The following is a 144,179-nucleotide window of genomic DNA, read 5'->3' as shown; positions in this document are numbered from 1 at the left end:
GGCAGGTCTGGGGAAGGGTGCTCTGAGGAGATTGTCTCAGCTGGGAGATAATGGTAAATAGTTTGCACTGGTTTCTGAGCATGAAGCATGGGAATCTAGTAAATGAGAGAGGGCCAAGGTCACCACGTGGAGGCTTCTGAGAAGACCTGTACAGGGAAATTCGTGATCACGAGTCCTTACACGGCAAAATCAGAGCTATGTCCCAACAGATTATATTTGGTTCAAACTGACGTTTTATCCTGAAGGTAGAAGCCAGTCCCATCACGTGCTTTTCGTGGAGGTTTGTCACACACGCTGGAGGTGAGGGTTTCCATTCAAACTTCCATTAGTGGAAGAGTGCCTGGTTGGCTCAGTAGGTTGAGTCATACTCTCGATTTTGGCTCAGGTCATGATCTCACGGTTGGTGAGTTCACCTCCCACCTTCGGCTCTGCACTGACAGCATGGAGCCTGCTTGGGAGTCTGTCTCAGCCTCCGCCCTTCCCTCACGCATGCTGTCTCTCTGTCTCTCAAAATAAATACGTAAACTTAAAAAAAAAAAAAAAAGAAGTTATGTAGTGGAAATGTCATTGTCTTTGCTGTTAGCATAAGGGACGTTATTTCGAGAAATTACATCCTTGGCATATTGCAGACTCTCAGTTCAAGCTGGACCTGTGTCAGGTTGGAGCGGTAGGATAACGCCTGGAGATAAAAAGGAAAGAGAATGAGAGAAACTAAGGCCTACCAGCTGGATACATATGGTATCTCCATGAATGGCCAAATGCCTCTCTCAAGTGTCATTCGATCCGTTGGGGGTTTTCATCAGCAAGTACTAGGATGGGCAGCTAACAGTGGCTTAAAGAATGGTTCTCAAAATGTGGTTCGCCAGCATCACCACTATCACAGGAACTTGTCAGAAACGCCCATTCTTGGGCCTGTTCTAGACCTACTGAATCAGAAACTCGGGGAGTAGGGCCAGCAATCTGTGTTTTCATATGCCCTTCAGGTGATTCTGATGCATACTCAAGTTTGAGAAAGAATAGCTTACACCATAAGGACATTTACTATTTCTTAATGAGACGTCTGGAAGCAGACTCCATATGGCCAGGACTGTGGAGCGGCATTTCTGGGATTCTCTTGCCCTTTCCCTCGTGGTCCTAAAATGGCTGCCCTGGCTGTAAGCACCTCACATCATACTCACCTTGCAGTGTCCCAAACCGAAAGGACAAGGTGAGGGCAGAAAGGGGGTCTTTGCTCCTTAACACTTTCTCCTTCAGCAGGGAGGAAAACGTATCTCAGGAACGTCCTCAGCAGACTTCCCTTCTGAATTCATTGCCCAAACCTGGGTCTCATGCGTGTCCCCAGGCAAATCCTGGGCAAAGTGGGGTAGAGTCTGACAAAGACTTAAGCTAACACAGCTCGTCTCCCTGAGTTCACTGTGCTCCTCCAGTGCCTGAATAAAATTATTCTCTATTTGCAAGAACACACCGGGGCTGGGGGTGGGTTAGGGGATGGCTACTTGCTGGTAACCAACAGCGTCTGTCACAATTGTCCCCATTTTACAGATGTGAAAAGTGAAGCTCAGGGAACAGCACATACCTAGGAAACAGCGGCTCTGAGATTCAAACGCACTTTCTTCGGACTCTCCAAATCTTTCCATCGCCTCATTCCACCTATGAATTTATCAATGACCCAGAACTGGGGAGGCATAAAAGATTGATTCTGTGACGTTCCGCAGTGGCAAACATTCAGATATGGATTATAATTTGGAACACAACACATCAGTAGAAGAGAGACCACTAGCTGGACACCTGTGCTCCTATGCTTTACTTGGTAAGAGATCTTTTAAGTTTTTGTAAACTCATGTTCCATATTTAATATGGGGAAACGTCACGTTAAAATTTCAACTTCTAGGTGCCTCTGAAGAAACATGACAGGCTCTTGCCACAGACCCAACATCCCCTCATGGCGAGTATGGGTAGGAGCTGAGTGGTCTAAGTTTTTTCATTCCCCACCATTCCTTACCACCTTACCCCTGACCCGGTTCACCTATTTGTATCACCGGACTTGTCCCAGTTGGCGTTTTGCACGTTCCCCCCACCCAGGCCTGCCCCCCCAACACCCGCCGGGGACCAAAGCCTGCAATGCTGAGGGCATTTATCCTCACCCCCACCTCCCAAATCTGCAGCCAAGGGTCCTCGGGGCCGGGCAGGGATGGGACGGTGGGAGCTTATGGAGGGAAATCTGAGCTTTCCCGTGGGACCGCCTGCACTGGGACGCTGTCGGACTTCTCTACAGTCCTTGCTCTGTAGGCTGAGACACTACCCCAGGACGGAGGCATGGGGCACCCCCACCCCCAGGGGTATGCCACGGGAGTGGACCCCCAGGCTGCAAGCAGTTTGGGCAAGGGGGTCTGAAATCAAGGTGGTAGGGACTAAAGCCAAGCTGCTTTACCTCCTAGAAGCTGGTTTCCACTGAAACTCCCTGAGGTTCCTGTGCAATGTCCTACTCCTCAGGGTCCCTATATGTCCTCTGGGACTTGTTTTCGTTGTAAACACTACCTGGGGACTAATTGTCCTCTCACTTAAGCCACTACCAGAGGAAGTTGTGTATACACCTTGGGCCTATTTCTTTATTTTGCTTTTCAATCCTGAAATACTGTTTGTTTGCTTTTTCCGAAGTACATCTATGGAACTGGGGGGACAGTGTTGCCCCAGGAGCACGCTGTTACAAAAGGAGAAGTCACACCAATAATAAAAATGCTGATGATAATAGTGTAGCTAAGAAATGAGGTAATGCATGGGAAAAGCCCTAGCTCAGCTCTGTGCCAGCTCAGAGGACACAAATACTCAGGGAATTCTCCGTCCGTCCGGTGGGAGAGCCAGACACATAAACAGGCCATTACAATGGAATCTGATCAGGGCGGCTCCAGCAGTAAACAGGGGGTGTTCTCAGCTACGGGAGGATCAGCACCTTGAGATGGGAAAGCTTCTGGAGGAAGTGACAATTGAACCTTGGCACAATTGGCTGAGCAGAGAAGAGGAGAAGGGTGAGCAGGCCAAAGGAGGCATGGGAGCAAAGGCCGGAAATAGGTAAGAACACGGTGCGGGTGCATGGTAGCACCTGTATATTCCCGGAACTCACAGGGAAATGTTATGGAGGGCGGGGAGGGGGGAGGCTGGAGGAGTAAGGAGCAAGTCATGAGGCCCATAGATTTCTCCTGGATGAACGGGGATGCCGTGAAGGGTCTTAGGTAGAGATGTGACCAACCGTGCTTATTGGAATGATCACCCAGGCTTCAGACGTTCTGAGAATAAAAAACAGAGGGCAGTGGATTTGAACCTAGCCACTGCCCAGGACTATTTCCTGCTAAGGAAAGAGGGAGCTGATACGTGACCTCTGTCTCCAGGGCTCTCCATCTCTGTGTGCCAGAGGTGTGAAAGCAGAAATTGCAGATGTCCTAAGGCCCAGCCTCCGGAGTCACACAGCTCACTTCTGCTGAATTCTATTGATCGAAGCAAGCCACAGGCCCGTCCAGATTCTAAATAGACTCCACTGTTTATGGGAGAAGAGGCAAAAGTTAGCAGTCATCTTCGTGTGCACCATGCCTTACTTGCATATCCTTTTAAATCGTCCGCAACAGAATAGGATACGTAATAGGTGCTTAATAAATATTTATTCGGGATTGATTGATTGACCAATTGGTTAAATCATTTATTTATTCGTTTATGTGGGAATCACTGACCATAAAACAGATCAATAGTCTTCTTGGAAGGAAGGAAGGAAGGAAGGAAAGAAGCGGGGGGGGGGGGGGGGGGGAGGAGAAGGGGGAGGGGAAGAGAGGGAGAGAGGGAGGGGGAAGTGCTGATTCTTGCGGTTTGTCAAATGCCTCTCCAAAGCCTCTCTTTGTCCAGACCCTTCCCCACTTGCCCCAACCTTCTCTTGTCCCTCCACCCTGGCATTCTTGCTCTTGCATATTGCGCAGACTGGCACAGATCAGTAAATATTACTCTGAAAGATAAAACAAGGGGATATTTTTTAAGTCTGCCACATCCCCCAGTCACTGCACACATACGTACACCTTGAACGCACATGCGGATGCTGTTAGGTCTATGAGAATGATGATTCACCCCACCATGTACTTCTCTAAGTCCCCGCCACTGACATCCTTGTGAGTCCAAATGGGAGCATGAACTGATGTGAGCTGATGTGCAGAAACATTGCCTACAGTCAAGAAAGGAAGGAAGGAAGGAAGGAAGGAAGAAAGAAAGAAAGAGCGAGAGAAAGAAAAGAAAGAAAGAAAGAAAGAAAGAAAGAAGGAAAGAAAGATAGAAAAGAAAGAAAGAGCGAGAGAAAGAAAAGAAAGAAAGAAAGAAAGAAAGAAAGAAAAGAAAAGAAAGAAAGAAAGGAGGGAGGGAGGGAGGAAGGAAGGAAGGAAGGAAAGAAGGAAGAAAGGAAAGAAGGAAGGAAGGAAAGGTTGCCCTTCAGTGTTTATTGTAACTCTTGATTTTTTCTTTTCTGAAATCACTTTTGCTAAGTCAGTCTCCATGTGGGATCCCCTTCGGTGGGACTTCCATGATAGCTCTGCTATTGTTAAATTGCATCCCTCAAAAAGCCACATTGACGTCCTGACCCTTGGTACCTTGGAAAGAGACCTTATTTGGAAATAGGGCTGTTGACAGCGTCATTCGTTGTGGTCAAGCTGGAGTAGGGAGGGCCTTAATGTGCTAGGACGCGGTGCCCTACAGGAAGAGGAGACACACAGACACGCAGGGTGAACGCCAGGTGAGGAGGACAGAGGCAGAGCTAGAGCGAGGCAGTGACAAGCCAAGGAAGGGCAGAGATTCCCGCCAGCACCCTAAGCTAGGAAGAGGCAAGGAAGGATCCTACCCAGAGTCTCAGAGGGAACACAGCCTTGCTGACACTGTGGCTTCAGACTCCTGGCCTCCAGAGCTGGGAGAGAATAAATATCTGTTGTTTTAAGCCCCCCGGGTGTATATTATGTAATGGCAGCCCTAGGAAACTTAATTGACATGGCTCCCCACAACCATCTTTGCATCTCCAGTAGGACAAGAGTCTCAAAGGAACCGGGTGATTGATTTCAATTGGGCCAATTGGAATAGAATTTTGGACGTGAAACGCACAGCCTCTCACTGGATTCTAAAAAAGGTCCACTTCCTTCCAAATTTCCTATAAAAACTGCAGAGACATTCAAAGATTCAAGGAGGCGCTCTTTTTCTTTTCCTCGAAAAACAAACAAACAAACAAGTTCTCAGGATAACAGGGGCAGGAGGACAGCGTGACAGCGACAGTGGACAGAGAATGTGGAGTCTCAGAGCCGCCATCTTGTTGTCAGCTGTATGCTCTTGCACAGGTGGATCGGCGAGGGTCCTGGAGGAAAGGCCACTCACTGCTCATGGCTCTGATGAAGCGATCTGTGGGGAGGGACCATGTAGAGAGGTGCCGAGAAAGTTAGGGGACAAACCAGGGATGGTGAGGCAACAAAGGGAGGCTGGGACCCACTCTTGGGCCAAGGGAGCAAAGGAAGAAACCGTGTTAGTGAAATCCATTGGGAACTACTCTCCACGGAGGTCCACAGCTCCTGGTAAACACGCATTCGAGCAAGTAGGGGTGAGAATGAAAAATGCCACCCTTCTCTTCATTCTGTTTTTTTTCTCCAACCTTCTCTTCAGCCTGAACTTTGTCGTTGTTGTTGTTGTTATTGTTGTTGTTATTGTTTTGTTGTTTTCTCTGCCAAATGGAGATAAGACTACTGACCTGACAGACTTGGGAGAAGTTAACCTGAATTATGAGGGACCCAGTGCAGTGCTTGGCACAGAGGCATGTCCTCAATATCAATAAACATCTCGTGAACACGCAATGATGGATGGAGTGGATACTTTTATAAGGCACACACCATAACTTTCCTTCAGCAAAAAAAATTTAAAAAGCCTCAAGTGATAGACTTGGATAAATTGTGCCTCCACTCCATGTCATAAAAGGTGCAGAGGGAATTGCACAGCATATTAGAGATAATTAACTCCAAGTTTGAATCAGGGCTTCCAGAATTCAGGAAGGATTCCTCTAGTCAATCTTGCCCTAAAAAGGCACCGAGGCACATGCACAGGAAGGAAAATAGAAGCCAATTAATTCAAAACGTTTGGTACCTTGTAGCCTCAAGAGGTTTGGATGGGAGCACTTAGTGACTGTGACTGAAATAGCGAGCGCGTTGGGCCGCATGGTGGGTGGGACCAAGCTACCGTCCAGAGTAGGTCCGCTTCTAGGGACTGGTGACTCAAAGGCAAAATGCAAGATGGGGTTTCCTGAGCCCCAGTGGGTTTGGAAGGAGTTTGGAACCAAAGGCCCTTTCTATCCCTGGGGAACTATGTTCGAGTCTTTCCCCAGTTGCAAGAGAGAAAGGAGGGCATCATTGGGCACCTCCTAAAATACCGAGCGGTGGGCTAGAAGGCTCCTGCACGTTGCCCTTGCGGATCCTCACGGGACCCAGGAGATGATGCAAGAAGAACAAACAGGCTCAGGGAGGGCAGAAAAGTTCTTATCAGTTAAGCCACCTTGCGTTGGGGTGTTATGTTACTTTTAGCTGAAGGCGTCCGAACTTGGGCACGTAGCCTTGTCTGACCCTCTCCTCCCAGCTGGTTCCATCTCATCCTCAGGTCCAGCTCTGAGGTCACTCTCAGTCACCTCTCTGCTGGACATGCCTCCTACTGGTCCCTCCAATCCATCCTGTTCTGTTTCCTGAAGAACCCTGGTGACTCCTTAAGCTTCCCTTTTGTAGGGATAGCACTCCCCTCCCTGTCTAGAATGTAGGCCCCAAAAGGTAAGGGATGCGTCTGCCTTGTTCATCTCGGGTCGCCAGGACCTAGCTCAGTGCCTGGCATACAGTAGGCACTCGATAAATCATCTCTGGGTGAGTGAGGAGTGGAGAGCTGGCATTCTAACCCGAAGCACCTCCCACCTTTGAACTCATTTGAACTCTTTTCTTTTTTTTTTTTTTTAATTTTTTTTTCAACGTTTTTTATTTATTTTTGGGACAGAGAGAGACAGAGCATGAACGGGGGAGGGGCAGAGAGAGAGGGAGACACAGAATCGGAAACAAGCTCCAGGCTCTGAGCCATCAGCCCAGAGCCTGACGCGGGGCTCGAACTCATGGACCGCGAGATCGTGACCTGGCTGAAGTCGGACGCTTAACCGACTGCGCCACCCAGGCGCCCCTCTTTTCTTTTTTTAATGTTTATTTATTATTTTTGAGACAGAGAGAGACAGAGCATGAATGGGGGAGGGTCAGAGAGAGGGAGATACAGAAGCAGAAGCAGGCTCCAGGCTCTGAGCTGTCAGCACAGAGCCCGACGCGGGGCTTGAACTCGCGGACTGCGAGGTCACGACCTGAGCCGAAGTCGGACGCTTAACCGACTGAGCCACCCAGGCGCCCCTCCTCATTTGAACTCTTAAAACACAGCTGACATACAATCAGGTTCCTGGTCTGCAGTTCATTTCTCCACCCACAACTGATGACCATGGTCTCTGAGTGGGAGATCTCAGGCACAGAATTAGAATGGCCTTCTCATCCCTCTGGTCCACCTCCCTGCCTTCTCTGCCATAGCCCCCACCTAATTTGCTGCTGGGAGGAAAAGTCATGTTGGCGATAACATCGTCGATCCCAAGAGCTCTTCGGAATGGAAACTGCAGCTCCGAAGGGGAACGTGATCTGGTCACCGGCAGTGAGTGGAAGACATGGCAAGAGAACCTAGGTTTCCCCTCTCTCTCTATGTCCCAAGACCTTTCCAATAACTGGTCACTTCTCTTAGGTGGAGACAGAGAGAGTCAGGATCAGATCCCAGAATTGCCATTATCTCCAGGGTAAGCTAGAGCATGTCATTTAAATTCTGTGGGCAGCAAATTTACCCACCTGCGGATTGGGGGCTCCACCAGCCTCTTCTGGGGGGTAGGTACGTGTGTGTTTCTTAGAAGATCATTCCAGAGCTGCTATAAGGCCATAAGGGTTATAGCAATGCTAAAACCAACTTGTCCTCCAAGTCCAGGGTCAAGGGACCACCTAAATCAGGCATTTAAAAACATGACCTCTTACAAACACGCAGCCCTATCCTTAGCAAGATGCTTAACCTGAAGCATCGTCGTCTGCTGGCCTCGTCTGACGGGTCATCTATCCCAGCCGCTGGACATCTGGTGCCTGCGGCTGACCCATCAGCTGCCTCGCCTGCCCCCAGAGCAGAATGATCTGTCCTCCGCCTCCATCCAGGCCACCATGAAATATTCAAGCCGCCCCGAGAGCAGATCACTTATTTTGACTGGATTCTGCTAGGATCGTGGGTTGGGTTACAGATGAGAAGTCTGACCAACTAAGAGAAATCAGAGGTCTGGAGCAGGCTGCTTGCAAAATGAAGAATGAACACTGAAAAGTAAATCACAACTCAGGAGCCCAGTCTGCAAACAAATGCAAACTTGGCGAGCTCAAACTTGCTTCGGGCTCCTAAAGAAGTAGCGGAAACCTGCGAAAAGATTCCAGACAGTGGAGGATTGCAGTCTTTAGAGTTGTGGAGATCAAGGTTCCAATCCAGCGTGGCCGCTTTCTGGCTCTATTCCTTTGGTAAGTTACTGAATGGCACTGAGACTGTTTTTCTCTACAAAAGTGGGGTGGAATAAGTCCTACCCTCCTCAAATACGGTCGGGTATTTGGAGGGACCTGGTAGGCAGTGACATTATGCAAGTTTCCTCCTCTTTTCCAATCAGGGGCTTCTTTTTAATCTAGGTCAGCTTTAGGAGTGAGAGATAGCCAGGCTACATCTGATGGAGGCAGGATGTCATTCACAGATAAGAAAAAGAAAAAAAAAAAAAGGCAACATCCTGGCAAGCAGGTGGAAACATGCATGCTAAGCATTGATGGCCCTTTCTGCCTTTAACCCCACGCAGCCATGAGTTCCGGGTCACGGTTTTGAAATAAATTGTTGCAATGTGAGCAAAAACAAGAAAAGGGGGAGGAGGGGGCTTTGGACTAGAGATCTCGAGAGTCACAATAATAAAAAGAATTCTTCCTACGGGGGTCCCAGCAGTAAAGGTGTTCTGTAGCTGGGAGTTCATAGCTGTAAAATCGAAATGTCAGTAGATTTAGTGCTATCAGATTAAGTGCCACCCCCCAATGGCCACCAGCTCTGACTTTAGTACTAAACATCTTACAGATGTTTTTTTTTTTTATCTCCTTTATCCTCTTTTCCAGCCAGTGTTATGATAAAGTCTCAAAGCAAATGTTACAACTTCAAAGCCTTTCACCTAATGGCCCCTTTGGTTCCCCAGGGGACTCTGGGGAGCCAATTGTATACCATGAATTATCCACTGGGTTATATCCAGTTTGCATAACGGACACTCACACTGCAGGAGAAAAACCTGTGGTCGAGGCTCCAAGGTGTCTCTGAGCTCCCTAGCAGCCCTTTCCAAAAGGGAAACTCGATGAAGTCCAGAAGGATCTCTCCCTCCTTAAAGGGAGGCAACACATACTTTGGGGGTGGTTTCTTTGGCTTGGCGCCTTTGAAGTGGGTTACCATCTAAAAGGCTTTGGGCTGGATAGTTGCTGTTTGCTTTTCTGGCTGTGGCTTCCGTGGTGCGAACACAGGATGTATCTGCCCTGCTACGTGCAGAAAGCCCACAGGATCTGGCAGGCCCTAGGTTCCCCCTCTTTGCCCCCACGATGTGCCAGACTTTGTCTTCATGCATGGATTCCAAACTCCGGCTCCATACATTCCATTCATACACTCCACTGACAAGTCTCCTGTGAAGTAGACAGTACAATCCCCATTTGACCGCGAAGGGAAAGGAGGCCCAGAGAGATAAGGTAAGCGGCCCAAGGTCGCACGGTCGGCAAGTGGTAGGGCCCCAGCTAGACCCCAGGTCTCCTGACTCCAGCTGCAGCTTCAGAGGTATAATGAGGGGTTTAAGCACACACACACGGAGCAGGTCACAGAGCTGGTACTCAGACCTAGGACTCGAGATTCCAAGTCCAGTGCTCGCTCCACAACACTCCACACCCTCCCAGCCTCCCGCCATCCATTATTTTTTTAATTTTTTTTTTCAACGCTTTTATTTATTTTTGGGACAGAGAGAGACAGAGCATGAACGGGGGAGGGGCAGAGAGAGAGGGAGACACAGAATCGGAAACAGGCTCCAGGCTCTGAGCCATCAGCCCAGAGCCCGACGCGGGGCTCGAACTCCCGGACCGCGAGATCGTGACCTGGCTGAAGTCGGACGCTTACCGCCATCCATTTAATAAATATTTACTGCCTACCTGCTGGGCACCAGAGCCGTTGAAGTCCTAAGGATACAGCTGTGAGTAAGACAGACAGCATCTGTGTCCACGCGGGCTCTCCTTCTAGTGGGGGAGACGGACTATAAATAAGGAAGCAGATAGGTTGACCAAATCATTCTGGTCGAGGTGAGTCTCACAGTGGAAATATTCAGGGGCCGTGGAGGGAAGGCGGGTGGGGGTGTGGGGTCACCGATTTCGATCAGGAGGGTCAGGAGAGGCTTCTCTGAGGAGGTAGTTATCTGAGAACTGCGTGATAAGTAGGAGGCAGACACAGAAGACAGAGCAAGAGGGGTGAGGGCCTGGAGGTGTGAGGTCTTTGTGACAGGGACTGATACGCGGGAGGGGTGGGGGGAAGGTCATGGATGAAGAGCTTCCGGTGAGGTTGGACAGAGGTTAGCCACAGGCCTTGAGTGCATGTGGAGGGCTGATATTGTCCTGAGAGCATCACAGAAGCGTGAAAGCGTTTTAGGCACGGAGGTGACGGGACCCTAATTTGCATCGTAGAAAGATTACTCTCAGTTGCTGTGTGTGCATGTGTGTGTGTGTGTGTGTGTGTGTACACACCCTGGAGCTGGGGGTGGGGTTGCACGTGGGGGGTGAGGGAAGCCAGGAAGATGCTTCTGTGGGGGCCCCAGCAGGCCTGGACCAGGGTGGTGGAGACGAAAATGGAGGGAGGAAGCGAGCGGATTTGGGTTATATTTAAAAACAAAGTCATCAGGGCCTGTGGGTGACTTGAAAGTGCGCAGTGGTGGGGGTCAGTGTTCAGAATGACTTACAGGCTCTGGGGTCCCTTGAGGATACCAGGTGAAGAACAGGGCCATCTATTTGGGGGCTGCTGGAACAGGACCGCGGGGGCAAGACCTGGGGGCAGTGTGAAGGCCCTGCAGTGAGGCCCGGGTCTCAAGTCTCACCCTGCGGCAGGAGCCCATCCAGCAAGCAAGCAGAACCCTCTGCCCACAGAGCAGGCAGATCACAATCCCCACTGTGCCCAGAGGCTTCCGGGGGCCCCAGCCAGCCAGGCCCTGCTGCAGCCAGGGCACTGCACTCTCTAGATTGGGTTCCTGGAAAAACTGTTCAATTATTGATAAGGAACCCTCCTGACATCATTGAAAGACGACGAGGCTCTCTCCTCGCCTAAGTCATGCCTCTCTGCCCTGCAGATCTGGGTCCCCCAGCTCAGCAGTGGGGATGCAGGGCGGAGGGCGGGTGAAGGAGAGGATGCAACAACTGAAATGCAGTCCTAACAAAAACACTCAGAACCTAAAAATGATGATGCTAATACTGTAATAACGGACATTTTCTGAATACTTGCTATGTGCTAGGCAGGATTCCAAGGGACCATACTCTTCTTAAGAACTCTAGGAGGCAAGTCCTATGGTTATGCACACTTTACAGGTGAGAAAACTGAGGCCAAAGGAGGTTAAGTAAGTTGCCCCAGGTCAGCCAGCTTCGCGATGGCAAAGCCAGGTTTAGACACCAATAGTCTGGCTCCAGACCCCATGGAAACCCCTACTGCTCTGAACTGCCTCATGTGCTATCCCAGGTACGGTGTGGGAGCTGCTAGCAGAGGAGGCTACTTTCCTTTTCCTCATTTGAAATGAATCAGTTACGGGCTTCTGGGTGGCCCAGTCGGTTAAGTGTCCGACTTCAGCTCAGGTCATGATCTCACGGTTCATGGGTTCAAGCCCTGCATCGGGCTCTCTGCGGTCAGCACAGAGCCCACTTTGGGGCCCCGGTCTCCTTCTCTCTCTGCCCTTCCCCCACTCATGCTCCCTCCCTCTCTCAAAAAACAAACAAATGTTCAAAAAAAATTTGGTTTTAAATAAATAAAATGAGTTAATTAGATACAATAATGTGGGAAACATTTAACTAAATCCCTGGTAGGGGCTTATATTTCCTATTTTACTTAGATGTACTAACCCCCTGTGAAATGAGGACTCTTGTGAGGCATATGTTACAGAGGAGAAAACTGGGGTTGATAGACACAAGAGGGTCTACCTAAGGCTGGGCAGCTAGGGAAGGACAGACCTAGAAACTGAACCTCGGTCATTTAACTCCAACGGTGGTGACTTCTCTAGCTGCTCTGTGCATATACATATATGTAAACTGTATAATACAAATTGCTCAAGTTCATTGGAAAGAATATTACCGTTTCAACATAGAGCACACGTGCCTTGTAGTGCATCCTGATGTTGTGACTGAGCCTTCTCATACCCCCAGGAAGCCTGGTGAAAGATCCATCTGAAGCTAAAATTCCAGCTGCTCCCATGTTTCTTTCTCTGATCGTGAGTGTATGCCTTTCTTTTCACGACCTTAGAAGAAAGGAAGTTAGACCCTAGATCCTTCTCTTCCATGTTCCACCAATTTACTGCTTTGCAATAGTCTATTGTTTCTCTTTTATTTTGCTGTCTTTGAACTGTTTTCAATATTCCTCCTTCTCCTCCTCCCTCCCTTCCCTCCTTTGTCATTCAACCAACATCCACTGAGCACTCGCTCAGCAGCTGTGATGTTGCAGAAAGATCACCAGTAGTGGGGCATAACAGGCCAGGGCTCAAATGTCCTTGACTGACTAGCTCTGTGATGTCGGGCAAGTTCTTTCACCTCTCTGGCCTCAGCATCCCCGTCTGTAAAATGGGCTAATCCTCCAATGTGCTCCGCACGGGTGGCCACAAAATAGAAGCACGGTCACAGCTATGAAAGTGTCTGATAGGGAACTTGGCATACAATGGGTACTCGTACGTATCGATGGACACTGAGACTTTGGGTGTGACGGGAGGCTCCGAATGGACCACAGACCCCACCCTGGAAGAGCCCTCTGCCTAGAGGGGGAGACAGGGCAGAAACAAGGCAGGCTGTGACAGGGCCGTAGGAAGGGGAAGACAAAGCGTCCCGAGGATTAGCAGAAAGGAGAAAGTCTTGTCATGAAAGTGCCTTAGGTTCTATAGAACAGCCTGGAAACACATTCCTCTCTTTCTTTCTCTGAGGGGTCAGAATGATGTTTTTCTAGGCCAGATCTGAATCTGCCCTGAATCCTCAGTAAAATAGGGCAGAAGGTAATGAGAAGGAATCGAGGTGATCCTACCTGTGATTGAGGCCAGCGGGCTTAGAAGCTGGAGAAAGCTCCCTCGGGCTGCTCCCGTCTTTTGGCAAGAGCCAAAAGTCCAAGTCTGCCCGGAGTCCTGGTTCTGCCACTTCCTAACTGTGTGACTTTCGACAAGGGCCCCACCACCCTAAAGCTTCGGGCCCACCACCTGGAAAATATGACTAAAACCAGTTCCCACCTTTAGGGCCGTTATGAACATGGAGAGACCTATATGCAAATTCAGGGCACATGGGATATGCATAAGGACCAGCTTTTAACTTTTGTTCTCTTCCTGGTAAATGGGGGCATATTGGGGACTCTTCTGAGACAGGTGAATTTTATTGGCCGATTCGAATTTTGGCGGCTCCGGAACAACCAAAGGGTAAGCTCCTGACAGTTTTCGGTTTTCGATGTTCAACAGAGGAAACTCAGAAATATGTGTGTTTTGAATCAATGGGAGCAAGCTATGTACTAGAGAGCCGGGCTCCTGCATTCAAAAGCCAAGTGTAGGGGCAGCCCCCATCCGACCTGATCTCACGCTCACACTGCAGGACAGGTGTAAGGTAGACTTGTTGGGGAGGATATCCAGGAGCACTTTTGTTGGCTACAGCCATCAAACTAGGGCAAACATTGTGTGCGGGCCAGCACCATCGGTATCTTTCAGAGCTTCGCAAAGCACACACATACACAGGGGCTCCACTGGGCTCATTCATGCAGTGAGCTCATGCATATGCATGAAGTAACTGTCCGGTGACCAATCAAGGGACACCATCTGAGCAGGAAAGGAAAGAGCATTAGGCCAGGGAAGCAGAACTCTGTTCAAATCCAGTCTCTGTCTCTTTCATATCTTTGAGCCTCAGTTTCCTCATTTGTAAAAATGGAGATAAGAAACTCGGGCTGTGGGGAATATTAAATTAGAGAAGCGATATGAAAATGACCTGACACAGCCCTCGAAGAGTAGTAGGGCCTTAATAAATGCTGGTTAAATTGGAATCTGCCGAGGACTACAGGACATAAAGATTTAACGAATATTTATTGCGATCCTACAGAATGTCAGCCTCGTGTCAAGTTCTGGGCGTGTGGGGATGAATAAAACATGCCATTGTGGGGTTTATATCTTAGACAATGGGACGGACACACAAATATCAGAAACGAAATCATAGAAGTAAAACTGATGCCCATGTTAAAGGACATGACTGCGTTTGCAGTCAGAGACACTCCTGGGCTTGCAAAGTCCCCTTTGGCTATTTCTGGCTTTGAAGAGTGTAGCCATAAAGAAAAATGAGATTCACTACCCCATTCGATTCGAGTTGGTGAAGAGACCCCATCCAAGGTGTAAGGGACAGAGGGTGACGTCAGGCTCCTGGCTTGGCCAGCACAAGCCTGCCAAGCACGTGCACCCACCATCCCACTCCACAAACCCAGAAACGGGCCACCACCATGGAGGTCCCAAACTTCTCTTTGCCTGCAAATGTCCCAGGGAGTCAATGGCCTCTGTGGTTATAGTTGAGACGCAGTGTTCCAGAAATCTTCCCTTTGCCCATCCAGTCCCACGCTCCAACCTCTTCCACTCTGCTCTGTGCCCTGGGGAGGCTTATCTGGGTGGATTGAATCTTTGGACCACCCTCCTTGCCCTCTGGTTCCTGGTTGGGCTCAAACAATGGGGAGTCTGAGCGGGCGATGGGAAGGAGGGAGGAGAGCAAGGCTGCAGGATTTAGTCCCCTACCTCCGCCTTGCTGGGTCACTGTGGGTTGGCTGGGTCCCTCTACCAAAAGCCACAGCTCCTGCAGGGTGGGCCTTTCGGCACAGTTCAGGTCACCGCTCTGTCCCCTCTCCCTTCAGGCCTAGGGGAGGTGACAGCACTCAGCTATTACTGGCCCCAGGGAACTGCACTACCCCTGTGGTTTCCCCACATCTTTGTAAATAGCTCCTTTATTAAACTCTTCTCGAATCACTAATTTAAGTGTGCCATCTGTTTCCTGCCAGTCCCTGACTGACACCTCCAGGTTCTCGGCCTGGATACTGCCTTACTCTGTGCATATATTTTTCTGGACCGGTGGAAAATAAGGCTGGAAATTTGGCCATGACAAGGTTGTCCTTCCAAATCTTTGCACATCCTGTTTGCTGTTCAGTTTGGGCCACTCACAAGAGTCTTTCCTGCCAGTTCTAAGAAAAAGTGGTTTTCGGCCCTCGTGTGAGATCAGGAATCTCAGACGTCTAAGGGGACAGAACTCACACAAACCACGGGGGTGTATTCACCTACCGTATGTGGTGCTTCTCACGACTAATTTGCAATGACACACGCCAAGTCCTCAGGAGAGCCCCTGACGCACAGTAGGTGCTGTTCAACCTTACTTGGTTGTATCATCGGCTTGCTTTTACTCCCTAATGGTTCACACAGACATTGTCCCAAACATCCATTCTGCTCTGTAGCCTTGTTGTTATAGATCTGCAGCAGGGAGAAATGCAATTCACGTTGTTTCGAACTCCTACTGGGTGCCAGGCACTTCAGGCCGTGTGGCTGAGCGTGGGACTGACATGGTGAACAGACATGATTTCTCTACCCATTTCCTGCCTCATCCTTATCCTAGCTCCTACCCTGGAGCCAGTTACGTCAGGCCCCTGTTGATGGCTCGGCCTCCCTGTGCGTAAAATCCGTAGAATAATGGTACCTACCTCTTGGAGGTGCTATGATTAAATCAGTAAGATGTGTGAACATGCTTAATAGCACACGTGCTTATTCGAATTTTGTACATTATCTCATTTCGTCTTCAGGGCAACCCTAGAATAGGCAACCTTGCAGGTCTGTGTGACCCCAGAGCCTGGCTCCAGCCCACCGTCTCTGTGGAGATTACGTGGGGGGAACAGAGTTGGAGGAGGGATGTAACGAACGCATTGACAGTTGCCGTCAGGGTGTTGGGTTGTTACTACGTGCATACAAAAAGGAAAGAAAGACTGACATGGCTGACATGACTGACATACAAAAAGGAAAGAAAGAAAATGGCTGTACCCATGGTAGGGAGGTGGGAGGCCCAGAACCCGGCCAATTGGAAAGCAGCAGCTGGCAGGACCGAAGCTGATCACAGTGACCATCAAACAGGAAGCAGGGGAGGACTCCAACTGTCCAGGTCGCCGTAATTCCCTCCTGCAGGACAGTGAAGGATGAGGACACTTTGACAAGGTCCCCACAGCCAGGCCCAGCTGTACAAAGCAGTGTCAGTGGCTCAGAAGGGACCGTAGGGGGGACAAGAGCCCCAGTATATAGTTTCTTCTCTGGGTGGGCTCCCATTTCCCGCTCTGCCTCCGCTCGATGCCTGCACCAGGGCAGGGCAAAACCGCCCCATTTCCCCCCTGAAAGGCATTCACTCGGGGAGGAGAGACGAACAAAAAGCAACGGGGAAATATCTGGCTTCGTCCGACACAAAAGGGTGGGATAAAGGACAATGTGTGTCAAACCTGGCATGAAAGAGACCAGGGACGAGGCTGATGAGGTGGGGACCCTCCCGAGAGAGGCTGCCAGTGGGACCTAACAGAGGGGAGCAGCCACTATGAAGGGCTGAAACTTTGCTAGAACTAGCTCAACTGTGGGTTGAAATCTTCTGGCTGGGATGGCTTCAGGGATTGACAGCTTTGGATTCCACACCTAGCTCAGTCTCCTGGCTGGCCTTCCAGCCACGAGCCTCTACTCTGTGATCCCGCCCCCGGGCATGTTTGACTGGACCAGGGGAAGAGGTCAGCTGACCCTAAAGAGACCAATCAGAATCTCACTGGAGGGGACGCCCGCCCCCCACCCCCGGGGGTTGTTTTGATTTGATTTTTCTCCCCTGTTTTGTTCACTGCTACATCTCAAATGTCTAAGGTAATGGCTGGCACATAGTAGGTACTCAGTGTATATTCACTGTATATAAACTGTCTCCGCACTTCTCATCAGGATTCAGCCTCTGCAGAGCTGGCACTGAGGAGCCTGCCCCTAACTTGGGATCGGAGGCAGCCACATTCTGCAAAATGGACTGTGGAATGTGCAGAGGGAAAAAGAGGAGGAGTAAGAAAGAGAAAGGAGAGGGAAGGAGGCAGAGAGAGTCCCGACAGGCGATGGGAATACATCCCTGTGTCTTCCCGGTCATGTTCCCTGTTGGCCTTAAGCTAGCCTGAGTGAGTCTCGATATTTAAAACCAAGTCATTCTAACCAAAACAGCATGTCTCCTTAGAGTCCCTCCCCAAAGGGATTGCTGAGAATTCCTGTGCGCTCTTGAAGTATTTTTAGCTGAGTGCACTTGGAGGCATGAAGGACAACTTTAGCCCTTCACCAAATACCTTGTCTGATCTGCCTACTGAGACACGGAGGTGGGAGGGGGTAGGGCAACTCTAGAGCCTGACGACCTGACTCCCAATCCCGGCTCCTTCCCACCCATCCTGCAACCTATGGCAGGTTATCCGACTTTTCTGAACCTCAGTTCCCTCCTTTGCAAAATGAACATGGGAAGAGCTCCTACATCCGTGGGTTATTTGAGAATATAAAGTGCTTTGCACAGCGCTTAGCACATGGTTCGTGCTGGATAAGTGATAATAATGTATCCAATACATCGAACAAGCAAGATTCCTATAAAACAACTTCTTATTTTTGGCCTATCATTTCCCTTTATACCTACTCATTGTGTGCAATCTATTCCTTGCACCAGAATGAGAATATGGTCAGGCCCATGAGTTTCCTAATCACTGTTAGGTCATAGAAGGTCTAGTGATCATCCTAATTCAGGGACACTGCCTCCATTCATTACCTCTGTCTCCTCTCCTCTTCCTGATAGGGCCTACCGCCAGCATTTCTGCTCCTCCGTGAGCTTGCGAGCCTGTTTTCTGGATCCTCCAAGAAGGTAAGGGGGATAGAAAAGTTCTCAGTTGTGTGTATTGTCGAAGGCTGGCTTTGCACTCTCTGAGTGTGACAGATGTTTTAGGTTGACATTTAGATTTTCTGGAGACGTCCCTGCTGTGACCACCTATGATTACAACCTCTCACCTGCCACCTAGGGTCATATCCCTACTTCCCCTCCTCTGCTGCCATCAGCCACGGTCACTTCCAAGAGCATGCGCCAGACCCAGGCCCCCCACCCCCCACGGCAGGGCACATGACACAAGCTCTCTGAGAGTCCCCGATGGCCTAAGGGCTAAGGCCGAAGCACAAACTCCTTTTCCGAAGAAGTTTTCACAAACTCTTCCCCACATTTCAACAGCCCAACCCAGTTCTCTCCTCCAAAGCGGTGAAGAGCTTGGAGAAGTGTGCAACTGGTTTTTGGGTTTTTCTTTTGTACAGGCTTCGCTTGGCTGGCCCCGCCCGTGAAATGTAGCCGCTGTCGCACCTTGGTGCCTCTGCTAAAACCCCCATTTTGATCTCCTGTTAACAAACCGACACATGCATTTAACCTTTCCGTTCACAAAACGTGATCAGGTGCGTTGTGTCAATTCGTCACAGCAACTCTATCAAGGTGGCAATTCTGTTCTCCCCATGTTACTGATGAGGAAACTTGAGGCACAGAGAGGTCGAAAAGCCTGCCTGAGATCGCCCAGCGGAAGATTTGCAGGCAGATTTGCACTGTCAGCCCGATTCCTTTTCACGGCAGCATGGAGCTTCCCGAAGAGAAAGGCACATAAGGGCTCTGTACCCTTCCTCTGTGCTGCCTGGCACTTGGGCTGCGAGCCTTCCATGGCCCAGGGCACTCCCGATTCGAGGGATGTCCTAGAGGACTGCCCTGAAAGGCAGCGGCTTCCTTAGCACAGGACTCAAATACAGACCGAGACTTCCTTGATGCGGATTGAGGCAGCCAGCCCTGTGACTGGCAGCTGGGTTCAGAGAACCGGCCAAAAAAAGCCTTGCTTCCTTTGCACATAAAGCGCCCATTCTCAGCCACACACACTGGCACAGACACTCACAGACCAGAGCCTCAAAGGGCCGGACAATAAAACAGACACAGGCCAGGGCAAGAGATTTTTTTTTTTTCCAAATGCAAAACGCAGATAATACTCAACACTTATATACCATTTGCATAGGAGCTGAAATTTTTCTAGGAAAGGCAGAGATTTCTTGTGCCAGAGTTTTGGGGGCAGATGGCTGGGGGAGGTGTCTATAAAGACAGCTTTATAGCCTGCGGCCACTTCCTCATGGTGATCAGCACATGGGCCCAAAATACACCAGCTCCCTTTCCCCCCATGTTTCTCGTCTTCTACCCATCTTCCTCTCTCCTTGTCCCCTCCCTCTCTCCATTATTGATACCTTCTAGTGGCCAGCCCTGGGCTAGCTACAGAGATGAATGATAGTCAAACCTGTCCTCTCTTGACTCACAGTCAGGTAGGGAAGCAGAAAAGGAAAAACCAACAAAGAACACCCGGGATAACAAAGACGGAGATACCTGCAGAGTGCTGTGGGACCACAGAGTGGGGAGGAGGGATCGAGAGGAGTTTCAAGATATCTTACAACTGGCGCAGACAGACAAGTCTGAATGGTTGCCCAACGCATCAGAACATATCCCAGCCTTTACACAGAACTGAGGGAATATCAACTCGTGGCGGGCTAAGAGAGAGCTTCATAGAGGAGAGTATGCTTGAGTTGAGTTGTGAGGGCATGTTCATTAGACAGACAGACTTCAAGAGGGCGAACTGCGGGCCGAAGGAAAGGTCAAGGCAGAGACGCAGGAAAGAGAGTCCAAAACAAAGTTCCTAAATGCAAGCCTGTAGTTCGCAGGAGGTTCGATCAAAGAAACAGCGGTCTGGTCCAACAACGGAAACTAAACCATCTTATTTATGACATACATCTGTTGGGCAAGATAAGGAATTTTCAAGCGTGGTTTTTTACAATATACAATGCAGTACAAGCCATAGAATTTAATGCCCCAGGAAGGTACAGTTGTGCTGTGCACAGCCTCCCAGGTTAGAAATGGTCAGCTGGTCTTCAGGTTAAAGGCCCTTAGCTTGGTGGTCATCCTTTTGCTCCTCTGTCCTTGGAGTGTCTGGAACCCCCTGATTCTCAGTGGCCCAAATACCTAGATTTTGTCCAAAACCCAGTACTGGTTTTCCCAGATGTAGGAACATGATGAAAATCTAATTGACCGCACCCTGGTCTTGGGGATGCTAGCCCCTGATTCTCAGCTGCCCCAGTCTTTGTGTAATTAACCTTTGGACCCCAGAAATGAAGGCTCCATAACAGAATTCGAAGGTCCTCTCCAGGACAAGAAGGAGCTTCTGGGCTGAGACCTTTTCTCTCGGCACTCTGAACGTCAAAACCCAATCGAGTATAACCGCCATTGCTTGGATCCATATCTCTAAAGTGACCCAGCCTGAAAGGCACCAAATAACGTCCAAATTTTACCCCCACGCAGTGAGAAAGGAAGAAAAATAAAATCAGGCTACTTCATCATGTGTCTCTCATGAACGCGTCTTATGAATATTTTGCTTTAAAAGACTAATGTGCTGAGGACTTGGGAAAACGTATTTGTGTGCATTCATTAAGTCTCCGACTCAGAAACACATTCTGGGACTAATTATTTTTTAACTAACTAATCAGCATGTTTCATTCATAAATTGGGATTTATCAGTACAGCACATGAAAGGAGAGAACATATTATTATTTTAATTTGGTTAATATGCAAAAACGCGCTGTGTTTGTAATGACCTGCTTTCACTGAAGAGAGGCAGGCTAGAAATAGCAGCAGCTTTCTCTAATGAGGGTGCTGGCTCCCGGCCCCAGCTGCTCGCCACTAGATACTCTGTTTGCTCCCTGACCTACCAGTGCGTGTCTCCTGCAAGGAGGCAGGAGCGATTTCCTCACGAGGGGAAACCCTGAACGCCAGTGTGCTGGTTCTGCTGATAGAACCAGTTACACCCGCTTTGTTAGTGGGGGAGAAAAAGGAAATCGTGGAGCACAAGGGTGGAGGGTGGTGGGAAGGAGCATTCACTTTTGTTGGCTATAAAACACACACGCGCGCGCGCACACACACACACACACACACACCCTGAACCTGTCAAGAATAGGGCCCAAATCCATTAATAAGAGATTCCACTCTAATCTAGTGATTCGTGTCTTCTCTCACCCTATTGTGCCTGCCATCCGAGGTGCTGTTTGTCTGTCATGCAAATAAATCCTATTCTGAAGTCCCCTGATAAAGGGATTTATTTATCAGCCCGACCTGAGTATCCCATTTGTTCCTGCAAATGAGCAGCTCCTCCTGGCTCCCACGCACCCTGATTTAGAGCCCCGGAACTAGGGCTGCAGGTTCGCCCAGTTTATCAGGAGCCTGGATTATCTCCCCACCCCCTCCAACTGTCAGGTCCTGCTTTGAGCCACAATTGTCTTGCCCCCGTGGCCTGCAGAATTGCTCTGGCCTCACACAGAAGCGCAGTGTCGGGAGGGGTGGGGGCAGAAGTCACCACTGGCCTTTCAGTGACGTACTGAAGCAGGGTCCAGCTGCATTCTTTCTGTCCAGCCCTGGTGCCAGTCGGCCTCGGTCTCCGGCTGGGGACATCCTGATGTGGCACATTCTAGAACCAGGAGCTGCTTTTGTGTTTTAGAGAAGGACATTTCCTCTTCCGTTTTTTTTGTTTGTTTGTTTTTTGGTTTTTGTTTTAATTTTTACTCTATTTTTAGAGCTACTTTTAAATTATGAAAGAAATACAACACGTTCAGTATAGAAAATTTAGGAAAAGGGGAAAACTATCTATTAAAAACTCTATAATCCCACCACCAAGAGTGCACAGTCCTATTTGGGGTGTTTCCTTCTGCCCCTGTGTGCCCGTGGCAGAACAGGCCCTCTCAGTGAGTGAGCAGTCGGGGCTTCCTCTATTTGTGAAGCAATACTGTATAGCAGGGTGGGGGAAAATTATGCTGTATTTTAAATGTTTACATGCAACAAACAGAGTCACATGATTATTAAATGGCAACAGTATATCTGTGAGTAAGTGGAACTATTCAGAGTATCCCTGTGATTATTTATAAAACGGCATTTAAAGATCATGTCGAGAACTCAGCCTGGATGGCTGAGTTGGTTGTGCGTATGACTTCAGCTCAGGTCATGATGTCACAGTTTGTGGGTTCGAACCCTGGGTCGGGCTCTGTGCTGACAGCTTGGAGCCTGGAGCCTGGTTTGGATTCTGTGTCTCCCTCTATCTCTCTGCCCCTCTCCCACTTGTACTCTCTCTCTCTCTCTCTCTCTCTCTCTCTCTCAAGAATAAATAAATAAACATTAAGAGAAAGAGAGAGATTGTGTCAAAAGGCTAAATTTGAGACCTTAAGTGAACATGAGACCCAGTCAAATTGCTCTCCTGGGTCCTGTACCCCACCCTCATGGGCTTTGTCTATGTGCCTTTGTGCTTGTATTATATTAGGGATCATACTATCTTCACATTTTTATATTCTGATTTCATAGTACTTTGTTAACATTTTTACAAGTCCATAAAAATTCTTCTGCAACCAAGTTTTGATGGCTACCCAACATTCCATATGAAAACTTACCACTTAAGTTTTACCCATTTAATTGAACACTTCAGATGATTCAGATGATTCCTTTTTCCCCCCACTATGATAAATAATACTGCACTGAACATCTTTTTTTTTTTCATGTTTATTCTTGAAAGAGAGAGAGCGTGCGCAGGGGAGGGGCAGAGAGAGAGGGAGGCAGAGGATCTGAAGCGGGCTCTATGCTGACAGCAGAGAACCCGACATGGGGCTCGAACTCATGAACCTTGAGATCACAACCTAAGCCGAAGTCAGATGCTTAATCGCTTAATCGACTGAACCACACCAGGAACCCCTGCACTGAATATCTTTATATGAAAATCTTTGCAGCTCTCTGTGGTTACTTCCTTTGGATGGATTTCTAAAAGGAAAATGACTCACTCACAGGCCAGGAACATTTTAGTGTCTTGTTTCACGTTGCTCAATTTATTCCCAGATAGGTGGTACTGATTTATCACGAAAGTTAGAACATTTTCATTGCTGTAATTAGTCTTTAATTGCAGAACTCATTCACAGAATACAGGCTCTTTGTACTCTCCTCCAATCTCTGCCTCCCTCACAGGTAGCCACGGTTTGCGATTCAACAACCGTCCTCTGGTAAAGCATTTAATTTGTTATCTGAGTGTTTATATGAAATGTGTCTCTATTGAACTAATAAAAACTTGTGTATCTCTGTAACTATAGGAAACATGATATTTTTGTGCCCGCACAATGTAAAAGTCACTTTTTTACACAAATGATATATTGTATGTATGTTGCTTGACTTCCCCCCCCCACCCCCCTTCGGCTGTCTTGGAGCTTTTACTGTGTGTATATAAATCTACTAACCCTAACTTTCCATACAGTTCCATGGGATAGATATAGCCTAGTTTTGACAACCATTCATCTCTGCACATTTTGGTTGATCCCATTTTTTTTTTTTTATTTTTACGAAGAGTGCTGTGATGTATACCCTTTTACACAAGCAAGTTATTTGAACAGGTTTTTTCTTTACAGCAGAAACCAAGAAATAGAATTTCTGGGTCATGGGCTATGTACATTTTTGACAGGCACTGCCAGAGTGTAGAGGGTGTTTTAAATTACTTTTATTAGGGATATTCTGGAATGCCTCGGACTTAGGCTTCATTATCAGGATGTAGATCTGAAATGTTCTATTAGGTGGGATGTCACCCAAAGGTCTGTTCATATAGTCAGTCATTCATTCATCTGTCCATCTCTATCTTCTGAGGATCCAGCATGGCCCTTCAACACATAGCACACAGTTGTCAATGAATGTGGGTTAGGTGCTCTCCTCTTCACCAGCCACACCCTTGAGGGGCCTCACCCCGACACCCGATTCCTTTCCACACCTGCCAACCCCTAGCTCAGCTTTCCAGACAGCGCTCAAATTTCGCCTCTTCTTGGAAGCCCTCCCCGGAGCCCAGGCTGAGTAAGGCAGCTTCTCTTCCGTGTCCCCATGGCACCCTTATTTTACTGGCTTGTCATGCTTACTGCAATTTGGAATCTAGTCATCTCTCCCCTCTTGGCCTGGATAGTCTTGGAATCTCAAGGGTGCGTCACCTGATGCATGTGTGCGGACTGCTGACTGAACCACGTGCATGTACACAGTGCGGTCTGTCACCTTCGAAATGGAACAGGCCAAGCGTAGGCAGCATTTTTCAGACAGAGCACCACGGAAAAAGGCTGTAAACAATTAGATGGCTAATAGTTGACCCTCGATGGTGATCATGATGTTGATAAAAATGATGAATGATCGGTAAGTAGAATATATCATGAACTCTCCCCCACACACAAATTTAGAACCTGGTCATTCACCTCTCTGGAAAGTGTTCATAACACTCCTCACTTCGATATTTCTCCGTGAAATCGAGAAGTTTCTTAGGCAATTTATCTTTTGAAATGCATCACAGGGATGACAAACAGCAGCAGAAACATGGCTCAAATAGTTGGAGTGTGGCAGCTTACTGTCATCAATCTCTGGGCAGGGTCTCAACTATGAAAAGAAATGGATGAAAAAAAGACTGGAAATAAAGATATCAGAATGTGAATAATGGTGGCGTCCACGGAGTTAGGGCAATGCATGAGGTTCTTTGTGCTTGTTTAAACCTTTTGGATTATTTTGCCATGCATATAAATTCATTTTAAATCAGAAAAATAGAAACCACCAAAAAAAAAAAAAAAAAAGTCTAGAGGGGGCGCCTGGGTGGCTCAGTCAGTTAAGCGGCCGACTTCAGCTCAGGTCATGATCTCACAGTCCGTGAGTTCGAGCACCGCGTCGGGCTCTGTGCTGACAGCTCGGAGCCTGGAGCCTGCTTCGGATTCTGTGTCTCCCTCTCTCTCTCTGACCCTCCCTCGTTCATGCTCTGTCTCTCTCTGTCTCAAAAATAAATAAACATTAAAAAAAATAAAAAAAAAAGTCTAGAGGTTAATCATATTTCTAAGGAGAAAACTTTAAATAATTGCGATGTGTGTACATAGATGACAGAAGAAAGTAGTTCCAAAAGGGCTAACCTGAAATATTTGCTCTCAGATTACCTAGTCACTCATTCAACATTAATTGGATACATGGCGAGGGGCGGCGTGGCTGGATGCCCCCCTCATGAAGCTCACAGTTTAGTGGGAGCCACAAACTCAAGTACTAATGGGGGTCAGGCAACAAAGAGAAAGAAGTGAAATCCACCTGCTGGCCCACTATTAATATTTACTAACATTTGCAGGCCCAGGGAAAGAGTATAAATGGAAGTCCATCCACCATATGTCGAAATACTTACAAGTTATAAATAGAATTAATAAACTGAAGTATCGGGTAGTCTCCTACATTGACAAATACACCTTTTACAATGACCTGTAAGGCCAAGTTCAAAGTTAGAATTCTCGGACTCCTCAGACTTCCTTACCTAAAGATGATGTTACGGAGAGAACTGGTCCCTAGCCCAAGATAACACACACACGTGCACACACACACACACACACACACACATGCACACACTGCAACAGACCATCCACTCTTCTACTCTTCCCATGCCTGACTTGAGCTCACACAGAAAAGGACTTTGTGCAAATGGATGGGCACCTTGGCCTGCACATTCAAGTTTCATTCCTTTCCCTCCTCACCAAAACACCCTAGCTTTCTCTTGCCATTCCTTAGGCCCAGGGTATGTGTGCCATTCACCTTTGGAAGAACTAACTGACAAAGAGGTCTCTACAGGCTCTGGAAGCCGGCACAGGTCATACGGGCAGGGAGTTCCAGGGTCCCTCGGCTCCAGTAGTATGGTTTATAAGAGGTAGTGCAGGCATCCCTTGGCTCAATGAACTTCTGGCTGCATGAAGAAGGGCACCTTTGGAGAGGGGACAGAGTGGTGCCTCTAAGGCATGGGGCCAAAGGCAGGGTCCCACTTGCCTGACTCCTTAGTCAGCATTATCAGCTGGATGGATTGGGACCATGGCGAACTAGATAGCAAACGCCCCATCTTACAAGAGTAGCAACTACTTAACTCCAGCCCCAAATTGCCATATGTAGGAATGCAGATGGCCACATCTTCCATTAAAAAAAAAAATACAAGTCTTGGTTTTCTTATGAAATTGCATAATTTCTACATGATAGCAAGTAATAACTTAAAAAAAAGGTAAATTACTCTGCAAGCCCAATCTAAAGTATCCGTGAACCACCTGTCTGTGACCTCAATGGAAGGAAAGAAAATCAAAATTCCATTTATATGTTGCTTGACCATTATTTGGTTTTGAAAATGATATTCACCAATTCATTCATGTCACTCAAGCCCAGAAGTAAATGATGATATGTCTCCATTGCTGTATGTACGTTTGAATTTCATGCATCTTCTGTTTTCCAGCAGAAATCCAATTTACTTGGTACCTTCCAGTACTGACATATGTCCCCGTAACCCATCAGCAAAGGCCTGATGTATGGATTTTTTTTTCGTGATGCTGAGTTTCATCATGTTCTTCTCTGGTCTGCCAAAATGATTTGAGCACATACCTCTCACTGCACTTCCTATACACCTGCTGTCATGAGCTCTTTATAACCATCAATTTGAGAATCATCTGCGTGTCCCCAGAGCCTACCACGAAGTCACATCATAAACTATTTTATTTGTATATGTGTTTTATTTGTTCTGAACTGAGTTTGTTGGCGGTTGGTGCTCTGTAATCACCCACATCTCCCCAATCACAAGTGAGTAATAATCATAGCTGACATTTTGTGGACATTTGCTCTAGGTGGGGAGCTCGGACAGGAGCTTTACATGCATTGCCTCATATTATACTCGCAACTAACTGCTTAACAATTTTTATCCCTGTTTTCCAGATGCAGACACTGAGGCTCAGAAAGACAAGCAGACCTGCTCATGAGTCATCCAGCAAATGGCAAATGGCACTCTGGCAAATGGGATTGAGACCAATCCCATTTAAAAGGTGTGCGTTCCTAACCAGTAAGTCAGTGCTTCCCTAAAAGTGCCACCGACAGTCCTTTGAGATGCTTTCAGCATAAACCCTGAATTACTAGACTTGTGTTTGAGTCCATACATGTTTATCTCAGAGTGTGTTAGGAAAAAGTAAATGACAGCATCTGTTTATGACATGACGTTGCTTTTTCTATTTATATTGGTCCACAACATTTTCCTTTTCAACTTATTTAGCTAAGTTCTAAAAAATTGAGTCCATTTACAAATAACATTGGGTGAATAATAGAAAAGGTAATATAATAATACAGCAAAAATTATGTGCTTGAGCATATAAAAAGATTAGAATTCGAAAAACTCTGCCTCGTAAACCACCATCTAGGGATTAAAAAGAAACACAAGCACAATGAAATGAATGTTTAAACTCGCACCATGCACTTGCAAGTTCGTAGAACGTTGCTTAGAAAATGCATCCCAGACCCTGCCTAATGAGGGCTCCAAGCAGCCTCTAAATTCCTAAATTTGAATCATGTTTATTTCTTTTCCCTTTTTCTATTTTTAGAACTTAAATGGCCGAATGGATTCAAAAAAAACGCCTCTAAATGAAAAATGAGCGAGGGGCCTGGAGCTCTCCTCTGCCTCATTTTAACTCTGAGCAAATGGTGAATTACAGCACCCTGGACATTGTGGTTTCTAACTGCCAAGCTGCCAGGCTCTTAAATAACAGCCACACAGAAGTGTGGCCATAATGCTACCTATTTCTCTTGCTAAATTATTTATGCATTTATTATATTTTACATGGGCTGTTGAACCTGAAGGTGCTTTTGTGGGGACCGGGTCATTTCTAGAAACCCATTACTGAGAATCAACTCAGCTACCTTAGAAACGGGTACATCCAACTGTATATTGATCATTAATATTATATAATTACTGCCTCTGTAGTTGTTTTGGGGGTGGTGATGACTTTACACGTATTCATATGTGTGTGTGTGTGTGCACTATCCAATGGCTTCAAGGCAATTCACCTCATTAAGAAGCTGTTTAACATTGAGGGTATATCAATACAGGCTAGCTTAATGCAATCGTGGAACTGTACCTAAACTTACTTGGCCCAACGAAGCTATTACCCTGTATAATGTGCTTTACACAAGATTGAAGTGGTTTACTAAGTTTATAAAACCACTCTCCAGGATTTACAGTGACTGATTCGCCAGAAAGATCTTCAGCATCGTAGAAGTGTTATGCCAATATAAACTTGGTGTATACTAATAGGAGATGGCCGTATTTTTCATAAAGCAACACAAAAGAGCAACGATAAAATCTAGAGTACTCTTTATAAAATCTTCCAAAGTGTGTTCGTTGTTAAATCCAACCTAACATGTATGACTTTGGATTTACTCGTGGCTTGTGTGTCAGAAAAAAAAAATGAAAAAATTCAACCTTAATTCATCACACACTCATTAAAGGCCTACTATGTGCTGGCATAATGTCAGGCCCTGAGGATACAAAAGAGAAAAGAGTGCCTGACCCAGAGGAGCAGCTCTAGTGACTGGGATCTAAAAAGTCATTTACATAATAGTCAATTACATGGCCAAGCGTCTCTGCCAACTTAGGAGAAGACACCACCTTTGCTGGGCGGTCAGAGGAGGCCAACGAGGGTGCTTGAGTAGGAGTTCCCCTGGCAAGCAAAGCAAGTGTTGTTGGCAAACAGACACACATGGAAAGGCCTTAAGGACGTTGTGTGATGACCTTGGGAGACATTTTTTGACTTCTCCAAAGACCCTCCCTTTACCTTTGCTAGCAGAATTCCGATTTTGTTTTCCGTTTCATGTTGGGAGTTCTTTGGTCTCAGGAAAGGTGGGCCCAGGTTTGCTCTAGATCATGGCATATGACCTAGGTCTGACCAAAAAGATGTAAAAGGAAGTATGCCAAAGGCCCCTGGGAAAGACCTACTCTCCTTGATCAGAAGAAACCTCATGACCAGAAACTCAACTCTTTGAAGCCCTTAGTTTCTTGCCTCTGAAAGTCACAGTACGATGACTAGGTCTGTGGCAGACATCTTAAGACCCTGAAGGAAAGGCCAAGAACATCTAGAGATTCCAACCCAGAGCTCTGACATCACTGACCAGTCACCTCCCACCAGCAACCGCCCACCTCTAGACTCCTTGATGTGTGAGAAAAATAACCTCTTATTGGTTAGGTCATTCTTACTCATGCATTCTGTGGCTTGTAGCAAATGGTATTTGTGACTGATGGCAGGTTCATGGAACCTCAAGTTTTTCAAGATGGTTGGAACAAGGTTCTGGGGGAGCTGCACAAAATGACGCTGAACCATCATCTGGTTGGTGAGGTACATGGGATGCCATGTTAAGGAGTCTGGCAGTGCTTTTCAGACAGTGGGTCCTTTTCTAGTGGGGTCCACGAGATGGCTGCACGTGGTACCCAGACAATGCAGTGTGTACTCCTAAGTCGCACAGTGAGAAACTGAGTTCCCTTTCCATTCTCTTTCAGTCCCTCTAATTATGTAAAGGAGACCTTTCAAGATTGGGCTAGTAAGCCTTTAGCACCTTTCTAACCTTATTAATCTTCCTTTTTAACACGGAGGAAGAAGCCCTCGAAATTAGGGCCTTTGATTTGTAATCTGGGATCTAGGAGAAATTCACACCATTATTTTGTTTTCAATATTTATATGTCACAACATACTTTTAGGTTCTAGTGAATGATAATTGTTGTTCCTTTTGAGTGGTAAATCACATTACCTTGAACAAGTTTTTAAGTTTTTTTTAGAAGGTAGGACAACTTAAGGAAACCTATTAAATGCAGGAGCTACCCCCATATGGCAAAAATTGTGAGGCTGGAATGAAAATCCTTGAGGTTTGAAAAATACACAAAGCCACTGAAAGTGTTTAAACAATGGAGCCATTAGACTCCCCATTTAGAAAGACTCAGTGAGCAAAGCCAGGTATTAAGCCTGAAGATAGCATCTGCAAAAAAATCCAGGTGAGACCTGAGCAGACTTGAACCAAAGTAGGAGATGGAGGGAAGGAGGAAATGCTGAAGAGAGGAAATGAAGAAAACCTGGGGTCCAACTCTAAGAGGATGGAGGAGGAGAGAGGAGGAGTTTAGGATGACTCCTATGTTTGGCTTAGCCAACCGAGAGAATGAATCATGGCACCATTTAGCAAACCAGAGAAAATGGGAGGTGGACTAAGGCTGGTCACAGTGAATTGAAGGCCCAGTGGGGACGTTCAATGGATCACTAGTCCTCACAGCATGTTCCATCAAACCAGCAGCACTGGCATCACTTGAAAACTTGTTAGACGTGCAGATTCTTGGCCCTACCCCGTACCTATTCAATCAGAAATTCTAGTTTTAACCAGTCCTCCAGGTAATTCTGAAGCACGCTAAATTTGAGGACCACTGGGAAGAGGAAGAGTTCTGGGTCAAACTATCTGAGCAAAATAACTGATTTTAGATACGGCCCTTCCCTGGACCTGTTTCCTCAACTGCAGAATGAGGGCACTGACTCGAGTACACAATTCAGGTACGACACTGAACTTCTCTAGGCCAAAGTGCCTCATCCATCAGTATTCACCTCCCCTATTCTTCACTGGTGATAGAGTGTCACTTTTTAACGAGTCACCTGAGCGTGAAATAAAGACCATACTTCCCAACCTCTTTTGCCCAAATTGCATATGGCCAAGTTCCTGCCAGGGGAAGGAAAACGGAAGTGATGTGTAGGTCTTTCAAAAAGTTTCCTCAAACAGAAGGGCCATATCTTCTTCATCTTTTCCCTCCTTCCTTCAGTCTAAAATACAGATGTGATGGCTGGAGCTTGATCAACTATCTTGGATCATAGGCAGAAGTTACATTTTAGGGAGGGAAGGAATGGGATAGAAAGAACCCAGCTTCTGATGACTTCCTGAAACCACCCCACCAGCCCTCAATTGATTCTCTCAAACCCCTTTTATGTGAGAAAGGAAGTTGTTTTTGCTTGGGCCATTGTGATTTTGTTTTTTTCTGTGCTCTTACATAATTTTGAGAGAATCTCTTGTACTTTAAAATTTATGAGAAAGCAGTATGAGAAAATTTAATCAGAATATCCTGGGGGGGACGGGGCCTAGAAATCTGCATTTGACAGGCTGCTAAGAGGCCCAGTGCACACTAAAGTGTGAGGCTGGATGCTTATGAATCAACTCATAACTGTTCTTTAGGAATATATATACTCCAGGAATAGGGGACCAGGAAACTTGGATATAAAAGAAGTTAGTTACTTAGTAAAGAATTTAGCAATTTTTTTTTTTTTTTTATAATGCCTTTCTTTGAACCTTTATTGGTTAAGAGTTCCAAAGTGAAACCCTTTCGGTAGTAAAAATTCCGGCTGAAAGGAAATCATCAGATTGAACCAGTGCCTATGAATTTATGGCTATGCTGGGGCTAGAATTTGGGTCTGACCTCTGGGCCCTACGTCTTCCCTGCAAGCTCCAAAAAGCTATTCTTTTTCTAGTCTCACAGGTGAAAATCCTCCGGCCTATCCACAGGGTATGAGATGGCAGCTGTTCAGCAGTAAGGCCAGGGTTTGGTGCAGGGAAGTGAAGTGTGTCCAATCAAAACAGCAAGGGGTGATCTAGGTCGGCAGCCCATCCACATAGGTGGCCGAGGCCACAACAGTCATCCCATGTGATGCATGTCACAGTTTGGAAGGTCAACCCCCTGTTCCTGCTCACCTACATCTTTGCCAGGAGAAGGCAATTTCAAGTGAAGCATGTCTGTGTCCAGGACCTTTCCAAGCCATTTAGGCAGTAACAGTGCATTGGAGGAACTGACTTCACCACCCCCACCAAAATGGCTTGTTAATATGGACTCTATGTTAATGATAATAACCTTGAATGAGAAAGCAGGGAGAAAACAGTGTTTAAGACGCAGAGGGTTCGTGCAGATTGTAAAACAACAAACAAAAAGGGAAAATATAACCCAGCAATTAACGATAAAACAAAACGAAACAAAACAGTGGTTTTTTTTTAAGGAAACATGTACACTTTTCAATATCAAAACGGGGTGGAGATCGGAGGCGGGGTTTAATAAAACCTACTTTCGGGACTTGGTTTTTTTTCTGTCTAGCTTGCCTTCTGGGAGTAAGCTTCCAGATGCTTGTGGACGAGAAGATATTCCAAAAGTAATTCCACTCTTCTCTCTTCCTGTACCTTCACAGGACCTGCCTCTGAATATACTACTCTTATATTTTCTTAGTTCCAGTAAAATATATATTCTACCACTACATTAGAAGGCTTATTAACAGAGCTAGGCAAAGTAGCTGGGTATTAATCTCTTAGGGGACGGGACCATGAACCTGCCCAGACTTGCCTTCTCACTACAGCTCACTACTCAACAATATCAAGGACACCGTGTCCTTCAATTCCATCACAGAAAGCTCCTGGGCCACCAACTCTAAACTCTCAATGGATCAACTGCTTTGAATGTTTCTGCACGCAATAAGAATGTGCTCATATAATTTACAGTAGTACCTAGGTACTTTTTTGTATGGGTGTCATCTTTTCACAAGGTGCCTCTGCGTTTTACTCAGATGAACTGAAGCAGGGCCGCCACGTTGTATAACTCCAGGGGGTGGCATTCCCATAATAGTCCGTGGCGCCTTATGGAATTGCACAGTGCACAACATGAGTGGCCTTGGGTGGTGGCGCTGGTTACTAAAGTCACCAGACAGGCCCCTGGGGAGTGGGGTGTGTGCTGTTGGGAAGGCTGACGGATGCTTCAAGGGCAGTGGTGGAGGACATCAGAGTTGGGAGTGGGGCAGAGTTCACTCTGGGTGATTACGGGGTGAGATTTATATCACCTGCCAAGCTTTAAAAGAGGCCGGTGAAGGAGATATTAGGGTCATGCTTCCTGGGAGGCTTGGGTTTGGGGTGTGGTTGACCTCAAACCCCAGAGGGGGCTGGGCAACAGCCAGCAAGGTACAGGCATTCACTACGCTACAAGTTCTCTGAAGGTGTGTCAGCTCCTTGCTGGACAGGGAGGGAGGTTTATTTGTTTCGCTTTGTTTGTTTTTATCCGGTAGCACCTTAATGTTTGTGCAGAGCTTGCTTTCTCTGCAAACGGAAAGGTTCCCAGGGAGCATGCTTCATGGAGGGGCTCTCTTCTGCCAGCACAGCGTTCAAGCCAGCACTCATCTACAACTGTAGATCCCTTTGGAGATCCTAAATGGAGCTGCTGAATTGTTGTCATGGTTACCTAGGCCAGTTTCCGAGGCCAGAATGTTTTTAAGGAGGGCAGCCCTGGGGTGGGTATCCTGGGTTTCTGAGTAGACAAATGATCCAAGAGAATTGTTTCCCTCTTCCTTCTCCCAAGCTTCTCCTCCCTAACCAGGAGCCTGGTGTCTATAGTGACAATTAGCTCCAGTCCAGCCTAAACCTACTGCCCATACTTGATTTAGTCCTAAAAGAACAGGCTGACCTAGCAGCACCCTGACTGTGGCTCAGGTCTGCCTCCTCCCCTGTATAAAGCAACACGGGTTCCTGGATCCTGTCATGCTCACAGCTGCTTCTAGGCAAAAGACACTTGTGAAGTACAAGTTCTCTGCACTTAATATGTTAATAAGGAACTGATATTTTAAAAAAACCTCAGCCCAGCACTTCACATGTAGCTCGTGTAATTTACTAACCTAGTGAGAGAGGAAAACATCATTCATATTTGGTCTATAAGGAAGTGGGGGCTCATAGAGGTAAAGCCCAGGGTTGTACAACCAGGAAGTAGAAGTAGAGGTGGGATTCAAATTACACTGTTGGGCTCCAAAGACAGTCCTTTTTCCCCCAAGTCATGGCTGCCATTTTAGCCACGGAGAATTGGTAGCTCCAAAAGACTCAACCATCTACTGGGTACTGAACATTCATTCATTCACTTAACAAACGTGTTCTGAGTCTGCTCTGTGCCGGACCCTACGCTGGCCACTAGGGGCACAAAGATAACCAGATAAAACCTTTGCCCTTAAGAAATGAACCCACTGACAACTAGCAGTAATTTAAAGAGAGGAGTCTACAAGATGTTAGAGAGAGGGGCAGTCAGGGCAACCATTCTGGAGGAAATGACACCTTGGACACTCTGGTGGAACCGAACCGGCAAGACTCAAGGTATGTCCCGTCGTGGGGAACAAACAGCAGACTAAGACCCAATCCCTATGCCCAAAGAACTCCAAATAGAATTGCAGAGGTAAGACTCATGGTCATGATAGAAGGAAAGAGAATAAAAATCACTGCTTCAGGCTCTAAACAGGCGTTCTACATGGAAGTGTTGGAGGATGGAGGAACTGCGGCAGAAGAAGAAGGTAGGACCATTCAGGGAAGGCTAACAGATATGAAATGGAAGCCACCTGTGTTCATGAGCTTCTTCCTAAAAGTTTTTGACCGCTTTTTTTTCCCTACTCTGGCTCTACTGTGATTCCTTCTCTTCATTTTTCATTTCTCATTTCCTACTAAAGGGAAACACTTATTCATCATCTTTAGAGTGAGGCATTACCCTAGTCCCCGATGGCGGTCGTAAGTGGGAATGTACAAAGATGAACAAGACCAATGCTGGAGCAGCTAATGAATCACCCAAATGATAAGAGTTTGAGAGGCATGAACTCCAAACAGCAAAAGGAATGAATTAATTCAGACTTGGTAAGGGGGCTGTCATTCCAGATAGCGTCCACTGTAGTTGGTTTGTTGATTCATTTCTTCAGCATTCATTCACCCATGTCTCCTATCCACAAGGTCCTCTCCTCAATGAGCCCAGGTCTGGCAGACATAAGCAGCCATTACAATAATGGGATAAACGAGCATGAGACACACAGGACTAATGGGCCATGGATGCTCGTTAAGAGAATTCAGGAGGCAGAGCTGGTAGCGTTTGAACTGATTCCTAAGATGAAAACAAGAGTTTACCAAGTGGAGAATAAAGAAAAGGGCATGTTAAAAGGCACCGGGAGGCTGTTTGGAGCAGCTTGGTGTGGGGCATTTGTTCGGAGATGAGGTGTTAAGATACAACCGCCCACAGAGCGGAAAGGCCTTGAATACCAGACAAGGAGTTTGGCCTTTTTCATAGAAAGATCTGAACAGATGAGGGAGACCGCAAGATTTTCGTGTTCGAAATGTCTCTCTGGTACGGTGTGGAGAGCGGACTAGAATAGGACGAAGAGGTCTCAACCACGTACGTTTACAGCAGCTGTATCTTTGTGCCTGATAGACTGCACCAAGTCTCCCAGCTAAGCCACGCTGGGGAGTGGGGGTGGTGGAATGGAAGGTGAAGGGAGAGTCCCGCGTGAGGTCAACAGGCAGGACAAGGACGTACGCAGTTCCAGGCTCGGCACAGAGGCTGGGGAGACCCGCCTCCCCTTCCAGATCCCTCTGGGGCGGAGCTCGGGCCAAAGCACGTGATGCCCGGGGACCCACCTTTACTGTGGGCAGGCCTCCCGTTCATCCTTGGTTTTACCGGTCGCCACTCGGATCCGCAAGACCCTGGCTCTTTTTCTTAGTGCTCGAGGGATCCGTTCTCTTCCGTGCGTCCCTACATGCAACTCCTGCAAAGAGAGGGGAGGGGAGATAAACAGCGAAGGAGTCCTGTGCCCACACTAAAGATGGCAACCTGCTGCGCTCACTCTGGGTCGGGGAGCGGGTTCCAGTCGCCAGGCCTCACTGGGCGAGGCGCAGACGGAAGGGGCGTCTCTCGAGGTAAGCTTTCGACCTTCCTGGGAGGGGACCGGAGCCGGGGGGCGTGGCCTCGTCTAAATTCTAACAGCTGATTGGTATTTCGACAGGTGGGCGGGGTGCCCTCGGTACCCCACCCCTCCCTCTTCGAACCGGAAGTGTCTCTCGGTCTTTCCAGCTGGTTGTCATTTCACTCGGCTCGGTCCTGAGGAGAAGGACTCAGCCGCGGCTGCGGGACCCGGACACCGGGAGGCGGTGGCGGCGGCGGCGGCGGCGGCGGCGGCATCGGCGACAGCAGAGGAGGAAGAGGAGGAAGAAGGAGAGCAAAAGAAGAGCCAGGCGGAGTCCGCAACAACGACAGCGGGGACTGCGGGACCGGGGCAAAGTGACGGCGGCGGCGGCGACGACGGCCCAGCAACCGTGAGGAGAAACAAAAGCCTTCTAAATTATAGATTTTTTTTTTAATCTGAGGGAAAGAAGAGAGAGCACAAAGGGGGGAGGCCCTTTTCTTTTAGAATAACTACACTAGTGGGTTTTCCCTTTTTTTCCTCTCCCTGCCCCCCCACCCCCCAGCCCCCCCACCCCCCCCTGCGGAGAATCGAACTGAGAGAACTGAACAAACCGCCCCTGGGTCCCATGAGGGAAAAAAACCCCGGAGCCGCAGAGAGGGGAAGAGGCCGAAACTGCAGGACCTTCCAGGTCGCCCCGTTGGTCCCCGCACCCCCGGGCCGCCAGCTCCCTGTCGTCGAGTCTCGCTAATCCTTGCTGATCGCGATCCCCCCAAGAGGGAGAAACGGGTGTTTCCAACCCCTTTCATGGGGGAGAGGAGGCCGGGGGGGAGCCCAGGAACAGCGACCGCAGCAAGATCTGCACCCAGAGCCTCAGGAACAGCCCCCGAGGCCAAAACTGCGCCCCGTGAAAGAGCAGAAACAGGACCGGGAACAGCAGAGACCTCCCTGCGATCATCTTTCCATTAGTCAATGCTGATTTCCTCTCCCGCAACCAGGAATTCACCTCCCGCCCCAGATAACCTAATATAATCTATATATATAAATATATAATATATAATGTTCTTAAATTATTCCTGATTTTTTTTAACCAAGCTGCCAAGAAAAGAACGTATTCTCCTCTTAGCCCTATTCTAATTTTTATGTGAGTGAATCTAAACTGCTGAGGAAGACCATATGTGATTGTTAAATTATATATATATATATTTTTACTCCGCGCAAGGCTTATTCTTCTACATCCATAGATGCTTGAGAAGCTGTGTTTTTGTCATTCATGTACATTTTCCTTTGGAAAAAGAAAGCGCCTATTTTACTAACCAAAGACTTGAGTTTTGCCCTCTTCGTTTTTATTCCCTCCTAGAAACAAGCCCAGTCGGATTCATGTCCATGTGTTAAGAGACTTTTTTTTTTTTTTAGTTTTTTTTTTCTTTCAGAGACCAGAATTCCAAATCAGAACTATTTCGAGTGATAAGCTGCGATCTTTGAGCTAGCTATATAAATAAGACACTGCAAACAGACAACTTAAATTTCGGGTGGAGGACGCAAAGACGCGGGACATCGGGTTGCCCTTTTTTATCATAAGATTCTGATCCTAAAAGTGATAAATGGGGGATTACGGGTTTGGAGTGCTAGTGCAAAGCAATACTGGGAATAAATCTGCTTTTCCAGTCAGATTCCATCCACATCTGCAGCCTCCACACCATCACCAAAATGCCACCCCCAGCCCTGCTGCTTTTATAAATAATAACACAGCTGCCAATGGCAGCAGTGCGGGGTCAGCTTGGCTCTTTCCCGCTCCAGCTACCCATAACATTCAGGATGAGATACTGGGGTCAGAAAAAGCAAAAAGTCAGCCACAGGAACAGCAAGACCCTTTAGAAAAGCAGCAGCTCTCCCCCAGTCCAGGTCAGGAAGCCGGAATACTGCCTGAAACCGAGAAGACCAAGTCGGAAGAAAATCAAGGGGACAATTCTTCGGAAAACGGCAACGGGAAGGAGAAAATAAGAATCGAATCGCCAGTGTTGACAGGGTTTGATTATCAAGAAGCCACGGGGCTGGGGACTTCGACCCAACCCTTGACGTCTAGTGCATCGTCTCTTACTGGTTTCAGTAACTGGTCGGCAGCGATAGCACCTTCTTCCTCTACAATCATCAATGAAGATGCAAGTTTCTTTCACCAGGGAGGGGTCCCGGCTGCTTCGGCCAATAACGGTGCTCTGTTGTTTCAGAATTTCCCCCATCACGTCAGCCCTGGCTTTGGAGGCAGCTTCTCCCCTCAGATCGGGCCTCTGTCACAGCACCACCCTCATCACCCTCATTTCCAGCATCATCACAGCCAGCATCAGCAGCAGAGGAGGTCTCCCGCCAGTCCCCATCCCCCGCCTTTCACACATAGAAATGCTGCTTTTAACCAGCTGCCTCATTTGGCGAATAATCTTAACAAGCCCCCCTCTCCGTGGAGCAGCTACCAGAGCCCCTCTCCTACACCATCTTCTTCGTGGAGCCCGGGAGGTGGTGGATATGGTGGCTGGGGAGGTTCCCAAGGCCGAGATCACCGCAGAGGGCTGAATGGAGGAATAACGCCCCTGAACTCCATCTCGCCTTTGAAGAAAAATTTTGCAAGCAATCATATTCAGCTGCAGAAGTACGCTCGCCCCAGCTCTGCCTTTGCTCCTAAATCCTGGATGGAAGATAGCTTGAACAGGGCTGACAACATTTTTCCTTTTCCGGTAAGATTATGTTCCATTTATAGATTAAGATGAATAAGGAAATTGCATGGTGTAGTATCTGTTTAACTAAAGAGAGTTTGAATTGTTCATGCGCATATCAGAACTCTTCTGAGAAAATGAGTTAATTACCAGACGTTATTTTGGCAGGACAGGAGTATAATTTGGAACAAAATATTCAGCGGTTTCTTTGGGAAATTTCTAATTGTAATCTCCCCCATAGATAATAGTATGAATTGGCGTACTTATGAATACCACATAGCTAATGATGTCAGATTTATTAACTGTAATACCTTTCTAGCCTGACAGGATCAGCAGGGTTGGTTTTTTCCCTACTTTTTTAGGTGGGAATAAATAATGTATAGATACAAGTATATTTCACTGTGGAAACTGATGATCATTTTCTGCCCACATGAAGTAACTAGATGACAGAATTCATGTTTTTCCTCCACTGTAGTGTAGGGTAGTGTTTCAGTGAAAACCAACTATTGAATTATAGTTTTCTCCCTGGTTACATTTTAAACCTGGAACCTCTCTGAACCTTGCAGTGTGAACAGTCTGAATTCATCAATTCAGCAATTCCTCTTAAACCTCTTTGCAAATTCCGGCCTGCCCTGTTCAGTAAGGACTGGTACAGAAATGATCTAAATGTTTTCTTCATCCCCATTTATTTTCAAATACCATGAAACTGTTGATCTCAGAGTGACTCTTTCATGATGCCTTTCATCCATTTGTTTATTTTCCAGTGTTAACACTAGGGGTGTAGATAAACCGTTCCTAAAAATAGATCCAGGCAAAGATCACTTGTCTTTCTGGCCACCAGTGTATCTTTACTCTGTAAGAGTCACATTGTTTGATGTTTTTGAATTAATGAGCAGCCGGTCTGGTTGACAGATACGACATAAAGGGAATTTCGTAGTTAATTGAGCATCAGATGCCCCACTGAGTTTGTACACTTCGGGGGTATGATTGTTTATATGTGTTTAGGAAATTTATATGGGATGATAAGCTAACACTGGGTCAGGCCTCACAATGACCCCACAAGGTAAGTTCTATTGTTATCCCCATTTTGCAGAGGAAAAAATTGAGTATCAGAAAGATATAACTTGTGCAAAAGCACACAGCTGATTCGAGTGCCAATTCTAGGTTAAAAAAACAAGGATTAAAATACATGTCTGTATACCTGCGTATGTACATATGTGTGTATGTACATTGTGTGTGTGTATATACACATGCATGCACCACAGATAGAGGGTTATTGTAGAGACGTTTTCTGCAAGGGCTAAAGCAGATTACAAAATAGTTGCAATGTCCCCAAATATGATGTCAGCACAAGCAGAATTATCTGTTTTGATTAATCATTTGCTTAGTGGGAGGGGAAGTTTGCTAAGAGAATCCTATGTCATTCCAAGGAATTAAATGTCCCTTCCCTGAAGGATTCAGGTGTAACAGTTAGGATGTATCTTAAAATATTCCATTAAGTTTATTTTAGAGTTTTAAACTTTTTTTTTTTTTTTTTTTTTTTTTTTGCCTAAGTATCAAAAAGCTGTTGGCTTTTGCTTTTATAAAGGATTCTTTATTCAAAACTGAAGAGCAGTTATCTTGTGTTAGTGGTTAGGTAAAAAGTCTGTTTTTAAAAAAGTTGCTTTTAGTACTCTTTGGAACATAAATTTAAAGAAAATGTAGTGCAAAGGTGACTTTTATGAATTATTCGTATGTTGCTAATTTTTAGATCTGAGATGGCATTCTGTACATTTCAACTGATTAAGATTGGTTCAGAACTGAATACACTTTATTTTACTACTATACAGTGACAGAATGAACTTATGTGACCTCATGCTTTATTTTCTGTTCTCAGTTTACTGATTTTTGATAAAGATTTGCTTTGGGAAAAATAAAAAATTCAGAAAATGAATAAACTATATATATGCACATTATTAGTATTTTGGGGGGGCTAATGGAATGTGTTTAACGTGAAATCTTTCGGTTAAGTTGGAGGTGTATATGAAATAATAATAGAATAGACTAAGATTGATCCTAAAACTAACTAACTAGGAAACTAACTCTTCCCTTAGGATTGTTGTCTATTATGCTGAGGATGGGAAAAAGGATGAGTCAATATACTTGGCTCAAATATGGTAGGATTAGAAAGTAGATTGTTGATTACTGCTCACCGTCCCCACCATTTTTAGGAAAGGGAGTGGGGTTCAGGGAGCCAAGAGCAAGTGTGGTGGTGATTTGAAAGTCACAATAGAAACAAGGGATTTTAAAAAATCTTAATTGGGTTTTGAAAAAAAATCACACGAAGTTAGTAAACTGACTGCTGTAGTGCTTACTTAAATGAATGTAGTTCTGTGTGTGTGTGTGTGTGTGTGTGTGTGTGTGTGTGTGTGTGTATTTTAACAATTACTCTTTTGAATTGGTTTTTGGCAAAAAAGAAAAAATGCCATTTTGAGTTGGTATGGATTACTTGGTTAAATTTAATATGAAAAACTCAAAGAAACACTTATTTGACTGGGAGCCTAGAGACCTAGGTTATGGTCTTGGCCCTATCAATATCATAGCATTTGGGGACCTCGGTTTCTCCATAAAATGTGGGGGATGATGGAGGTGATGCCTAAGTTCCTTATGATCCTGAAGTGAGCTACTGTGAAATTGCAATTGCTGCGACCACAACCACACTCTTTCCTAACCGCTGCCATTTTTTAATTTATTACCCTAAAAGCTATTAATTTTAGGAAAGAAATTTTATAGATATTAGTAATTCAGTTTCAATGGCTATTGTCAAGAATTCCTAACGTGTTGTGTAGAGATCTGGAAACGCACCACAGAAGTTACAGGATCCAGCTTACATGGCCACATTATAATGTTAGTATTCAATCAAAGGCCAGCATGGTATTGTTACATTGAAAGGAAAGAATTCACCTGATACGTAACTAACACCAGGCAATGTTTGTTTTAACTTGAAATAAATCAGAATGTTTTTCACATTTGTTTAGTGCAGGTTTGAGTACGTACAGTGAATTGAAATTGAGGATAACGTCTTCAGTTAGTTTTTTTTGTCCAGCCTTAACATTCTCTTTTATCCATGTGTGCGGAGCAAGAACAGAGATTTCAAATATGTGAATAATCCTCTAAATAACTGATATTTAGTTATACAAGGCATTGTATTTTGTGAATATTTTTTGTATTACAAAAAATAAGGTCTTTTTCTAGTTTTTGTTTTGTTTTTGCTTAGTTTAAAGCTTTAATTAATACGAACTCAAATGACATGCCTCAAATCCTGTTTTCAGATACCACTAATGTATATAATTATATATACCTAATATAATTATATATATTGTATAATTAATATAATAATAGCTAACATGCTTATGGTATTCAGTTTTACATATATTAACTCATTTAATTCATTCAACAATCCTATGGGGTAGAAATTATTATTACTTTTCAGACACAAGATTTGGCTTTTAACCAGTATACTACAGTGCCTCTTGACATAAACATAATACAGGTTTTGGGGGAGAATGCCTCCTAGAAGCAAGTAAGATGAGAGGAAAAATTTTATAGTTTGAATGGTTGGTACATGCTAATCAAAAGATGTAAGTTTTGAAAGTGGAAAATAATATAAAATAATAGAATATACTTCTCAACTTTAAAATGTTAAGCTTACATAATATTCAAGTCAATTTTTTTTTGTTTATTTTTAGTATGTACTATATGTCAGGCACTGGCATAGGACTTCTCAATCCTATGAGGTTTGGTTTTATTGTCCCGATTTTAAAATGAAGAAACAAGGTCCATATTCATGTGATTAAAGGCATGATTTGACTCTTACATTAAGGAGGAAAAAAAAAAAAATTCCTTGTCCTGCCAAACACATCCTGGAATTTCAATGTCCAAACCAAATAATATATTGGGGCACTTGCCAATAATTATATTTGAATACAGCACTTCTTTGGAGAGGTGCCTATTTTCTGTCCTTACAGGGAAGTAAAGGAGAATTGTATAGTATATATTCTGATACTCTCTTATCTGCAGCTCAGTTATACTCACACCTCCATTAGCTAAATACCAGCAAATAGACAATAAATAAATAAATAAATAAATTAATTAATTAATAAAAAGGCGGGGGGGTGGGCAAAATCTTTCCTAAAGACCATCCTAATACTTGATAGGGAGACATTTTGGGATTTAGAGCCCATTTGCTTTTACTTAAGACACAGTCACCATGGATTTGTCTTAACCAGGCAAATAACTCATGTCACTTTAATAACTCTGCTTGTGTTGTAAGTTTATTGATCCTTAAAATGATATATGGCATCTTATATTTGAAAACAGAAAGTTACTACATTGCTTCACTTCTGAAAGTCATGGTGAATTATTGCAGTTGTCTAAGTGCAACCTCATTACAGTTTTGGTTTTTTAATAGCGTCCTGGGAGGGAATCTTTGTATAGGAAACATTTTCTATTACTTTGTATTTCTTCATATTAGAAGAAGGAAAATTCATTTTTTAAACTATAAAGTATGGGTTGGATTGTTTTGGCTCCAGCAGAATTGAGATATTGGAACAACTTTGGAAAAAGCCTACCAGATACAATTTTGTGTCTTTTTGTAGAAAACCTTTCAACTAGGTTTAATTGCTTTTCTGATGGAATCAAAACTTGGGCAGGGTAGAGTGGTTTTTTTTACTATTATTTTTTGTTGTTGTCTTCACAGAAGCCATGGAGTGTGATCAACACATTGTTCTATGTCTTTCAGGAAAAACCTGTTTATAGCAAGCCTAATGAACTTGGTTGTTGCTAGCTGCAACTAGAAAGATGCTCTTAGTTCGTGGGTTTACACTTTTGAGAATAATTCTTGTTGGTGTTCATGAGAAAGAATGGAAAAGTAGTCTTAAAGTTAACGTATGCCTAGTTTAAATTTAACAGCCCGTGTTTATTTTTTTAAGAACTTTATCTTGCTGTAAGGAAAATAAGCTTGAAGATCCATTATCACATATTTTCAACACTACATTGTACTTCAGTTTTTGGTCCCAGCACAGATAAGATAATGTATAGAATTAAGGCAGGGAGCCCATAACATGAGCATTCATTTTAATATTTCCTGACAGACTCATTTTATATTTAATTGTTCAGAGAAAATTGCTCTTGCAGAAATTAAAGTATGTTTTCACCGTGATAAATTGATAGCGATGTGTAATTTTTTAACTTCAAAATTAGTATAGGTTCTCATCACATTTTATATTATTGAAACAGAAGGGGTTCCACTTTCAGGGTTTCAGAAAATTCTTAGTAGCTAGAAAGATAAAGGTACAGTCCTCTTTTTAATCAGTTTTTGAAGGTGAAACTTGAAAAATTATCAAGAAAGCCGATTTTATGACGCCAAACAAACACGAAGTAGAGTGAAGCACAGGCTCTGGTTCTTAGCAAAACAATGAAATTACTTACAATTATGGTATCTACTAAAGATTTTTAACAGTCCTTTGTACCGCCTCTCTCATGCTATATATTTTATTTACGTTTTACTCCTTTTGCATGAGCTAGATGCAATCCAGGACAGATAAAACATTTAGCAGAATTATCAATTTTCTTGAGAAGTTTTATAATTGTGTATACGCTTAAAATTTCATTAGGATTGGCAGACTGTATCTTTCAGTACTTTGAAAAATTTTACCTGTAGTTATTTTGAGCAATTTAGAACATTTCATTGCCTTTGTATACATTAAAGGAGACTGTTTCAAAGGAGAATTTGTGATTTTTTTGGTAAGAGATAGGAAAAGGTACCAGGGATTTGAATTGGGTATATTTTAGCATTTATTCTGGAATTTAGTTTTGTTTTGTATATTTTAATTTATTTAGCACATATTTAATGAGCACTTCCTATGTTATCGACCAGGGGCAAGACTAGATGTCTCATAAAAGTTGTTTTGGTTTGATTTATAATTTATTTCTGATCTGTGCTAGTCCCTGAATGATACTAAACATACTTTTTTTTTTTTTTATCTCATTATAAATAAAATTGGCAATTGATAGTTTCAGGTCATTTTAATCCATGAGCTGTTTTAATTTTTTTTAATGTTTATTTGAGAGAGAGAGAGAGAGAGAGAGAGAGAAGTGAGAGAGAGAGAAAGAGAGAGAGAGAGAGGGAGGGGCAGAGAGAGACAGAGACACTGAATCTGAAGCAAGCTCCAGGCTCTGAGCTGTCATCACAAAGCCCAACGCAGGGCTCTAACTCAAGAACCAGGAGATCATGACCTGAGCTGAAGTTGGAAGCTTAACCGACTGAGCCACCCAGGCACCCCTCCATGAGCTGTTTTGAACTTTAAGGCAAATTAAGAGATCCACCTTTAGCTATAACAAAAGCAATGTGTTAATGGTATTTTCAAATATTTCATTAATGGTCACATTTATAAATATATGCTTGGGTGCAACATGTGCTTATTTAAGTTCTGTGGCAAAATGGCAAACTTTAACCTATGGTTAACAGAATTCAGGCCTTATGACACGTAAAGGAGAAAACTCCATCAGCCACTTACAGGTCCTCTCTCATGTTTGCAAACTGAATTAATAAAAGTTCAAAGTCTTAAGCCATGCCAGTACTTTTCATATTTTAGAGTATTTAGATTGGGCAATTTCTGTTTGCTGAACATTTACCAGAAATATCCCAATCATTTTTTTTATAGATCTAAACTACATTATAGTTAATCCCTCAGTATTATACATTTTAAAGCCATATTTATATTTAAATATTATGTAACATACTTTTAATAGTAGTTCTTCCAGGTGTTTTTGAGGAACTCATCTGAGTGCTCATCAGTAAAATAGCTGTTGTTATTTTACATCTGTAAAAACCTTTAAAATAAAAGTCAACATAAGAATGTTGCTATTCAGAAAAAGCTCCTAATTATAGTATGGAAGTCAGAGCTGGGTTCCACATATGCCTCTGCCACTTACTGTACGACCTAGGGCAAGCTACTCAACCTTCCTGATCCTTCATTTTCTCATTTGCTTTGACAGGTGATCACATAGAAATATTGATTCAATGGGGCGCCTGGGTGGCTCAGTCGGTTGGGCGGCCGACTTCGGCTCAGGTCATGATCTCGCGGTCCGTGAGTTCGAGCCCCGCGTCGGGCTCTGTGCTGACAGCTCAGAGCCCGGAGCCCGTTTCAGATTCTGTGTCTCCCTCTCTCTGACCCTCCCCCATTCGTGCTCTGTCTCTCTCTGTCTCAAAAATAAATAAACATTAAAATAAATTAAAAAAAAAAAAGAAATATTGATTCAAAATCTTGCAATTAGCATGTCTTCTTAAAATATGAAAACCATTGTATAACTTGTGTCTGGTAATTTGACCTTAATTTTAAAGAAGACTTTCATAACCCAAACTATAATTTTTTTTTTTTAACGTTTATTTATTTTTGAGACAGACAGAGACAGAGACAGAGCATGAACGGGGGAGGGTCAGAGAGAGGGAGACACAGAATCTGAAACAGGCTCCGGGCTCTGAGCTGTCAGCACAGAGCCGACGCGGGGCTCGAACTCACGGACCGCGAGATCATGACTTGAGCCGAAGTCGGCCGCTTAACCGACTGAGCCACCCAGGCGCCCCAAACTATAATTTTTAAAAAGAAAGTCACCGTACTTAAATGATAGTGGAATTCAAAGCTAGATGATGTTCTCACTTTCTTGAACACTGCTAAAAAAATTATTGACTTTTTTTGGTCTCTATTTTGGCAAAATGTTTTCCCTCATGACTTTTAAATTTTTTATTAGGAAAAAAAATTAAGCATATTCAATAGTAGACAAAATAGTATAACAGAGCCCCATGTACATGTCATCGGGCTTTAACAATGATCAACTCGACAGTCTCCTGTATCTTCTTATGTTATTTTCATGTTATTTTATTTTATTTTTAATTAATGTTATGTATTTATTTATTTATTTTTGAGAGAGAGAGAGAGAAAGAGAGAGACAGAGTGTGAGTGGGGGAAGGGCAGAGAGAGAGGGAGACACAGAATCTGAAGCAGGCTCTGGGCTCTGAACTGTCAGCACAGAGCCCGACGCGGGGCTCGAACTCACAAACTGTGAGATCATGACCTGAGCCGAAGTTGATGCTTAACCGACTGAGCCATCCAGGCGCCCCACTTTTCATGTTATTTTAAAGCAGTTTCCAGATAGTGTATCATTTTAACTGTAAATGCTTTAGTATGTGTCTCTAAAAGATTAGGATTTTGTTCCCCCACCCCTCCCCACCACAACAGCAGCAACAACAACAACAACAACAACAACAACAACAACAACATTTCATGGGTATTTTTAAGCCAAGATAGTGAGAGGGGCGCCTGGGTGGCTCAGTTGGTTGAGCATCTGACTTCAGCTCAGGTCATGATCTCGCGGTCTGTGGGTTCAAGCCCCGCGTCAGGCTCTGTGCTGACAGCTCGGAGCCTGGAGCCTGCTTTGGAGTCTGTGTCTCCATCTCTTTCTGCCTCTCCCCTGCTCATTCTCTGCCTCTCTCTCTGTCAAAAATAAATAAACTTAAAAAAAAAAAAGAAAAGAAAAGATAGTGAGAAACTGAAGCAAGGCCCACATTCTGTTGCACCTGCTCAGCTTGTTTCACCACTCAAGCTGGTGCTAATCTCTAAGGAAATCACTGCTGGCTTCATTTCCTCCCTCTGGGCAGAGAAGGGTGTTGGTAGTCACTTGGCTATCAGGAAAAAAAAAGGAGAGATCCAACAAAAATGCCAAAACGTATCAATTGATGACCGAAAATTTGGGAGAGGATGGTCTAGTTTTCTTCTATCCACCTTATTCTTTCCCCAGGTTCAGGCTTCTGTGGACTTGTGAGAAGGATCTCTGAAAGGAGAGAGAACAGGACACGACTGGGAGCTTTTGGGGTGTATTTTTGTTTGTTTTTGTTTTTTAAGAAGAATTGAGCGATTTGGGGCTTTTGTTGGACTGCATCAGATTTTTTCACCTCTTGCAAATGTCTGATACTTTCAATGGTCCATGCACTGGGAGTACATGACCACGGCAAGCAGACTTCTTGAAGTGTACAGTCTGGGCCAGAAGTACCTTATGCTCAGGAAACTCTGGGGAGCTAAGGATATGGGGGTGGGAATTGTGAGGGCCCAGAAAGGCTGACACTGGGCACAGGCTGCTTTTTGACATTGCTCTCAAGGTTCCCAAAAAAGATGTCGTGGGTTATAGGACACGGGCCTCAGTTTAGGAATAAAGATTGTGCATTTGGGTGACCATTTTCCTTGCTGACTTAGAACCTGATCCGGCCCAGCAGACATGGAACAGAGGAACTCTGATAGGCAGTAAGCTTCCAAAGGCAGAGGAAGGGCCAGAAGGGGCTAAATGACTTCATTCCTTAGTGTTGAGTTTTAGTAGTATTTACCTATTTTCCTTAAGCTAGTGACTTCTTGCCCTGAGTAGTTTATTAAGTAGGAGAAATATTTTTTTCCATTTCAGTTTCCTATGAAAATGCGCTACAGGAAATAGCACAGCAGCTGAATTATTCAGATATAACAGTTCCTAATTTAGTATATTACTTTCAGGCTCTTTTGCTATTTCACTAGAGAGAGAAGGGGCAGAAAGACTGTTTATTGAATAGATCTACTAACGACCGGGCATTTTGCACAATCTGTTCAGATACCTTATCTTTTTCCTCACCGCGATTTATTATCTTCATTTTGCTGATGAAACCAAGGTTCACAGATGCTGTGGCATCAAGATCACTTGTCTAGTAAGTGGTCATTTAAACTCAGGTCTGAGAATTTTTCCAAAGAAGACTTCCAGATGGCCAGCAGACACATGAAACGATACTCAGTGTCACTCCTTATCAGGGAAATACAAATCAAAACCACACTGAAATACCACCTCACGCCGGTCAGAGTGGCTAAAATGAACAAAATCAGGAGACTGTAGATGCTGGTGAGGATGTGGAGAAACGGGAACCCTCTTGCACTGTTGATGGGAATGCAGACCGGAGCAGCCGTTCTGGAAAACAGTGTGGAGGTTCCTCAAAAATTTAAAAGATAGCATTGCTGGGCATTTACCCAAGGGATACAGGAGTGCTGATGCATAGGGGCACTTGTACCCCAATGTTTATAGCAGCACTCTCAACGATAGCCAAACTATGGAAACAGCCTAAATGTCCATCAACTGACGAATGGATAAAGAAGATGTGGTTTATATATACAATGGAATACTACCTGGCAATGAGAAAGAATGAAATCTGGCCATTTGCAGCAACGCGGATGGAGCTGGAGGGTATTACGCTAAGTGAAATAAGTCAGGCAGAGAAAGACAGATACCATATGTTTTCACTCTTATGTGGATCCTGAGAAACTTAACAGAAGACCATGGGGGAGGGAAAGGGGAAAAAGAAGTTACAGAGAGGGAGGGAGGCAAACCGTAAGAGACCCTTGGATACTGAGATCAAACTGAGGGTTGATGGGGGGCGGGGGGAGAGGGGAAAGTGGGTGATGGGCTTTGGGGAGGGCACTTGTTGGGATGAACACTGGGTGTTGTATGGAAACCAATTTGTCCATAAATTATATTAAAAAAATAATAAACTCAGGTCTTAGAATAGAATAGACTTTAATTATTTCTCTCTGCCAGGCAAGGTGAGAATGAACAAATAGTCAACAAAAAGAAGGGGTCTGTTGACCCAGGAATGACTAATCAAGTCTGGAAAGGCAGCCAGCTTGTTTTGTAAATTCAGTTAAGTGGTGACAAGAAGTGTTTACCATTTCAAGGATCTCTAATGCTCAAAATGAGTGTGGTTTATTTAGTGAAGGTGGAATAAAATTTTCTTCTCAAAGGCTTTCTGGAGGGATCTGATTCATCAGTTCACATGGGAGCAAATGGAGCTATTGATCCAATCAGAGTAAAACACCAACGGCATTCATTCATTTAGTTATAGTTTTTTATAGGGAGCATTTGGTAGCCTATGGTCTCTTAAGATTCTGCCTTAGTTATTAAGCTGTCATAATGAGAAAGTACTGATGGAAGAGGAAACACGTGAAGAAATATGAGATGATCCTGAGTGTGGTTTCTTCTCCTGCAGATAATTACCTCTTTGACTTTAACCTCTGACACTTGTTCTCTGCATTCAGGCCCTGTATATAGCAAAGGACTTCATACTTGCTGGGCGTTTACACATTGAAATTTCTAGGTCACGGTGAGGCTTACTTAAACGGACCACTTTTCTAAGCTTCTCTGACGTCAGACTCTACCACTTACCGTGTGACTGGGAGAGCGATTATTTAACTTCTTATAGCATCATTTACCTAAAATGGGGATGATAATTGTATGCACTTTATGTGATGGTTGTGAGGAACCAATGTATGTATATCATACATAACTCACATAAGATGCACAGCACTGAACCAGGAGGAACGTGTTGGCCACTTTAATAATGGTGGTGACAATAATGAAGGGCTTCTACTCTGCACATGTGCAGCGTATCTGTGGCTGTGTAGATGAGTGGTGCTCACAGTCCACTGGGGGGATGGCTGTGATGGAACTTTGTCAGCATCATGTGGAATGGTGGCATGTTAGGGGGGATGGGCAAAAGGGACTCGTTTCTGCACAGGGATTTGAGGGTCATCTGGAAGCGGACTCATGAAAGTTGACTTAGGTAGTCTTTTTTGATGCCTGTGGGCTTACATATTTAACCAAGAAGAACATTCACATCTTGGCAAATCTTGGATTAAAACTCCCGTAGTACCTTTGATTAATTATGGACTGTACTGGCATCTCAGACTTCCTATTTATCTTGGCAGCCGACATCCTGGCATAGACTTTCCTTTCAAACCAAAATATTTTCTTTTCCCTTCTTCACTAGGGAAAGTTTAAGCCAGAAAGAGAAACTTCCATTAGCTGATAGAGATACATAGTTGTCTGGGAAGTGGTGATCACAATGCTGTCTGTCTTTGCAGGGAGAGAGTGAGCGAAGGGAGTAGTAGCTGACTTTTGGCTTTGGTTCTTAATAATGTGGCTGTATTCAGTTAAGTACTTTTTGTGTGTTAGATCCAGTCTAGTTATGCAAAAACATGCTAACCCAAGTATAAACAGGCAAGAACCAGTAGTAGAGTGGTCATGGTGGTTGAATTGTTGAAATTGAACTTGATTGTAATCTTTTTCCAAGTTAGGCGTCTCGGGGCTTGGAGAGGGCTTTGTTTTGGGTTCTGAGAGCAATCCCTTCGCTTTATGCAGAAACCTTAAAATGGGTGACGTAGACTATTTAAGCTGGACTGTATCGTGGCCAGTCAGCCAGGATGTAACTCACAAACACAACCCCAAGTATCTAAGGAAGTTAACCTATTGAATGTAATTGCTTAACTCAGTGCCACTCAAAGTGTGGTCCCTGGCTTCACTTAGAAATTTACTAGAAACGTGAATTCGTGGATCCTACCCAGGCCTACTGAATGAGATACTTTTGTGGGTAGACCTAATCTATGTTTTGACAAGATCTCCAGATGATTCTGATAGACTCTCGAGCTTGAGAATCACCGTCTCTCATACGCTCTCAAGTTTTAGAATATCCATCTGGATGTTGAAAAAAAAAAAGCCATGAATGATGATTTTGGTTTGTGGTATAACTGCAGTCTAGTTGTTCTTCCTGTGTCAATAGACCGACAGGTTCATGTGTTTCTTTTGGCTACTCCTGGAATGTTCTGAAAAGCCATGTCATCAGATATTTGCTGATGTAAGGCTTCCTATTTTGCCATGGCAGTCAGGATCACTCAGGTGTAAGTTAAAAGGACGTGTCCTGCTGTTTGAAGTACTAATTTGTTTTATCAGAACATTATTTTTTATCAACTTGGATTTTCATATTAGCTTGTATGGTTTTTTCCCATTAGAAATGGTTGTGTGAGGTACAGATGACAGAAACTGAAACCAACCAGTTACTGACCTGCAACTCTATATGTTACATATAACAATTAGGATTACAAAATAAAATGAGGTCTAAGTGTCGTAGTCAGGTTTGCTTTGCTGAGCCTTGAAAATAATTGGTACTCTTCTATCTTCATTCAGGATTAAGCTCACATGTTCTAGAGTCAGAAGGCCTGGGTTCAAATTCTGCCCCTCCACTTACCTCGCGTTGATACAGTTATTTAATCACTCTAAGTTTCCATTTCTTCGTCTGTGAAAAGGGGTAATTACGGAACATACCTAACTGTATAGGATTTTTGTGAGGAATAAAGAAGATCATATATATAAAGCATTACAGTGTGATAAGTGTTAGCTACTAATGTTAGTGGTATTCTACTGTTACTACCACTTCTGTGGTTGGCAGTAGAAAGCCTAGAGTGGCATTTGTGGTAGGTTTTTAATTTGTGCACCATATCTATTTGCCACCTCGACAGAAAGAAGGAAGATGAGGCTTCTTTTCGTATCTTCTTGGTACCTCTGACATAATCCTATATTATCCTTATACATACTCTTACACATTTTATTCTTTCTTTCTTTATTGAGAAATATTCCAGTGCCTACAATTGGTTGGGCACTTGCCAGCACATTCCTGCTCCCTGGACCTTTACAGCAGAGTATCTCATTTATACCAATGTATGTCTTTTGTTTTATTTTTATTAACATTTTTTTTCTTAACGTTTATTTTTTTGAGAGGGGAGGGGAAGAGAGTGAGGGAGACACAGAATGTGAAGCAGGCTCCTGGCTCTGAGCTGTCAGCACAGAGCCCGATGTGGGGCTCGAACTCACGAACCGTGAGATCATGAACTGAGCCGAAGTCGAACGCGTAACTGAGCCACCCTGGCACCCCTGTGTAAATGTATGTCTTAATTAGTGTGGTCCTTTGACTGCTTACCCAAGGAATTACTGCCTGCTCTGGAGGGCGATTTAGGCTTGAATCCTGACTAAGCTGCTGAACTATGCAGTAACCTGTCTGTGCAGTAAACAGAATTTTCCTTAGTCTTAGTTTTTATCATGAAAACAGGAATAATGCCATCTAACTTAGAAGGAGGTTTGAGGATTAATTAAGACAGTATTAATAAAGTACTTAAGGGGCGCCTGGGTGGCTCGGTCGGTTAAGCGTCTGACTTTGGCTCAGGTCATGATCTCACGGTCCGTGAGTTCGAGCCCCGCATCGGGCTCTGTGCTGACAGCTCAGAGCCTGGAGCCTGTTTCAGATTCTGTGTCTCCTTCTCTCTCTGCCCCTCCCCTGTTCATGCTCTGTCTCTGTCTGTCTCAAAAATAAATAAACGTTAAAAAAAATTTTTTTTTAAATAAAGTACTTAAAATAATGTCAGGAACTTAGTAGGTGTTCAGTAAAAGATAGTTCTGTTTTTCTGCCTTTTCTCCCTTTAGGCTGCCAAGAGAAACAGGTGATGATGGTATGTTGAAGCAAATATGGTTTCTGGTGTTTTTTGTTTTATAGAGTCTTTGCCCTTTCACCTGAAATCAGCACATCCCCTTCAACAAATTGTTTTCAGTAAATTTTTTTTATTTAAAAAGCTTATTTTCCATTATGTATAGCATAAGAAAATGTAATGACTGTCCTGCTAAGACTTTTAAGGCTTCGTTTCTTATTAACCTGTGATTGACTCTCACCTTTTCGTGGGCACAAAATGATGAGCTTTCATTAGTCATTCTCAATTACATTTTTGCTTCCTGCCAATAGTCATCAATATAATTAAACTAAATCTTGGGAGACCACAAACTAAGGACATCAGAAAGCTGGACTACAAATATATTTTGGAGCTAGGAAGAGGTCATTATAGATCTAATCAAATGTTTTCCTTTTTCAGATCAGCAAAGAGGTCTGAAAGATGAACGTGCCCAAACTCACATGACCCACCAGTGGAGGAGTTGGGGCTTCCTAGTGTCTAATGTTCATTCCACTGATTTATGCTGATGTTCATATTTTGGTTATCAGCTCAAGTTCAATCTAGGAGAGCTGTCACTTAGCAAGTTTTTTATTTTATAGTTTACTTTCTGGGAAATGGATCCTAGAAAATAGATAAGCGATTATGATATTTGGCCCAATTAGCAATCAAAAAAAGGCAAAGTCAAAGAATGAAATAGGGAAGTCAAAGCCCTCTTATTTTGACACTTTGGTTATTGTGTAGGAAAACCAACATCGTTTGTGTTCTTGTTCCTTGGGTTTATTTATTTGTGTCTACTTCTCCACCTATTTCCTAGTGGCTCACTTAAATTTTAGTTTTGTTTTTTTTTTTAATATTTTAACTATTTATTTTTGAGAGAGAGTACAAGTGAGGGAGGGGCAGAGCGAGGGGGATACACAGAATCTGAAGCAGGCTCCAGGCTCTGAGCCATCAGCACAGAGCCTGATGCGGGATTCGAACCCACGAACCATGGGATCATGACCTGAGCTGAAGTTGGACACTTAACTGACTGAGCCACCCAGGCGCCCCTAAATGTTAGATTTTGTTTTTATTTTAATTAGAGGTTAAAAATCGATGGGAAAGACCAGTGAGAGGGAGTAAATCAAGAAGGATAAACTTTAGACCCTCTCTGAGAACAGAATGTTTACTGGACAAAATGTGTGGCTTTTGAACTCTTTGAATTGCCAAGGCATCATAAGAAATAAAATGTTATACGGATGTAGTCATTTATAATAATTGTAATAAGGCTGGACTGTGGGAAGGAATACATATTAGGCGGTTGGCAAGAATGTGGTACTTGTGCCATTGGGTCTGTACCTTGCACTTAAATCATCAGCAGTCTGTCCAGACACCATTCCCTCTTGAATCCACACAGAGCCTGAAAATCTTTCTCAACACATCACATCTGAGAATCAATACCAATTGATCAGAGTTTGTATATTGGCATTTATTTGTTAATCTTGTATTAAATCGTGAGAAATGAAAGTTAGTATGAGTGTGAAAAGGATAGAGGGTTTGTTTGTTTTTAATCCCATAAAGCATTACTGAAAATTTAAAAATTTCATTTAGGATTTTAATTTTAATATGTTCCACCAGTTACAAGTCAATGGTTATATTAGCAAAAATCTTTATGTTTCAGGCACTATGCTGGGGGAGGAGGTAATGAAGTGGCTTTGGTAAATTTCAGTACCACAGTTAGAAACTTACAGGTTAAAAGGAAGCTTATTTTTTGTTTTTTTAAATAATTTTTAAAATATTTTTTTAAATGTTTATTTATTTTTGAGAGAGAGAGGGGGCCAAGCAGGGGAGTGGCAGAGAGAGGGAGACAGAGGATCTGAAGCAGGCTGTGCACTGACAGCAGAGAGCCCAATGTGGGGCTCAAACTCCTAAGCTGTGAGATCATGACCGGAGCCAAAGTCAGATGTTTAAAGGACTAAGCCACCCAGGTGCCCCAAAAGGAAGTTTCTTTCTTTCTTTTTTTAAGTGTTTGTTTATTTTTGAGAGAGAGACAGAGCTTGAGCAGGGGAGGGCAGAGAGAGAGGGAGACACCGAAATCAAAGCAGGCTCCAGGCTCCAAACTTGGAGCACAGAGCCCGATGTGGGGCTCTAACTCATGAACCATGAGTTCATGACCTGGGCTGAAGTCGGATGCAGGAAGCTTCTTTATTTAATGGAAACAACTGTCATAAACCAAAACAAACTGCTTCTCTTCAGTGATCTTGTTACTCAGTGATTGGCAAAGTGCAAGTTCTGGAAATTCACAAGGTTGCTTACTGCTTTAGTTGCATTAAAAAAGAAAAAAAAAAAAAAAAACAGGCTGAGTATCCTCTACCCCACCACCCAGGACAGCTATTTTGGCAAAAGAAAACCTACAACTCTAAGGCAGGAAAGGGAAAATGTAAGAACAAACCTTAAGGAAATAGGAGGAAAGAAATATTTTAAATATTTAAAAATTACTTGAAGGCATTTATTTATTCATTGCTTCAGCAAACGCTTGTGCTTTCTACCTTTCAGATCCTGGGTGAGGCACAGTGATACAGAAATGTAGGGCAAAGCTTCTCAACCTGTTTCATATCATGACATATATAGAAAACGTAATATTGAAACAGAAATCATCTGTTAGGGAGTTCCTGCTACATCAGTCCTGTGAGCTTAGGCAATGAATATCTTGGCACACCGCCACCCTTTGGAGTTGTACCCATTGGGAACATTTGATGTAAGACATACTTCCTGACCTTGAGAAACTGACGACATAGGCAAGTTATCAGACACCGAGAATTCTTGCCTCCAACACTGGTTTTGTATCGGAGGTAGTAGAGACAGTGGATGGCCTAGTTATCGGTGTGGTTCGCAGATTTTGGAACAGGGGACAAATCCAGCAACTGTAGAATAAGACAGTGGAATTTTGTTTTAACTTCTTTCTCAAGTTATGCCTCAAATCCACCTAGCTTCCAAAAGAATAGGCAGTTTTGATTTAATTCAAGAGTTTTGCTTTGATTCAGTGCTTGAGATGAGGAAGGATAAAAAAACAGAGCAGTTGTCTCCCTTTTTGTGAACACTACTCTTTAGAAATTCTAATTCTGGCCACGTGTCCTCCTGCTTCTCTGTAGACCATATTGAGAAGGTGAAGATGATGAGGAAAGAATCAGGAAGAAAAGTGAGAAAGATATTCTGGAGGGAGTTGTACCAGGTCAGAGCAGAACAGCATGTTAAGGCTTCTGCTTCCCATCCCCAGCTTCATCCTCTCTACCCCCAACAAAAACCCTGTAATACTCTGTTTTAAATATTGGATTATATCCAAATATAACTGTTCTTGAGCTCCTCAAGTTGCAGAGGTAAAGAAATTGGTGTCAGGGCTGTATCTTTCTCTCTAAATAAACATTAAAAAAAAAAAAAGAAATTGGTATCCTATAACAATTCATTCAGAGAACATTCTGAATATCTACATGGTGGAGTGTGGTCAGAAGTGATCCCTATTTCAGGGAAATAGGACAGGTGGTGTTACAGAAGGACGGAGGAGAAATGCCAAGTTGATCAAAAAATGCTCTCCAGTGGAGAACGTGCTCTATCAGTCTTAGGGTTCTAGAAGTTTGCTAGGAAAGAGGAAAAGTGAGATTCCACAAATTGAAAGAAAGGGGTGGGGAATAAAATCAGGGGAACCTTTTTTAAAAAGCCAAAGCTTTGCGTTAAAAAGTAACGTAAGAGAAAATAAAGCTGAAGGGAAGGTTATAGACTCCCGCTTGTCAAATTCCTTTGGAAGCCCCTTTTCTTTAAGACGTTTGGCAGTTGTCTCTGTATGTGCACCTGTTTATTCTTCGGGTGGTTCCGAAACCTGTATTACTGCTTCCTTTCCGAGTTTAATTTTAAAATATTTTCATCTCCTACTCGTCACTTGTCAGGCTAAACTTAATCTTAGTTATCTCTAGTACTTTTCCTCCAGAAGAATGCCAGAGCGGTTGGTTCGTTGTGTATTTTCAGATTTCTCACCCACTCTTGAAATGCATTTGGTTAAGCCAGGGTTTAGACCAACAGTGTTGACCCCCTGTCTTCCCTTTAAAATTATGGCAGCAATATCAAGACTGCTTTGCCACTTAGTGGCCAAAAGACTATTGGATAACGATTTCCAAACTTTGGGTTACAAGCATATGGCTATTCGGTAGCAATCTCTACTGAATGCAGGTCGGAGCCTAAAGTGCTGAAACAAGTTTGTCAAGTTTTGCCACGTTACTGCAATCTTAAGTGGCAGACAGGTTATGAATTTTATTTTTGCATTTGTTTCATGTTGTTGACTATATGGAAACAGGTTTTAGTTGCCTTTGCTTTCTTAGTAAAAGTAAAGCTTTTATTGAAATTACTAGAAATCAAATCACTCTCTGCTGAACCCTGGGTACTTTTGTGCTTTTGATATTTTGGAAGTGTTAAAAATAAAATGTAGTAATAATGTACCTTACACATAGAGGGAGTAAAATTGCCCCTTTTTGATCTGTGTCCCATTGGATGCAGCTTATTGTCTCCTTTTATAATTAAAAACTATTTTAAAAGTGGTTTGTGGCTGTTTGTATTTGCAGGATCGCCCCAGGACATTTGACATGCACTCGCTGGAGAGTTCCCTCATTGACATTATGAGAGCTGAAAATGATTCCATTAAAGGTAATTTAAAAAATCTAACTATTTGGTTTTAGTGAATAGTTAAACATTTGTATTATCTATGTAATCTCGTGAACAATACGGCAAATATTATGGGTGCATATTTTGTATGTAGTCAGTTCCATCAACTTTATACATGGACCTCTCTTGTGAAAAAATCAAACGTATTTGGTGGGCGTCCACTGTGGGCCCTTCCCAGTACCAATTAAGAGAGCTACAAGAGTTCTAATTTAATGGGAGACACGAACCATACACTTCATTTTTTTTTTTTTTTTTTTACATCTGAGGCAAAAAGTGCTCAGTGTCTCAAACCTCTATGTGTCTCTGCTCTTGATAGTGACTGGACACTAGTCAGAGTCCAAATGCTGATAGAGGTTTTGGTCTAGTTTCACATTTTTAAAAACGGCCAGTAGTTTCCAAGTTAAAATGAAGTTTTATTATTGAAATAGTTTTTATGGATTATGTTAGGAAAAAATAGTGTTCTTTCTGCATTCTGGGCTCAATTCTATTGCTGACTGGCTCTGTTATTTTGGATCGTACACTTTCTTTTGCCTAGGCCTTAATTTCTCATCTTTATAGTAAGAGGCTTAGCCTCACTGTTAAAGTAAGGCACATATAATGGGTAAGCTTTAAAAATAAAATATAGATGCCTGGACTCCATTCCACGTATGGGATGGGACTTGGCATGTCAACTTTTCAGTGTCTCACGTGATGCTCACCGGCAACCAGGACTGAGAATTACCAGACTGGGTATTCTCTAACGGCCCTTCCAGCTCTGATTTTGTGAAAACTACCCCACAAAATAAGATATTTTTCTGCACATAAATGTCAGTTTACTGGAAAGCAGGGTTGGGTTTTTTTGTTTGTTTGCTTGTTTTTTTTAAAGAAATTTGGAACGTTGGATACATTTGGTCATCCCACTTACCTGTTCGTTCACTCATTCATCCATTCATTTGTTCAGTGTTTATGATCCTACTTTGTGCCAGACGCAGCTTTGCACTAGGGTCAAAGGTGGCAAGACAGCCTGTTGCTTTAAGTGGTGACCAGCCCGGCCTGGTTTTCCTTTGAGTTTGGTTGATTATATTACTGCTGCAGTCAAACTTTTAAGTATTTTTTCAGCAGACGAACAATGGTACATTTTTTTCAGGAGAGCTTTTTGAGGTCTGGGGAGATGAAAAATAATATGTGAAAAAAGTATGCATCCAGCTGTTGAGATAATTTTACCATAATTAAGAATATTTTTGAAGATCTTTACTGAATTCCCCATATAATTCTGACGGGTGGCTCTAACCCAGATACACAGTCTGTTTCTGAGGAAAGATGATCTCTTGTTCAGAATTTATTTTTGCCATTTCTTAGCACTCTGACTTGGGGTCAGCCTCTTTGACGTATCTGTTTTCTCATCAGAAGAGTGAGGAGAGTCTAAGGCCCTTTCTAGCACCAGAAAAACTACACACTCTTAAATTAAAAGTATAAGCTAAAGGAGAAATGTGAATATGGTCTGTAGATTGTACCAACGGCAGTTTCCTGGTTTGTACTCTACTTATGTAAGGTGTCACCACTTGAGGATGCCGGATAAAGGGTACATGGGATCTCTCTGTACTGTGTTTTGCAACCTGCTGTGAATCTGCAATTATCCAAAAATTAAAAGCTAAGTACAGAAAAAGTAGCTGAAGGTAAAGGACATTTGTTTATTCTTAATGTATTCGATTCCTTCAGCAACTTTCTTTTTTTGGGGCGGGGGAGAGCCTCTTATGTACTTGATCCAAAGGATAATAAATAATCAGAACTCATTTTTCATGATAAGTGCCTGTTTCTTTTTATTTCATGATATTTTATTTTATTTATTCATGATAAGTGCATTTCAGAGAAAACACAGTTTCCAAACGGTAGCAGATGTAAGCAGTTTATTACGTGATGCTTCTAAGAAGCAAGCCCTAACTAGTACTTAGGTTAGAAATAAGAGTTTGCACACTCTTAGAATAGAGTTATTCTAATAGGATTAACAGTAGCATTTCTTTGATTTATCAGATACAGCCAGAATATCTCTCAGGTTTATTTCTATTTCTTCTAGTGTGCTGAATCATCGTATAAAGTTCTGCTTTTATTCTATATTCCCCTTTCAATTTCTTCCTACCAACTTTTACCCAAATCAAGTTTCTTTAAGCTGATTCTGTAGGGATAACGAAAAATTAAGTCCGATGACAGAAAACATCAAATCTGATCGGCCTGGTCTGGAAACATAAAGGTTTTGTAAAAATAGTGATTTATAAAAGGAAGTGCGGCAAAGCGGAAAGGCCATCGGTTTTGGGGTCGGATCTGGATTTCAATTGCCATTCTGTTGCTATGGTTTATGGTGGTTGGGAGGATTGAATGCTATGATATATCCATGAGATCCAGCACACTGCCCAGCCTTGAAAGTTACTCAATAAATGGTATAGATTATTACTAAATATCTGTTAAGTCTATTTTCAAGCCTATCAAATGAGAAACTTAAGCTTAAGTGCCAAAGTGACTTAAGTATATTAAGTGAACTTTGTCCCTTTTTTCCTTTAAAGAGTAGTAAAGAATTCATACATGAGTTCTTTGTCCCAAAATGTCAGAGTATAGTTATGCTTGATTTTTTGTATTTAAAAAAAAATTTCTTTTAACGTTTATTCATTTCTTGAGAGAGACAGAGCGTCAGTGGGGGAGGGGCAGAGAGAGAGAGGGAGACCTAGAATCCGAAGCAAGCTCCAGGCTCTGAAGTGACAACACAGAGCCCTACATGGGGCTCGAACTCATGACCTGAGCCAAAGTCAGATACGTAACCGACTGAGCCCCCCAGGTGCCCCAGCTTGATTTTTTTTAAACCAAGATGATGAACTTTATATTACTGTAGTCTGTTACCACCAAAATGTAGTTTGGCTCGAGGAAATACTTTACTTCTTGTCAAGCTCCCTTGGTTTAGATAGCTACTAGGAAAGCTGTGCTTGATTTTAACAGTGATTCTATTGTGAGATTTTTTTTTAAAGGTGATAACAGAAGTTGAATATCTTAAAAAAAAAAACCACAACAACATATTATCCTTTTAAAGTAAATATATAAAACCTGCCAATCCATTTTGAAAATAAAGAACCCCTCCGGTTGCTCTGCTACTTTATGGAGAAAACAGAATATGGGCGTTGATTCTGTGAGACTAGTAGAAAATAATATGCCTCTCAGAAAAAAAAGTATGAGAATTCAATTAAAAGAATTTGAGAATTAAAAAGAGCCCACCGTATGGAAGCAAATTTTATATTTGGGTTTATTTTATCTTAAAAATAATTTCATAAAATATATTATGAATGACTTCACTTATTTTTAATCCTTCGTTTGCAGTTCCTTATAGAAATGTGATTGTTGAATGTGTTTAAAGTTGATATAAGACCTAGAAGTTGGATGGATTGATATGGCTATATTATTCATCTAAATTAAAAAAAAAACCACTTAGGAAACGAAATTTTGCTTTTCCTTTTGGGAAAAAAAATCTCCTTTAATGTAGTGTGGTTTAAAACTTAATTTTGCAGTCAACAGACAAAATGCTTGATAGGCCTAGGAACCTTCAAATATAGCTTTTGAGTATCTTTATGAACGTGTTGTTGATTCCAACTGGCTTGTTGAAAACCTTTCATCTTTTTAAAATTTTTTTAACATTTTTAACAAATGTGCAAAAAGAGTACGTGGCCTTCATTTCATAATTTATATTAGTTTTGTTTACAGTTGAAGTAGTTTCTCCAAGAATATTAAGGCTACTGTCATTTTCTTCATGGACAGAGGATTAGCTCTTTGGGAGGAAAAGGGTCTTGCCTCTACCTTATCTCCATGTCCTTTCTCTGATCAGCTGGCATGTCTGTATGTTATTTTTATCCACGAAATTATATATTGCATTCTCCATAACCAATGCCGGTAATAGTCCATAGAAGCCTTTCCCCAGAGACCGATTTCATTTTCTTTACTGCACACCCAGTCTCGTAAGCTAAGAGCGTGAGCCATTGACAGATTTTGAATTTTGATCTGCCAGTGGCAGGTTGCTCATTGCCACAGAATTATTAGGCTTATCAAGTATTTTCTTCACCTGGACAGAAGAATCGTTTACTGTTGTAGGTGGTCAGCTGATCATTTGGGGGGATATTCTATCTTACTGTTATTTGTGTTTTTTCTTGGCTGTGAAATTGGTACTTACTGTTTAGAAATGGAGTAGCGTGAAATATATTAAAACCACATGCGAGCACATCTGTTTTCAGCCTTCTGAAGCATGGGCTGGACACAGTGAAATAAAAGATTCACAAAATGGTATTATATTCAGTGTATGGTAGGAAAGACCTCTGACGATTAAGGAGCCTTTTTTTTTTTTTTTTTCCTTTTCTGTCTGGGAAGGGAATGAAAGAGTATAGATGTAAACCAAAAAGTAGCTGTTAGGGAGAGGAAGCAGAGGGAGGCCGCACTGGAATAAAGAGAGAGAAATAGTACTTGAAAATTATCAGATGTCAGATGGAGTAAAACAATCCACAGTTTCATAATAGTGGCTGAGTATTTTAAATCCTGTATATGGAAGCAACTTAGTATAGAGTTTGCTTCATTTCACTAGAAAGCCAAATGAGACAGCAAAATTATTGCGAGAATAAAGGCAAATCTGTAAATTATCAAAACATTATAGTTGTTCTTCAGGTATCAACTAAATTATGAGTCAGAATATCATCCTATTTTTTCCTCAGAATATTGTGAAATTGGAATCTTCTTGTCTTTATATTGTTACAGAATGTATCTTGCTTTCATTTTTGGAAGAGGGACTAAAAGTATCCACCCAGTGAGTTTCAGGCATCTTAAATACTTGACTTGAATGTAAGCAATAAGGATTGCATTCAGAAGTGCAAGTTGTTTCAAGTGCCATTTTTTTTACATATCCCGTGGTGCCCAAGAAATCTATTGCATATGTAGAGTAAGTAGTGGGAGTATGTTACACACTTAGACATTACTGCCACACTTGCTTCATGCATTCATTTAATAAGAATTTATTTTGAGAGCTGGATCTACTCCAAAAACGCGATGTATTCAATTCCCGGCTGCCAAAGGTATTGTGACCTTGTGTTTTAAAATATTTTTGATATACGTTTTTCTTTCTTTATTACACATTAAATCTGGGGGCCCTTCCCCCCCACTATTTTTCATTGCTGTGGATTTGTTTGAAACAAATGCTTAAATGAGTAGGCAAGTGATGATTCCATCTGTGCCTCATTTCTTTGTTGCTAAGCAAAAGAATTTATAATGATCTCTCTAGAAGAAAATCATGAAACTCTGTTGAAAGTTGAGTACACAAAGCCTGTTTCATTTATTTTGCATAAGTTTTTTATGTCGCTGTAAGAGAATGACCTTTGGGATAATTTAAATTCCTTACAGTAGGGGGGAGGATAAAGTTAGTGCTACTTAAAAATAGATACCATAAAAAAAAGAGCCAGGAAGCCTTACATTTTTCTTTGATACCCAATTCTTTTAATAATCCTATATTCCAAATTGCAGCCATCTAATTCCGTAGTTTAAAGAACAGATGTTGCAAACTGATACAGATGTTTTAGAACATATACTGCAGAGTGACTTTATGTATACTTGAGATAGCTCCAAGAACTTTTTATGAGAGTTGTTGAAAATAGGACTACATTTAATATCATTGTTATAAAATTGAATTTTGGAGTGAGTAAAATTATAAAAAAAGAAAGGAGCTCTGACTAAAAGAAGTTCCGCTGCTGTAATGTTAAAATGATTTATTTCAAATGGTAGTGAGGGGATATCATTTCTTGTAGTATTTAACCTTTATCCCAGTTGAATCAGTTTGCCTGTGGCAATTCTGCACCCCACGCCTCCATTGCTTTTGTAAAGGACAAGATGAACGTTTTCCTTTAAGGGAGATTTAACAGAGCGTGATACAAAGTACCGTAAAGAAGAAACGGATAGTGCAAACCAGCTAATTTTGCTCGTGATTCTTAATCAAATTTCACCTTCCAAGTAAATGACTGTTACTTGGCGTCAGATGTCTTCTGGTGAATTGGGGGCATCTTTAAATATTACCCGTCTTGAAGATTCAGAGTCCACCAGGCAGCTGCTCTGAAAGTCGGGCGGGATCCTTCCTGAACTCGGCTGGTTCCTTCTTGCTCTGTTTGGGTGATACCAAGTTAACTCAGAGCAGCATGGCAGGGGAGTGGCTAAGGCCTCCAGAGAGAAGAACGTGGTCTTGCTTCTAGAAGCTTCGTGAGTAATAGAGTTAAGTACATAGCAAAAAATACAATTTAAACTCGACTGCAGTGAACTGTGTGTGTGGCTGTTTAGAAATGAAACGAAGCGGTTTCCTCTCCTTTCGCTCTCTCCCTTTTACGACCGCTGAAATGGAACATCCTCAACACTCCTTCTCTTTTGCTTGGCTTAGCGGTGCCGCAGGATGGGACCTGGGCTTCTGTGTTGAGGTAACTTCTTTTGTGAGCCAGGAGAGGACAAAGTAGCGGGGCATGATTTCCTTTGTATCACCGACGCAGGGTATATTCTTAATTGTGAACCACTGTCCGCTCTCTGGTTTACCACCGGTCAGGATCTGTTGGATTCCTCAAGCACTGTGTAGGCAGAGCTTACAAAGGTGTGGATTTTGACCAGCATGGCTTCACTTTTTCAGATTGGGGATTGCTTTTGTTTTTGGTTTTGTTTATTTATTTTGTTTTGGGGGGGGAGTGGTGGGGATGGCTGGGAGAACAAAATGTGATGTGTATGAACAGAGCATTGGACCTTTAGCCTCTGAACTGAAACCCGCTCTGTCCATAGTAATCACTCCTTGCTCTGTGTCCAGACCCTCCTCTGCCCAGTTTATTAACATAACATGTCGTGGTAAGTAGATTCTTTGCCCTGCACCCTCCACACATTTGTGATAGAATATTGACTTTTGTTTTTATTTGTTCTGAAAATCGTGTAAGCAGTTGTCACAAAGGGGGAGTTTGTCTTATGTCATCCATGATGTGGGTCCAGAATTACTTAAGCCGTCCTCTTAATCCTGAGTATGGAGCACAAGGAATCTTATTTTGAGTCCATGAAAATTCAGTGATCCTCTTAAAACATTGTTAAACTCCTGATTTTACCTGCGTGAGAGGTGAGGGTAAAGGGGCACGGGGGGTGGGGGGGGGGTGAGAGTGAACTGTTTATAGAAGGTTAAAGATCCGAAACATTTCTTTAAAAGAAGCTTTTAACTTCGTCACCTTTCCCCCCGCCCTTTACAATTGTGTTAAGGCTCCCATATTTTATGGCTGTTGTGGCTTAATTTTGTTGGATGTACGTTCAGAGCAGGGACTGGTGATGGAATCAACTACACGTTGACAGTTAACACTTAGAAATAACAAGAAAATAGTAACTTGGGAAAAAAAGGCAGCAGTTAGGTAGCAAATTAACAAGTGCTTTTCTGCACTGTTTTACCCTTTCAGTGTTGTGTACAACTTAGTAAGTATAGGTATTGCCTTATGGACAGGCAATAATATTATTTTTTCGTTCAGAAATGTAATCAGAACGATATTTAAGCAGTAAAGTCTTCAGACTTTGTCAACAGTTTGCCAGCGTTACGTATTAGGGAGCTTCCTACACTAGAAAAATAGTAGAAGGAAGTCCAGAATATTTATAGAGATCCATTTTGTTCATGCCCTGCATCCAAATAAATAATAGTATATGTGCACCTTTTGGTAGTGTCACTTAGTACTTTTGGTCTCCCTTCTATATTCTAAAATTCTCTGGAGAGGGGACTTGCTCTCTTATTTCGTGACAGGTAGTAAACCAGCCCTGAATACTAATAGCTACATAACGAAGAGTCTTTTGATAATGGGGTAATACAATAGGGAGCAGTCTGCCAAGATCTTAAGACTTTTCCTTGACCCTGTGATCTATAATCCTTGAATATGTTATTTGCCAACTTGGAGCTGTCATAAAAATATCCAAGATTCTCTTTGCGTTCAGTTCAGTGACAGGAAGGACAGATCAGTTGCACAGTTGTGCCACAAAATTATTTCTTCCTTGATAGGCATGGAATTTCCACATGACTAGTGTATGCAGGTGATTCATTTAGCACCTATATATATATATACCCGGTACGCTGAATTTCTCTACCCCACAGCTCCTTATTTTTTCCCCCTCACGTTGCCACTATCCTCATTACTAAAGTTACAAGATGGAAAAGAGAGAAAACTCTCACAAGAGAGAGTCTGTTGTTCAGCGCTAAAAGTTTGCAAAAGGAGTACTTTTTAACTAATTTTGAACTAGTTACTACTCTTTGAATCAGGTATTGAGATGGCCAGGCTGCCTCTGGGCTTCATTATTTTGTCTAATTGACTGATTCTGAATTCAGTCCCACGCCAGTGCGCTCTGGTCTAAAAGCAAGGCTTTGTTTTATTCTGGGTATTACCTGGTAACCAGTCAATTAAGAACGTTAGTGGAACTCTGAAGGGAAAGCAGTTCCATAATCTCTTTGGAATCCAGTTGGGCTGATGCCAGTTGCTATACATCGGGAAAGAGAAGGAGGAATCAACCAATTAGAGGACCCTTTTTTCATTCTCAAGAAACCCACAATAAGTGCAAATCTCAATTCTGAAGAGCAGTCGTGATTAATTGAAGTATAAAGAACTTAAAACAAAAAAAATCTAACTTCTACTGGCCCTAATATTCCAAATAATAAATGCCTAGTATGGTTCATTAAATACGGGTATTTAAATTAGCCACTCCATCTCTTTATTGTAAACGATCAGTGGTTGTTACCTTCTAACCGACTTTCCCAAATTGTGAGGAGTGAAAAGAGAAGCGTTTAGGATCGTGCTCCAACCTGGCTCTGCCATTAGCAGTAATAAGGCCTTCGGTCCATCACTTCTCTCTAGATTTTGGTTTCCTCCCCTGGGAATGGAAGGATTGAACACCATGACCTTTAAACTACTGTTAGCAATTCCACAAAGTCTCTCTGACATGGTGTTCCTAAGTGACAAAATTGCAGAGTTTTGTAGTTTAATGACGAAAAGTAGCGAATGGGTTTCGTGTGGGTTTGGGCGTGGCAGTATTTTATACTGATTAGTTGTAGAAAGGGTATACCAGGAATCAAATAAATGTAGTCAGCTGAATGAAGGCTTTGTTTTTAGACTGCATCTTTTCTTTTTGAGATAGGCCTAAAAATATTATGTTTAGGAAGCCTTTGTTTAAACTTGGCGTCATGGAATGTTTTTGTTCTCAATTTGTGGACCATGGGCCTCTTGAACCATGAGAATTATTTGATGGGGCCCCAATGAACCCATTAGGACTAAGCATTCCAGTTAGGTGATAGATATATCATTTACATATGCAGGATTGTCTTTCAGAAGCATGTGGATGCTGATGTAATGTAATTAAAATACATTTCAAGGTGTTGCTAAATTCATAGTAGCCTTCTATTATTAAGGTGGTTTGTTGTTGTTTTACCGGTAGTATTCATGGGAGCGGGGGTTGGGGGTCTCATTTGTTAGTGTGGTGGGGAGGCTCTCCGAAACTTTTTTTTTTAAATATTTTTTTAATGTTTATTTTTGAGAGAGACAGAGACAGTGTGTGAGCAGGGGAGGGGCAGAGGGAGAGGGAGACACAGAATCCGAAGCAGGTCCAGGCTCCGAGCTGTCAGCGCAGAGCCCGACGCGGGGCTCGAACTCACAAACCGCGAGATCATGACCTGAGCTGAAGTCGGCCGCTTAACCGACTGAGCCACCCAGGTGCCCCTAATTGTTCTTCTTTAAACTGCCATTGGAATGTACCCCGTTACCAAAAAGAGTGTAGCGTAAGGAGGAATTTAATAGAGGAGATGGTGAGGATGGAGACATAGAGGAATGAGGAGCTGAACTTGCCTTACCCTAGATTATTAGCTCCACCAAAATAGCACTTTGGGACTTTGTCTCTGACGTCTACAACCATCTTTTTGCCCTACGAGGCAGGGCTAGGAGCGTGGGCTGTTTAGACTACGTCTGGCGCAATGCTAGGGTCCGGGGGAGCCCTGCGACAAGGGGCACACGCACTCTGGGGTTGGGTAGCATGGCAGCCCCCGATAGCAGGGGGAGACAGCCTTCTTTAAGGCCCACGGTTTGAGCTCCTGCTTATATTCCAGTTCCACAAATATTTGAGCACACTCTATGCACCAGGTAGTAGTAGATCAGAGGACACATTTGATGCCAGTCTACGGTTTTCTTTTTTGAGATAGACCTGGACATTCTGTGTAGGAAGCAGTGTTAACAACCACTTCCAAGTGGAAGAGCTCATCCTTCTGATACTGTTTCTCTGACTTTCACTCTGTGCCCCTTCTGGGATTTATGTAACTTAAATCCTTACCATAACCTTTTATGTGAGTTTTGTGATCTCCATTTTACAGTTGAAGAAGTTGAAGTTCAGAGAGACACAACAGCTTCTGGAAAAGTCACTCATCACTCAACTAACTGGTACCTAGAAAGGAACACAGAGCTCCTGGTTCCTGGTTTAGTAGCTTGGGTGTTTATTATGTGGCATTTAAGAGGAAAACATAAAAAGAGCTTGAGCGTTTTTTTTTTCTTCTTCTTCTTTTTTTTTTTTTTTAGTATGCTTTAGACAGAGAATAGGCGTTAACGTTTCTTAATTTTTACTTAGGACACTGGGTCAGAATTGAAGATCTGCATTTTATCATAATGTACTGTAAAAGATTCAGATCTCAAATCTGCTGGTTTCTTACGGAAGGTTACATTATTGAGGGTAGAGGTCAAAATAGGATCACTGAGGGAACGTTTCCAAGGTGGCTTATTTTCCCTGATTCTGATTCACCAGGTCTGTCATGAGACTGAAGCATGCGTATTCTCCAAGTGATTCAAATACACCGCTGTCTTGCCCCACGGTCATCTTCACTCACTTTGTGAACCACTTTGGATATAAAATCTAAAGCTGTGGGAGGCCATTCATACAACAAATACATATCAAGAATCAGCCATGTGCCAGGCACTATTTTAGGCCGTTGGGATATATCAGGGAATAAAAGCAAAGACTCCTGGCCTCATGCATCTTATCCTTCAAATAATTAGCAGATATCTTGGAATAATAGCTTGCTTATTATTTAGTTTTGAAGGCTAGTAAGGCAGAGGAAGCCTCAGTGCCTTAAATATCGATAGGAGAAAATAAAAACTGGGCCTTCTGAGAAACCACAAAAGGTGAAATTACATCAGGTGTGAAATTCAAGTGCATTCTTCATTAAGGTTCAATAAAGTCATCAGACTTTATATTAAATAAGTGATTAGATGGGGCGCCTGGGTGGCTCAGTCGGTTAAGCGTCCGACTTCGGCTCAGGCCACGATCTCGTGGTCCGTGAGTTCGAGCCCCGTGTCGGGCTCTGGGCTGATGGCTCAGAGCCTGGAGCTTGCTTCTGACTCTGTGTCTCTCTCTCTCTCTATCCCTCCCCCGTTCATGCTGTGTCTCTCTCTGTCTCAAAAATAAATAAACGTTAAAAAAATTTTTAAAAAAAAATAAGTGATTAGAGTTGAGGATAGGTATGTATGCAGAAAGCCAGTTAATGACTCTGCCAATTGCTTTTTGGGGGTTGGACTTCAGTAATCAGTTTCAGGAGCAGTTTATCACTCTTCTCTAAAGTTCTCAATCATTTGCAAGCAACTTGGCTTCTGGCATCTAGAGATTTCATAAGTTTGTCTTGATCTTTTATGTTCATGTCACTACAGAGAGCCGTGTCTCAAAATCATTTGTACCTTGGGGTCAGATCGCTAATTCTTTGTTTATCCGCTGGTTCTTTTAAAATGTGTCTCTTGTAACACATGCCTTTTTTAATCAAACTTTTGCCAAGGTAGGAGAATTTCAATTTACTGCCTTGGCTTTTTTCTGGATTACTTAAAACTTTACTACCCGTTGGTCTGTTTTTCCACTTTTCTTTCCATTATATTATCTTTCTGTTTTTGTTTTTCAAACTGGCTTTTGTTCATTCAAATTTGGACAAAAACTATGCCTACTTTTTTTAAGCTTTAAAAATTGCTATTAATCACTGGTTATCATAACATCCTCTTAAGGCAAGTTATCTTGTTGCTCTGTCCTCTAAATGTAGCATCCAGAGTCAGAAGGCCTCTGGCAGGGATAAAAATAGCCTTCCTGCTTGCCGGCTCGTTGTTGGTTTACTGGCAGTAGGAAATCTTTTGAATTCCTTAATTGGGTCAGCTGTTTGCTAGTTTCTCTCTAGACATCCCCTTCTGCCTGAAATTCTTAGATGCTTTTTGTTAGGTCTTGCAACTTTGTACCTGCCCTGAGTTCCAGTCGAAGCCATCCTTCTTTTTTATGGGAAACCTTCTATAGTCTATGGAAACTTCCCCCTTGACTTTCCCTGTCTTACGGATAAATGTTATTGTTTGGCCACTATTACAATCTCTTACCGCGATTGAAAAATAAATTTGAGGCATTGGTACAAAAGGAAGACGTCCTTGGTTTTTTTTATAAGGAACATTTTTCAGTTGAATTTTCAATTTTCATTTCCTAAAACACTTCTGCTACTTTGCCAATCTGGCTATTATAAAGGTAAGGAGTTTGATGTTTTTCCCCCTTCGCTCCCCCAAAGAATCACATCCGTTTGTAACCAAGAACACCAGCAAGCTCTCATCTCTCTGAAGCTGAAAAATCCCCCAGATGGCCACTCCCTTCTCCAAGTTTTCAGTTTGGATCTTATTTGGCTAAAACAAATCCTTCCTCTTTCTTTCATAAGTGGAAGATTGTTGGTTATCTCTGGCTTGTGGTCTCAGAGGGGAAAAGATTTAATGTTAATAGAGCACCTCTTCTGTACCGGGGACTTTTCTGAGCATTCTGCAAAAATTGTGTCATGAATTTCTCAACAACAGCCTTGCAAAGTAAATGGAAATACTTGTTTTACCGAGGCTCATAAAAGCTATGTAATTCGACCTAGCTCACAAGACGGGAATTGGTCTGCCTCTCTACCCTTTCTACTGCATGTTCCGGGGCAGAGAGACCACCAATTGCTGGCTTTGCTTCATTTGCTTCAGCTATTTATGGAGCATCTTTGCTCGAAGCTCTGGGAGGCAAGACCTCCAAATGTGTCCTGAAAGATTTTGTTGCCTTAGAGAAAGAGGGAGTTTAGAGATAGGTAATTCAAATATCGTGTAAAGGGTGTTTGTATGGAGTGCATGAGGTTGTCTGAACCAGAGAGCCAGTGGTTTGGGCAGGCAGGGAGGACTTCCCATAGGTGAGAAGCTACCTGGGCAGAAGGGTGGTGGCTTGAGTGGTGAGACATTGGGAGTAGAGAGAGGAGGGCATTCCAGACAGAGGGTGGAACCCGGAAGTAAAAGTTAATGGGCCAGTAGTTCTGGACTAGCTAATGTGGGAAGGGAAATGGCAGTGTGGAAAGATGAACCTGGGGAGATAGGCAAGAGAAGTCAAGAATTTTTAATAAGCCCTGGCTTTTAAAGTGAAAGCCAGCTCTTTCTCAGAGAAGGGTTTTGTTTAGCGTGAAGTGTGTCTGTGTGTGATTTAAATGTCTCTTTGGATGGGTGAGGGGCAAGATTCTCCAACTGATGTCAGTCCCAGCCAGTTCCTCCTTTGTGATTTCGCACGGAAACATCTTTACTGGAGGCTGGTGGTATCACAGATAGGTTAGGGGGTAGAATAAGGTCAGTGGAATGCATTAGTAAAAATAATTACACGATTAAGTGATAGAACATATTGAACACATTTTACAGTAGTTCCTATTGATATGTGTTCTGCATCTAAGTATAAATTTGGTATTCAGAAACTGAATTTTTTGTACATCTCTTTGAGCCTCGCTGTGTGTTGTCTAGGTCCCCACAGCGCCATCTTGCTGCAAGTCTCAGGCAGTGTTGGTAAAAACCGCAGATGCAGAAAGGCAGGTAGAGCAACAACACCTCCTTTAAAAACTCATTGGTGGCAGTATAGCTTTGACTTGCTTAAATGTGAGCTAAAGAAAATTAGCAGGGACACTGCAGTGAAACAGCAAGTGTATATGTATGTTTATGTATGTAGGTACTGTGTATAAATCTTTACTCTGCCTTAGGAATGGGCCTAAGCCTATATACTTATCCTTTTCCTGTTAGAAAATTTTAATGGTGTCCACTGAAAACCCTTCTCTTTTCCTCGGAGTATCCAGGTTTTTGTAGGGTGAGTCAATCAAAAAAACTTAGACTTTTACATCACTCGTTACTTTATATAGGACTGCATGGCTGTATTTTGGGCAACCTTGCAGTTATCCCGTATTATCATTCCTTAGCCTACACACATCACCGACAATGCTGGCATGACTGAAAAAGAAGGTTGTGGCATGAAATCGAATAGCACTATAGAACATTTGACATTTTCCGGTGTTTGTATATGTATATTTCTGTGTTTGAAATAGTAGCATTTATTATATCATTTCCTGCCGAATCATCAGTAGCAGTAATATCTGGGTAATGTTTTAGAAAATAACTTTTTCTCTAATTTTGAAAGTAATGCATACATATATATACTCTAATGTATCAGAGTATCTCATTCTAGTCCTTCCTCCTTTCATCTCATTGACGAGGTTACTTTAGTTTTCGTCTTAGTATAATAGTACATAGTGTTCTTTTGGGTACTTCTGCCCCCCCCCCCCCCCCATCAGCAGTTCTTATTCTGGTTGGTAAATATTGGTTCTGCAACTTGCAAATGCCTGGCATAAAATTGGCTAGCTGGGGTACAGATCTTTTCCGAGCTGTAGAATTTGGTAGTGTAGTTCCCCAGAGTCTCACACTGTATCAGTTGCCTGTATTTGGCTAGGTTGAGTCATAGCACCAAATATAGTCTCTGCCTTCTGCATGATGTATGCCGGGCTCCTGGCTCCAAATGCCCCAGCTGGTCTCCAGGGACTACTATTTTTCTGTCATAATCTCCCTTAAGATTAGGATGGCTAGCCAGGCAGTATTTCTATGTATTCATAACATAATCAATACTAAGAGCCTTCCAAGATTGAATTTTATCCAGTAGGTTCACTTTGCCTGAAATCCCAGTGTCCTCCTTCTCCCTTGAGAAATTCAATTCTAAATGTGCCAAAACCTGGGTTATATTTATAGATAGATGAGTTATCAAAAAACCAACCAAACAAAACCCACAAACACTGGATTATATTCGTATTCAGATAGCTCATTTATTTTTGTTCTACTTCACTTTATTCATTTGTAAAATGCTGGTATTTTAATTTCAGTGGAATGAACTCATTGAATGCTTACCTGGTACTCAAACAGGAAACTCAAGGTACCTAGGTAAAAGTCTAATTCTTAAAGGGGGCTATTATGATAAAGAGATAAAAAAAAGAAATTTAGATGATTACCTAACAAGGTTGGCTATTGCAACATAGTTAGAAATAAAACTTAGTGAGTTAATCTAGAAAGGGGGTTGCCTTTTGGGGAAGGTTGCACTGGAAAAGGGTGAATCTGAAGAGAGAAAAAAAAGAAAAGATTTGAAAAATCCCCTCCCCTGGGAACAAAGGAAGAGAGTACTGTCAGACAAAAGAAGGGATTGTCAGTGATCTAGCTGTGGAATAGAAACCGCAGAAATGTCTGTAAAAATTGGCATCCGTGGAACAGAGGGAATATTAGCACAGAAATGAAGGGTGTACAAGGAGAATGAAAAGGCTTATGGAAGACTTGAATGTCCCATGGCACTTAAAATGAGAGTTTATGGAAGATTTCCAGAAAGGAAGTGATACGTGTCATCCATAATGGATGTCATCAATGGATGACTCTAGATATTTTAATTGTAGAAAGAATTTACAGAAGGGTAGGGCAGTCAGGTTAAGGAAGCATTATGAAGTTTTAAAAAAAGTTTTTTGAAAAAAAATATCATTGCGTATATTTTCTGAATTGAAGTAGAAAACATTACTGATTGGTTAACAAAACGTCACAGGTGTATTTGTTACCTGGAGGCCAAAATTGATTCCAGCTTGACAGGACTCATATCACAAGACCAAGTTAGAAAATTAAAAACAAGTATCACTTTCAGAGTTAAACTATGAACTTGGCTGTTGATTCTTCAGTGCCCTATTGTCTTAGCTGAAGGGTAGAGTTACTGCATTCAGAAGTCGGAAGAGCAGGAAAGGTGTCAAAGGTCACCTACCTTGGCGGTAAAGGGTAGGATCTCCTCAGAAGCTGTGCGTTGAGGCAAACTCTGGGAACTGAGTTAAGGACATTTTTGTGCCTGTCAAGTTGAAATATTCTTCTTATCTCTCTCTCCTTAAAAGAGATACCCAAAAGGTGAGTTTCTGATAAGGTGGAACTTGGTTTGTGTAAACTGGGCCAGCCAGTTTGGTCATTTGTCTTTTTTGGTTTCTCATTGTTGATTATCCCTTCTCGGCATCAGATAAGAGGCATTTAGTTTATATGGAACAGTTCTGGTTTCACCTGGAATGTTAGCATTAAAAAAAAAAAAAATAGAATATCTTCTTAGAAGTAAAACATTTCCTTTTAACTTCGATTAATATAGTTAAATACTTTTGTTTCTGTGTTGACTTACATCAACTTAAAAAATGAAATGGTAAATGAAAATGGTATGTATCATAGTTCTCTTATTTACTAGAGGGTTTTTGCAGCAATAAAATTTATACATGTGTTCCATTACAGAAAATCAGCTGCTACTTTGAGTTAACTGATTCAGAAACACTACTCACCCACTCCTAACTTTTTTAACAGTTAAGGTCATGTTCTTTTTCCAGCATCACCACTCTCTGCTTTAAAAAAAAAAAGAAAAAAAAAATGCTTGTGACAGATCATACAATCCAGGCTTATAGTTAAAAGCAGTTTAGATGGAATTCGCCCGACTTGGATACTTGGCTGTGTATATTAGTGTTAAATAATTGAGCCAACTTTCATGAAGAAGTTGAATATCAGAATTAACTTTTACCTCCTCCTTTCCTATTTCCATCCCTAGCTTCAGTCTAACTAGGAGCAAACTGAAATTTAAGTGAAATAATTAACAACTTAATAATAATCCTTGTATTTGGCCTTAAAGTATAGGAAAATTACGAAGTTCAGATTTTGCTTCATATTAGACTCCCAAGTTTTGGACATGGGTTAACTAAAGCTATTAGCAATAGAGCACACTTTTCTTTTTTCATGGCATGAGGTCGTTTCTTTGGAGACTATTTTTCAAAGAAGCAGAATTTGAGAAATCGAAAGATAGTTGAGGCCTAAAGTTCCTTTCTGAGGAGTTGTGAATATATGGCTGGTGGAACGATAGGACCACATATTAGCTCTGGTTCCCATAGTGTTTCCTGGAGCTAGATAGGGCCTCCTGGCATGTTGGAAGGCTTGCCTCAGCCTTAAGGCGTGCGAGAACCTCTGCTTACCCACTTTTCCATACCTTCGGAGAGTCTGCTGTGATTCTGTGGGATTAGAGTTTAGTGTGCTATTTCCTAATGAAATGTCTGTAGTTAGGAGTCAGTTTTAAATTCTCACACTATTCCCCGATTTACAAAGTGCTGACCATGGTAGATAATTAACAGTCACGTTCTCCTATTCGTTCTTTAGACTTGTAGAGGGTTTTCCACCATTCTTAGGAAGGCGGGTGCAGATGAACGTGTAGAATATGGAGACTTAAAACTGTTGCCCCGATAATGTTTATAATTTACAGCGTAGAACTAGGGGTATGGTGTGTACCCAGAAGTAGTGCATGGTACTATGTGGTGTAGATATTTAGAAACTCCTCCAAAACAGAAATGTAATTCCTTATAAATGGAGAGATCCACCCCACTGCTGTTTCCCTCCCTTTATTTGTGGCTACCAATTTAGAAGATGCTGTGGCTTCCAAAAATTTTAGTGCCAACACAACTTCTCTTTTGATGGACATCTTGGGTGTCCACTGTCGGTTCAAAACTAGATTTTGAATCACCTCAAAATCAGAAGTAAACCAACCCGGCATTTATTGAGCACCTATTGTGCTCTGGGCATTGTGCTCTGGGCTTTGATATTTTCTGTCACATGTAAGTACAGTGATATGTTTTGCTTACCTTCTGTGCATTTCCTCCCAAATGAGAATTTAAACCTATTAGTGTGTCCGTACATGTAGTTATAAGCCTGGGCTTTTGTTATGAATTATATAGAGAAATCTTCCTGCTACTTACGTACTTTTAAAAAAGCACAAAAAAACTGCACACCTGAAAACTTTCACACTTATGGAGCAAAAAAACTATCATGATGAGTTTGTGTTAGAACATAATGTTATAAAGGAAATTACTTTGTGTGGGAATTTGGAAATTAGAGAGCAAATACTTAAATATGAGGGATATTTTATTTTCCCACTTTCAAACTTGCCCTTTTTGGATGTTTGTGAACATGCTGATTGACATGTCCTCTGACTCATTGTGTTCATTAGCACAGCAAAGTTTTATCCCATAATAAAGCTTTTTAAAAATACCTTACCTATTAAAGCTATTAATTCAGCTTTGTTACAAATACGTTTAAACCATCTATGAAAAAAATAAATTTAGTAACGGCCTTCTTTTACCTTCAGGTCGTCTAAACTATTCATATCCAGGATCCGATAGCTCTCTGCTTATTAATGGTAAGTGATAATTGATTTACCCTAGTGAAGTTCACAGAACTGAACCAAGTTAGTCCTAGATGAGAAAATATAGTAGGTATGCTTTGACCGGTGGAAAAAATGACATTAGTTTGTTCTGTAATCATAATTGCAAGTTGCTATTAATCTATTAGCTGTATAATGAATAATTATGTTTCCTCCTGATTGTGGCAGGAACTTTTTAAACTTTGAGAACCAACTGATTCTCTGTCTTGAAATTGGTGACAGGATAAATGAGAATCACATACTGATACATAAAGAACGGTTTAATCTACCCTTAGATTCTGTAGAGTGACCTTTGAAATGTCAACATAAAAACCATTTCCATGTAGTTAGAAAAATGTTCCAGGGGAAAAGGAGGGTAATCAGAGATCTGAAACCAGAAAAAGCAGCCTGAGACCACAGGGCTTGACATTGTGAAGGACAAGGTCATTCACTGTTGGCTGTCTAATGAGAACAAGAAGGATGAAGTTTTATTGGCCTTTACAGTGCCTTTGGTAAATTCTCCTTTCTGGTTCTAAATATTACCCCATTGTACTATCAAGTTCTCTTTTATGCGCATTTGCTGAAACAGACTAAGTTTCACCAGGAAGGGGCATCTACTCGTAGAAGGAATTAAAGAATCAAAAAGTGTCTGTTTTGTTCTACTATCGTTTAATTGGGTAGAATTCAAAAGACATATTTACTTCTTTTCTACTCATCCACTATTGAATATGGATCTTAAATTTGTGTGTTCACAATGCCTTCTATCTGCCAAAGTTTAAGTCCCACCATCTCGAAGAAGTATTCCCTGACTAAATAGCCATATTCTCATCATTCCAAAAACGAAATCAAACCAAACAAGCAAGCAGAAAACCAACACACCACCTTGTACTCCTTGTCCATGGTATATCATGAATGGAGGATTACAAATTATTTTTGTGACTGGATCTGCTTTTATGTTTGAAATCAGTATTCTGAAGGACATAGGATTGTTGAGTCTGGAAAAGTGAAAAGAAATTTGATTGGTGAGAATTGCGATGGATGCGTCAGATCCTCTGGAGACTGTACAGTTTATAAAAGCCTCACTTATTATCAGACTCTTCATGCTACAGCTACCAGAAATAATGTCAAAATATAATACTTCAGCGTAAATGTGTGTAGACCGAAAACCAAACCCAGTGGTGATAATGACATCGAGATAAGGGGGAATAATATAAGGGGTTACCATTACAGCAGGATCTTAGCTTTTCTTGTGGAATGAGTTCCAGAGTCTGTGTGCTGGAAATGGCAGTGAACCCAAGATTTGAGATATTGATGTGTGATCTTAGGCAAAGTGGCCAAGTCTTCTTTGTCTCACTTTCCTCATGCAGTTGCTAAATTAGATCATTTGCCTCTGGGGTCCATCTTTGTTGAGGCGAGACTCTCTCATGGGTTTTCTTTAAAGCTAAATTCACTTCAAAATTTTTAGAGTCTAATATTATATTTCCTTTAATATTCTTTAATATCCTTTCTGCCATTAATATCCTTTCTTTTATGAATAGATTAGTTTTTGTGACCCCTACTTGGCAAAGAAAAATAAGGGTAACTTTCTCCCCCAAATAATTATATTCTGACATTTTACTGGTCCACAGACTCTGTGGTTTTTGCTGTTACATTCATGGAAATTTTGTTTAGTAGATATACTGGCTGAGGTTAATATGGTCTCAAACTGAAAGGTAGGAAGATAAAGAACAAAGAGATGTCAAAGAGGGAGAACTTACTGGTTCCTTAAGCAGGATCACAGAGTGGGGTTATGACTACCGTAGTCTCAGATCTAGTGTTCATCTCAGAGGGTCCTAGAACTTGATTTTGTCAGATTTGATCGAGTGTCAGTTTTTAATCACCAGCCAACTAGGACCAGATGCCAATTTATACATTTTTAATACGGAATAAAACTAGGTTGACCGGATGCTGGAGTTGGCTGACAGGGTCATTTTCTCCCCGGTAGCAAAGTCCAGATTATAGCAGATTACTTTAAAATCCTGGAATTGAAACAAGGTGGGGACGGAGGGACGTTGAGGCAGTTTTCAGTCACCTTGATTAGATGGGGGCATTGCCTGTTCTCTTCAGTCAGATTTATGAAGCATCTTCTATGGTGGATTGCTTCTATAGATAAATTACTCTTATTCATGTGTTGAGTTTTTAGTAACTTTGCTGTCAATTTAGCTCATGTTTTGGAAATCTAGTGTAAAGCATTAATTGTACTTAATGAAGATAAACTCACAAATACTACCCATTTCACAGAATTGAGATGAAGATGAAATGCATGTAAACCACTTAGCATAATACATGGCACACAGTCAAATTAAAATAATTAGAATGGTTAGGAATAGATGCTAAAAATTTGTAAGGAAAAAACAAGGGATTAAGAGGAGTCTAAGAATTGTCTGTAGTTGAACATGCTTTCTTTGTCTGATTATTAACAGAGGGGCACCTGGGTGGCTCAGTCGGTTAAGCAATCCGACTTCGGCTCAGGTCGTGATCTTGAGGTCTGTGGGATCGAGCCCTGTGTCAGGCTCTGTGCTGACCGTTCGGAGCCTGGAGCCTGCTTTGGATTCTGTGTCTCCCTCTCTCTCTGCCCTCCCCCCACTTCTCATGCTCTCTCTCTTTCTGAAAAATGAATCAACATTAAGCAAAAATAAAATAGATAACATGAAACTTACTGTATTCATTTTGAATTACAGTCCCTTCCTGTCTTATGTCCTTGCAGTCTTTTCTGAACACTGAAGATAACAGCCTAGTTCATTGTGCTGCTATATATTCATTATTAAGTTTAAGACTTTAAGGAACTATAGGAGCTTTCCTTCCCTGCCCACCATAAATCATCTGTTCATGTTTTAAAACCTTTGTAAAAGTGGTTATGTAGCTATTCGACTTTGTGTAACCTTCAGTGTTTCAGAGTTTTTTTCTTCCAAGCCACTGTTGAGTGGAAAGACATTTCTCTTTTGTTCGGATAAAAATGTGTAAGAATTGTTTACTCTTTCTCCCATGAACCTCTGAATTTCGACTATGATTTTTTATCGTACAATTTGTTTTGAAATTTTCAAGCAACCTCCAAGGTTTTTTTGGAAAAAAGTAGGGTTTAAATCCTCAATAAATAAAAAGAAAAAAAGATTCAGGATGTTCAGAGTGGTCTACCAGCTTCAACAGTTTATATTGAGTTTATATTGGAGTAGTGTTGGGATTTGCATGTACAGAGATAAAAAGGGCTTACTCATCTGGTAGATCAAATTACTTTTTTCCCCCTTGGCCATGCTCAATCATCAGTTTTCATACTATGCAGTGACCTTCATACACCACTCATGACTTTTAAAAGACACTGCAAGTATAATTCAACAGATAATAATTGATAACTATGCTAAGAATGTTGTAGTGCACATTCTGGGGAATTATTCAATTTATTGCTGTTATCAGTTGTAGAGATTTTTTTTTTAAGGGACATTCACAGGGGAAATCCTTGGGTTTTAAGTGTATAAAACCCCCAAACTTCGTAGCTACTTTCTGGATGCTGTATTCATTTGCTAGAGCCGCCTTAACAAGTACCACAGACTGGTGGTTTAAACAGACATTTTTTTCCTTGGAAGAAATAAACTCCAGCTTCCAGTCTTGGAGGCTAGAAGTTCAAGATCAAAGTGCCAGGAGGGTTGATTTCTTCTGAGGCCTCTCTCCTTGGCTAGATGGCTGTCTTCTCTCTGTGTTCACATGATTTTGCCTCTGTGCATGAATGGTGTCCTAATTTCTTCTTATAAGGACATCAGTCATTTTGGATTCGGGCCTACCTCAATGACCTCATTTAACCTTAAGTACCTCTGTAAAGATCCTGTTGTCAAATATAGTCCCATTCTGAGGTCCTGGAGGTTAGGACTTTAGCATAGGAATTTTGAGAAGGGGACACAATTCATCCCAGAACAGATACCTTTTCCAAATAAGTTTTATGTAATAGGAATATAGTTAGAACCTCCATTTCATGGTTATGAAAAGCAAGCCTGAAACTGACTCAGTTTCTCAGCCAAGTCAGAAAGGAGCTTGGGCCAGACTATCCTCCGGTTCCTCAGATTCCTTGGTGTAGCTTTGAGACAGACATCAGATTAAAAGATTAATTTTCCCTTTACCCACCTTGAGAATTTATTTTGCCTGAGAAGACTAACGTACAACTACCACCACCTCTGTATAAAAGTGGTTATGTGCTTGGTACTTTTTTTTTTTTAAATGCGTATTTATTTATTTTTGAGAGAGAAAGAGAGTTCAGGCAAGGCTGAGAGCGCAGAGCCTGATGACGGGGCTTGAACTCCTGAACTGTGAGGTCATGACTTGAGCTGAAGTCAGCTGCTTAACCGACTGAGCCACCCAGGCGCCCCTGAGCTTGGCACTTTTTTTTCCCAACCTCCCATTCCGCTGCTTCAGCCCATAGGATTAACTGCTTCAAAAATAGAACTTCTGGCAGGGAAAGTTATAGAATAACAGCGAAATATATTAGGTTTTAACAGATTCATGTATGTATTTCCTTTTCTCTGTGGATGTCTTTTACTTGGAAGCATCCATTAAAATATTTGTTTGTCCCAGATAGGAGATTCGTAAGAGATCTTTTAAAGGTTAGCATAGAACAACAACTCTTAATTATAGTTCTTTGGAATGAGAGGAGGAAGATTGTTTGCTTAAGGGTTGCAGGGCAGTGGGGTGGGGTGGGGGGGGTGGCGACATACACAGAAATCTATGAAAAGAGAGAGGGTATAATTTACCCAGGAGAAAAGTAGATTATAGTCACTTACTGAAAATGTATATAATATGGTTCTAGTTGCTAGAATAAGGAGCATGTTGAGAGATGCCTTTCTGAAAAAGATAATATGAAAACATTGTAAACTCCAAAGTGCTCTGCGGTTGTTAGCCTTAGAATAGTAATGAAAAGCCAAGAGTAATTATTGAAGACCAACCTCAGAATATAGACACATGAGTTTACTTTTGTGGAGGGAGAAAATTACTATTTACTGAACATCTGACTATGTGGTCATGATATATACATAGGCTATCTTTTGTTATTCTCTAATCAGCTCTCCATTTTTATAAAATGAGGGTTGGGGATATAGAGAAACGAGAGTCACATTCTCTGCCCTTCTCTAGAATAGCTCTTCACACATAATATATTTGTCTCATCTTATCCGTATCTTTGAATATCATACCAACAAGTTAGCGTAAACACAAGCCAACATGACATAGGAGATTCTAACTGTGAAACGTAGATTTAAAATTTGGGACACTGCGTCCATTACATTAGGGGTAGATTTATAAAATGATTTGAGATGATTCTTTGCCTCTTTGTTGAATTGTAGGCCCCAGTCTTTATGATGATTGCCTGCTTTTTGGTTCTACCATCTTCATTCTTTTAGCTTCCAGCCTTTGATTTATATCTTTTTAAATGACTACTAATTTGACTAATTCCCCTACATACTTTTTTTTTTAGTCCTATTGGAAAAATCTGTTGTTCAATAACATCTCTTATTCTGAGCCCTCTCCCCTTGTTTTTCCAAACAGAATTGCTATCTGTTTTCTCAGCTTGGGGGCAGTGAGAGTTGTAGACCAAAGGCCTGAGGTAGGCCAGAGTTGCCGGAGTGTGAGCAGTCTTTCATTGCCTCCTAACACGTAGTAATCGCTTATCCCTCATGGCCTAAAACCTCTTCTTTACAAAGTTGCTTTTCTTTAATATATCATTTGTTTGTTTTTAATGTCAGTACCAAGAAGAAAACCAAAAACGATCTGTGAGCGAGTATAGTAATGTAGTTGATTAATGTAAATAATACAGAAAAGGATAAAACAAGAAGTGAAATCCTTCTTTCTTTCCCCATGCCAGTTTTTCTCCCTGAAGGTTCTTGTGGTTTTTAGAAAAAAGATTTATGCAAATTCCCACATACCTATTTGTATTTTCTTTATTTTTTAAATTTACACGTTATGAACCATACAGTACACACATAGGCAACTCATGGAAACTCTCTGAGAGAGCTTTAGATACCAGCACATGAATATTTGCCACTCTTAAAATGGCTACATGCTAGGTATTTACTTCTTAAGATTGTTTCACTGTTATGGATACTTGTTTCTTTTTGACAAGAAACGAGAAACGTTTGACAAATGAGAAACAATGAGAAAAAGATACTTTATAAGAAACAAATAATATTTTCATTTAAAAAAAAATTTTTTTTTTTAATGTTTATTTATTTTTGAGACAGAGAGAGACAGAGCATGAACGGGGGAGGGGCAGAGAGAGAGGGAGACACAGAATCGGAAGCAGGCTCCAGGCTCTGAGCCATCAGCCTAGAGCCCGACGCGGGGCTCGAACCCACGGACCGCGAGATCGTGACCTGAGCTGAAGTCGGACGCTTAACCGACTCAGCCACCCAGGCGCCCCAATATTTTCATTTTTATAATGATATATAGAAAAAAGATCTGAAAAGTCTATCTCTACCTTCTTTGCAAATCTAGCATCCCAGAGTACTGGAATGTTACTAGAGGGAATTTAATGATGAATGTAGGGCATTTGTAAGCAATCCTGTGGAGACATTTTGGAGAGAAAGGATTTATCAATAGATCTAATAACAGCAGGCATCTAGAAATCATAAAAATTGATAGCTATGGGGCACCTGGGTTGTTCAGTCAGTTAAGCATCCGACTTTGGCTCTTCAGGATCTCGCGGTTCATGAGTTTGAGCCCCGGGTCGGGCTCTGTGCTGACAGCTCAGAGCCTGGAGCCTGCTTGGGATTCTGTGTCTCCCTCTCTCTCTGCCCCATCCCCACTCATGCTCTGTCTCTCTCTGTCTTAAAAATAAATAAAACAGGGGTGCCTGGGTTAAGCGGTTAAGCGCAGCCGGTTAAGCGTCCGACTTCAGCCAGGTCACGATCTCGCGGTCCGTGAGTTCGAGCCCCGCGTCAGGCTCTGGGCTGATGGCTCAGAGCCTGGAGCCTGTTTCCGATTCTGTGTCTCCCTCTCTCTCTGCCCCTCCCCCGTTCATGCTCTGTCTCTCTCTGTCCCAAAAATAAATAAATGTTCAAAATAAATAAATAAATAAATAAATAAATAAATAAATAAAACATTAAAAAATAATTTATAGCTACAATGTTTCCAGTCCATTTAGAGCATTCTTGAATCATCTTAATACTGAACATGAAATTATTGAGGACTTTATAAGTGAAAACTAAGAAATTATAATAAAAGTAGGTAAACATATAAATAGTAGTCATTTTAAATCATATGGGGACTAGAAGATTTGTGTGTAATAATAGCATGCATTTTACAATATCTTTAACAGTGTACCCTTTGAAAATTAAAGGAAGAATCTGGGCAGAGTTTATTTCAGCCAACTTAGCTAGAATTTTCCAAAGTGTAGATTTCTTTATACATATTTAAGTGATTTTTTTTTTTTTTTTTTTTTTTTTTACCCACCACTTCCTTGGATGTTTGAGAAACATGAAATAATATGTAACATTTGATGATCATGAGATTTCAAATCTGACATTTTCCTCAATAAAGTGGTGCAGACCTGTGTTTCAAGTATTCCATCATCATAATCTTAAGCCAAGTATAATTTGAAATAGTTGGGAAAAAGATGCTTATTACATCTTTCCTATGTAGGATGAAGTGGCACCATTTACTACTCTGTTAATATCTGGGTTCTGGTTACACAGGTGTATTCATGTTCTGGAAAATTCATTGGACTCTGTACTTAATGATCTGTGTACTTTATTTTGTCATGTCAAAACCTGCATTAAAAATAATGTATAATTAACAGCGCAGTAATAAGTGGAAATAAACATTCTTCTCTTCTCTGTTCTAGAATATCATTGTTTTTATCTTTTGGCACTAATTTATATTAATTTCCCTACCTCATTTGACAGTTTTTGTGGTTGTAAGCGTTGTGTGCCTATCCCTTATTTTTCTCAGTGTGGGAAAGCATTTCTGAATAGTTTTCAGAATTTAACCATGAATTCTTGTGTATTGACCAGCTAAATTTTGTGGTATAAGATCAAAGTTTGGAAGTATACATTTAAAGATTTTTGAGATTTTATTTTTGCCTTTAATCTATAGCATTTACTGTTCCTGAAACTGTATTTATTTTTGATAAGTGGAAGCTATGAGAGCTTTATGTTAATTTTATAGCTTTTAAAAGTCTACTCTTTTCAAATATTTGTTTTCTTAGAAATCTGAGTAGCATCAGTCAACTTTTTAAGTTTGACGGAGCCGAGATTTTCAAATCATTCATTTTCCCAAACTCCCTTGTCATTGAAGTAGTTATAGGACTAGAATGTTCTTAAACAAGCACCTGTTTTTATATCTTTGTCTTTGCAACCTGTGTCAAGTTAACTGAGAAAATACCTCCCCTCACCCCAAATTTAAGACCTACCAAAGTGAAAACCTAGTTGAGGGAGATTTTATGTGGTTTTAATCCATTTGTTCAGTATTTTGGTGAAATCCAATGTTACCCACTAGTGGGAGAACATGTATTTTGTATGAGACGGTCTCACTTTGGAAAATACCCACACAGTGCTTCTAAGTTACAACTCCCTTATAACTGAGTTAAACATCTTAAGCATTTATTTAGTGGGCTAAGAACTAAAACCCCGACCAGTTTGTATAATGACTTCTTCAAGGTACGACTCCACCTTCTAACTCAAAAATCGACCCCGACTTCCTGTTTGAACACTCCTCTGCAGCCAGGTCCTCACTCGTTCCATGTCCTTCTGTTCTAGGCACCGTTTCCTGACCATGACAGCGCTCCTATTTGCTGCATTGCTAGGCCTGCAGTGCCCTTCCTCTGTTTGTTCCTTAAGGTCTCACATGCCATCCCATCTCCTGCTCCAATGCCACACCCCCTCTCCCTGACTCATTAATCAGAGCCAGTTGCTTTCCTCCTCTGTTTCTGTTGCACCTAACACATAACTACCACTGCAGTAGGCATGCTGTATTATCATTATTTGCTTCTGCGGCTGTCTGGCGTTTACGTTTGCTAGTTCTGTGTAGTCAGGGCCGTGTGCTTTGTCTCTGGTGCCCAGCCAGATCAGGCATTCAAGCAATGTTCGTTGAATTGGTTTCAGGTGTTTGGGCAAGCCGGGCTTTTAAGTGCCACTTGGTTTCAGGGGAGCCATTTTCTCAAAAGCTTCTTGATTGAAAGTTTGTACTGCCCTTTTCCTGATATTCAAGGACATACGTATCAGTATATTGTATGCTTCTCTTAGCCGTAACTACTTGGCAATAAAATGCCAGACCTTTTACTTTTCAGCGTTTGGGACATGGTGGGAAATTTGACAAGGGACAAGAAACTTCCTTTGGCTAAAAGGAAGTTTATAAATTGCCTAAAGATTTCATTTGTTACGATTTTCTTTATGAGGGATTAATCAAGCCATCGTGTAAAATTGCTATTTATCCTGTAGTGGTGAAAAAGTCTTGAATTAAATATCGACATATTTGCTGAATTGCTAGTTAGCAGGGAATTCTGGGACAATGTAAGATCAGTATGGTAGGAGTCGGTTTAGATCGTGTTCCATGTTACCTAGTTTGGATCCTGGGTGACAGTTATAGCCAAAAACTTCTCTTACCACAAGTAAAATTCAATACAGCTTTACAGTGTTCTCGAAGAACTTAAAAACAAGTCAGAAGGGTGTATTAAATTGACCTCTCACCATCCAAATTCCTTGTTTTTGAGACATTTACTAGGAAATGCGGAGCATAGCCAACTTTTTTCAGTTTCAAAAGCTGGTAGTTGAAATCACAGTTGATTATTTTGACAATGTTTGAAAGGTTGTTTTTGTTTTTTGTTTTTTTTCTCATTTGACATGCAGCAAGGACATATGGGCGAAGGAGAGGTAACATTATTGTTTCTAACTTTTGAATGTACCAGTTGTATTTGGAGAGGACCCAAGTTCACTCAATTTCTAACCCTTGTGGGGAAGGGGGGCGGGGGAACGCACCGTAGCTTTGATCCGTACATTATGTGTCATAGTCAACATTATAGACTTTCTAATTTGAAGGAGTCAGCATGGTAGGATTTGGATTTGAATCAATAATGTCCCCGAATTATAAACTCAACTTCTTTGTATCAGAAGATTTATTTTGCTTTTTTCCTTGCTGAAAGGAATTTCTTAGGAGAAGAAACTTAAGGATCTTTAAAAAGGAAAATATGGGGTGACTAGTCTCAAAGTACCTGATCATATTGGAAGCTCTGTTATACTTGAATACCTTATGTCTACTTTTCTCTACTAATTTCAGCATAATACTGAATGAGATTAGCTACACAAATGACAAATCCTATACATTTCCAACACTGGAGGAAAAAACTCGAGAAATTTTAGAGAATTTAAAAGAACCATTTCCTAGAGGTACCTGAATAAACCTTATTTTTGACGCCTGTGATAGCTTTGCCTTTTTACAAGCAAGGTGGATAGTCAGATAGCTCAACTCTGAAATGGAAGTGACTTTTAAAGACCATATAGGAAATAACCTCCAAAGTCATTTTTTATCTTCATTACATAGCCCTTGAGCTATAGTTTTATGGGATAAATTCATAGCGAGTACACTGTTATTATTTGCGTTCAGTCAGGAAGGTCGAGAGGAAGGCAAGTGTGGCAACAAAGGGACATTGGAATGTTTCAGTGGAGGAAGAGCACTGACCGCTACATTTCTGTAGGATCTGTGAACAAACTCCTCAGGTAGTACCTGCAAGGAAATTGGCAGCCCGGAAAGTCCCAAAACAGCGCTCGAGAGATTCTACAGTTATTTGTAGCTCTGTGTTTTCGCTTATGATTTGCAACGTTCATATTTTGCGGTCAAGTACACAGGGGAATAATGTGAACCGCTTGGGCGTCTCTGGTCTCTTCCGCTTATATTTTCTGTATCATAGGATTTTCAAACCGCACACGTAATGCCTAGTTTTTAGAATTAGCTGGCACCGGTGGCAACTGGTCCTTACTCAAACTGAAAGAAAATAGATCGTTAGCATGCCTAAGAATCTTAAATTCTGTAAGACTAGACAGTGAGGTTGGAGAGCAGCATTAAATGGGTTTCGATTAGAACCCACTCAGGTAAACTAAGGTGAGTGCTCACTTTAAGAATGGACTTGTGCATTTTAAGGACAGTCTTAGAGGAGGTCGTGCAGGCTACGTCATTCTGTGTTTTTGAAAAATTCAAGTGATCTAGCATCTGCTAGTCAAACTTAATACTTGGTATACATGTCTAGGTTGCCCGTGACCATGGGGCCCTGCCAAGGCAGTGCTGTCTACTGCCAGCTGCTTCCAAAAGAGAGTGCTCCCTCCTACTATACTTCTAGTTCACCTCCCTGAAGTTTCTGGATCCCAGGGGGCTAGTTGAGCAGTCTTCTGTTTAACCGTGTGCTTTTCTCTCTGACTCCATTGAGACTTGAAAGCGATGGGAATTCAAGAGCCTATCTAAGCGATTTGTTATCTAGTGAGAAAAATAAAAGCAGCAGTTTTGTTGAATCTGCCCTTTTCCTGGTTTCTTGGGTCAGGTAATCGGTGGCAAGGAACATTTGCTGTTAGCGTTTTCTTTTTTTCCTGCTTTCTATTCCAGGTCAGTCTTCACTGTTTCCAATGGAAGATGGATTCTTGGATGATGGCCGTGGGGATCAACCTCTTCATAGTGGCCTGGGTTCACCTCACTGCTTCACTCACCAGAATGGAGAGAGAGTGGAACGATACTCTCGCAAGGTGTTCGTGGGCGGATTACCTCCTGACATCGATGAAGGTATATTTACAAAGAACGGTTAACTGCACGGTGCCTACTGTGGCACATAGTAGGTAACTCATAGATGGTGGTGGCTGTTATTATACTAACAATCTTATCTGACTCCAGGTATTCCGTTTTGATTTGGATGATTCTTTTGTTCTATCTCTCTATCCTGGCAAGTGAGAGTAGTTTACGGAGGAAGGGGAACAGGACTTCGGCAACCAGCTGAAGCAAGTGATTGTGCTAGATGAAAAAGAGTAAACATTGGAAAACCGGCTCAAGGAGTCTGTTGTGGGCAAACAGTGCTTGCTGCGTTTTCGTCCGTGCGGGCTGCCTTGGCCAAATTCCACTATGTGTTTTCCTATTTGTTTCCTACCTTTAATGAGTGCCCCATAAATGTGGTTAATTGGACATTTAAAATCTTAGATTAAGTGTGAACTTTTGAAAAATAAAGCCTGAAGGAGGACCGCAAGAAAGGGAATCTTCAGGGTTTTATCATTCAAGGAGTATTTTTTCACTTGTCAAATATTTACAGGCTTTTAAAATGCCATGCACTGTTCTTAGGCTTGTTTATAGCATAACCAAGATAGAAAGTCCTTGTTTGCATAGAGTTTCAGTTCTAGTGGAGAAAGGCAGATAAAATAGTGTGCAACCATGTAAGAAAGTATCAGAGAGTAAGTGTTGAAAAGAAAATAGTGTGATACTGTGCTATTTTGTGATACGGTGATATCTTCTTAGATTCGGTGGTTAAGGAAATCCTCTTTAGGGAAGTGATATTTGAGCTGAGACCTGAATTAGGAGCCAGCCATGCAGAGATTTAGAGGACTAATTGTTCAGTAATATTTTATTCCTCTGTGGGTCTAAATGACCTAGTGAAGACCCAAGGTGCAGACCATAGAGCAACCATGTATCCTTGGTGGTGGTGGTGGCGTTGTTGTTTGTCCTAATCTCTTTTGTCTTGGTTTCCCGAATTGGAAATGGAAATAAACCAATTAATGTTACGGAGAATAGTTTTCTCTAAAAATCTGTAAAGTCTAATAATAAGATTTAATGGCTTCCCATTAGGCTGAGATTAAATGTATTGAGTCACTTCATTTTCCTGAAGATGATCAATCTTTTGGAAGGTTGAGACAAAAAGGTTTCAAAAAGCCAAGGACTGAAATAAACACAGTTCTCTTTTGTTTCGTTTGTTTCGTTTAATCTATGAAGCTGTGTTGGGATTTCAGGTGAGACTGGATCAGTCTCCATCCTGTCGTCAGAGGGCACAGCTTTCCAAAGTGTTCATCTTGGGCTCACCACGTGGTCACAAAATTGGCCTCTCTAAGTAAGCTCCGAAGTGCAGCCTTCTCTTTTCTCTGCCTGGAATCCTCATTTTCCCTAGTACCGTAGATTCTCGGTGGTTTTTTGTTTTGTTTTGTGTTTTAACCTTTTAAAGTCTTTATAGCCCAGATGGTGTTTAATGAGTGAATTACATGCTTACATACAGAAAGAGAGAGACGACTGAATTTTACCTGACCTTGCCTGGGATAAACTCCTTCCTGGCCTAGATAGCCTGTATTTTTTTGGAAAATTACTGAGCCATCTTAAATGTGCAGTTTCTAAAACTCTTAGAAGCACAGGTAAATATAACTAACCTGGCAAAGGAGATGGTTTAAACTGAGCCAAATTAATGGGAATTATGGTAGTCGTCTTGCATTATCCTTAAGACCAAGCATATTGATAAGTTATTTCTATAACATGAAATATGCCGTCCTGGAGAATATTGTGCTATGTGGAATGGTACCTCAACAATTATAGGGTCTCTGGGGAAATAGGGTTAGAAGCAGCTAATTTCGAACCTATTGAACTTTGTACCCAAAGTTCATTCGGAAGCACCAGCAAAAAGGAAAGTAATGTCCGGAGATAACTTGGACAATGTAGGCAAGTAGGTCAGCATGGTTGGAGGTTACCTCAAGGAATACTGAAAATGCACGAAACCACTAGAGCAGAAACGCTGGCTTGCAAGCTTGGAGGCAGTGCAGATGTAACTGGACCTCAGCACCCGAGGAGGTGCAAACACTCCAGAGAAAAGAGCCCTGCAAGGTTGAGAGTATACCTCTCCAGCAAGAGAGCCCTGGTCGCTGTGCTCATTTGTAATTTTCTTACAAGAGAGAGGGAGGGCTCCTGCCAGCATATCCGACAAGCTAGGGGCTTTTTCTTTTCCTGAGGAAGGTTATAGTTCTCCTCCCACTATGCTAGCTCACCGTGCCCAGGAAAAATCACTTGTGAGCCAGTAAAACTTCTAGGTTATACTGATTTCCTTCCTCTATTTACCAGTCTCTCTTACGTGAGCTAAATGGTACTGCAGAAACGGGCATCAAGAGGAGAGAAGACTGTACTGTTTCACAATCTGGAGGAGAGAAAAACAGTTCTACCAGCTTGGAATTTGAGCACATCTCCCATCTCTTCTTTTCCTCTGACCTGCTCTCCTCCTGGGTCTTATCTATACACGCTTACCTACTGTTTCCAGAACTTCTTTGGAAATTTATTTTCCTAGAGTCTACTCAGGAGTCTGGTCATGAGGAAATGGTACGGGCTGAGAGTCATCCTACAGAATGAATGGCCTCCATCCTTTTAAGACTGCCAAAGCTATAAAAGATAGCAAAGAATGAGAAGCTGTTCCAAGACTAGAGAATACTGATACCCTAGGGACAGGACATCTAAATATATCATGTGTCCTGGATAGGATTCTGGATCAGAAAGGGAAAAGGAGATACTACTGGGATAGTCGAAATTTGGGTGGAGTCTATGAATTGGGTAGTAATAGTGTATGAATATCGATTTCCTGATTGGGAGGGTCACATGGTGGTAGATGGGGAGATGGCCTTGTTTTGAGCAGGTGCCAGCGGTTGTATTTTGGGGTTATAGAGCGCAATGTCAGAAAAAAAATGATAGGTAAGTAGGGTAGGTAGGTAGATAGGTTGATTTCATGCATACATACAGGTAGAAAGAAGGGCAAGAAATGTGTAAAATACTAACATTTGGGGAATCTAGATGAAGGAGGTGTAGGAGTTCTTTGTACTGTTCTTGTAAAGAGTAGATTTGAAACTTTTTTCTAAACTACTTCCCCAAAATGATTATAAAAATATTTAAATTTACTGTTTTGTTTTGCTTTGTTGTTCTTTAGATGAGATCACAGCTAGTTTTCGTCGCTTTGGCCCTTTGATTGTGGATTGGCCTCATAAAGCAGAGAGCAAATCCTATTTTCCTCCTAAAGGTAATTCTCCAAATTTAATATACTTGTACAGTGTATCCTTACATTGTTTAATGTTTAGCCTTTTCATAAATGTTCATCTTTGCTATAAAATTTTCCATTGTTAAACTTGTATTTTCCCAAATACATCTTTAAAATTTCTACCTAGTGTATACTTTCTATTCAAATTTAATTTTACTCCAAAGTATGTTTCAAGATATCAAACTGAACTTTAATGTTGATACTATCAGACTTCAGGTAGGAATATTTAAGTTTATTAATTTTTTTTTTTTTTTACTCTTTTTCTCTTCCTTAGTTTCAGTTTATACTTCCTTTCTGTTGAAGAATTATATGAAAAAAAAGAAGGGAAACAAATAAGCCTCTTTTCCCCTTTTTATCAGGCTATGCATTCCTGCTTTTTCAAGATGAAAGCTCTGTTCAGGCTCTGATTGATGCATGTATTGAAGAAGATGGAAAGCTCTACCTGTGTGTGTCCAGTCCCACTATCAAAGATAAGCCAGTGAGTGTTGTCTAACATGAAAATAGCTTCTTGTTTTTGCCTCCATCTCTGCTTGGTTTGAAAACCCACAGACATCTTGATGTGTTTGCTAATGGATAAGTTTGTAAGTAGAATGTTGTTGCTGTCAACCTCCTAACATTGACATTCTGTATTATTCGTGCACATTCTTTTGACATTGGATTTTTTGGTTAATTAAAATATTGGTAAATCCTTACCATTGAAAGACTTTACTCGATAATACGTTTGATAAAGTAGCTGAATTTCCTCTGAGTAATAGAACTCAAAAATCACAAATACGTATTTGTCTATCTCCTTCTTCTCTTTGATCAAAATTTTACCCAATAAATGTCCTTAACTTTTTGCACAAGGTATTCTCCCAAAGTAAAATGAATTATGTATATAGAGAAAGGTACATACATGGCTTTTTTCTTTTCGTTTTAATTTTTTTTTAACGTTTATTTATTTTTGAGAGACAGAGAGAGTCAGAGCACAAGCAGAGGAGGGGCAGAGAGAGAGGAGACACAGAATCTGAAGCAGGCTCCAGGCTCTGAGCTGTCCGCACAGAGCCCGATGCGGGGCTCGAATTCAACAAACTGTGAGATCACAACCTGAGCCGAAGTCGGATGCTTAACCGACTGAGCCACCCAGGCGCCCCTGGTTTTTTCTTTTTGAAAAAAAAAAATTTTTTTATCAAAAAATTTGGTCTTTAAGAATAGTAGCAACTGTCCTGTTTTGACAAATCTGGCAAATCAACAACTGATTATCACTCAGGTTGATCTAGTAATGGGGTGCAGTTCAGAATGGAGGTGCCTGTGGGTTCATACTGCTCAAGCAGTAATTAGTGGAGCTTCCCTCGGGGTTGTCTAGGTCAGGAACACTCTTCCCAGAGTTCCCATGACCTAGACTCTTTATACTTGACTTGTTTATGTTCCCCCATAGTCTTCACAGTATTTGAATTTGGACCTCTGGCCTAGGACTTTGTTGATGGGCATATTGGGAATACCCCACTATGAACTACCCATAGCCTTTGGTATGGGCATTTGTAACAATAAATAAATGCAAACAATTAGGATGAGATACATGATTCTTGGTTGGCTGAAGCAGTGGACCCATTGCTATGTGCAAATATTAATGTTTTTACTTTGAAATGCTTTTTGAAATAATGCAACAGGTTTGTTAGTATTAGGAGTAGTTTGCATTTGTGGGATTGGGCACACAATCATAGTTTACTTATTAGCACTGTATTCTTTTTTTTTTTTTAATTTATTTTTTCTTTTTAATGTTTATTTACTTTTGACAGAGAGAGAGAGAGAGAGAGAGAGAGAGAGAGAGCGTGCATGAGCAGGGGAGGGGCAGAGAGAGAGGGAGACACAGAATCCAAAGCAGGCTCCAGGCTCTGAGCTGTCAGCACAGAGCCCGACGCGGGGTTCAAACTCACAGATCGTGAGATCATGACCTGAGCCGAAGTCGGACGCTTAACCGATTGAGCCACCCAGGCGCCCCATTAGCACTGTAGTCTGATTAACCTCAAATACCATGCTAACTTACATTATGTAGATTTGGGGGGATCGGGTGGGATGGAAGCCCAAATAATGTGAAAAACAGCTAATTACTGATAATTGAAGTATTAGTGATTTAGTTTATAATAGGTAATGAAACTGAACTTTCCATCTTGGTTCACTTGGTTCAGTTAACATTGGTTCACTTAAAAAAATCACTTGGTTTACTCTTAAAAATGTAATGAAGGGTTGGGCTATGCTATTTGTAAGTCTTCTAATTTTACAGCCTTATTGATCTATAATGATGTGGATTATTGTTGCTCTTCAGATACTCTGCAGTAATTTTAAACTTATTTCTCCATAAATTGTCAGCATTAAGAATGAGACATTTTGGTTTGTCTGTTCCCTAGGTGCAGATTCGGCCTTGGAATCTCAGTGACAGTGACTTTGTGATGGATGGTTCACAGCCTCTTGATCCACGAAAAACTATATTTGTTGGTGGTGTTCCTCGACCATTACGAGCTGGTATGATTAAACAAACAAAAATACCCCCTTTATTCTTTAGCATAAGAAATAACCTTATAAAGTTTTTGTTTTTTTTTTTAATGTTTATTTATTTTTGAGAGAGTGAGAGTGAGCATGCATGCGAGGGTGGGGCAGAGAGAAAGGAAGACAGAATCCCAAGCAGGCTCCACGTGGTCAGCACAGAGCCTGATGCAGGGCTCTTAACTCGTGAATGGTGAGATCATGACCTGAGCTGAAATCAGAAATCGGCCGCTCAACTCACTGAGCCACCCAGGCGCTCCCCTTATAAAGATATCTTAGGAAAAATTCTCCGTAAGCATTTGAGTTAATGTCCAAGAGAATTCTAGAATCAAAATATCTGGCTTTGAATTCATGTGCCCTGCTCCCAGTTAGTAGTTGAGTGACGTTGGACAAATTATTTTCGATGTCCTCATCAGTCCAAAGGAGTAATAAGTGTATCTGCTTCGTATAGAGTTTTGATAGTTTTGAGGATTGAGTGTGATGAGCAGGGCCAAGGGCTCCGTGTGGTGTTAGTGAGCATCACTCTTGTCATCATCTGGAAGAGCCCTTCAAGGGTAGACTAGATGTCGAGATGTTCAGGGTTTATTTCCCAAGCCCCCAGTTGTCCACTGGCTTTTACTGAGCTCTGAAACATGGGAGGGTTTTCAGCAGTGCATCATGTCTTTAAAAGTAGGACCTACAGGAGAAATTTCGTCCCTGACTTCAAGTAATTTGAGGTTTAATAGTATAAATGAGATAAGATAAAAACGAAGGAGAATGCAGTTTCAAAATTTAAACATCTCATGGAGAACACCATACGTTCATTATTTCAAGTTTTTATGTAAAAAATTGGTGGAAAACTAGACTGTAGGGAAAGGTAACAAGGCTTTCATGGAGATATTCTAGAACGACCTTCATACAATCAATTTGCTAGCGTTCACCTGATTATTTATATTAAGCAATACATTATTACTTGTAAAGCCATGGTGGCAACATGGTAGAGAGCGGACAGACCAAGATGACCGGCCCAGCACTATCACTTAACCATCTGTGACCTTGGACAGATTGAGCGTCCACTCGGTGGCTCAATTTCCCCAGGAAATCACTACCTACTTCATAGGGTTGTTGTGAAGATTAAAAGAGACCGTACGTAAAAAAAAAAAAACAACAACAACAACAAAAAAAAACAAAACCCAGCAGAGCCCCTGCCCTTATTTAAAAGATTAAAGATTGATTTAATAATTATCATAAGGACGTGAGCTCAGAATACATATGAACTGCTTTTGATGACACCTTTGGTGAGCGAGATGGGTTTTCCTGATTTCAAATGCCGTCTTTGTTTCTTTCTTATTTAGTGGAGCTTGCCATGATAATGGATCGTCTGTATGGAGGTGTGTGCTATGCGGGGATTGATACCGACCCTGAGCTGAAATACCCTAAAGGAGCTGGGCGAGTCGCATTCTCTAATCAACAGAGTTACATAGCTGCTATCAGTGCCCGCTTTGTTCAGCTGCAGCATGGAGAGATAGATAAACGGGTAAGTCCTAGATTACATTCTGGAAAGTTCTGGAAATGGCCCTCTCGGTGTGTCATTACCAAGATTGGAATGGGGGAATTTTAATATGGCAATAAAATTGGCAGCTGACAGTTATGCCTGTAGGACCAGTTAGGTGTATATTCTTTAATGCATCTAAGGGTTCCTATGAATTTTTTCTGTCTCTTAGTTTCTTGAGTAGCCTAATCAGAGCCCTGCATCAATTTACTGTGGTTGATTTAATCTCCTAAGCTATCACCTCCATCCATTCACTTATTCAGTTAGTCATTCAGTAAATATCATTATGTCAAGTACAAACATCAATGCCCTTGAGATCCCCTGACCTTTTTTTTTAATCCCGAGACATCATGACTATCTCGTAAGCCCTATTTTCCAGTGTGCTATGTAACAAATGACTGAATAAATTCCCTTGTAGGACTGCGTTAGAAATATTTCACTGAAACAGATTAAGTGAAAGAAATCATAATCTTTTTATTTTTAGTGTATTCTACCACCTGAAATTAGGCAGTAATTAGCATTATCTTCAGTACTTTAAATTCCTCTTTGTTGGTTTGTCTTCTGAGTTAAAAAGCTGGAGAAAACCTCGGAGAGAGCGCTCTCCTCTGTTTTCTAAGCTACTGTATTCGAAGCTCTGTGCTCCGTTATCCGTCTTATTTCTTTGCATTCACAGATTTATTTCTTAGTTTTGTGATTCATGCATTCACCAGATGTTTTAGCACCTAGGACAAGTAGTTGATGTTCTTCTCGGGAACATCTCCTGAGGAGTTGATGTTCTGATAGATATAACTGTATCTTATACTGACACTGCTCAAAGTGTGGCCTGTGAGCTGACTGCCAGAAGCAAATGGTTACTGGCTTGTGGTGAGATAGGAGTTTACACCATTACACCAGATTGTGAATCCGCTACATTGGGAAGCGTGGTGTTGATTAGTTCAGCTGACTTGGGGTTTTGGGGGGTTTTTTTTCTCCCCCTAGAAAGACCCTCCTGATGAAAGAAGCAGTGTGTTGATTTAGATTCTGGTGTTAGCTCCTTATTTCATGGGAGACTGGCACTTTCATTAGGACTGACTTAGATATCAACACTCTGAGGCGTTGTGCTCCGAAAAGTCCTTCCTGATTGATTGTCTCGTGCTGTTCTCAATTCATTATGTAGAAACTATCAAGGCGATGGTGGTTGACACTTACTGCTTATGTTTCATTTCATGTCTACGCTGCTACAGTGTCGGTATGAAATACAAGGTTATAGTGGCTGTCATGCTGTGACTGTATGAAAAGAAAGGTCTAGATTCTAACATAAACACGGAGGGAGAGGGCAAGACACGTTGCAGTGTAAGTGAACAAGCCCACATGCTTTTAGTTCACTGAGAAAATAGCTACGTCTGACCAAGCAGTGTCTCCTGTCTCGCCGCTTCATCCCGGCAAAGGTGTCAGAGGTGTAAGGTTGGTCATTGGAAATGCACACTTCATTTGTATTCCTCTGCAATCAAGCCCTTTGACCAGCGTTCTTGCAGCTCCATAGATGTCACGGAGTGGCCTCGGGGCCAGAAGGCTAATGCTCTGGTTTGTCTGCTCTTCCCGTCTTCCTGTCACTCGTCTTCTTTTGTTCATGGCTAACCTTTGTCAGGATTCCTTGTCACAACTGCATGGCACCGGTGGTAGTGATGGCCTGGTATAAGGGAATTTTAACCCTGAGTCTCTCTACGACTAAAAATAACCAACTCTTTTCTCACTGGTGAATTAACAGCCAGGTTATTTTTAATGCTTGAGAGACTCAAATGACAGGTTGGCCTATTGAACACTGGAACAGACCCAGTTTTAGAAATTCACCTCTGACTTTTAGACTGAAGTAAACCATTCTTACTGACAGAGAATAAGGCGAGGTTTTAGACTGTGAGTACTATGGCCGCGTCTTGTTTGCTCAGAGTTCCGAGTCTGGGTGATTATAACCCACGACGCGCACGCTGTAAATAGAAACCGTGACCCAGCCTTTATTACAACTTAGACGCTTATGACACAGAAGTCAGGCATCTTCCCTCTGATGTGAATATTGAAGTGCTATTTTGTGGAACTGGGAAGCTCTTCGTCGGTTTTGTCCAAATTACAATTCCACGTATGACAAAAATCCAGATCCACTAATTAAAGCGATGGTTTGTGTCTATAAAAATGCTCCTGTGGGTTTAATCTCGTAATGTTCTAAACAGTCGGCTTCCCTTTTTTATTTCTGGCGGAATTGTTTTTCCTTTGAAAAGTGTTTCTTTAATAAGACTGAAATGTAAAATGATGAGTACCAAAGCCTCACCAGGTCCTTAAAGATGGACTGGACTGCCTTAATTTCAGGAAAAGAGCTACTGACCCTTGTTTCGGGGCACCCCGGCACAGATTGATTCAGACAGAGGCTGGAAGTGCACGCACCACAGTAAGAGGTGCCTGGACCATTCACTGAAAAGTGTAAACGCCTTCCTTTTATTTTCGATTGCAGGTGGAAGTTAAGCCATATGTCTTGGATGATCAGCTGTGTGATGAATGTCAGGGGGCCCGTTGTGGTGGAAAATTTGCTCCATTTTTCTGTGCTAACGTTACCTGTCTGCAGTATTACTGTGAATATTGCTGGGCTGCTATTCATTCTCGTGCTGGCAGGGAGTTCCACAAGCCCCTGGTGAAGGAAGGCGGTGACCGTCCGCGACATATTTCATTCCGCTGGAACTAAAGGGTAACTACAGTGCTGATTTTCAGGCCTCAGAATAAGTGCACTCTTCTGTTAATTCTGACCCCTTCCTCGACCTCTTCACGCTGGCATGTCCTTTTGTAGCAGCCCGTAACTTAACAATAGTGTAACAAAAAGAATGACCTATAATATAGGCGTTTTGTAGATTCTCGTGTCACTGAAAACAGTACGTACGAACTCCTTTTTCGTATTGCCATCGTGTTGCACGGAAGTTTTATTCTCTTGTTTTGCTGGAGACCAAGAGGATCCAAAACTTCCTGTAACATTTTCTTAGAGGAGAAAGAGAAATATTAAAAGAGAAATGAAACAATAGAGTATTTTGGGTTTTTAATTAAATTATTGTTAATAATATAACATATAAGAATACTTTTATTAAAATTAACCATGCAACAGTAACACTATCAGTCTGTCCTGACACAGTTTTTCCCCCCCCCGAGAAGTGCTTTTGCCTTTTCCTTTCTTTCTTTTTTGCCTCTCTTTTTTGCCATCCTCCCCCCCCCCCCCACCGTTTTATTCATTTACAGCAGTGGAGGAAGTTAACAATTATTAACAGGAAAGAGCATGTTAAAGCAAACACAAATGCATGAGCAAGATCGAAGCAGCATTAGAACAAATTGTTAAGGGTTTCGAGGCCGAGTAGAATTTCATGACGCCTCCGAGTTACTACCACAGCAGAAAAAAAAAAAAAAATAGTAAAGTAGGCAGAGCTAGGTTTATTTTCTTTTCAACCATTTAAAAACCTTTAGAATGTAAAAATTGGGTAAATGTACTACTGAGGGGAGTGCACTTATTTATTTTTAAACTTCCTCGTCTGGTCACGGCCCCAGGAAACCTACCAAAGCTAGAATTAATGACAACTGGTGGGAAAACTAGCATTTCCTCCCCCCCGAAGAACAAATGTATAAATTTTATTTTTGATGTTATATATAAACTCTATATCCTAATTTAGTAAACACTCATCAGGTGTCAGCCTTTGCTCTCCATTTTGACGTTAAAAAACAAAACAGAACAGAACGGATCTAGAGATACCTCAAGGACATCAGTTTTGATTTTGTGTTAACAGTACAGTTGTAGCCAAAACTGGGAAACAAAACCAATATACAAATTGGCTGCCGATTGGCTTACTTTTAGATTTCAAGTTGCTTTGGGTATCCTGTAATTTAGTTGTAACATAGACAACGGAAAAAAAAAAAGTTAAAAAAAAAAAAGTTAAGTAGTTGCAGAGTGTTTTGCACTGTTGAACTAAGTAACTGTGTAAATCTGTGCAAAGGTACGTATGTTTATCTTACTCTTCCTATAAAATAAAAATAACATTACCGTTTCAGAACTTAGCATGGGACATAGTCAGTGTTTGAAGTGCCAACTTCATCAAGTAATGCATGCTTTATTATACATAAAATTCTAGCTTCGAAAGGCGTTATTATGTGTTGAACAGTACGCTTCAGGGGTAAATTTAAAATAGTCTCTTGAAGCCCTGGTCATGGAAGTGACTTTTATTTTAATTGACATTCTCTTATCAAATGCCCTACCCACCACCAAAAGGATTATTACCGGTGTGCAAAACATTAAAAAAAAAATCCTGCTAGTTGTGCTACCTAACAGTACCGTCTTGGATCCTTCAAAACCAAAGACTTGCCCCAGCACTACGGTGGAACCACCTGGCTGATGACCCCTGCTGATTATCGTTAGGAAAAGCAGTCCTTTATTTTTAACACAGGCTTTAACGAACTGCATACCTGTTAAGTTCCAAAGGTCAAAATGGAGGCATATGCTGTCTAATGGTCAGACACAGAAAGGGAGCTGCTTTTAAAGAATTCCCTGCAAATACGGAAAGCAGTCATGCGAATGGAGGGTGCTCTTGTGTAGCTGGTCAGGGACTTTTTTTTCTTTTCTCCTGAACTACATAATTCTAACCGAAACGTTCATTTGCCTCTTTTTATTCTTTTCGATGCTTGTAGGTGGCTTGGGGTGTGCTATTGTACTGTTCCTACTCAGTAAACAGGTGTGATGAGTTAACAAGAAATAACACTGTTTGAGAACTAGCTTTGAATAATAATTTTTCCCTTTGTACATGACCTGCTGAATTTCGGTACAGTGTTTTTGTAGCTAACTTATTTTGTCATGCACATAATGTATATTTGTTATGCACTACTTTTGTATATCTTGTTTTTCCAACAGTGAACATTTTTAGGCACACTTTTCACTGACGGGATATCTCTTTATGCAATACCTCAATTTTTCATATTGCAAAGAGTAGCTTTTTGTACTTTTATTACTGAGAGATCTTCATATACTTCATTTTTTAATATAAATAATTTTAATAAATTTTATTTTCTTATATTCTGCTTTTTATACATTTCAGTGCTCTGCATACATTTTAAATTATGAATGTTGTGCACTGGCAATGCTATTTTAGAGTCTGCAGAGAAGAGAAAGCATGTTGCTTAAACATCCTTCCCCAGCACCAGCTATTGGTGTACCTATAATTTAAGAAATAGTCTATGTAAAGTCACAAATTAATGAAAAAAAATTCGCATGAAAATGACAGATAACACGGTAGTTCCTAAAAAGACAAAAAATTAAACGCATAAGCATAGGGTAGAAATTTAAAATAACAAAATTGTCTACAGCTTCTTACTAAGTTTTTAAAATTATTCACAACGCAGACATTCTTGGTGAATGTTTAGCCATTTTTAATATTAATAAATTGATGTTAAGTGTTTGATTCAGAGATGTCTGCTCTTTTAATTATATATAAAGAAAAAAAAAATAGCCTGCCGTGGGACAGGTGTGTAATGTTAGTATGCATGACTAATGTAAGAAATTGTTATTCTACTAATATTTACTTGTGATTGTGTGACAAGCGTGTTTACAGATTATTTGGTTACACTTCAATTTACAGGGCATAAACAATTATTATCTATTACTCCGAACGTTATTGATTACATGTCCTTCAGATTACACGGGATTGTAGTTGGGAGTTACCATGTAACTCAAAACATAATTAACATGGAATTAGTTTACAGATTTTAGGGTATCACTTCAATTTACCAAGCATGTAGTTCTAGCACACTAGCATGGCACCAGCCATGTACTTACAATGTAGTTACAGAGTAATTACATGGTTATTTTTGCAATGTAAAATAAAGTGTTTCTGATTATTTTCTATGTAAAGGAACCCTCTCTCCCTTCCCCTTCTGGTCCCCACGCTTTGGTATAATATATATACTTCTCCATACACAGACCTCTGCAGAATGCAAAATAAAACTTGCAGTGAACGAATTTAGCATTTTATGAGAGTGCTGTTGGAAAGACTTGATAATTCACCCCTTTTGTTTTGAAGAGTTGAATCTTCTGTTAAAAGGTGATTTAAAACTTGAATGTGATGAATTGTGGCAAGTTAACTTCAAGTTATGTGCAATACTTATTTCAAACTTTTGAAAGATCTTTGCAGTGTAATTCTTTGTTTTTAATTGCAGACATTTAAAAATGTCATTTTCTACTGTTAAGAGTAATCCTCTTTCTTGCTGGTGTTTCTAAAGAAAAGAATCAGAAATCAATCTTTCTACTAATGTAAATTTGAGATTATTTTTAAAAATGGAATAAAAGAGGTTTTGGTCATTTGCTTTATTTTATTATCTTATTTTAAAGCTACTGTGATTGATAGCATTGTAAGAATTGGGACAATATTGTATTCAACTGTTTTATTTTTTATATTTTTAAAATTTAAAGTATAATTAGTTTTTATAATTTTCATCAGATTTTTGTTATATTTTTTGGAAGTGAAACTTTTAGCAAGTGGGTGTCTAGTTTTTACTAATCCCTAATGTTTTTTTTTTTTCCAGTGTATTGCTCATATTATCAGAAGGAAAAGTTATTTAAGTATGTCAGTTAATTGTACTACTTGGCTGAATTTCCATATAGTTTTTACTGTGTATGGGGAGGTTGTAGTATTTATTATAGCATTTTAAATAAGGGTAATTCATTTTTTATTAAAGTCATTTTCACGTTAAGTTCCTATTTTTGTATGTTCTACTCTTAAGTTATATAACACAGTTCCTTTTTTAAAAGAGTTCATTTGTTGAAGTGCTAGTGGAAAATTAATGTTATTAAATAGTTTGCAAATGACTATTTATACCAGTATGCATATAATTTTTAAATATTTGTAATGTGAGATGTTGAATGAATAAAACTTTTAACTCAGCTTTCTTTTTAATATACTTATTTATTTGCAACATGAGTAGGTTATGCTTCCATGATCAGGAATGAAACCTTTAAAAAATGTTAGGTGTATATCTCGGGCCAAGGCAGAACATACTGATATGAAAAGATGTCCAGCCGTATAGGGACCAGTCGCAAGTATGCATTGCTTGTGTAAGTTTGTAAATATCTGTGGGTTGTTGTCTTTGATCTGTACTATTAGTTAACACGTTGCCCTGCAGAGTCCTTTTTTTTTTTTCCCTTTCCTTTCCTTTTCTTTTCTTTCTTTCTTTTTTTTTTTTTTTTTTTTTTTTTTAATAGCCTCCCATGTGTATGGGAGGTCTCGGCCGGGATTCGAGCATTCGGTCACCTGCTGAAGGCTGATGTCCAATAAAAGTAAGGAAAGGTCAATATGTGGGGGGTTTGATTTGTGGTCTTTGTTAATGAAGAGCCTTGATTTTTGGCCACCGTACAAGAGGATCTTGGTTAATAAGTCTGGACTTTCAGACCCCTAGTTTTTCCCTGGATCCTAACGTCACAGGATATGGCCTCTGGGATAATAATCTCTGTAGCATGTGAATTGAAAGTAGGATCTCTGACTCGATTCGTTAATCACGTGGACTACTGAGCACCACAGTGTATTCGTGTTTACATTTGACACCACATCTTCAAACTTTTAACTTCAGGACTTATTATGGCATGAAGCGTAACACGGAGACCGTTCTGTTTTGTCAAATTTAATTTCTGTTCTTTCTCACCTCGAGGATAGTAGTCTTAAGACGAGAAGAAGCCGTTCTCGTCCTGAGACAAATGGACTGTAGAGGTCTTTTGCATCTAACTTGTCTTTCCAACCTGTAGCTCTTGCAGCTGTAGGGGAGCCTGAGGGGCCTTAGCCTGAAGGGCTGAGCAGCGCTTAGATATCTCCCGGGAATACCGGGTCACTCAAGCTTTGGCTGACAATAGCGGGAAAACTTATGTTCCCAGTTCAGTGAAGGGCCCCTCAGGAAGCCCCAGGGGACATTGGAGATGTGGGTGGCGTTTGGTTGCCACTTGACAACATCCCTGGGCGTTCTGGGTTGGTTTAGGCACTTAAAGTAGGGGCAAAAAAAAAAAAAAAAAAAGACCTAAGTAGATTCCGGGGTTTTTTTTGGTTTTTCTTTTATTTTTGTTTTTGTTTTTTTTTTTTTTTTTAGAAATATTTATGTTAGGCAAGATGCACATCAACTGTAAGTGATATAACAATTAAATCTGAAAATAATATGTAGGCGCAACACGTGGGTGTTTTAAATCACAGAACGGTGAATCTGTAGCGTGTGAGAGGCTATTTGGGCTGCATTTTCTTATTCACTGGTAGTTCACCCAAATTCACCCAAAAAGGAAAGTTCTCTACCCCATTCTTCACCATCCTTAACAATCAAGTTGTTTCATAACCTCTTTTGGTAATGGCTTTGTATCCACACCCAGTTCAAAAGGAAAATGATTTTTTTATGGATTTCTTTCTTAAAGTTGGATAAATACTCCCTTAAAGTCTGATCAAAAGTCATGGGAAAGTAAATTCCCGATTTTAGAAATTAAGGAACTGTGGAGATGTCAATGATACAAAAGAGTAATTCTTTTCTGAAGTATGTAATGGCAGAAAAATAAACAAGGAACTCCAGATTTATTTCCCAAATCGGGATCTTCAAAACAGTAAGGTAATCCTTTCTATAAGAAACAGACAAAAAAAAAATGTGAAGTTCGGTCATTAAATAAACATAGAAAATAAGGCACCCTGTTTCGTGGAAAATCAAATCGTGCAATTAGCTTGCTGAGGCTTTGAGAGGTTGGACAACGAAGAAACCCATTTTACTTTGTTTAAAAGTGCCTCCCCCCACCACCAAATTTCTTTGCCTACGGTCTCTGTTTACAGATAACACAGGGCCCCATGGGACATACTTGGGATCTGTTGCTCTCCATTTTAGTATGTGTACTAGTATCAGGAAGTCAAAGAACCTTACCGTTTTTTGTTCTAGAAGGTCTCTTGGTCCTGTCCCTCCTTAGTTATTCCCAAGGCTGGTAACCATTGTCCACGTTAACTTTACGGGGCTTCGAAGTCATTGCCTAGCTTCTAACCCCTGCACCGTTTCCGGTTTAGCTTCTTAATTCCCCTCCCTCTACTCCCAGTTCCAGAAGAGAGAAGTTTCTTTGCAGAATGGACCATCACCTTAGGAAGCGATTGTTGATCGTGCCTCTCCCTGGCTCAGAGCGGCCCTTACTGCTCATGCGTGCCACGGCAAGTGCTGCTTCAGACAAGCACCTTGTGGTTTGAATCTGCCCTTCGTGACATGCTGTCTTCCTGATAATTCATGTCATTTCCCAACTTTGAAAATTTTCCCTCGCAAATGTCCCCCGCACCCCCTGCCAGTGCTCTGAGAGCCGGGACCGCAGGCTTTGAATAAACTCTAAGAATTCAGAAAATGAACATTCGTGCCCTACTATGAACTCTTCTGCAGTACCAATTCAGTCTCTTATTAAAGAACATTGTGTTTTTGGCATGCCTGAACCTTGTCAGAATATTTTAAGTTGGAATCTTTTTTCCTAGTCAAATTGGGTGTCATTGTTGACTGGCTGGAAAAGGAGAGAAAAAAAAAAAAAAGTGTCTTACTGTGATTCAGTGCGGTGACCAGAGTTGGAAAAGAGCCGTGTGTCTCAAGGAAGTTAAAAATGAACAGCGGTGTCCAAATCTAAGCCCGAGCTTTCTTTATCCTTTTCATTGGAGTTCTATTTCGGTAAGCAGGGCTTTGATACCATAAAAATGTCAACGTGATTAAGCAAATGTCACCATTTAAAGAGATTATTTTCCACTCGTCTCCCAACCCCCCCTCCCCCCCCCCCCCCCCCGCCAACACCACGCGAGAGAAAAGGACCAAACATCCCCAGGAATGACCCTCCCACCCCGCTGCAGAACCTGCCACAGGCGGCAGGACATTCAAAACGTGTTCTGGAGTGAGTTAGGATGAGAACTGGGTGTAATAAACATGTGTGAAACTGCATAAAAGGTCTTAGGCGGGGTCCAGTACAGACCTGAGCCGCCTTATCTGAATGCATGGAGGCAGAATTCACCTCTCATAGTTGAGGGAAAAGGGAAGCGGCCCCTTGTGTGTTTAGCCGGCTATTGAAGATTTGATTCCAAAGACCTGCTATAGGGTTGGGGGTAGGGGTGTAGAATGGCCTCATCTCTCAGGTGACTCTCAGCTCGCCTGACTCGGCAGTGAGGGAATGGTTTGATTCTGGAAGAGGCAACCCGTAATTGCTGACTACCTTGGTATGTTAGGCACTTACATACATGAGCATAGTCAGCACCCTCCCTTCCCCGCCCCCCCCCACCCCTGCCCTGGGAGCTACTGAACAGGAGACAGAACTATCTCCAGGAGAAGTTGGGTGTCCTGCAAGGTTACACAACCCATATGAGGTAAAGGCTGGATTCAAGCCCCATCTACCAAATCCCACGTTCTTTCCCCGTAAACCTCACTGCCATGGGGATGGTAATGGACGGGATTTTTTTTTTTTTTTCTTCCAATTGGTATTTGCTTTTAAAACAGAAGCTACGTTCTTAAAACTAATCTGGGCGCAAGGTATCATGTTTGAAAGTATCGAGACAGGGAGACAAAACAAAAGTTGCAGGCGAGAATGGGAGTTTTGATTGGGTCTGGGCGATCTCTACGATTCTTGTCTATCTACTGGCTTCCCTAAGTGTGTGTCTTTGGTTCAGTGACCAGACTTGGCAGACTTCTCCAGGAGTAAGGACAAGGGAGTTGAAGTGTCATTTCTGTTCACTTGGAGGAGCTACAGACTTCTTAATGCATACCTTTTCTTTTTGACTGAACCACCAGTGAAAGACCGATCAGTTTGGGGCGGGAAACAAAGACCAAAGGAAGACCCTTTCCTCCAGCACCATGAACCCCCCAGTTCCAGAATCATGAACAGTTCTCGAGTAAGAATAACAATTACAACAGCTAGTGATGAGGTTTTTTGTTTTGTTTTGTTTTGTTTTTTTGGAGTGAAAGTGGGGTTCTGGAGCCAAAGACCAAGGAAGAATTCTTGAAGACGTCTTTGGTGCAAAAGAAGGTGATTTTACTGAAGCACGGGGACGGGACCCGTGGGCAGGAAGAGCTGCCCCAGGGACCACGAGGAGAGACTGGGTATATACTATGGGGTTGGGGGGAGGTAAAGTCCAGGGGAAGTTTCCAGTGAGATTTTCATATATTAAAGAAGACTCCCAGGATACTGGAGGCCTGGCTACTGTCAGGCTAAGGTTGTTTTTCTTTTCCAGCAAAGCATTAAGACAGTAAGGAGTTCCTGGACGTTTTACTCTGCTAGCCTCAAGTATTTGTCAATGGGCGGTGGCCAGTTATAAGGAAATTTAGTTCTATCCGCCATTTCCTTCTGCCTTCGTTTCCCACATCACTGTGGAGGGGTGATGGAGACTGAGGTCCTGCGGGACTATGATCTCTATCAGTTAACCATTTGTTTTTCCCCTTTCCTTCATTCTTGGGCAGCCAGGAGTGCCCAAGGAATAGCACACATCCCACCTGGTTGGGGTGGGAGTGGGGGGGGGTGCGGCCCCTCAGCTTGCCTAACGCTCCCCCATCAACTAGCATGGATGGTGTGCCTACCAGATGCCAGGCATCCCGCTTGCTATAGGCGTTTCCTCTTTTCAACCTCCCACAACGCCACGAGGTAGGTACTGTTCGTGTGGCTAATGTTCGTAAAGGTTAACCAGTCTGCAAAGCCAGGATTCCAACCCAGGCACACAGACGCCCAGGTCCTGTTTGACCTCACCCCCCTTTTAAGTTTCCAACCAAAGAGGAATTTTTGCATTAAAATTTCACCAAGAAGTGATACTGCGGGGCGCCTGGGTGGCTCAATCGGTTAAGCGTCCAACTTTGGCTCAGGTCATGATCGCACAGCCTGTGAGTTCGAGCCCCACGTCGGGCTCTGTGCCGACAGCTCGAGCCTGGAACCTGCTTCAGATTCTGTGTCTCCCTCTCTCTCTCTGCCCCTCCCCCGCTCATGCTCGCTCTCTCTCAAAAAATAAACATTAAAAATTAAAAAGAAATGATACTGAAAGAATACCATTTTACAAATCCATCGCAAAATCATTGCCCTTGATTGTCTCTGACAAGGATGTCTTTAACAATGCTGTGATAGCTATTTTTGGTTGTAGTTACGTCATCTCCTAAATTGAGAAAGCCAAGGAGAAACCTGACCAACCAAATCACATGGGTGTCAAGAAAGGATATCTAGTTAGCTAGACGGATGGATGGGCAGATGGGTGGGTGTATGGATGGACAAATGGGTGAATGGATAAGCAGGTAGGCAGGCAGACAGACTGACAGATTTGCATACATATTATATACCTCTATACATCTGATATATTTTTTTAGATTCAAAGAAACTCTCACCCAGGAGAAAGGGTTTTATTTCTTCCTATAGAACTATAATTGAACATGTTCTATATAGAGATCGTACAAATCAAGCCTCCCCTCACGCATCTCATTCTTGAGACTGCAAAGTCTTTGTAATCTCCTCCAAATAATCATGAAATCCAGGGCACCTGGGAGGCTCAGTTGGTTAGGTGTTTCTTGATTTCGGCTAAGGGCCTGATCTCACAGTTGGTGAGTTTGAGTCCTGTGTCAGGCTCTGCACGGCCACCACGGAGCCCGCGTGGGGTTCTCTCTGTCCATCCCCCGCTTGCGCGTGGGTGCACAGAAACTCTCTCTCTCTCAAATAAACAAACTTAAAAAAAATGGTCCTGGGGCACCTGGGTGGCTCAGTCAGTTAAGCATCCGATTTCCGTTCTGGTCATGACCTCACGGTTTATGAGTTCAAGTCCCGTGCATCGGACTCTGCGCTGATGGTGTGGAGCCTGCTTGGGACTCTCTCTTTCCCCTCTCCCTGCCCCTCCCCCCTCTCTTTTTCTCTCTGTCTCAAAATAAAAACTTAAAAAAAAAAAATAGCTCTGAGATCCAAAAGAGCAGGGAGAGGCCTTCTTACTGACGAATTTTCCTGGTGAATTTTAAAATGGCACATGAATATTTTGCTTCTGGACTGAGATGTCAGAATCATTAAAATAGATTTCTGCAGAGAATATATATTCTTGATTATATACACATATATACACATATATACATATATACATATATATCATATATATTATATATACCCCATATGTATCATGTCATATTTTATATATCATATATATTATATATACCCATATATTATATATATGACATATATAATATGACATATATAATATGTATTATATACATATATACATATATGTACATATATGTATATACGTATATGTACGTATTTATATATGTACATGTACATATATGTATATATATGTATATATGTATATAAAGAGAAAGAGAAGTGTTTGCCATTTTTAGAGCACTGGAGCTCTGGAATACACAGCTTTGATCATTGCTGCAGCCTGAACAGCTGTTTCTGAACAGATGTGATGCTAGAGAGCCTAGAAGAACCAACTTAGAATGTTTGAACATAGATTTGCAGCAACACCCTTCTGAGGGAGACATTAAGGCCACAGCCAAATACAGTCATCAGCAACTTCCTTTTTCTTTGCCCCCCAAAGAATTCAAACCTAACAAAGAGCAAACTCGACACTCTAAAACTGGAAAGGATGCAAATGGGGACTCAGATTTAGTCCCCTAAAGTGTCCTACTTAAGTCAGAATCAGCAGTCCTCCCCAAGGGGTGTCCCGGGGCGGGTCCGGGGCGGGGGGAACGAGGGTGGGTGAAGGTGGATAGTAGGGGGAGTGGGAAGAATTGGAAGAGGCGGGCAGTGGAATTCAGTTAAGAAATACAATTTTGTGTCAGAGGTCAGTAGCCCCTACCTCCACACACGCTGCAAACAGCTGGGGCCACAGCCGTCCACACCATTTCCTCTCTCGTCCGGGTCGGGGACATTTTGCAATGATGGCAAGTAGTTGCCCACGATGGCAGAAAATTGGAATCTTTCCTGGATTTCGGTGTATTTATTTTATATCATTTCCCCCTTTGAGTTAATACGGAGAGCGCAGCTCCACGACCTTCAGACGTGGGGTCTCTGGGCGCCTTGATCTGTTTCCGTCCGGCAGTTAGTGCCCTCAGTACGTGTTAATCATTATTAGCATCCGAACGACTGCTGTTCTTATTATTACTCTCTGTGCACTTAGAAAGTGCTGGTGCCTGTGCTGGGTTGGGGGCAGGACAGGGTGGCAGGGTGGCTGTGCCTGTGTCAGGCAGGAACCCTCTTGCTGCCGCTGTCCTACATCATTTCCCTTCTGCGTATTCTCAGCATTCTGTCCCATCCAGCCGGCAAGGGTTGCCATGGTGACGGGGAAAGTGTGGCGACTCCAGGCCAAGTGCCGCTGCTGCGCCCTGTTCTTGCTGTCTCTTTTCCACGTTGGGAACGGGATTCCTCCCACGGTGGGGAACCATACCCTGCACAGAGGGTCAGGACTCTGCTACCGATTTGAACACAAACTCCCAGGGACTGTGCCCTGGAACCCTGGTGTTCTGGAGAGTTTTAGATGAGCCAAGAATCTTTCACTTTAGGGAAATCAGCAGGAAAAGAAGGGGAGGAGCTGGAGATTAGGCCTGGAGTCTGCCAGCTGACAGCTCCGTCATGCTGCCTTCCAGCAAATACGATTTTTCCTTCCTCCGCTATTTCCCCTTTGCCCTTATAAACGGCAAAACGTTAGGCAAAGGTGGCCCCAGGCGTGGTGTTGGGTACTAGAGGTGACTTGGATTTAGAAGTCAGGCTCATACCCCAGAGACAGGGGACATAGTTCTAGGGTGAGACCCCAGGATTTCTGTCCCTTTGCCACCTCTGGGTGAGTGAATTTGCCCACTTTAGTTCAGCTCTGAATATTGTTTGTCTCACCAGTCAGAAGGGGTAAAAAAATGAAATCCCCATCTTCGGGGCGGAGGTTAAGTCTTCAATGAGGCAATCGTAAAAAAAGCAGCATTTAAACAATAAACTTTGGAGACTGTCATTATCATCACCATTATTGTGCCAGATCTGGCCATAGTGGCCTGCCAATACCTTGGGGAAGTCCCTTCCCCTCTCTGAGACACTACACTTGCTATCTCTGTACGGAGGGGACAAGAACACCCGTCTCCAGGGCTGTGGTGAGAACCAAGTCAGGGGAACGCCCGGTCCCCTGCCCCCCCTCAGCGTTGCCTCCTTGCGGTCACCCTCCCTGCTACTGCCTCCACCTGCTACAATTCCTTCCCCCCAACACCCACCCCACCCTGTTAGCTGGGGTCAAACAGAAATCTGGCTCTGCCCTTGCCTTGCCAAACCCTCCCACAGCATCCCACGGCCCTGGAGATAAAACTGCTTGTGTTTTCTCGGGGCGCCTGGCTGGCTCAGTCGGTTAAGCGTCCGACTTCGGCTCAGGTCACGTTCTCGCAGTCTGTGAGTTCGAGCCCCGCGTCGGGCTCTGTGCTGACAGCTCGGAGCCTGGAGCCTGCTTCGGATTCTGTGTCTCCTTCTCTCTCTGCCCCTCTCCTGCTCACACTCTGTCTCTCAATAACAAATAAATGTTAAAAAAAAAAACAAAAAACTGCTTTTGTTTTCTCAAGCCCATAGGCCTTATGGGATCTGGCCCCAGCCCCCACCCCCACCTCTCTCCACTGTGCACTCCAGCCACACTGCGGCCCTCCTCCGATGCAAGCCCCTTCTTCTGGGGCAGGGTCTTCCTACCAATTGCCTCCTCAGTGAGAAAGTATCTGCCTACCCCGTCGCTCTCCCCGACCTCAGACTTCAACGCAACCCCTCCACCCTGCAGGACTTCACTTAGACATCACCTCCAAGAGGACTTCCTGAATCGCTCCTTCTCAAGTCTCCCCGTCCCGCCTCCCCACCCATCACACTTTGTTATCAGAAGCACACCTTCAGACTAGTATTTCTTACAATGTGTAATTAGCATTATACATCATTTGTTTACCCGGTTTTCTGGGGCGGGGGAGATATTGTCTTACCCGTGCTTGTGTCCTCAGGAGCAGTCATGTGCCTTGCACAGCGTAAGTGCTTAATAAATGTTTACTGAATGAGTGACTCACGGGATTTGGATATTAGTTCTCTTTCCTAGACCTGCTCTCAAAACAGCCGCCAAAGGATCTGTGCTTCAGAAGGAGGGCCTGAGAGCTGATGGGGCCCCAAGGCTCAGGTATTTCACAAGCAAAATAGAGATCGGAATGCCAGATAAAGGTAGCTCCGAGCCCTGCAGTGCTAACGGGCACCAAGTTCAGCTAGGGATATTGTTCAAATGCAGGCTCTGATTCAGCACTCCTGGGGGCCTGAAACTCTTGTCTTTCTAATAAGCTCTCAGAACTGCTTCTCCGAACTGCTGCATCGCAGGCCATGCGGAGAAGCAAGAACTTTGGCCTCATGAAAACCTTGAAAATTTTTTTAAGTTTATTTATTTTGAGAGAGAGAGAGAGAGAGAGAGAGAAGAGAACCAGTGGGGGAGGGGCAGAGAGAGAAGAGGACAGAGGATCCCAAGCGGGCTCCGCCCTGACAGCAGAGAGCCCTGTGCGGGGCTCGAACTCACAAACTGTGTGATCATGACCTGCGCTGAAGTCAGATGCCTAACCGACTTAGTTACCCAGGCGCCCCCAAGCCTTGAATTTTTAAACCTTGGGGTCCCAAGGACAGGGCGAGCATAGTGGCTGGGAGGGGTGGTGTGCACACCTCCTGAGCTGGAAGCTTCTCAGACCCAGGATCCAGGGGCCAAGAGGGGAGGGGCGTCCTCTGGATACGGAGAGCGGAGCAGCCAGATGGGGTGAAAGGTCGGAATCGGCTTTTAGACTGTGCCTCCGTCTCACAGAGAGACTTCTACCCAGGAGTTGGCTCATTCATGTATCCCTCATTTCTTCAGCAAATACCTGCTGAGGATATTATGTATCCTGAGGATACTGTGGGGACGAGACAGGTAAAGTCTCTGTCCTCTTGGCATTTACGTCCTGTAAACAAAGACCTGGATTTGAGACCTCACCTGTGTGTGTAAGAGAGAGAGGTCTGGGTGAGTCATTTCAACTTCTGAACCCTGGCAAGATGCGATGCCTGTTCCCAACATGGGGAGTTGCCGGGAGATTCTCAGGAGACAGTGCCTTACGAAGATAAGGCATTATTATGCACAGAACCACTCATCTGAATTTTGAACTTGCCCTCTATTAGCCAAAGGTGGAAATCTGCAGAGGAGAATTATATTGAGGGGTTTCCTTGTTCAGTCAATCATTCATCCAAGTGTTTGCACTGTTCTGGGCTCTGGGGATATTGTGGGGGCGAAGTCTCTGTCCTGTAGGCATTTACATTCAGAAGCAGAAATCAGATAATCAACAAACACATATATAAACAGGAAAATGTTCTGAGAGTCACGAGGAAAATAAAACCGGGTAACTTGGTGGAGACGAGAAGTGGAGCTACTTGAACTGGGAGGTTCGAGAAGGCATCTCTAGGCGAGATTTAAGCCGAGACCTGAATAAGGAGAAAAACAAGCCAAGGTGACATATAAGGGAAAGGTATTCTGGGCAGAGGGAACAGCACATGCAAGAGTCCTGAGGCAAGACCAAGCTTGACATACTTAAGGAAGAGCAGTGTGGCTGGACACAGCAACAAGGGGAAGAAGAGGTCGTGGCATGAGCTCAGAGAGGCCAAAGGGCCAGATAAAGCAGGGCTCTGTTAGCCGGGGCAGAGGCTTTGGGTTTTGTTTTAAATCAGACGCAGAGCTGCTGAAAAGGAGCTGCAGGGCAAGGGTGGGAACTGAGTTGGGATTACTCTGGTGATGGTGTGGAGACTAGAGGGGAGCTAGAGTGGGAGCAGAAGAACAATTTAGGAAGGGATGGCAGGGGTGTCTGTGAGTGAGGACGGTGGATGTTGGTAGATGACAGCGGCATGGGCCAGAGTGATGGCAGAATGGAGAGAGGTGGGCACGGGAGGGCTAGAGGTTGGAGTGAGGGATACGTGAGAACGACTTGGGTCCATGCTGTGCTAATTTTGGAGGAAACACAATTTACCAAGCAGTACTAATCCCATTCCCTTGGCACGCTTCTGCAAAAGCGAAACCTTCGGGGAACCAGGAGGAAACGAGGCAGTTCTAATCCTACCTAGACACACAGAAGCTTCAAAAGGAGCATATCGCTTACAAAGGGAAATTCTTACCCCGTTCCCCTCCCTGTCCTGGGAGGTCTCATTGAAATCCTTTGCTTGTTTGAAAGGGCAAGAGAGATCCTGCTTTAGCAAGTAACGAGCGGCGCTTAGATGCCTTGGATGGGCTCTAATTCGGATTAAGCATTAGTTTAATGCGGAGGGGTTTTCCGGAAAGAAGATGAGATAGATGAATGACACAGACAATTTAATTAATCTTAGAGATGGGGCTTAAAAACCAGGGGCCAAAGCATGTGTGTGTGCATGTGTATGTGTGAAATGGGTGTTGATTTGGTGGTGTAGGCAGCAGCGGAGGGAGGGAATACTTGATTTCCCTGCCACCAGGTTTAGTGAAGTTTCTCTGCATTCCCCACAGGGCGGGGTCCTCCCATCCATTCAATCCCAACTTACTCAGTGTTGAGCTGCGTCCCATCCCGTGGTTCTCTCATTCACAAAGGGCCAAAAAAAGGGAGCGGGTAGACCTTATCTCAGGTGAAACAAAGGCCGCAGAAATCTGCTGACAGGTATGAGAATAGAATTGAACCGTCACACGCCTTTAAACTCCGGTACCATTACCTCGTCCTCTGCCTGTAACACATAAAGGATCCAGTCTTAAAGAGGAACCCCTATAACTCCTTGGGAAATACATAATTCTAAGTTGTATTTTGAGGGTGAAAGCTTTATTTGTTTAATGTAAGCATTTTAAAATATATCACAATTTCTTCCTGTTAAAAAACCTACCGTCCCCCCTGCTTCCTACCCCCTGACATGGAATTGGCCTGGGCCGCTTTCTTTCTCAAGGAGTCCCTGAGGTTAGCTCTTTGGAAGTTAGGGCTCAGCGGCAAGGACCGGTCCAGGTCCCCCACCCTGTACATTCCCAGGAACGAGGCAGAAGCTGCGGGCAGTACTCGTCAGAGCCAGTGGAGGGTGAAGGAACAGCACTTCAGCACGGATGAGGTGGGAAGGCCCTTATCCGACAGTCGTCAGCGGCTGCCTCCTGGGGGGGGGGGGGAACCATATGTCCCCAGGCCTACGACTGGCCAAATGAAATTCATGGCTAGGAATATGCATCCGTTGGTTTTTCTTTCAGCTCCTGCAGCTGTCTGATGAGGGGCGACGGAGGAGCAAATATCTCTTTTGTGGGCTGAGATGCCTTCTTATCCAATTGCCCCTGGTCTTTCTATGCAGCACTACCCCAGCCTGCCCCCTGCGCAGGCAGCCAGGACCACTCGCCCCACGGGACATATGGGTTGGGAACGCACCTTCTCCAAGTGTTACTTTTGAAAAGCCAAAGGAAAGAGCCGTGGTTTGAATTCAGGCTCCTAACTCCTTGGCAAAAATAAAAACTGAGTGGTTTCTCCTTGAAAGGGGCGATCCTCTTTTATATGGGAGCTGTGACTGCCACCTGGTGGACGAAGTTAGCTGAGCAACTTCTTTCTCTTTTTGGCCTTTTCTAATGCAGTCTAGCACTCATTTCGTCATTTCTTCATAAATACAACAGGGGAGTGTGGAACGTGTGTGTCAGGCACTGCGTTAAGTGCCTGGGGACAGGCTGTGGGAACAAAAGGGTCAGGGTCCTTGCTTTCATGTAGCAACTGGAGGGCTTGTGGGGTGACAAGTGGTTTGCGGGGTAAGCCGCTCCATTAGAAAGAACCTCGCAGCCCGTGGGAAAGACATTGGGTGAGGAAGGGACTTGGGCACAGAGGCTGCTTTGGAGAGAGGGACCCCGGGGGCCTACTCTCAGGAGGGTCCTTTGGGATGAGATCTGAACCCTGAGAAGGTTCTGGCTTTGGGAACTGCTTTCACCCACCTGGCTCTCTTGACATCCTGCTGGTAGTCCCGTCAGAGGCCGTCCCCACCGACTGCCAGTGGAGCACAGGGTGGGCCCAGTGAGAGTGAATACGCTGGTGAGGCGTGGAAGCCGGTCTTCTCTGGTCCCGGCCTCTGCCCCACCCCTGTGGTGGCCGTGGGGGCACTAGCTGGTGTCAGGTCCAGCGTCTCTCCTGCCAAGAAGACAATCAAACACTAGAGAAGCACCAAGAGGACTCTCCACCATAATTCTCCCCCCTCCCCAGATGCTGCCCAGGTTATGAGTGGCAGCCTAGCGTTCAAGGTCACCCAAGGAGGGCCTAGTAAATGCCCCAGGCTTTACATTGGGACATCTGAGGAACTACATTCTAAGGAGCAAGACTGAACAAGATATACACCGACCTTTACAAAGACTCAAGCGAAGCTATAAATCAATTCAAACTCCCCTACCCTACCTGCCTGCCAGAAATAAAGATAAATATTATCCAGACTCTCAAATAATCTATAGTTGTTTTTTTTTTTTAACGTTTATTTATTTTTGGGACAGAGAGAGACAGAGCATGAACGGGGGAGGGGCAGAGAGAGAGGGAGACACAGAATCGGAAGCAGGCTCCAGGCTCTGAGCCATCAGCCCAGAGCCCGACGCGGGGCTGGAACTCACGGACCGCGAGATCGTGACCTGGCTGAAGTCGGACGCTTAACCGACTGCGCCACCCAGGCGCCCCAATAATCTATAGTTTTAATTGTACATTATCTGGCATGCACAAATTCCCCAGAACACCAGGATTCAAAAATCAAGTAACCAAAAAACAAGAAAGAAAAAAAGTGGTTGCACGGATCCTCATGGGATGGGAAACCACTCTGATCAATACGTTCTAGAAAATATTCTGAAGAAATTCAGAGGCAGAAAACTCAGTTTCCATTTCATTCCAGAACTGAAAAACGCAACTGAAATTTAGAACTTGATGGCAGGTTAGTGAATTCGTGGAAAGTGGACTAGTGGACTGGTCTACAGAAAATAACCAGACAGAAGCGACGACGGAAACAAGGACGGAAACCACAGGAAAGAGCAAAAGAAATATACGGAACAGGGTATAAGAAGACTTAATATGTGTAGCGGAGTCTCAGAAAAAAAGGGAAAGAATGAAGCAGAAGCAACAGCTGGAGAAATAATAGCTTAGAATCTACCAAAGCGGATAAATGATAGCAAATCACACATTCAAGAAGCACTATGAAGTCCAAGCTGGATAGATACAAGAACACCATACTCAGTCGACTATTTCGTGATAAAAGTGCTGAAAAGCAAAGACAAAAAGAGAATCTGAAAAACAGGCAGAGGGGAAAATTGCATCACTTTTTTTTTTTTTCAATGTGTAGTTTTGAGAGACAGAGACAGAGCACAAGCAGGGGAGGGACAGAGAGAGAGGGAGACACAGAATCTGAAGCAGGTTCCAGGCTCTGAGTTGTCACCAAAGAGCCTGACACAGGGCTCGAACTCATGAACCATGAGATCATGACCTGAGCTGAAGTCGGATTGCTTAACTGACTGAGCCACCCAGGCGCCCTGAAAAATTGCATCACTTTTAAAGGGGCAGTAATCTGACTGACAGTTGACTTCTCAAAAGAAATAGCAATGACAAGACAATAGAATTTCTTCAAAGTGCTGAAAGAATAGCGGGCGAGCTTGAATTTGATATTCAGCAAAAACATTCTTTAAAAGTAGTTACAAAAAGGACTAAGTGAATTCATCACCAGTACAACCACACTAACGTAAAATGTTAAAGTTGTTCTTCAGGTAGAGAGAAAATAATCCCATTTGGAAAAACAGGTATGTGGGAATGAATGAAAACACAACAGAGAAGGTAGATTTATCAAAATTTGGTAAGTCAAAATGAATACTGACTGTATAAAACAATAATAATATTAATGTCTCATGATGTTTAAAATACATTGTAGAATTACCAAAAAAAATCTATATGCTGTTTACAACAGACATTATAAGGAAAAAAGGTTGGAAGTAAAATAATGGAGATATACCGTGAAACAATAACCACCAGAATATATTCCAAGAAGCATCATTAGAGCTAACACTTCATAAAAATCAAAGGGTCAAATTACCAGAAGATATAACAATTGTAAATGTGTAGGCATCTAACAGCAGTTAAAGACCTACAAAGCAAATACTGACAAAACTAAGAGAAGAAAAAATTCAGAGCTATAGAGGATGATTTTCAGCACACCTCTGTCAGCAACTTATAGAACAGTCTGACCTTATTTAACTGATAGTACAAAACAGATAAAAAGAAATCAACAAGGATACATTAAGAAACCTAGATAAGGGGCTCCTGGGTGGCTCACTCAGTTAAACATCTGACTTCCACTCAGGTCGCGATCTCACAGTTTATGGGTTTGAGCCCCTATGTCAGGCTCTGTGCTGACAGCTCGGAGCCTGGAGCCTGCTTCGGATTCTGTGTCTCCCTCTCTCCCTGCTCCTCCCCTGCTTGTGTGTGTGCCCGTGTGCACTCTCTCTCTCTAAAGTAAATAAATATTAAAAAAAAGAAACCTAGATAAGACACTTCATAAATCTGATCGAATTTGCATATACAGAACACTAGCCCCAACAACTACAGAATACACATACTTTTCAACTGCACAAGGTAGTTCCCAAAAGTAGACCACAGGCTGCATTCTAACACAAGTTTCAGAAAATTTCAAAGGAATGAAATCATTCAGAGTATAGTCACTGACTACAATGGAACTAAGTTAAAAATAAATAACAAAAAGACTGAAAAGCTCTCAAATGTTTGGAAATGAAACAATATACTTATAAGCAACCCATATGTCTAAGAAACTACAATTAAAATATTTTGAATGGAATAACAGAAATATGAAATACAAAACTTATGGCATGCAGCTAAAGCTATGCTCAGAGGAAAATGTATCGCTTTATGTGCCTGCATTACAAAAAAAAAAAAGGCTTAATATCAACGATTTAAGTATCCATCACAGGATGTTATAGAAAGAATTAAAGAACAACAGAGGGAATTGGCAAAGCCAAAAATTAATTCTTGGAACAGATTAATAAAACTGATGGTCTACTGTTGAGACCAAATCAGAAAAAATGGTGCAAAAATTATCAATATTAGGAATGAAAAGGAGGATCTTGCAATGCTCCTAGAGACATTAAGAAGATAATAAAAGAATATTTGAACATTTTTTGCTATTAAGCTTTAAAATACAGACTGAACAAATCCTAGAACACAGTTTACTAAATGGACCCAAAAAGAAACAGATAATCTGAATAATTCTATAACTACTAAAGACCTTCTTACAAAGAAAACTTCATGCCTAGGTGTCTTCATCAATGAATTCTACCAAATACGTAAGAAAGAAGTTTTAAGTCATTCTCTGTCATGAACACAGAAGTGGAAAGTCTAAAGAAAACATTGAAAAATAAAATTTAGAAGTGTATCAATCATATAAAATGATAATATGCCACAAGCAAGTAGGATTTATCCCTGAATAGAGGGTTGGTTTAACATTATAATTCAATCAATGCAATTCATCACATTTACAGACAAAGGGAGTAAAATTATATAACCATCTCAATAGATTATAGTCAAAGTATTGGATAAAATTTAACACCAAACTAAACTGAAAATAGAAGGGAACTTCCTTAATCTGACAAATACCATGATTAAAAAAAATTTATAGTGACTAGAGTACTTAATTATTATTTTACCTAATAATAAAACATTGAAACTTTACCTTGAGGGCAGAAATAAGACAAGGATGTTCACTATCATTTGTATCCACCTTATACTGGAGGTTTTAGCCAAAATGAACTGGATATCCATATAAACAAATAATGATTCTTAAATCTCTATATTATACTATTCCTAAAAATCAATTCCAGGTGGATTGAATATTTAAATGTGAAGTGTAAACAATAAAGCTTCTAAAAGATAGCCAAGAACTTCTTGGGATAGACAAAGATCTATTAAATCAAACACAAAAAGTATAATTCTAAAGAAAAATACGGATATATTGGACTAAAGTTAAAAACTTTTATTTATTAAGAGTTCGTAGACAGCATAAAAAGGTGAGTCACAAGGTGAGAAAAAAATTACAATACATATGACTAACAAATAACTAATATACAGAACATATTTTTAAAAAGTCCTCTTAACGACTGAGAACCAGATGAAAATCCCATATAGAAATAGACAAGAGATTTAAACACAAAAGATGATATCCAAATAGCCAATGAGCTTAACTTCCTAAGTAATCAGGGACATGCAAATTACAAGAAAGCAATATCACACTGTGTTGGTTAATTTCATATGTCCTGTTGGCTAGGCCACAGTACCCCGATATTTGGTCAAACATTATCATAGATGTTTCTGCAAAAGTATTTTTTGATGAAATTAACATTTAGAGGGGTAGACTTTGAGGACAGCCGATTATCCTCCATAGTGTGGATGGATCTCATCCAAACAGTTGAAGGCCTTCATAGAAAACTAATGACCTCTCTTGAAGAAGGGAAAATTCTGCCAGCAGTTGGTCCTCAGCCCTGAACTACAAGCATCAACTTTTCCCTGGGTCTCCAGGCTGCTGGCCATTCCTGAAGATTTTGGATTTGCCAGCCTACATTCTTATGTAACCCAATTCCTTAAAACCTTTCTCTCTCTGTCCCTCCACACACATATACACTCACATCATTATTGGTTCTCTTTCTCTGGAAAGCCCTAATACACATACCCATCAGAATGGCTAAAATGAAAAACACTGACAATGCAAAATGAACATGTGGAGCAACTGGAATTCTCATGCTTTGCTGGTGGAAGTGAAAATTTGTACAACCACTTAAATACCTGTTTGTCGTTACTAAAGCTGAACCTATGAATACCCTAAGCAATAAAGTATACCCCTTGTGATATATGTTCAACAAAAGATATATTTTAATGTTCCTTGCAGCACTATTCATAATGGCCTCAAACAGGAAACAACCAAATGTTCACCAACAGTGGAACCGATGAATAAATGGCGGTGTAGTCAAATGATGTACAAACTCGTGCCATACCTTGTATCTCACAAACACAACTTGAGTGAAGGAAGTCAAACACAATGGGCAAACCTAATTGATGCGGTTTGAATTGGGAAAGAAGGGAAAGGGATTGGGTCTGGGTGAGGACATGGGTGGGTGGCTGTTACATGGATATATTTAGTGTGTGAAAATTCATCCATCTGGATACTGATGATCAGTGCACTTTTCTGCACGTATTTATAATTCAATTAAGAAGATTCATTTTAAGAAAAATATGTCTCTGCCTATTACTTTGGGGGAAGTCACTCATTTTGGAGCTTCAGTTCCTCTGCTATAAAATGCTGCATGGATTTAAAAGGGTGGTCTATGGGAAAACCATTTGTAAAGTATAAATGTAAAGATATTACCATGGGCACTTCATAGGATATGTACTCAATAAATGTGAAATGTTAAGTCTAAGTCTAAGGGAACTATCTCTATGTGCCAGATGCTTAAAATGCCTTATTTTTTAAAAAAAAAAATTTTTTTTTCAACGTTTATTTATTTTTGGGACAGAGAGAGACAGAGCATAAACGGGGGAGGGGCAGAGAGAGAGGGAAACACAGAATCGGAAACAGGCTCCAGGCTCTGAGCCATCAGCCCAGAGCCCGACGCGGGGCTCGAACTCACGGACCGCGAGATCGTGACCTGGCTGAAGTCGGACGCTTAACCGACTGCGCCACCCAGGCGCCCCTAAAATGCCTTATTTTGATTTAACAACCCAGTCATGCGGAGTTTACATCTGGGGAAACGAGGTTTACAGAGGGAAAGTAGCCTCCAGGTAATCCAGCTGGGGGGCAGCAGAACCACGATGGGCCTCAAGTCGGCATGCGTAAGCCGCCTACCTCAGGCCCTTGGCCCAGCACAACATATGCCATGCCAAGGTCTCACCGGAACCCTGTGGCAGTAAAGGGTGCCGTTTCCCCTCCCCTCCCCCCAGGCCCCCAACTTCATTGACTGACACTCCAGATCGGTCAAGTCCAGGGTCAGCTCATCGCTCGGAAACCTTTCTCACCCTCAGCCACGGGAAAGGGAGCCCCGGTGGCCTGCTTCCTTTCCCCCATCCTCTTCTTGGTTCAGCTCATTTCTTCAGAGGGCTGTGCCCCCACGGTCTGCTCCCCACCCCCGAGTGATCTGGTCCCCAAATCTCAACACCACTCTCCAGCGGAGTGGTCCACCATCCCCGCAAAGAAACCCTTCCGGGTCCCCCGCCCTCTAAAGGGTGGTCTCCCGAGTGATCACCGGGCGGGCGTCCCTCCTTCCTCACGCACATCCCCTGCCCACGGCCTGCCCCGCGATCCCGCTCCAGCGCTCGCCCCTCAGCCCCCGCCCCGCACCGTGGCCCGCCCCCTTCCCCCTCCCCTTCCCCCCCCCCCTTCCCCCCCCCCCCCCCAGTCCGCCGACGTGCCCGCTCACTGGACGTCGAGCTCCGCCGGTCGCTGAGGAAGCTCCACGGCGGTTGCGCGACCAAGGCGGCCATGGCGGCGGCCGGCAGGGAGCAGGAGCGGGACCTGGCGCGCTTCGTCTACGTGACGCGCTTCGGCTCGCACCGGTGCGGCGGAGTCTTGCAGCTGGGCCGCCGCCGGGCTCGGGGCCGCGGGAGCACCGGGCGCGGGGCCGGCTGCAGCCCCGAGGAGCCGCGGGCGGCGGCCCGGGCCGGCGCGGAGCTGGCCCCCGGCCCCCGGGCTCCCGCGGCCTCCCCACCGGCGCCGGCGTCGAGCGCGCGGAGCGGTCCCCAGGCTGCGGCGCGAGCAGGTGGCGCCTAGGGGGCGGCGGGCGTGCGGGAGCGGGGCGCGCCGCCCGTCGGGGGCCGGTCTGGGAGTCGGCCCCCGCGTCCGCTGGGCCGCCGTCTCAGGGCGGTGGGGCGCCTCCGGCCTCGGCCTTCACTCAGCGTCCTGTCAGCCTTCCAGCCCCACCGCGGCCAGCGGCCCGCGGCCTTGGTGCGGGGCGGGGCAGTGGGGCCGGCGGCGGCCAGGCTCCGCCTCCCGTCAGTCTGGCTGCCGGCACGGGGGGGGGGGGGGGGGACAGAAAGACGGGTCCCTCGCGTGCCCGGCGTCACGCGTGCGGCGGAGAGGGCGCCCAGGGGCACACGTCGGTCATGTGAGGTCAGCCCGACGGACAGGGAAGGGCACCGGAGGGAGCCGCCGGGGTCCCCCAGAATGAGGGGGGCGTCGGGGTGCTTGTCGGCGTTCCTAGAGCGCAATGAATTTACAAATTCGCTTGAGCAGAACTGACATCTATACCCTGTTGAGTCACTTCCTCTCTGAAAACATTTCTTCCATCTGCTTCGGTGTCCTTCGGGAATGTTTTCCATTTGAAACGTTTCCATAGGTTTTGCGTATATCCTCTTAAATTTATTCTAGGTGTGTGGCCTTCTTGTCTGTTCCTCTTCCATAAAGTCCTCTAAATGCTTGTTGTTTGTATATAGGAAACTTCTTGATCTTTCAAAAATCACCTTTATTTAGGATTGATTTATATACATTTTGAGGCGGTTGACAAGGTTAAATTCTTTAGTAACTCACCATCGCAGTTAAGATAGAGAGCAGTTCCTTCTGGAAAAGTCCTGCCTCTCTTTTGAGGGCTCATCCCTCTACATGTGCTTTTTTTTTTTTGGAAAGTTTATTGAGATATTCACAGTTCATTCAACTCGCCTATTTAAAGTGCACAATTCAGTGCTTTTCAGAGTTGTACGACCATCACCACACTCAATTTTGGAACATTTCTATTGCCCTCCAAAGAACCCTGTACCTATTAGCACCGTACCCTGTATCCATTGACACTCACTGTTCCCTTTTACTGGCCTCCCCTACCCGTAACTCCAGCCCTAAGCAAGTGCTAAACTTTCTATCTGCATAGATTTGCTTTTTCTGGACATCTCGTGTAAATTGTGTCATACAGTATATGAGCTTTCCTGATTGTCTTCTTTCACTTAGCCTGTTGGTGTGTTAATTTTAGGTCCTAGCACTTCACTGCATTCTTTTATTATTAGAATAAGTTTTGTCACTGTTCAGGTATACTATGGTATTATTTGTAAGTGAGATCATTTCACTTCTTTTTTACCCATTCTTATGCCTGCCATGTATCAAAATATCGCCTGTTTTTATCTTACTGCCCGCATAATACTGCATACATCAGCTAATACCTCGAGTACAATGTTGAATAGTAGTGGAGATTGTGGGGTATCCTTGCCTTATTCCCGACCTTAGGGGAAATGTCTCTAGTGTTGCCCATTATATAAGGTACTGGCTTGAGGACCAAGGCATTTATATTTAAAATATTAAAAAGTATTCTTCAACTTTTATTTTTTCAGTGTTTTTATCATAAATGGGTGTTGAATTTTTGTCAAAGGCTTTCTCAGATCTATGGAGATAAATATATTTTATCCTTAGATTTATTAGTATGGCATGTGATATAAATGGATTTCCTAGTATTGAACCAACCTTGCATTCCTGAAATAAAGCCTACTTGGTTATGATGTGTCATTCTCTTAAAGTAGTGTTGGACTCTGCTAAGAATTTGTTTAGGTTTTGGCATTGGTATTTGTGACAGATAGGGATCTGTGGTTTTTCTTTCTTTGTATGTTTTCATCTGGTTTAGGTATCAGAGTTATACTTACTTCATAAAAGGAATGAAAGTAAACTTTTCCTGCTTTTCTATGCTCTGGAATAATTTATAGAACAGTGGGACTACCTGGTGTTTGAAGGTTTGGTAGAGTTCTTCTGTGAAACCATCTGGGTCTAGTGCTTTTTGTGGGATAATTCCTTAACTTTCTTTATACCTTGTATGGATATTGCTCTCTTCAAGCTTTCTAAGTCTAACGGTAATCTGTATTTCCCTAGGAAATTATCTATTTCATCGTTTCCAAATCTGTTTGCATAGAGGTGCGCAAGTGGTATTTTATGATTTTTAAAAAATTTCCTGGGGCACCTGGGTGGCTCAGTTGGTTAAGCGTCCAACTTCGGCTCAGGTCATGATCTCGCGGTTCATGAGTTCAAGCCCCACGTTGGGCTCTGTGCTGATAGCTCAGAGCCTGGAGCTTGTTTCAGATTCTGTGTGTGTCTCTCTCTCTCTGACCCTTCCCCGTTCATGCTCTGTCTCTCTCTGTCTCAAAAATAAGTAAATGTTAAAAAAAATTTTTTTTAAATTTCTCGTGTTTCAGTGCTTATTTCCAAATTGTCATTTTTTTTTCTGTATGTACGTGCTTTCTCCCTTTTTCTTGAGCAAGTTAGCCAGTGTCTTGTCCATTTTGTTAATTAAAAAAAAACCAGGATTTTGATTTATTAATGAGACATCTTGTTTTTCTGGTCTCTTCCTCATTAAAAAATGAAGATAGATAATAAAGATGAAACATGCTTTCTTTTGGTTTACTGTGTTCTTTTTATACTTATTTTCAGCAGGACATTTCATTCATTTATTTTTATTCTTTTTATTGATAAAAATATTTAGTGCAATGAATTTTCCTTTAACCACTATTATATATCCCATAGATTCTAATACGTAGTATTTTCAGTGTCACTATTTTTTTTTCATTCTGTAATTTCAGTTTGTATTACCCTTCTCACTGTGGAGTTAAAGTTTTAAAAATTTTTAATTTTCAGGACTTTTCTTTTTGTTTCTGTTAGTAAACTCTAGTTTTATTGCACTGTAGTCAGAGTGTGTGTAAGGTCTCCAACTTTATGGGTACTACCGATGTTTTCTTTGTGACCTAATTTATGATCCTTCCTTTTTGTTCTTTTTCTCCCCCAGAAGCCATGCAATTGAAAGACTGTCCCTTTAAATCATGCTTGCCCTTTTAAATTGAGTCAGTCCCATTAAATGGCATGTTTAGTACTTTATGTGGTGTCTAGGCCTTTAAATTGACCATTGAACTCCCTTCCCTGTAATTTGTGCTATGATCCATAGGGTTTTGTCTTAGTGTTTTCAGATTTAGGGTGGATTCAGTCTTTCTGTTGCTCCAGCTCTCCTGCAGGCACTTTTTCTAGTGTCCTTCCTTTGGCTTCCCTGTTGGCTGCAAAGCCCTGCTTGGGGTGGGGGGGGGGGGAGCACATGGGATCATAGCTCTGCGATTCAATGATTTTTCTTATTTTACTTCCAGTTATTTTGCAGTTTCAGTGTTCTGTGTCTTCAAGTAATGCTGAGGGCGTGGTTTTATGCAGAATTTTCAAAAGGTGAAGTCGTTTGGGGTGAAATTTTGGGAAGTCAGTTACCACGCCTTCCCCATTGTCTTCAGTGACTCTGAAATCCTAAACTGAAAGGTTTTGAACAAGAGAAGTGATAAGGTTGGATTAATTTAGGCCATTGCTATCTATATAAGGGAGATTGAATTGGAGGTAGGCAAGACTGAAGCCCAAGTTGAATAATCTATATTCTGTATATTCTGTAATCTATATTCTATAATCTATATTTGTGTGGTATCCTTCCAGATTAAATTTGCTTTGATAATTTAGATGTATAAAATGGTACTCTGTATAATTTGACTCCTGAGAATGAGCTGTGGTGGGAAGCCTTCAGAGATACCTAAGCAGGGTCATTATTTTGGACTTCAAGCCCGTCTGATGGCCTCATTGTTAAAAGGCACTCAGGTTTTTGTTTTTGGGTGTTTTTTTTCCTGGCCCCTCTGCTGGGGATTAAAAAATCCAAGGGTAGTATAAAACATTTTAGCCCTGGGTTTCCAGCTTCTTTGAATAATAGAAACAAATGAAAGTCCTGTTCTAAGAAGAGGAAAGAGTATGGTGGTGGTGGTGGTGGGGAGCTCTACAGCTTTGGCAGGAAGCCAGGACAAATACAATGGATTCAATAGAAAGCCTGTATTGCTTTAGGGCCACAAATGGTGAGGACAAATAATAGTCCCTCAGCAAGGTAGTGGAGTGGAAGTGAAGAACACTGAAAGCAGGTGAAGAAGCTGGTGGGGAGAAGGGAGGGGATACATGAATTCGTGCTGGAGATCCCCACCTATGTCGGTTAGAAGTAACTGGGTAGGCAGGATTATGAAAGCAGAGTTGCGCTGTTGTAACTTTACCCTGTGCAGACCTAAGGTGTCCGTCTTTCCTCTAGTTGGCTTCTCTTTTGGGATTTTTGCTGCTCCTTTGTGGCAGGGGTGACAGGATCAGATCTGGAAGAAGGAGAACTACGATGGGGTTGGCTGGGAGACACTGGAGTCTACAGCCCTGGTAGGGGGCACAGTGGTCCAGTACAGAGATGAAAGGCCTGACCTAAGGCAGAGCAATGGAGCTGGCACACAGGACCAATGACTGACGGAAAGATGGAGAAGGAAGGGTTCATGCCAACTCTGAAGTTTCTGTGCTAGGCAGCTGGGCAGAGGATGGAGCCCTTAACTTCAGAGCCCCCCCTGCTGTGCTTGGGCGACCAGGAATAGAGTTAAGGGAGAGAGGTCCTGGCATAGATTTATATTTAAACCAAGCCAGAAAGTGCTTAAGTTTTACTCAGTTTTGGGTGGATTTAATATTAATATTACAGGGACATTTATTAAATGCTTATGCCTAGCTCTTCTTGGGGAACCAGCTGAATTATTTGTTCAACAACGTGAACGTGTCCCCCACTGTGGACACTAGATTAGGTGCTCGTGACATAGATGGATCAGACAAATATTCCGCTCGTAAGGAACTTCTAAAAGAATAATGTGAATATAAGCTAGTAGACATGAATGCTGTAAGATGGACCCCATCAAAAGGCTTTGATAGTTTAGGGAAAGGAGAGGCATAAAGGCAGGAAATCAAGGGACATGAATGGAGAAATTCCTAGTGGGATGGTAGAAATTATCAAGGGTATTGGCTTTGAAGTCAGAAAGACATAATCTTGGCTCTGTCATTTATTAGCAGTGCGATATTGGCCAAGTTAGTTAACCACTCTGATCCTCAGTTTCCTTATGTGTAAAATGGGGATAATAGTTCCTACCTTAATAAGTCACTATAACGACTAAATGCAGTATGTAATGTATGCATAGGGCCCAGCCCAGTGTTTGATATGGAATAAATGACCAGTGAATGTTGGCTTACTGAACAGAGATGGCTTGAAGGGAAGGGGGTGGTTATTCCAGTGAGTGGTATATAGTGAGAATGGACTAAATATTTATAGAGTGAATGAAAAGCAAGTTTTGGACCATATTGTGGAATGCCTTGGAGACAATCATTTTATAGTCACTGAAGATTTTTGAATGGTGGAGTGAAGCTATCAGAGACAGTTACACTTCTGGAAGATAAGCAAATTTATCTTCGGCTGTTTGTAAGATGCAGTGGAGTTTAGAAATCCAGGGACAGGCAAATCAGGAAACTCTTCTAACATTTCAGGCAAGACTGATAAGTTGGTTCTCACAGAACTTGGGAGATGTATTCATAATTGATATATCACAGGGGATGACAAATACTATTGTGGAGGTACAAGTAAATGCTTTCAGAGTGGTGAGTAATTTGAGGATGAGAGAATTAGGGAAGACTTCACAGTGGCAGAAACTCCACGAGAGTCCCACATGTTGCTGAGCTAGGAAGGAATTCTATGTGGGAAAAATGTGTGAGCATAACCCTGGGAATGGATCCATGATGGAGAGTGATGAGGGAAGAACTAGAAGCATATTTTGAGTGGATAGAAACTGTGCAGAAAGAAGGCTAGAGGAAGCTTGGAAACACGAGTTGGGACAAAGCCTTTGGTATGTACTGGAGCTACCTTCAGTGAAGTATGCAAAACAGAAGAAATGATTTCGTCCTTTCTCTTTTTCGCATCCCCTATACTCCTTGACACGTTTTAGATCCCCGATAATTACAGGTCGACTTGATGGCTCCTATCCTGACCCCGGGGAGTAATGTGTAGGTTAGGAAAGGCTTACAAATGGAAAACATTTGGAATGATGCAAGTATAGTATTCCAAAGGCTGAGGCATTTAAGGGACAAGGGTCCATATGGGTAAATGAAGAACAGAGATTTCCCAGACTTGAGTTCTTTTCCTATGCCCTATCTGCATTTCATCTGTACTATCATTTGCTTAATATATTTACTTAATATGTGCATTTTCCCCTCTCGACTAAATTTTCTTTTTAGAACACGTTACATCATTACCTCAGCGGCAAGCCTGTACCATTTGCCACAGATAGAAATTAATTAAAAGCAATCTAATAAAGGAACAACAATATTATTAAATTCTAGCCAAATAGCTTGTCTAATAAAGGTGGTCTGTGGTCATAAAGAGAGAGGAGCAGGTCTCAGGGAAGTCTTAATGACATACTACTTCCAAACTTTCTCCTTGATGTAATCAGAATGAAAAAGAATGGGGGAGAATGAGTTTCTCACTGTGTGAGTCAATGTTCTTTAGTGCTGTGTGTGTGCCCCACACGGAATTCGTGGTGTGCTTCTAAGAAATTGGGCAATGCCATTTTAGAACATACTCTAATTCGCTAACGAATGGAATGCTTACTGCATTTCTAATGTGTATGGTATTAGATATTGGATCTCTAATAAAGAATAAAACAACATGGTAAACGTTATGATTACTGAGCATATAGGGTGCTTTGTGAAATCAGAGAAGGTTCCTGGAAAGCTAAATATTGAATGAGTGGAAGAAAGCCAGGTATAGAGTGGTGATGGCAGGGTAGGAATAAGGTGGGTAAGTGTTTGGGTAGGGGAATATAAAGGCTTTCAGGGAACACATGCTTAGTGTTTTATGATTTTGTCTTTGGACACACAAGCCCTTGGGTTTTCTTCTCACAGTTAATATTTGGGAAGGCAGCATGGTCTGGTGAGTAGAGAGAGGAAGCTTATTCATTCCTGACAAACCTTTATTAGTACCTACTGTGTGTCTGGTAGTGTGGCTAGAAAGATGACTAAGACCCACATAGTTATTACCCTCTGGGAGGTCACAGCCTAGTGGAGGAAACACATTATAAACATGTGATATAAAAGTGTGCTAAAGGGGCACCTGGATGGCTCAGTCGGTTAAGCGTCCGACTTCGGCTCAGGTCATGATCTCACGGTCCGTGGGTTCGAGCCCCCAGTTGGGCTCTGTGCTGACAGCTCAGAGCCTGGAGCCTGCTTCGGATTCTGTGTCTCCCTCTCTCTCTGCCCCTCCCCTGCTCATACTCTGTCTCTCTCTGTCTCTAAAATAAATAAAAACATTTAAAAAAATTTAAAAAAAATAAAATATAAGTGTGCTAAGTGCTCTGACCTAAGCATTCCTAGAGCCAGTGCTGTTCAGGGGACTGTAGAGAGGAGGTGACGGTGTGAGCTGAGTCTTGAAGAGCAGGGAGAAATTTGCCTGGCAGGTGTGTGTGTGTGTGTGTGTGTGTGTGTGTGTGTGTGTACACCTGCATGCACACAGAGTGTTTTAGCCAGATAGAACAGCATGTGCAAAGGCTAGGAAGGATAAGAGCAAAACATTTGAAGAACCACAGGCATTTTGAATAGTTGAAAGCATAATGTGTATCTGGAGTTGAACGGAGAAGAAAGGAGAGTTTGGAGATGCATTGGGTTAAGATGTGGCCTCTGGTATTTGTTTATTCTATTGCTGATTTTTTGGGGACTCACCTTTCAAATCAAAAAAGAAAGGAGATTTCTAAGGGATTTCTAGACATTTCTAAGGGAGTTTGTCTCTAGTTTTCTTGGTTTTCTCCCCCAGCATAGTATTAGCTAGTTGGTAAACTGGTAGCATCTTGTGATCAGAAATACACCAATGAGTGTAAAAATCCCCAAAGAGAGCTCAGGAGACATTTATAATTGTCTTTGTTCTCAGGATAGTGAATCCTTTAAAATATGCGCTGGCCTTGATATTTTACCTTTCACTCTCTCTTTTTAAAATTAGGTTTAACCCAGAAGAATTTAGCTAAACAGTTTGATTTCCCTATACCTTTGAATGAAGCTTCGAAAGTAATGAAGAAAAAGAAAAAGGTATATTATTATAAAGGAGAATGAACAATATTTGAATTTTAGATTAACTTCTCTAAATAGAAATGTGTGAAGATATTCAACAGTAAAAACAGTTCCATCTTTTGAAAATTTAATTTACTGAAATGAGAAAATAGAATTAATTTAGCAGAAATAGAACTGGGTTTGGAAATATTTATTAACTATAGAGAACAGTCCTTCCAGTGTTTGAAGATATGAACACATTTTAATCAAAACATAATGGGAGATTTTTCAAAGCATAAAAATATATGTTCCACAGAATATAACAAACTCTGATAGGTAGTGTAATATAAGGAGAAAATCATGGATTTCACAGAAAAGAATAATGTATCTGTATTAATGACATATTGCTCTTTTAAAGACAAGGGACATACATTTACTTCCTAGAAGAAAAGCTAACGAGGATGAACCTTTACTGCTGAACCATTTTCACCTCTGGTTGTCCAAATGTCATGGCAACTTGAGTGTTTTCAACATATTCGAGATCAGTAGCTCTACGAATCTTTGTTTTCCACCATGGATCTTAAGCACTTCAGCTTAAAGAAATCGTTAGTTGATAATGACACGTCAAATTGTATTGTTTCTGAGCTTTGAGTTTATATGAGTTATAATCCATGTATAGTGTAAAACAGCATTCAAGGTGACTAACCCCAAATGTCATTTGAGTGTGCACCTGATCTTCCCACTATACTAAGAAATATTTCCTCCAAGAATCAGTTCCTCTTGGGTGAAGAGAACAGAGCAATAGCCAATATTTACTTGTAACTACAATATGCCAGACATTGGGGTACGTGCTTCACGTATATTTTTCATTAATCCTAATAATCCAGTGTATGAAGCTGTTACTAGATGAGATGTAAAACACTTGCCCATTAAAAATCGAGTAATTTCCCAGTGGAATAGAAATTCAGTATTTTCATAACTGTTGAAAACAAAATTGAATGTGTTAGAACCATTTAGATAGGACCTTATAGGCATTGCCTTCATCCAGGGTAGCTCATTTAAATAGTACAGAGAGGAAATGCTAGGAAATTAGCAGAAGAGATCACTGATCATGGGAAAACCGTCACATTTAAGTTTTAGGTCTGTAAGTGCTGGAATTGCCTTAGCGTGGTTTCAGTTGAGGTACAACACAGTTCAGTCACTGCCAGTTGCCTCTGTCAAAATGTATTTCCACCTTTCTGCTCGGTGTTCCTTAACTGTGTTTATATTTTTAAGGTTCGCGTATGGAATAAAGTATACAAAGTCATTTCTAGAATGCTTGAAGAAAATGAAAAATACAGACTCAGGCTGAAATACCAACAACTATCCAGTGAAAGCAAGTTAACACAGTTGATTGTATGAAAGAAGACTGGCTTTCCTAACAGGTTAGTCACCCTTGGGTCACATTAGTCTAGTAGTTTTCCTAATTGTCACATGTGGTGTGCAGAACTGTAGAAATGAGGCTACAACTATTCATCGTAATTAAAAAGCACAAACAATGTTAAAGCACTGAGTTATAGACTAGACCGCCGATGTAGGTGTGAGTAGAGAAGAGCAGAAGGTAAATGTTGATGAGAATTTACTGAGCGAAAGGACCACACTTGCTTGTGATTTAATGGCAGCTTTAAAAAAAAATTTTTTTTAACGTTTATTTATTTTTGAGACAGAGAGAGACAGAGCATGAACGGGGGAGGGGCAGAGAGAGAGGGAGACACAGAATCGGAAGCAGGCTCCAGGCTCTGAGCCATCAGCCCAGAGCCTGACGCGGGGCTCGAACTCACGGACCGTGAGATCGTGACCTGAGCTGAAGTCGGAGGCTTAACCGACTGAGCCACCCAGGCGCCCCTAATGGCAGCTTTTTAATAGAGATTACAAAACTCATCCATATTGACGAAGACAAACATTTTAACTGCAATATAAAATTACACATCCTGTGTCACTTCTTATAGTCACTTCCTTTCCATGGATGCTGCAGTATAATTTAATGCTTTTGACAAAACTGCTCTTGAATTATGGCCTTGATGTCATTATTTCATTCCTGGGAAACAACTCATAAATTAAACTATGTTCTAAAGCTCCATCAACAAGGAGGCAAACCATAAGAGACTCTTAAAAACTGAGAATAAACTGAGGGTTGATGGGGGGTGGGAGGGAAAGGAGGGTGGGTGACGGGCATTGAGGAGGGCACCTGTTGGGATGAGCTCTGGGTGTTGTATGGAAACCAATTTGACAATAAATTTCATATTAAAAAAATAATGAGTTGATATTGTGGCCAGAGAAAAATTAGATGTGATCTAGTATATTTATTAAAGTCACTGGAAATTCTGGATTCTCAAACAATTAAGTTGGATACAATTTATGTAACTGATAATGCCACATCAATTGATAAATCATAATAGTTGTTTCCTTTCCTTCACATGCTTGTCCTAATACACATGTTACCATGCTGAATGCTTCTGTAGGCTCTTACTACAGTCACTCGATGACAACTTCTATTTTGACAGTCAGTAAATCTGCAGAATTTAATTTTGTGAAGAATATTTTCATAAGATAATAATTAGGACAGAATGCCATTTTGTAAGCAATGTTACACTGGAAACTCATGACTGTTAGTGTAATATTGCGTCAATAATAGCATAAGTTGTTTGCTATAGTGGCATATAAACAATGTTCAGATTAGTGATACTCGGTTTTATTTGTTCAATTAAGGAGAAGAATGAGGCAGATGGGGGGATTAGGGAGAAAAAGTAGTCCGTGATTTATTGGGAGAAAAAGATGTTTGAATAGGCAGAACAATGTGCAAGAAACCTGGACATTGTTCCAAGTGTTAATCCAGATCCAGTTACTTTAATAGACATATTAGATTTACATCTAATTTTGCTCTGGCCATAACCTTGATCTTGTCAGTCTCTTGTGCCTCAGTAAGAGGGCTTCTACTAAACATCAAGTAATCTTGTAAGAATTATTTAGTAATTTAAAGTAATATGCTATGCTCTTCCAGAAATAGCCTGTTATAAACAAGTATCCTTGTAGTTCATTATTTTGTATTATAATTTTAAACCAGATTACAAAAACTAATAGAAATACATTTAGAAATGTATTATGACTCTTATTTCCTAATATGTATTTATTAATGGGAAAACCAGGACTAGAGGCCAAGTTGAATTTTCCCATATATTTTATGTTGTTCGTAGACTCAGATTACACAAGATGAATCTTCTTATCATCTTCTGGTAAGAATTCATTTATATGATAATTATAAAGTATAGACTTTGTTTCCTCCCCTTTTATATCTTCACTTCTCCAACTTTTAGTGTATACCCATTGCTAATTCCAGCCTGTTTCCTTCCTTAAACCCAGTAAGGCCTCATTAAATATTTGTTGAAATTTAACAAGCTTCATTTGGGCCCTGTCTTAACAGTGCTATTGTAACTACTCTTTCCATGGTCCACGGTTTTTGGTTTTTTTGTGTGTTTCTGTTTGTTAATATCTCTTAGTTCTATTTTCTCTTTGAACTTTTCACATTTAATATTATCTCACTGCTACTTTCAGTCTTTCTTTTTTAGTGTCCTGGGAGCTATGACATGGTTCACTTTCTGCATTTCTGACTGTATTTTCTGTGTATTTTTTAATTTGTCCCTTCTGTTACCACTTGATATCCAACGCTACCCTAGGAGTAGTTGTTGGGTCGACTCTCTCTTTACATATTTATTCTGAAATAATTTACCCATTTTATAGCTTCCGTTACTCTTTCTTGATGTATGACCCCTAAATCTCTCTTCTGCCTTTGACCTCTGAATTTCTTCAGGCTATTCTACAGTTATTTTAAAATACTACATGTTTTAAATCGAACGCATCATCTCTCCTCCATTTATTTCAGTTGTGTCTTGGTTTGCTAATTACCTGGGCTCATTAAATTTCTAGGGAGAGATGACACCAGTTTAGTGGGGTTTGGAAAGTACTAGAAAAGTAAGATGGGTGTTGGAAAAAAGAAATCAGACTTTTGTACATGGGAAGGTGGGGGAGGGAAATATATTTTAGACATGGACGTGAGCAAGTTCATGGAGTCCAAGAAAATGTCCAGGAATATGTAGTTTGATCAAAGCTCGTTTATGGAGTCCTTGTGAGGGAAGGTATAAAAGTCCACTGAAACTGTATTTCAAAGGGTCCTATGTGAGCACTGGACCAAGGATTTGTACTCAGTTAAGTAGACAGCAAAGCAACATGAAACATTTTCTTAACCCTTTATTCTAAATGATTTCAAAAGTACAGGAAGTTTGCAAGAAAAATTCAAAGAACTCCAGCATAACCTTTACCTAACTTCACTGATTTTTAACATTTTGTCACATTTGCAGGTTCATTCTTAGGCACTTTCTCTCTTTGTCTGTGTGTATGTATGTGTGTTTAAAATATTACCCCTTGGGGTACCTGGCTTAGTTGGTTAAGTGTCTGACTCTTGATTTTGGCTCAGGTCGCGATCTCATGGTTCGTGGAATCGAGCCCCATGTTGGGCTCTGCACTGATAGCATGAAGCCTGCTAGGGATTCTCTCTCAGCCTCTCTCTCTCTCTCTCTCTCTCTGCCCCGCCCCTGCTCATGCTCTTTCTCTCTCTCTCAAAATAAACATTAAAAAAAAATAAATAAGGGGCGCCTGGGTGGCGCAGTCGGTTAAGCGTCCGACTTCAGCCAGGTCACGATCTTGCGGTGCGTGAGTTCGAGCCCCGCGTCAGGCTCTGGGCTGATGGCTCAGAGCCTGGAGCCTGTTTCCGATTCTGTGTCTCCCTCTCTCTCTCTGCCCCTCCCCCGTTCATGCTCTGTCTCTCTCTGTCCCAAAAATAAATAAACGTTGAAAAAAAAAAAATAAATAAATAAATAAAATATTACCCCTTAATACTTTAGTGTGTATATCCTAAGAACAAAGATATCTTTCATAAAGCCACCCAACAATGATCAAATTCAGGAAATTTATGTTTCCTTTTGTAATTAATAAATATTTTGTGGAAACTTAATAAAAGACTATGCAAATACCTCAAACATCACCAGTATAGAACATTTTAGAGCAGTGGATTGATCAGATCTGCATTTACATCAGATCTGATGTTACTAATGTGGAAAGGTTTGGAATGGAGGCAAGATAGGAAATGAAAATCCAAGGATTCTAACAGCAGTCCAAGTGAGTGAAATGCACTTAAATGGGAGTGGCAGAGTTTGTGGAGAGGAGACAAAGGATTGGCCATAGGAGATAAGAGAGATCATCTTGAGTTCTGAGAATGAGGAGATAAGAAAGAAGGAAGTCAAGAGAAAGGACCGATTTTGTGAAGCTACTGAGTTTCATTTTGGCATGTTGAATTTTAGGTGATAGTGAGGTGTTCAGGTAGAAATTCCAAGCGAGCAGCTTGAAGTTTCATACTGAGGCTAGTGTGCAGTCTATGGTGCGTGAAGGTCGTAGGTAGTTCTGGCAGTGGATGTGCATGAAAACCTCAGTGTGAGGATGGGAGGAGAGGAGAGGAGGAGAACAGAATGTCGGTGATGTCTAGGATGAAGAGCAATTCTCAGTTTCAAAGAGTGATTCTGGGTGCTTAATCAGGAGTAATGTGAAGTGATGGTGGGGTGGTGGGGGATACGGATGAAGCTTGCAGGAGACCAGGGGCTTGGCAGTCCAAAGGAGGGCAATGGCCTTGTTCAGTGAGAATGTAGGGGTACAAAAAGTAGGAGTGTAGAAATAAGTCAGCTAGGAACAATGTCAGAGTTCCTAGAAGTAAGGCACAAGTGCCAAATGATGACATTGCCCAAGCAGTACCCTGGCTTGTGAGTGCCTTGAAGTGGCCTGGAGATTAAGGCCTTTGTGACACAGTTTTTGTGACACAGTTTCTGTAAATGGGGCTGTTGAAGTCGTCAGTATTATTGGCCGGTGCTGGAATGGAGAAGAAAAATCTGGAAGTAAAAGTTACCAAAACAGTGAATACAGAGAATGGCTAACTGTTGCTTTGCAATGTTAGAAAAGTTAAAATATTTTAGTGACTATTAACCGTTTTATAGTAACAAGAATCACTTTTGTCATCTTTTATTTAGGATTAACCTATCTTTGGATCCGTTTACCAAAGAAGATTGTGAAGAGTTTAAAGATGGAACTTTAAATTGAATCATAATTTTATGTTAATTTTGGTGTGTTTTGTTGGTATTGGGACTTTAATATTTGAATAGAAAAACTACCTTCTTTATAAGTTAATAGTATTTGTTTACAAATTAATTAAATATGGTTGTATGCACACAAGTGTTATGCAAGTGTTTTTCAAGGGTGAATTAGTATTTATTCTGTATTCTTTTAAATTAATCTTATACATGAAATTTAAATTGACATAGCAATACAATTGCAGGCATTTATATTTACCAATGTTTCCCTTTAATGAATGTGTCTGCAAACTACCACTTTATTCATCCCTCATTATGATATAACTGCTTTAAATTAAACTTCGATTCATTTAAATTGTTTCTGGCTTTCTTTTTCTAAATTTCCCAATTGTCTTATGATAAAAACCTACAATTTACATAGTGACAATTATTTTCGGTGTTAAAACTAATGGTTATTTAAGCCATCTTTTCATCCTAAGGAAAGTTAGAAAATTTATGCAAATTCTAAATTGTAATATGGAGTATTTTAGGATAAGAAACATTCTTCTCCTTTTCAGGCCCCTAACTAATAGATACATTCATTATTTTTTTTCAGTCAATAAGTGAGAGATTTAGAATTCTGAAAATAATTCAGAAATGTTTCTCCGTGAAGAACCATTATTTTCTACTCAGTATGAAGTAGTAATCAGCTGTTACGTAGATCATTTTATCTGCTTTTTGTTGATGCAGTCTCTTTCCCTGCATTGTTTTAAAGGCCTATGTGGAACTGAAAACTTAGGAGGAAAAGACAAAAAGAGTTTGCCTGTGATAAAAACAAACAAAACAAAACAAAACAAGACAAAAAAATCCCATATGGGGCTCCTGGATGACTCAGTTGGTTAAGGTCTGACTTTGGCTCAGGTCATGATCCTTGCAGTTCGTGCTTTCAAGCCCTGCATTGGCCTCTGTGCTGACAGCTCAGACAGAGCCCGGAAGCTGCTTCCGGATTCTCTGTCTCCCTCTCTCTCTGCCCCTCCCCCACTGTGCTCTGTGTCTCTCTCTGTCTCTCTGCCTCTTTCTCTCTCAAAAATAAATAAACATAAAAAAAAATTCCACATCCATCCTGAATTTCTTGCCACAAAAATTGAAGCACGTGCGTGGTAGACCTCTTTGGTTCTAAAGGCAGTACGTTCCTCACCTAGAAATATTGACCAGGCCCATCTATTAGCTGACACAGAAGGTTGCCAACTTTGAGTGGGACCCAGTTCAGGAAAGGGCTTTGCAGTAGGTCCAGCCCCGGAAATAAGCAGTCCTGCTCCTTGAATTATATGATTTGGAAGACCCTTTGGTGTTGGAGATATCATTAGTGGGAAAAGATGTAGTATGAAGCTTATGAAAAGCCAACCCAAGGGGCCCCATAGTGGAATTATAAATCAAGGTCATACTGTCCACAGCATAAAATTAAATGCCATTTGAGAGATAGCTTTAACATGTTTGAGGCTTTGGTAGAAACAAATCGCTTGGCCATGAGGCAAAAAACAAAAACAAACAAACAAAAACCAGCAGCAGACTCACGAAATGGAAATAGCACATCTGCGAAGGAAGACTTCCCAGCAGAAAGTTCCTAAGTGGGGCCAGACAGCACAGGCAGCAGGCTGTGTGAGCAGATAGTCCAATCCTCATGTCACCGACATCAGTTGTACTAGTTCCCTTCCCTCTGCTTGCACCTGTGGCCATATAAGCGGTCCCATACAACCAGATAAAAGAGGAGGAAAAGTCTGAGCTTTGGTTTACGAATGGATTTTTCCATTGTGGGTGTTAGTACTATAACCATGTTCCAGAGTGGCCCTGAAAGATACTGGAAAGGGAAAAGGGCAGAGTTGTGAGCTGCACAAATGGTTATCCACTTTGTGTGATAGGTGGGGTGGTTCAAGGCGAGAATCCATATGAATCTATCGATGACCTGGTCATCTGATCTGGGGCGTGGTAGGAAGGACTGGAATATTGGAGACAAAAAGATCTGATACAGAGGCATATGGATGGACATACGGGAAGGGGCACAAAGTGTGAATTTTTTGTATCACTTGCCAGTGCTCATGAGAAAGTATCCACTGCTGAAGAGACACTGACCAACTAAGTAGACACAATCATGACCAGTTGGTGTCAGCCACCCGTCATCACTGGCTGCCCAGGAACTTGATCAATTTCTTTAATTTCAATTATTTTTTTCCTATGCCTGCTTTGGGCTTATTTTTTATTTTTTGTAGATTCTTAAATTGGGGGCTTAGATTACTGATTGAGACATTTCCCCTTTTCTAATGTATGCATTTAGTGTCATAATTTTTCCTCTCAGCACGGCTTTAACTATGTCTCACGGGGTTTTGTATGTCGCATTTTCATTTTTTATTTAATTGTGTATTTGTCTATGCTTTATGTTCTATCAGTTTTTCTTTACATATTTTGTATATTACTTGGTGCAGACATATTTAGTATTGCTCTGTGTTCTTTGTGAATTGACCCTTTATCATTATATAATTAATGTTCCTCCCTGTGTCTGGTAATTTTCTTTACTCTTAAGTCTACTTTATAGGATCTTAATATAATTACTTCTGCCTTGTTTTAATTAATACATCTTTTTCTAGCCTTTGACTTTCAACTTGCCTATATCCTTCATTATATTTGAAATGTTTATACACAGCATATAGTTGGGTCATGTTTTTTAACCCACTCAGCCAATCTCTGTCTTTTAATTGATATATTTATACCATTTATATTTTTTAATTTTTTTTTTTTAATTTGAGAGAGAGAGAGACAGCAGGGGAGAGGCAGAGGGAGAGAGAGAAAAAAAAATCTTAAGCAGATTCCTCATTCAGTGCAGATTCCACGACCCTGGGATCATGACCCGAGCAGAAATCATGTGTTGGATACTCAACCGACTGAGCCATCCAGGCACCGCATACCATTTATATTTAAGGTAGTTCTTGATATATGAGGGTTTAACCCTTCTATTTTATTTTATGTTTTCTGTTTCTTCTTTTCTCTGTTTTCTTTTTCCTGCCTTCCTGCTGCTCATGTGATGTCCATTGACACTGTGTCAACAATGGAAAGGGGGGAGTAAGGGAGTGTGGGAAGAAAGAGAAGCCTCATTACTTGCCAGTGGGGTTAAAAATTCTGGCTCCCTACTTGGCCTTTTCTGACATAACCCCATTGGGTTATGAGGGGGCATTTCAATTCAGGGGAAAGGTGGAAGTCTGAAGTCTCCACTCAGCCTTTGCTGCCATGGGTGTTATTTGGGATCCAGTTTTTTTTTTCTGTGGTATTTGGCTGGAGAAGAGAAGTTATTAAAATTTTCTGTCTTTCTAGGCTATTTTTTTTCAGGTGGAGCAGGCTTTTATTGGGAATTTTTTGTTTGTGCCCATTGGCATTTCCAGGTTGTTGGCTTCTTGGGTACTCAGGTTCTTAGCTGATCTGTCTTCTTCTTCACACCTTTCAGAGTCTTCTTATGTTTGTTATATATATAATATCCAAGGTTATATATATAATATCCAAGGTTTTAGTGGTAGGAATAGGGAAAAGTATATCTATTTTCCCAGAAGCATAAGTCTCGATATTTTATAAAGAAAAAGTACAAAGGCAATTCAGTGAAGAAAAGCAGTCTTTTCAATAAATAGTGCTGAAACCATTGGATATTCATGTGCAAAAATATGAACCTGTACCCAAACCTTACACCTTATGTAAAAAAATAATCAAAATGGATCATACATGTAAATATAAAATGTAAAACCATAAAATGTTTAGAAGAAAACATAGGAGAAAGTCTTAATGACACAGAATTAAGCAAAGGGTTCAAACTGGATTGGTCTGATTTCATCAAATAAAAATACATGATACTTATAGCATCTTTATTTATAAGAGCCAAGAATTGAAAACAACTCAGATGCCCTTCAGTGGATGAATAATTAAACAAACTGGTGTCTCCATACCATGGAATACTACTCAGCAATGAAAAGAAGCAAACTATTGATATGCACAACAACCTGAATGAGTCTCCAGAGAATTGTGCTGAGTAAAAAAAAGGCCAGTCACAAAAGGTTACATACTGTATTGTTCCATTTATGTACCATCCTTGAAATGGGAAAATTATAGAAAATAAGAACAGATCAGTGGTTTCCAGGATTTAAGGAGGAGGTGGGGCTTGGGAGAAGTGCATGAAGCTCTAATAAAGTGAATTACATTGGTTGATTATAAAACTCTGAGCAAGCCTTGCATTCCTGAAATAAACCCTGCTTGGTTGTGATGTAATATATACATTTTTAATGTATTATTGGAATTGACTTGTTATTATTCTGTTGAAGATTTTTGCCTTTATATTCATGAAGGATATTGGTTTATAGTTTTCCTTTTTTTTGTAATTTTTGTCTTGTTTTAGTATCAAGGTAATGCTGTTCTCATGCAATGTGATTAGGTGTATACACATTTAGAATGGTTTGACCTATGGTAAAGGAGAAATTGACAACTTTATCATTAGGTAATGTCTTTTTATATTCTTGGTAATAATCCTTGTTCTGAAGTCTACTTTGATATTAACATAGCTATGCTAGTCTTCTTTTGGTAGGCACTTGCCTGGTATATCCTTCTCCATGCTATTACTTCTAACATGTCTGTGCTTATATTTAAGGTCTATTTCTTGTAGAAAGCCTATAGTTTTTAAAATCCAATTTGGTAAGTTTTGTCTTCTAATTGGTGTGTTTAGACTACAGTAAATACAGTTATTGATATGGTTGGATTCAAGTCTGTCACCCAGGTAGCTATTTTCTATTGATTCTGTCTCTTTTGGTTCTCTTTTTCTGTTTTCTTCTATGTTGGGTATTTTTTATTACTCCATTGAATCTAAATTATTAGTTTAAGCATTAGTTACCTATTGCTACATAGCAAATTAGCCCAAAACTTAGTGGCTTAAAACCACACACATTTATTATCTCACAGTTTCTAGGGGTCAGGAATATAGACACAGCTGAACTGAACCCTTTGCTTCATGGTCTCTCCCAGTGCTTCAAAGTATCAGCTAAGTGTCTCTGTTCTTATCTGAAGTATCAACTGGAGAAAGATATACTTTCAAGTTTACTCATTCGTTATTGGCAACCTTAAGTTTCTTGCTAGCCCTTGGCTTATGGCCACCTTCAGTTTCTTGCTATTTGGGTCTCTCCAAAACAGTGAGAGTCTGTAACAATGTGGAAGTCTGGTCTTTTATAGCCTAATCACACAAGTGATATTCCATCTCTTTTGTCAAATTATATTTTGACAAATTAGTTTGAAGCACGTCTCTAGGTTCCTCCCATATTCAAGGAGAAGTGATTACATGAAGAAGTGATTATCAGAAGAAGATATCATTAGGGGCCATCTTAGAAGTCTGCCTACCACAGCTTATACTTTATTACTTCCTTAAAAAAATTTAGTGGTCTCTTTAGGGTTTTCAGTATACATCTTAAATTATTTGGTCTACCTTCAAGTACTATTTTAGAGCAATTAAAAATAATTTAGGGGCGCCTGGGTGGCTCAGTCGGTTGAGCGCCTGACTTCGGCTCAGGTCATGATCTCGCGGTTTGTGGGTTCGAGCCCCGCATTGGGCTCTGTGCTGACAGCTCAGAGCCTGGAGCCTGCTTCGGATTCTGTGTCTCCCTTTTTCTGTACCCCTCCCCTGCTCATGCTCTGTCTCTCTCTGTCTCAAAAATAAATAAAAACATTAAAAAAATTAAAAAATAATTTAAAAGTGAATGCTATATTTACCTTAATTTATGCCATTTCTAGTGATGTTCCTTTATTTGTGTAAATTTAAGTTTCTGTCTGCTGTCATCCTGATTAGAGAACTTCCTTTAGCATTTCTTGTAGTGCATGGCCGCTAGTAATGATTGCTCTCATTTTTCCTTCTCTGAAAAAAAATCTTATGTTTTTCTTTATTTTTGGATAGTATTTTCCCTGTGTAGAACTCTGGATTAATTTTCTTAAGGATGTTAAGGGTGACACTCCAGTGTCTTCTAGCTTGCATAGTTTCAGATGAGAAGTCTGCTGTTACATATGTCTTTTTTTCTTTGTATGTCAAGTTTCTTTTGTCTCTGGCTGCCTTTAAGGGTTTCCCTGTTTTGGGTCTTCAGCAGTTTGAATACAATGTGTTTAAGTTGTTGCAGCTTGTTTGTTTTTGTTTTTGTTCCTGATAACTTCTGAACTTTTTGGATGTGTGCTTTGGTATCTTTTATTACTTTTGGAAAAATTTGCCACCATCTCTTGAGATATTTCTTCCATTACATTCTTTCTGTCTTCTCCTTCTAGTATTCCAGTTACACATACGTTAGACATTCGGTATTGTCTCACAGCTTGTGAATGCTCTGTTCTCTTTCGTTCCATTCTTTATCTTTGTTTTTTATTTTGGGCAATTTTTATTGATTCATCTTCCAGTTCGTTAATTCTTTCCACCACTGTTTCAAGTCTACTGATGAGCCTTCAGAGAATATTTTTCATCTCTTTACTGGCATTAAAACTTTTTATTCCAGCACTTTTAAAATTCCTAATATTTTCACTTGATTCTTTCTTATGCTTTTAATTTTTCTGATAAAATTTCTCATCTGGTCATGTATGTTGCCAATCTTTTCCACTAGAGATAGGGAAGGATCTGAACGCAGCTTTGTGCCTTTCCTGTAGTGCAGCCATTTTCCTATGCAAGTTCTACACCATGAAGAACGCTTTCCCTGGCCTTTTCCTCTGTCCTCAATCTTTCTAGTGAACACCTGGTGAAATATGTGGAGAAGACCTGTGAACAGGTGAAAATTCTCATGTCTGTTGTTCCTGTGGATTCTATACTCTCAGACTGCCTCAAATTCAGCTTTTCACAATCCATTAAAATTTTAGCTGAATTATTCTTACCAACTTGTATAGTGTCTGGGTTCTAACTCAGGTAAGAAAGTTACTGGCATGCTTATCTCTCTTTACATTTCAAGTAAGTTGGTTCCACTGTAACCTCAGTACTCTGATGGGTTAAAGGAAAATTGTGATTTCTGCAGATATTCAGCTTTCTTTTTGTTAGGGTGGGAGTGATGCTCCTTCCAGTTTGGTACATACTAAGCTGAATCCAGAAGTTTGGGCCATCAACTATTACTTGATTATGTTTAATTTCATGTCATCATGAAAGTTTGATCACCATATCTCTATCCTGACACACTTATGAATCTCAAGGGTAGAGATTTCGTTAATCATTAATCTTGGTTCATCGCATTCTCATTGATCAGCGCATGGTCTGCTTTTATTTAGTGACTTTTAATAATGCAATAAGCAACTGTGAACCTATCCCCAAAACAATATCTTGAAAATAAGCTATATCAAATCACATTGTTTAATACCTTCAACCCATCCTCCCTCCCTTTCCTGTATTCCGGATACCCATCCTGCTGATCATGCATATGATTTCTCTACTTTCCTTTTTATGTAGTTTTTTTGTAATTACGTGTCTCCTTAAAACTTGTGTTTAATTTTCGAATGAGTACATTAGGCTACATAAAATCTTTTTGGAATTTTAATATTGTATTAATATTTTTAGTATCATATTGCCAACATTCTTATGTACTGTTGACCATCACTGTGGTTTATTTTATTCTTCACTTTTTAAAAGTGAAGTAAAGTGTGGAAAAATATCCACACTTCTGGAAATAAA

The 144,179-nt window shown here is 41.9% G+C and overlaps 2 protein-coding genes across 4 annotated transcripts; both read left to right on the top strand.

The window, feature by feature from the left end:
* The first annotated feature begins 36,192 nt into the window (after positions 1–36,192).
* On the top strand, positions 36,193–102,387 carry CPEB4 (cytoplasmic polyadenylation element binding protein 4). Of its 3 annotated transcripts, XM_047090983.1 has the most exons (10): positions 36,193–38,748; positions 57,689–57,770; positions 76,314–76,364; positions 86,228–86,251; positions 87,972–88,145; positions 91,294–91,383; positions 91,761–91,879; positions 93,789–93,903; positions 95,259–95,440; positions 97,938–102,387. In XM_047090983.1, the coding sequence occupies exons 1-10, from the start codon at positions 37,624–37,626 to the stop codon at positions 98,163–98,165; spliced, it is 2,190 nt and encodes a 729-aa protein (XP_046946939.1). In that variant the 5' UTR covers positions 36,193–37,623; the 3' UTR covers positions 98,166–102,387. The 3 variants fall into 3 exon arrangements, with proteins under 3 accessions (XP_046946939.1, XP_046946946.1, XP_046946957.1); XM_047090990.1 differs by lacking the exon at positions 86,228–86,251; XM_047091001.1 differs by lacking the exons at positions 76,314–76,364; positions 86,228–86,251.
* Positions 102,388–121,951: 19,564 nt separating this feature from the next.
* On the top strand, positions 121,952–133,581 carry CUNH5orf47 (chromosome unknown C5orf47 homolog). The gene is made up of 4 exons (XM_047072869.1): positions 121,952–122,232; positions 130,282–130,367; positions 131,604–131,703; positions 133,562–133,581. The coding sequence occupies exons 1-4, from the start codon at positions 121,956–121,958 to the stop codon at positions 133,579–133,581; spliced, it is 483 nt and encodes a 160-aa protein (XP_046928825.1). The 5' UTR covers positions 121,952–121,955.
* The last annotated feature ends 10,598 nt before the right edge of the window (positions 133,582–144,179 follow it).

The sequence above is a fragment of the Lynx rufus genome, unplaced genomic scaffold (genome assembly GCF_022079265.1).
Source record: "Lynx rufus isolate CCGP_SWC_20201006 ecotype Redwood Valley unplaced genomic scaffold, mLynRuf1.p SCAF_1, whole genome shotgun sequence".
Taxonomy (NCBI): domain Eukaryota; kingdom Metazoa; phylum Chordata; class Mammalia; order Carnivora; family Felidae; genus Lynx; species Lynx rufus.
Note: the sequence above shows the minus strand (reverse complement) of the source record. Positions and strands in the feature narration are given on the sequence as shown.

Bases quoted from the DNA above. Each gene is read 5' to 3' on its own strand.
- CUNH5orf47 (XM_047072869.1), top strand. From the start codon at position 121,956: ATGGCGGCGGCCGGCAGGGAGCAGGAGCGGGACCTGGCGCGCTTCGTC. The intron at 130,368-131,603 runs GTATATTATTAT...TATATTTTTAAG, and splicing joins TAATGAAGAAAAAGAAAAAG to GTTCGCGTATGGAATAAAGT. The intron at 131,704-133,561 runs GCAAGTTAACAC...TGTTGTTCGTAG, and splicing joins CCAACAACTATCCAGTGAAA to ACTCAGATTACACAAGATGA.
- CPEB4 (XM_047090983.1), top strand. From the start codon at position 37,624: ATGGGGGATTACGGGTTTGGAGTGCTAGTGCAAAGCAATACTGGGAAT. The intron at 88,146-91,293 runs GTATATTTACAA...GTTGTTCTTTAG, and splicing joins ACCTCCTGACATCGATGAAG to ATGAGATCACAGCTAGTTTT. The intron at 95,441-97,937 runs GTAAGTCCTAGA...TTTCGATTGCAG, and splicing joins ATGGAGAGATAGATAAACGG to GTGGAAGTTAAGCCATATGT.